The following is a 140,359-nucleotide window of genomic DNA, read 5'->3' as shown; positions in this document are numbered from 1 at the left end:
GCAAGAGGCTGCCAGCAAAGGCAGAGCTGAAACGCTGCAGGGAGCAGCACATCTGTCTAGAGGGTAATTTTGTCCCTGTCGTGGAAAAATGCCTTCAGAAGAGGACTGAGCAGGATATGAACACATTGCAATCCACCATGTGCTGCCCTTGAGTGGAGAGGGTCTGTGGAGACTTCAGTTATAAGCCCCTCTTTCAAAGGGTTTTATTACATACTTAGTCATAAAACTTTGCCTGGGGCTGACTTGGCAAACGGGGCCTCGGCCCGGAAGCCAAACCCTTTTCATTTTTTAATAACATTTCATGAAAATCCATTTGGCCCTTTGTAACTCGGACAGGTGGGAAAACAATAGAGCTTTCTATTTCCAGCCCTTCTCACTGGCCGGGCCGCTCGCCCGACAGGCTGCGGGCTGCTCCGCGCGTGCAGGGATCCCCGGTGCAGCCGCAGGCGATGATGTTACCATGCTGGCTCCAGTGACAAGGGCCGTTTTGGCACAGCCCCCCGTTATTAAGGAGTATGTGAGAACTGCACACCACATCCCAGTCCCCAAGTTGGTCTGCTGGGAGGTTGGGGCTGTTTTATCCAAGCCTGGAGCTGCGTGCATGGAGTGGGATGGCGGTTGCCAGCCCACGCTGCGCAGGCGCTTCCCACGCTGCCTCGCCACAGGACCAGAGCTCCTGGCTGTCTCCAACACCCGCGAAGACCCGTGCCTCTGCACTGCCCCGTGCTTGTCCCTGGGCCGGGTACCCACATTTTCCCTGAGCCCTTCCCTCCAAGCCGTGGGTCTGAACACACACAGTAGCCATCACCCTAGAGCCACTGCCACTAATGCATGAGGTGCTGTCAGCACAGTCGGGAGCCTGTTCTAGGGAGAGAGGTAAAACCTGAGCCCCCGCCTATCGCACCTTCCCCTCCCCTGACAGAAGTTCCCATCTGTGATGGGGTCAGCAGCTCAGAAAAGCTGTCACAGGGGTGGGGGGGGGTCTCTTGGCACGGTGAAAGCCAAGCTGTTTGCTGGAGCATCCATGCAACTAACTTTCTGCAGCCAACACTCACTCTTCCCAGAGCTTGTGTTTGGTCCTTGCCCTCCCGCATCCTCCTTTCCCAGACATCCTCCCCTCCCTCCTGCCCCAAATCCAGTCTTCAGCCAGCTCCTGGGCATGGGCAGGGTGTCCCGCGCTGTGCTCACCTCCACCCTGCCTCTGCCTAAGATGCATCACAGGCTGCAGATCGTTGAATCCATGTCCCCATCCTGACACGTCCCACCTGGGCACTGAGCCCCCCTGCTCCCCGTGCCGGCTGGGTCACCCAGGGATTGAGCTGCCCCAGGGAGGCAATGGAGGGAGAGACCTGCAGCTGCCGGCAGGCTGACATAAAGTTCAAAGACGTGTTAGATGGGTCTCTTGGCATCAGGCTCTATTTTTACAGCTTGTACATTAATGCTACCAAAGTTTAAACAATTGCAAGGGACCAGCGGCTTTGAAGGGAAAGAACATGTCAGGTTTAGTGCAGCCAGCGTGCACTGAGCCCCGTGCGGGGAGATTTCCCGAAAACCCCGGCACACAAGCTCATGGCAGGGCAGTACGTCGGGGTCCCTCGCTGTCCCAGGGAGAGTCGGCAAGGTCAGAGCAGGTGTGCACCGCGTGGGGACCGGGGGACAGCCAGTGTGACCAGGCAGTGCACCAGCACGGAGGGAAGGGCAGTGCCTGGTGCCTGCACCCCGGGGAAAAGAGGTGCAGCAGCCGTGTGAGCTGAGCCATACCTGTGCGCCGGGGGCAGAGCGACAGGAGGGTACCCGAGGGCTTGCACGGCCAGTGCCCCTGGGTGGGTGCAGCATGCAAGAGGCTGCCTGTGGCACGTGAAGGAGCAGCCCCGTGTTGAAGAAGGAGCAGACAGTGACCCTGGACGGGCAGAGGGGATAAGCCCGCCGTCACCAACTGCCACGCCACTCTGCCTGCGTCTCCTTTAGTGCTTGCAAAATGCTGTCGCTCGAGCGCTGCTCCTTAGAGGGCTTCAGGGGCAGTTTAATACCAGATCTGTGTTTGAAAGGTTGGAGTTATGAGTCTGTCAGCATTTCCATTACAGGGCCTGATTAATTTGGGGGGTACGGGGTAGGGTTAGGAGTTGTCATTCCAGATGTGAATTTTTGTTTTAATTCCTCTAAAAAAAAAAAAGAAAGGTTTAAATCCTTTAACTTTGTGTTTTCCCTTTCAAAGGAAAGAAAATATGTGCCGTCTGGGTCTGTTTTGTTTTTGCTACAGAGCTCCAAATGCTGTTTGCCAGGTTCATGGCCATAAGTGCTTTCATTTGAACTGGATTCGCTCTCTGTCCTTCTTTATAAGATCACCCCGATTTCAGCCTAGGGATCCTAACCAGCATACCAGGGGATCTGCCTGGAAATAGCCCAGGGAAGCTCACAGGAAGAAGCTGCTCAGGCCTCCCGCTGCTGGTAGCAGCAGTGCGATGCTGCAGCAGAGCAGTGGGTACCTTTTCCCAGAGAATGACCTGCAACAGAGGGATGTCAGGTTTGGGGACCCCCACCAGCGCCACGGCCCAGCTACGCTACGAGCAGAGAGCAGGGTCAGTGTCACCGTGTCCAATATCAGCTGCCTCAGCAAGAGCACAGCAAGTCCTATATCAAAGATTCGGGTCTTTGCCGAGCCGCACCTTGCCAGCATCCCTGGCTCCCCAGCCCCGCTGGGCAGCGGAGACGGGGTCAGGAGGCAGCGATGGCCAAATGGTCAAGGCAAAACTAAGCAAACCAAAACTCTCTGCTAGGGGAATGTTAAAATGTGTCCGGTCTATGCTTTAGCATTTCTGAAAAGCAAATTTCCAGCACCCCATATTCAAGATAAAAATGGAAGCCAAAATAATGGAATCTCCCCGCACCAGGGAAATGCATGTTTTCCCTTCTGCACGCCCAGAGTATCCGTGCCTCTTCTCCGGCGGGCAGTGGGTGTTCCTGTCACCCCTGCAAACTGCTAATTCCCCTGCGACTTTCGCTGTGCTCCCCGTCTCACTTGAGCACCCAGTTCCTCACGTTAATTCTGTCCTATCTAGGAAGCGTTTTCTGTTAGCACTTATGTCTTTCATCCTCCTAAATGCTCCCTGGACACCTTTCTCTTGTTTTTACATCACAAGAAAAGATAAGGACTGGCACACCTAATTTAAACATTTATATTTTCTAAAGCACCCTGGTTGTGGTGTATCTGTGCCGCGTTCCCCCTTACCGAACGCACTGCGGGGTTTGTACACAGCCACTGAGGAATGGGTCTTGTCGGGTAAAAACCACAGCTCGGGAGGGCGGCTCAGCTCACACGCAAGTGCAGTGAAGGGGCAGTTCAAGTCGATAAGCATTTTCCCGAAAACCAGAGGAAATTCCCCCGCTGCCCTGTTCCACTGGTGTGTGGTATCACCATCCGAGCAAAGCACTGGGGGCCTCATTGCATAGTTACTCAAGGAAACTTGTCCCTTTATGGGTTTTGCTGGGAGAAATCCTGTCCCAAGGAAGGGAAAGGACTGAGCGGCACCTGGCAAGGTCCCTTCCATTCCTGTTCCTCCCTCCCCAGGACATGCCCTCCCCAGGGGACGCCTTAGTTTGCCTCCACGTGCCGACTGCAAGAGCGGATAGCATCCTTCTGCTTTCCCATTATCCTCCCCGTAAGAGATACAGGTAAAATCGTATTTCCATCCCACCCGCTGGTCTTAAGCACGTCTAATTTATTAACCACTGTCCTGTTACTTTAGTGGGAGGGCTTGTTAGTTTTCATGATTTAATCATTACAAGGACCTTAACGTTCGATGAAAGCAGCGTGCTGGAGAGATGAGAACAGGTTTACTCTGACAATAAAGCAAAGGCAGAGCTTTTTGTGCACCTGCGAAAAGGGGTCTAAACCCCGCGGTGGGTGGGTTTGCTCCAAGCTGCTCCATTCTCCGTGGTTCTTGTGCACGTTCGATCCCTCTCCCCAGCCACGTGCTGGAGCGCGACTTGGAGAAAGGATCCCAGCTGCCATCCCTCCCTGCTGCTGTGGATTTGAAAGATAATTAAGAGGTGGTGGACTCAGGATACAAGAAATGGGCACAGAGCTCTGCAAAGATAAAAACAAAAGCACCAGGATTTGCTGCAGCTGCTTGGTGAGATGTGGAGGGGGCTGTGCAATGGCGAATTTCCTTTTATTGCCATCTTTTCACTTGAAAATCTGCCTGGCAGCTTTTCAGCTCTTTGCAGAGAGACTGTTGTTGTTGCTACTGCTGCTGCTGTTGTTGCTGCCAGGAAAAGACTTGCAAATAATCTTCCCATTAAAGCTGACTTGGTATCAAACTTGGTATCAGCATTTTTCAGCGAGGGCTTGTGCGGGGGCTGAAGGAGCTGGGCGTCAGGCATCGAGTGGCTGCATCTGTGCCTCACAGACCGGCATTGTCGGTGCTGGCCGGGCTGGCAGCGACGCCAGGGAGCTGGCAGGCGAGCCCGACGCCAGCCAGCCCGCCAGCGCTCGCTTTCCTTGTTCCACCCTCCCGCTGCTCGAGCCTGCCTTGAAACCTCGGAAATGTATCTGTGCCCTCTCCGGGGAGGGAGGACGGGCAAGGCTGGCATCGCCCTCCTGAGACCCCGCTGAACACCCACCACATGCCCGGTGACTTTCCCCAGTGTGTGGCAGATGGGTGTCTTTTACTGGCGCTCCTTTGTGAGGATCCCAGTGACGGGGATTTTTTTGTTCGCTACCTAAGCAAAGGCTGAGCTCTGATTTCCAGAGCTTCTCTGTAATTGAGCTTATTTTCTTCAAGCACCAAGTCTCTAAGCACCATGCTCTCTCCTAGTCCGAGCCGTCCTTCTCATCCTGCCACAGCCTGAGCTTTCCTTTCCTCTTCCAGCCTTCAGCAAAAGCAATGCAGTGGACAGACTTCATCCCAGGTTAGTGTCTCGGGGCTGCACTGGACAAAACTACCTCTCTGGGAGCTGTCAGGAGGGAGGCAGGAGAAGTCCTTCCCTGCCAGCAGCCTCGGATCTGAGCTCTGCAAACCATCCACGGCTCTGCCTCCTCTTTAACCTGCCTCCGCACCGGGGTGGATAGAGGAGTCCATAGGCAAGTCAGAGCTGGAAAAACCAAGGTGTCCCAAGGGAGACAAAACCAGCCAGAGACAATAATAACGAAGATCAGAAAGGAAGAGAAAAGAGGTGTGGACGGCACAGGTGGAGCTATATCTGCTAGATGATAGAGGGCTGGATGGGGAATGGCTGAGCCTCTCTGGGATGGACAGGCTGAGAGGTCTTTTCCTCCCATATCTCTGGCTGCCCTCTAACTGACTGCCGGGGTGGGAGCAGCAGGGATGAATCAGATAAAACAGAGAGTTCCCTGCTGCCCCGCATAAAATTTTGCCTAACGGCAATTAAAATTATTTTTTTTAAACTGTAAAGAAAACAGCTGGAGAGACCCACACGTCACAGCAGCCTTCCCTGCCAGGGTGCTCTGCAAGTGCTGTCCGCACATGGCGGGAGTGAGAGTGTCTGCCAGAGGTCCCTAAAACTTTCTATCTGTAGGGGCCTGTTTAATAAATATCTACAAAAAATGCATTAATATAATGGCACTAATAGGCATGCAACTATGTAGGTCACCACCTGCATCCCTACGAACCTGCTGCATAATCATACCAAGTCATAACCTACGAGGTCACATCCCTCCCACAAGCGGTTTCCATGCTCGTGGGGGTCCGTGGGGATCTTCCCTGCGCGCCCAGCAAAGCCTCTGGGCCGCCAGCCCCTCGCATCCCACATGTGCTCCTGCCCAGTTCGCGTTTGACACAACCGATTGACTTTCTTCCCAAGGAAAGTCATGCTTCCGTATTAGGAGCAATAGATTAATTGCTGACATAAAGAAAAACTGCAGGAAAAGCACAGTTAAAGAATCAAAGTATGATCAAGGGAAAGGAAACCATTTCCAAACACAGGGTATCTGTGGCAGGGATCTGACACTGCCCCTCATCTCAAGGCTGCGCCTTTGCCTCTATTTACTGAAAGTCCCAGGAGCAGCCGGCCTCAGGGAGGTTTTCCAGAAATGACTGCTGATGGATGGGGAGCTGCCGGAGGGCAGGGAGGAGGGAGAGCAAAGCTCACCCTGCCGCGGAGCCCTGGCCGGGGCACGACTGCACTTGAGCATGCCTGCGCCCATGCCCGCGAGCTGCTGTGCTGCAAGGGCCGTCCCCCCACCTCGCTCCCGACCCTGGTCCTTGTTCCCAGCCCTGATCCCCAGTCCCTGGTGCAGAGTACTCGTCTGAGCTGCTCACTCTGCAGATGCTCAGCAGCCCGTACCCCCATGCTCCAGCTCTGCTCCTTTTCAAGTGCAAAAGCAATTTACAGGGTGATTTTCACAGCTTTTTAAAAATAATTCCTTTAGTCTCTATTATTTTATACAATTTAGGAGCCTAACAATGGGAATGAAATGGCCCCCGTACCCATCCTCCCCAAGTGCTGTGCTGTCCAGCCAACGCCGGCAGGACGTGGTTATAGCTAATGCCACGATCGATACGTGCCTGGAAGAGAGATTTAGCAGAGAAGTGCGGATGGCTCTCAGGATTAGCCGGGGAGCACAGGGAGGAGAGCACTGTGAGGGCTGGGGCGAAGGATGCTTGCTCTTCGCTGCAAAAATTAATACCTGGGCTCTCGATGGAAGAGCAGGGATGTGAGCAGTCCACCTCCTCGCTTTTGGGGCCAGCCGCAAAGAAAAGCGGGCAAAGATTTGGCTGGACACGGAGGGCTGCCAGGGCTTCGCTGTCTTCCGTCGTCCCCCAGGACCAAGGCACAAGCACAGACCCACATGGCATTTTCTGATCAGGCGTTGGAAAACCCGGCTGGAAGGTGATGCCGGGCGCAGGGACAGCCTGCCGCACCGGCGGCTGCAGCTCCCACGGCGTGGAGCGAGGCGCCAGCCTGGGCACAGGCTTTGTCAGGTTTTACAGCCCTTTTCTCCAGGCAAATACCGCAAGGGACCGGAGCAGCAATGGGATGCCCCATGTGCTACCACAGCACCCAGCGTTCAGAGCAAGGGCTGTGGATTTCGGGAGGAAGGTGCCGGGGCGGCGCCAGGCAGGGAGAGGGACAGCCAGGCACGGCCCAGCAAGGCTCCACACACCGGAGCCATTAATCCCAGCTTTACAGAGCTGAGCTTACGCATCGAGGTGACGGAGCCCTAGATAGAAAATGAAATTTCCAATTCCCGACACACATTTTTTCCACAGCTTTTGTGCATTTTCCCATCTTTTGCTCCTTTTTTTCTGCTGTTTTTCCCTGCTTTTGCTGGCCAGACCCACAGTGTGGGGAACAGATGTAGATGGGGAAGGGTAAAGGGGAGGGGGCTTCTGTGTGCGGATGAAATTAGTCATGGAAACGCAGACAGCATGTGCATTCGCACGTCAGCCTGAAATAAGTGTGTGTTTTTATGTTTCCCAAATGAGGTTGGGAAGTGGACAAATAATTGTTTCAGGGCTTGGTTTTAGTTAATTGATTTTTATTTTTTTTTTTCTGGCAAATTCTGACAATGTGGGAAGCTGGAGCAGCCGGCCAGGTGAGAGGATGCTCAGCGAAGAGCAGCACCCGGGCCCAGGAAGGGAGAAACTCCACGCCGGGGTCTTCTGCAAGGCCATCTCTCATCTCTCCTCCATCGCTGTGGTCCTCACAGGACGGGCAGGATGGGGCAGGTCCCTCTGCCATCCCTGGCTGCCCCGCTCTGCTGGCACCGCAGCGATGCCCCAGGGACCGCGGTGTGTCCTGGTGTGAGAAGGACCATCTGTCACCCCCACCTCCCGCGGGGATGTAGTTGTGACTTCCTCAGAGAAGAACCATTAATTAGCGGGCAGCCCTCACTGTCAGGGAGCTGCCCGCCGCGGCTGCGGGCAGCGCGGGGAGGAGGAGGCATTAGCGAGGGAGAGAAAACGGGTCATTTTTCAAAGTGATGAATGGGAGGAAAAGAAAGTGGAAAGGTGGACAAGGGGAGGAGAAGGGAACTGATTTCCAGATAAAGTTTTCAGGACACTTAAATAAACATCTCAGCCAGTGGAGCAACGGGTGGGGGGCGGTGGGAAGGACGTGTGTGAGCTGGGCAACACTGGAAGCATTTCAGCAGGACAGTTCAAATAAACAGCATTTAAAAAAACACGCGTGCTCTCCGTCCCAGGGGTTTTCCTCTGAGATTCCCCCTCTGCAATTCCCACCATGTCTCCATCTCAGCCCAAAGCTTGCAAGCATTTCCAGTCCTGTTTTGCCCCCTCAACAAGGGGGGGATCCCAGGCCAGGGGCACCCTCGCCACGGCTGCGGGGTCCCTCCTCTCTCCCAGCCCTCCTGCCAGGTGCGGGGAAGAGCATCTGTGGGTGCCAGGGACCTTCATCCCCGGAAGAGGAGCGGAGGAAGCAGAGCCATCCCGTCCCGTCACACCCCGCTGTGTGCTGCCGCATCTTCTTCCTTTCAAGAACAAAAGAGCAAAGGGGGAGAGTAGAAATTGCCGAGCCATTAAAAACAAAAATGAAAGCCCATCAATGAATTAATACGGCATTAAATGTTAATAATTAGGGGATCGTAAACATTTATGGGAACAGATTAAAGCCAAGTTCTGCTCCATTAAATTGCTCACGTGGCCTCTGCTTTCCACCCACCTCAAGGGAGGAAGGGAGAAAATGGGAGAGGAGGTTTGCTCACAAAGGGCTCTTGCTCCCCCCGTCGCATCTCCTGCCCTCGAGGTGCTCGGTGCTCTGGGGGTCCCCGGCGACTCCAGCCCTGCCAGCAGCCCCTGGGGACATCCCTGCCAGCGGGGACGGCGGTTCCCACACACAATGCTCTTCTGAGCGATCGGGGGGGGATTAGCTCCAAGAGGCAGAGCCTGCATCCATGGAGAGCCCGGCAGTTCCCGCGGTGAGCACGCCAGGATGTGGCAGTTGCTCCCTGCCATGGCAGCAGGGAAGCTCATGTTGGAAATGGCGTGTTTTGAGTGTCTGAGGGGTGATAATACCACGATTAATCATCCACACTGAGCCCGCTGATCCTTTTTACTTATTTGTGTTATTTAGGAAGTATTTGAAGTCAGGCCATCTGAAATGATGTGGTTAAATGTGCCAAACACAGGCAGAGCATCTCCTGGACGCCTCAACTGCGTTTCCATACATGCCCATCTGTTGTGGCTCCATGTTGGGGTTAATCACCTCACCAAGAAAACCCTGTTAGAAATACACAGTGAACTGATTGTGAAATGCTGCACTGCAAGAACAATGTTTTGTGTTTCTGCAGCAATATTTACAAAAGCCTCTTTTTTTCATTAGTTAAGCCTATAGCGGGGCAGTTAGCAACATTTCCACAGGAGACAAGTTACTTGGGGGGGGGGAATCTTCCCAACTTTTCTCCTCTCCTGTGTTGGCAACATCCCCATCCCCACTTTGCAGAAGCCGGGGGGGCCGGCAGTGATACACCCTGGCCCGGCTGGCTCCGTCCCGGCAGCACGGGAAGGTGTACGGCAGCCTTGGAGAGGAGCCCGGGATGAGCTGATACACTGGGTGCAAGGAGCTGGGTTTTTTCTACCCCACAGAGAATAAAAATGTTTTATTATTTAAATCAATGTTTCTCAGGAAAAAGTTTCTATTTTTTTCTGTGAAGATGCTCTTAATGAGCATTTTCTTTCTAACCAGGTTTTTTTAAATGCCAAACCTTTTCTGAAAACAAGTTTTTTTCAAGCACTTTCGTTCATTTACCAAAAAACACACTGAAATTTTTGGCAACAGAAAGAAAAATCCTTTTTCAGTAAAAATCTTTCTGAATAAAGAAATGTAAGTAGATCTTCGGTCTCTGCTTGGGATGCCTGGCCCCAGCCTGCCTCGTTCTGACCTGATTTACTGACTGCTCACTGCTTCTCCTACAAAACTAACCATTTTTTCACCCTGTGATGGGATTGTGGGAGGAACACGAGGGATCTGTCAGGCATCCCTGCGCTGCTGGGAACACGTCGCGGCAATTCTCACTCATCGTGGTGCTGCTGGAGCCAGTTCCTGGGAATCAGCGAGCACACCCGTGGCTCCGTAACGGTTCGGTGCGAGCAGGGCAGCTCTGCCCAGATCCAGCAGCTGGGGAAGGAGGAAGGTTCCCCACACCGACACAGCTGGAAAACGTCCTGTTTTGGGGCCGCGGCCACGCTGGCGGGAAGTCACCTCCCAGCCGGGTGGGATGTGGGAGCGCAGCAGCCCCGTGGCAACCCCGGCACGCGGAGCCGGCCACTGGGCTGCTGGAGATGGGCGGCTGGTGGCCGTTTCGTGGGAGCCCGGTCCTGCCCTTGGCACCGCTGCCCGCCCCGCGGTGCTGACGCCCTCCTGGCAGGGAGGGGATGGGAGCGGGCAGCCAGACCAGCCCTTTGCTTTATCGCTCGGGAACGGCCCTATCTGCAGCTTGCATCGCGTGCCGCCGGCAGCCCAGAACAAGGCGGGTCTGTACAACCGTGGGCAGGCGGCAGGCAGGGAACACATACGGGCCCCACGGAGGCCCTGCAGCCCATCCCGGTGGGATCCTGTTGTTGTTGGCCGGCCCGCGCGGCTCCGGCCGTGCTGCAGGCTGGGGCTGGGGGTCCGCGGTGACGGGGGCCCTTTGCAATCGAAAGCTTCCTGCTGGGGACCCTTCAAGGGCAGCCCTTGTAGCAGATCTAATTATACAAACAATTTTGTTCTGCTTCTCCAAATAAACACAGCGAGGTCTGCGGGACACGGCACGATGGGAAATTAGAAACGAGAATGCTTGCTAATGGGCTCCTTAGCTGCAGGGGTAAACAGATTATTTGAAAAGGCCCCGGCCGCCCCTTCGACAGATCCACTCGCTCCTCTACCCTCTTTCCTCCCCACCTCCTCTCTCCCCCCCTCGTCGCACCAAATATTAACAAAGCTTGCAATTTAATCAAATCTCTGAACTGTGAAAGGAGACTTCTGTAGATTCGATTTCAAGGTTTTTTCGCTGTTAAGATTTGCATTGAGAAAATTAGATTAAAATCCTGCATGTAAAAGGAAAGGGGTAGGCGGGGGGGGAACAGGCATGGAGGGGAACCGGGGGAGGAGGAGAGGGGGGGAAGAGGGGCCCCAAAGTCTGGCTGTCAGCAAGCTGAGTCGAGAGGTGACCGGCTATGGACTGAGATGGGGGACCCCCTTCCCTCCCCAATACCCAAAGACCAGGGCTGGGCTGGGACCCCCCCACCGCACCGCACCCCATCTGAGAGCTGCTCTGGATCGGGAAGCAGGGTCCGAGGCGCCTGCTTCCTCCGCATCCCCACGCCTCTTGCAGACAAGTGGCTTATTTTGGGCTGGGGATGGGTGACACCAGGATTTCTCCACTGGCATCAGGCTGGTGATTTGGGTGTGAGGAAACACGTGTAAGGCCAGTCAGCGAGCCCTGGGGACAGCCACGGGCGGGAGGTGTCACCACCCCACCCCACTGCAATGCCCCTAAGGTCTGCAGGACGTTGGTGTCCTCTCCCAGCCTCTGCCCAGGTCCTCCACACGGGACTCCCCTTCCCCGCTGAGCTTCACTCCTGTTCAGGGACCCACGCTGGAAAACGCACCCACACCAAGAAGGTGGTCCCTTTGCATGAGACCCTGAATTGTCACCAGCCTGGAGAGGTCCCATGTGTGGATAACTGCATGAAGGGTTTGATCCTGCACTCCTGGTTATTCACAGAGCCCTTACGTGCATTTTGTCAGAGGTTTCCCACAGATGGTAAGCTGTAGCAGTGACATTTCAGAGCTGCTGTGAGTACAGCCGGGACATCCCCCGTCCCAGCCAGCAGCCAGCACCAGGGGAGCCGGGTGCCTCAGGTACACGCCGTGGCACCACGTTTCAGGACACCCAACGCCCGTGAAGCTCAGAGGATGAGGAGGGTGTGGGAGCTGGAGCAGAGCTCGTCTGCCAGTGAAAGGGGAGGATCGTGTCCCCGTGCAGCGTGATGCTCTCCCCAGCGGCAGCTGCTGCCGGTGTTTAAGTCGAGCTCTCCGGCAAAAATGTGCATCTTGGGACTTGCCAGCGCTACTGCAACCTCGTGCCCAGGATGTTGTGGCTGAGCTGGGGAGACCCCGGCTCAATCCCACAGCGATCCTGGCTCGCGCAGGTTGTCCGCAGCCCTCCCATCATGTACACACACAAATAGGGCCTATCAACACCCCGTCACCAGAGGAAATCTAATTCGAGCCAGAGTCCCTCGATGGCGGCTTGGCAGGAACACGCTGTTGGCCGGGACTTTGTTTTCATTACTACTCCATGTAATTTATAATTGTATCAAAACTGAAGAACTAATTGCAGTTGCCGTCCCGCTCTGTGCCTGCCCGCTGCCTGTCCCTGTCCCCGGCAGCGGTGGGATGCAGGAGGGCTCGTCCCATGCTGGCGTGGGATGGAGAACCACGGACAGGGCAGGGCCAGGGGCTCTCCAGGCTCTCCTGCCCGCCGGGGCTGGACGCGCCCCGGGATCCGGGGGTCACACAGCACTTGAGCTGCTAATGAAGCCTCTGAGATGGGAAATTGTTCTGTTTGAATAAGTTTTTCTCAGCCAACTACACCAGTTCTGCACTTTCCGCATTTGTTGTGGTCACACTGAGATCTTTAAATTAAATTTTCTTTTTTCCAGATTAAGAACCTCCCTTTGACATTTCAGCAATGAAATGTGTCGATTTTTCTCTCCAAAATCCTTCGCTTTTAAAATGTCCTTCAATCCTACTTTTTAAAAACTACTGCTCCAGAACAAAACAAATATTTCGCTGCAAGTGAAATGTAACATTTCATTAAACCTGGATCAATTCCTTTTTCACTTTTTGATTCCCTGAGACTGAGTCTTTTCCAGCAGCAGCAGTCACTGAGGCCCCTCCGCCCTGCCTGAAACATCCCAGCGTGGGGAAGCTCCAGGAGAGCAAAAGGTATTTGGCATCTCAGGGAACACAGCTTCCTATGCAAGAGCCTGGATGCACATTGGGAAGCCAAACCTTGAGCATCTACGTTTGCTGTTGAAAGATGAAGTTGCACACTAAAATTGCCAATTCGTGCTCGTGTGATTGAAGTGGGACCCCAGCTCGGGGTTCCTGATGCACCACCTGCGACGACAGCATCTCAGCGGGGTGCCCACCTCCCGCGCACGCCCGGGCAGACCAGCGGGGCGGTTTGGCAATGCAACAGGACGCACTGGAATACAGAGCAAACACTGAGCTCCGGAGCGGCAGGGGCGCAGCACAGCCCCTGGTCGATGCCGTGGGACCCCACGCAGCGGCTCTGCTGGGTGCGGGGAGCCCTGCAGCCCCCCAGAGCCTGCTGCACCCACTCCCTGTCTCCGGGTGAGATGGGCATCAGCACACAGCCGGCTCCAGGCGAGGCACTATAGCAGCTCGGCGCCGGGATGGTGATGCAGGCGCAGATTTGGGAGGAGCTGGTTCCCACTGGCCTGCCTCCCGCTCACCGCACAGGTGGTCCATGTTTTAAACCTCTTGTCACATTAATTCATTTTGGCCTTGTTTCTTGGCCTTTATTGTAGCTAACACAGCTTCTCTCATCAATTCTGCAGAGCCTGGGATTACACCGACAATGCCTGTTCGCTGTCACACCAATGTCACGTCCGAGCTGGTCAGCAGCGACTCTCACTGATGGTGGCATCTTCCAAGCCATGACTTCCCCAGTGAGAGCTGAGCCAAAGGAGATGTTTCTTGAGGAAAGAGGGGCCAAGGGAATGATGCCCCAAAAAAACTGCAGGGCAGCATCTTTGATTAGGGAACTGGCCTTTCTCCTCCACCACCCAAGCCACTAAATCCACCATTTCCAGCTTGCAGACGCCCTCACTCCTGTTCCTGTCCGCAGTCACCCTCCAGGTCTTCCCCCATCACCTCTCTGTGTAAGAGATCCCGCCGCTCCCATGGCTGTTACACATCCTGGCTGGAGGCGCAGGTCCCTCTGCGGCAGCCAGCCGAGGGAAAGCTGCCCGTGTCCCGGGGATTGCTCTCCCCTCGTGCCCTGGCAGGGCAGGGGACAGCCCCGCAGCTCTGGGCACCCTCTCAGTGCCAGGGTCCCTCGTCCTGTCCCCCACACCCAGGCATCGGCTGGAGAGAAGCGGAGATTGGGTACCACCACACTGGCACCTTCCCTCCTCCCCACATCGCCGGGGGCATTGAGAAATGCCCAGAAGGATGGTTTCTGGTCTCATCTGCTGTCCCACAGCAAACCACGGTCTGAAAGCAGCTGGGGGAGGCACGGGGCTTTCCGGACGCATGTGTCAGCAAAACTCAGTGTGAAAATAAAAAAAATAAGGGCTGAGAGAGGGAAAGAGGAGCTGTTAAAGGAAACCCAATCTGCCGACCATGCCAGGGCGGGCGGCTGGACCCGTCTGCGTCTGGGGCTATTGAATCACGGAGCTAAGTGGTTTCCTCTCCACCTCACCGGGGAGCAGCTTTTATGTTCCACTGAAAAGGTATCCTGCTCAAACAAGCAGAGACATAATGGGGAGAGCATCCATTAAACAGAAGGAAACGAGGGCATGTTAAACATGAAATATTCATGGGGGCCTTTGCCAGCTTGTTAATGCATTTATGTTTGCAAAATACCTCTGGCTCCGGAGCAGGGGAGGGAGGGATGCGCGGCAGGTCGGAGGGACCCTGGGTGCGGTATGGGCAGGAGGAAACTGCAGAGAGGGAGGCTGGGGAGAGGACAAAGGTAATTTCTGCCTGGTAGGAGAATGATTTGTTCACAAAAGACCTGCTCAATATTGCAGATGTAAATAAGGGCAGCTAGCAGCTTCTGCTCAGCGCATCCCAGCCCCGTCACTGCGATATCTTGTGTTGGGGTGCCCTGTGCCCAGCACGAGCATTGGGCTCTCAGGGTCTCAGGCATTGCCTCCGCTTCCATGGTGTTTCATGGATGGCGGTGTCCCACGCTCCACTGGTCTGTGCGTCCCTAAGGTCCTGGTGGGAGAACAGCCCACCGCAAAGGCTTTAGAACACTTCTCCAGCTTCAGATTACAGAGACCTCATTGCGTCTACGAAACGCGCTTCCATATATTTACTGGGACATTATGAGATAGCATCAATAATTAAAAATAAACTACAATTGTCAAAATGGGTGAACAAAGTGCATCTGGTGATGAATTACCCTGGCTATGCAAAATGGTATTTGCTCCATTGGTTGCTAAGTTGCAGATTTTATTAACTCACAACGGGTCTCCCAGTCATTTAGTGTAAATTAGGGAAGCTCTATTGTATTTTTCCTATTATTAGTAGTATTACTATTATTATTATTATTGTTTTGTAACACAATCTCACGGGTGAGTGTTGCTAGCAAAAGCTGCATTCATGCATCTCGAATGACGAGCTGGCCAAAGGTGGCATGGTGCCATCAGGAGCTGGGAAGGGTCCCGGCAGTGCCAGCTCTGGGATGTCTCTGAGCACCAAGGGAGACCACGGGTTGTGAAGCTGCCTCTTCACAGCTTGGGCAGAGTTTCCAGGGCACAGACAACAGCCGTACATCCTTTCCTTGTTCCTTCTATTGCCATCCCTCCAACTCACCTTTCTAGGAAGGGTTTTACTCTCCAGTCAAGAGTAGATCGATCACGCTGCAGTGCCAAGGGCACATGCCTTTGGTATTAAACTGGCACTCAGCAAAGCCGATCTCGGCTCCCCTGGAGGGCTCTGTCTGCTGGCCACATCCCCGTCGTGCCAGGCTGCCCACCCCTCCTCTCACCCCATTTTGGTGACGGTATTTGGAGCCGGGCAAGTCCCTGGTGTCCCCTGCTGCTCCGCGGTGGGGAAGGACCCAGTCAGGGGGTACGTGGGAGGAGGGACCTGAAGGGTCTCTTCATGCAGAACAGAGTAATTGGATGGAATGCCAACAGACAAGAAGGACAGGAGAAAGAAAGCACGTTTTAATGAATAACAGTTTTTAATTATTGATATTTTTCACTCTTAATTAATGAAAGCAGGCTTGGGATAGACGAGCAGGAGCGAGGCAGAAAGAAGGATTACAGCAGCTTTGTCACAGGCGTTACTGGAATTGGCTGGTGTCTCGCAGCCCAGTGGTGAAGGGGGAAGCAATATCCGATAGAGCTGGGCCGAGAGGAGTGTTTTACAGCGGAAAAAATCAGCATGTAATAGCGCTGTAAAAATGTTGTTCGTGCCTTTGTAAAAATCTCTCGCTCAGAGGAAGAGGCCGGGGAAGGAGAGGGTCTCACCAAGGAGGGGGCAGGCTGGAGGCTTCCCTTGCTAAAGGTGAGGACCGGCAGACAAAGAGAGGGAGATTTTGCGTAGCATGGTGACAAATTCTTCACAAGTGTGAACTGTTCAAACCTTGAGTCCTGGGGAAATCGGACCAAAGTGCAAAGGGGAAAATGCTGATACAGATCAGGTTTATGCTGTGCAAATACGTTCTTACATTGGTATTTGGGAAATGCAATCACAGACTCGGCCAAGGAGGAATTAACAGCAGGTTCAAAGGCAGCTTGGGCTGAATATTTTATCAGAAATTGCCTGTTTCTGTAACACCTGCCTGACTTACCCTGCAGTTTTTGCCTTGCAGCCCTCTGCTAGCGGGCAGTCCCTCAGAGCCCAACACCATGCACCAGAAGCATTTCCCAGGCTCGTACCGGTGTTCGCTCTGCCAAAACCCAACTGGAAAAAACCCCAGTTATGGAAATGGCCTGTGGGGTCCCGAGGGGCCGAGAGCGTTCCCCCTCCCGGCAGGGGAAGGTGGGCGGTCCAGCTGTGCTGCAGCCCCAGCTGGCTGCGGCGCTCGTGGGGACCCAAAATCCGGCCCTGGGCGTCTCCAGCAAAGCTGAGGGCTCTTTGGGAAACCCAGCCTCGACTGCTTCTTGTGAGCTTGGCCTTTTCCTCAGACATAGCCGCGTGCTTGGCCCGACACGTAGTTCTGGGCTATTAATCCGTCTCCCCGTTGCAAACCTCCCAGGACTTTGTTTTCTGAAGGGGAAATGAGTTGATTATTTCAAATTGATGTTCAGGGTCATCAGCCGAGCTCCTTCCCACAGACAGTAACTCCAGCCAGCTCCCTGCTCGCTCTGTGATCTCAAACCTCATCAGCAGGACGGGCTCATGTTTAGAGCTTTGACATCATCAGGATGGTTTTTCCCTACCCTCCACGATCTTGTGCAGCTCCGCACGGTACAAATGAAGCTTGCTGGAACATTTATTTAAAATTTCTCTTCCTTTTTGATTCCCAATTTCAGGTCAATGAACTCGAAGTAAATTGGCCACAGGCGCCCGGCAGCCCCCAACCTGCAGCGCTGGCGAGCGCAGCCCCTGCACCCCGCTCTGCTCCGCTGCAGCTCACCTCCTCTTCTTGCACAAGTTTATCTTGAGGAAAAAGTAAGTTCAGCAACCTCGACGTGTCTGTGGGATTTGCCTCAGCTTTTCCTTAGTCTTCATGGGAGAGAGAGGGAGATGAAACGCTCTTTCTCCGTCTTTTTAAGAGAATCGATTCTTTTTTTACCATTTGAAATGGTCATGTGTTTCGCTCTCCCCTCTATTTTATTTTATCCTTCAAATTATAACAAAAATAATAAAATTCAGAAGGAACTTCTTGCTTGCTGTGGGAACAATGTTCCAGTTGTGCCCAAATGACACACGATGTAAATCTCAACACAAACACCTCCTTAGCCGCTTGGAGAAGACCCGGGCTGAAAGGCATTAATTGCAGCAGGGAAGTGGGCAGACGAGCTGCAGCAGCAGCAGCAGGCGTAGCAGGAAGGATGGCTCTCCGTGCACCCCAAAACCAGGGCCGGCCCCAGCCAGGAGAGAGCTACTCGCAGGTCCCCATGGTTCAGGAGTGCTGGGGACGTGCCTGCCCTGCCAAGAGCAGAGACAAGCTATCCCTGGTATTAAGTGTCTTAGTATAAGGGAAAAAATCTCCCCTGCAAACTCTTTGCTAGCTCTGGAGGGGAGCACCTGGGCTGGGTCCCACCATCGCAAGGGCTGTTCGAGCAGGAGGTAACCACACACTGCGGCCAGATGTGAATCTGCTCTAATTATCTCCGGCTCATTAGCGCCAGGGCAAAGGCAGGGAGGCTTCTCTGGCGAACGGTGCTGCATCACGAGCTCACTGCGACGCTTTGCCTCTCCGGACATTCCTCATCCTTCCTGAGTTGTCCATCCCTGGGCATCTCCATCCCTGGGGCTCCCCTCTGCGACAGCAGCTCGTTTGCCATGGAGGTGAGGACCAGGAGGGATGGAGGAGCGGGACAGCCCACCTGCGGGACGTGAGGCAGGACCGGCACAATGGGAGGGCAGCAGAGGCCGAGCAGGATGCGGTACCCGCACATCCTCTGTACCTAACAGGAATGGTAGCACTGCAGCAGGACAAGCCTCCAGGCCATCCCTGAGCCTGAGCCCCTGCGTGACCCTCGTGTGCACTCTCGGGGCTGGAGACCTCCTAGCACTCCAGTGTCCCCATCCAGCCCCAAGACATGTCCCAAGCCCGCCCCTGCGAGAGGCACCAGCCTGAGACCTGGGGCACCCGGACCCCCGTGGCTGGGCCTGGGATGGGAGTTCACCGGGGAGAGTGGGTCCAGACATGCCCCCACAGCTCACCCCACTCCCACCCGGCCCAGTTATTTACTGCGAGGTTTATACTTTCTTTTTCTTTTCTTCCACGGGTAGTAAGAGCCTAAAAATAACCGTGCTTCCCATCTCAGCTGGTAATGTAAAAACAGGTTAACATAGCCACGCCGTGGAATGGCAGCCATCTCGTTTGCTCTGAAATCAAATTTATTAAGGCATTAGTCTCTTTCTCTCTCTTCCCCCTCTCTCCCCTCATCACAGTAAGCACAGGTTTTCACGCAGCCGTGGCTGCCGCTTTTCTCTGAGCAGAACGCAGGGGCAGAACGTCAGGGTGACAGGGCTGTGGCTGGAGCAAGGAGCAGCCACTGCCGGGGGCTCGGCACCGTCCCCCACAGGCACCCTCGGCCATGGGAAAACCCAGCCTCATCGCTGGCGTCTGCGCCGTGCCCGATCGGCACAGCCCGTGCCGCTCGTCTGCCCGGGGAGGGGGAGCTCTGCACCCCGAGTAACTACCCCAGCCTGATTCTGAGTAAGTCCCCCAGCCCACCCCGAGTATCTCCCCCAGCCCTGCCCCGATGGGATCACTTGCAGGGGCAGCTCAGCTCTCAGGAAGAGCAATGCACCTTTTCTGCATCCAGGCTGAGGGCTAACAGCCAGGGGGAATCTGCCGAGAGGATGCCCTGCATGTAGGCACAGCTTCAGCTAAATTAACGCTAAAGCCAGCACCAGAGGTTCAAAGGCAGGAGGGAGCAGGAATGGGCATGGGGAAGGGGGACGGCTGAAGTCTTTGTGGCAGGACCACTAACTGCAGCCCAGCAAAGGCTCCTTGCTGTCAGCCCGAGCCAGCCCGGTGCTGCCTGCGGCTCTGACCGACCCTGTCCCACGGCTGCCGGGACCACCCTGTGGGCAAGGAGATGGATGGAAACGGGTGGGCTCCCTCAGGCAGCAGCAGGGAAGGGGCGAGCGGCAGTGCCTGGCTGGAGCAGCCGTACTGCAGGCAGCTTGGTCCCTCAGCAGAGCCGTGGGCTCTTGCCAGCCCCATCCCGGGGCGTGAGGGAGGAGGAAATAGCTTAAAATCAAGCGACTCTCAGGCTGGGCAGAGGCAGAAGGCAGCTGGACGCTCCAACGGATGGAAGAGGCTGCAAACGAAACTTGCTGTGTGCTCCGACCACAGGTCGTTACAGACCAGTGGGATCCTTTATAAATAATGAACCAATATTGATTGCCTTTGCCAGTAAACACAGAGTGACCTTTATTAAAAATACACGAAAAACTCACTTAGGGAACCTCGCTGACTTCTTGCTGCAGACAGATTTACACAAAAAGGTGATTTGTCCCACAACAGCCAGAAATGCGGTAAATGAGGCAGGTGGGGGGAGTGAGCTGCTGGCACAGCGGGCGCAGCACCCCACTGCCCGCTCCTGCTCCTGCCCTGCAGCTGCAGACCGGGACCAACTGCACCATCACCCAGCAGAGCTGCCTGCCTGGGGACCCACCGCCATCCCATCGGGCGCCCCAGGGGAGAGGGTGCAGGTCTCTGCCCCGGGGGAAACCTCAGGAGACGAGATATTGGGCCCTGATGCAGTTATTGGCGCCGGGAGAGAGCTCAGCAGAGGAGGGGGAAAGATGAGACGTTAAACTCCACTTCAGCGTGTATCACACAATAACCCACTCAGGCACTTCTGATTTAGTGGTTTGGAGCTGTCCCTCAGACTCTGCAATTTGCTTTAAATTGCCCACTCAGCACCCAGCACTGCGCTTGCTGAACACTGGGAGCCGGACACGGTTCCCTCAGCCAGGGGCCGTGGAAGTGGCTCAAGGCACTGTGTAAATCTGGGAATTTGCCTCGGAGCTGCCCTCTGTTTGTCTGATCTCTTGGGGTTTTGCAATAATTAATTACCGGCTATACAATAGCACGATCATTCCTCCTGGCCAAGGTTAAACATCCCAATGCTGCAAAATAGCATTCATCTTAGATCGAAATAAATCTTGCTTAGTCCCTAGGCAATGCTGCTGCTTCTGATTCTTTGTCCATAGGTTAGAGAAACGGGCAACAGCGCAGCTCCAGACCCTGGCAGGGAGATTAAGAGCTCCTCACACCTCCGCCACTACTCGAGCTGTGAATTACTGCTTGGGCCCCTCCTGTCGGCAAATTGCTCGTGACCCCACAGCAGTTTTTGCCAGCGTGTGACTCGGTCTGCAGACGTTCAGAAATTCCAGGACTGGCAAGCTTTGCCGCAGGTGGCCTTTGAGCACTGGGTGTTTGGGCAGTGTGGCCGGGGATAAGGATGCTGCTTCTGGGCAGATGCTGGGAAGATGCCAGGAAGATGCCGAGATGGAGGAGAAGGGGCTGGTGGAGCCCCAAATGGCTCGGGCTCTCCTTCATCAGCAGGGGAGAGATCCCAGCACCGAGATGAAATAAGCCTCTGAGGTCTAGAGGCTGCACAAAGAAAAACAAGTAGAAATGGCGCTAGACTTTCGTATCACCAGACTTAAAAGCATCTGGTTCTCTTCCCGAAGGAGAGGGGGAATCAGACGTGTTCGCTGTCTACTAGACAGTACATCCCGTTTGCGCTTTCACACAGTAATTGCCTGCGTATGCAAAGTGACTGGGAGATAGTTGTCTCTTCGAGAGTCATTTACACACAGCACTTTTCCACACGGGAATGTGCCCGTGTGTGCCCAAGTACCATCATTTCCACGAATAAAAGCATTTTGAGCAAAACGTCTGTCCCAAGAAGCACATGTGGGACTCTGCGCAGAGGCAGGGAAGGCCCATTCCAGTTCGGATGCGGGGAGCTCGCTGCAGGACTGGCCCAGCTCTGGTTATGGGGGTCTCACCAGCCAGACCAGGGACACAAACCAGCCGCCAGCAGCCCCTCTCACGCTGTCACGCGAGGGACCACAACCCCTCCCACCCGAGGGGGGACCCACGGGGACCACGCTGCCTGTGCTGAGCACCCGGCTCAGGCTCTCATGGGACAGGGATGCGGGATGCTGCCCCTCCACTGCTCATGCCTTCCCACCCTGAAAGCCAACACACTGGGTTCTGTCCCCGTGGCACAGGAGCCAGTTCCATTAACGCCCCGTGGACTTGGCCAGGCAGGCTTTTTGGGTGCCCTTCCACTGGGGTGTCTCCTGGGCACCCTGCGTCCGGACATGTGGGCTCCCCTGGGGCCAAGCAAGGGCAGGAGAAAGTATCTCTATATCCCTCTGATCTCAGCGAGGACCTGCAAAGTGTGCAGGCTGCTCTGGCACAGGTTGCTGGGGTCGGTCTGGGCTGCTCCAGGGGATGTACAATGCTAAAAAGCCAGCATGGAGCAGGGCCAAGCGAACAAGGTTTTATTAATTGGAGTGCATGTGGGTAAGCAGCATTGATCACCAAAGTCAAAGGAAGTACGTTACTTATGGCTTTTGAACAAATGTTCCTGGAGCAAATGTGTCTGGCTGCTTAATTGATTTGGAATTTTACTTTATTTATTTTTTCCCTCCACTGTTTTTGGAGAAGCACGTCTAGGTGCATCCAGCACCTGCGCTGTGTGCCTTACAGGTTTCTCATAGCAGAGCATCCCATTTCACATTCTCACTTCCACCTCCCTTATCATCGCCTAGCTCCCAGGAAGAGATGTGCAAGCAAAAGCCAGTCCAGTAGCATGTTTTGTCCCTGGAGAAAATCTCTCTTAGACTCACTTGGAGGGCTAGCAGACCCTCCACACCCCCTACATCATTCCCATATCTCAGCTGAGCTGAGGCACAGAGCAAAGCAACCTTCCCCAGCATCACCCTCCTGCCTACTGCTATTTTGTAATTAACGTCAGCACTGCCCAAACAACATGGCCACACAAGAGCTACGTGCTGGAGCGTGCTCCGAGGCCAGGCTGCGCTGAGTCCTGGTGTCGGCCAGGACCTGGTAGTCAACTGCGTTTTTCCTGGGAGGCTGGAGTGGAGGAGCTTTTCCCCAAGCTCTCAGCAGTCCGTCAGCCTGACAAGCGCCGCAGCATCCTCCATTACCGCAGTACACAACAGGCCACTCCAGACCATGCTTGTAACCCAGCCCCGCAGCCCTGTCGGCAGCAAAACCCATTGCACAGCCAATAAATAATTCATGCCAGCAAGCTGGCTCTGCTCGCTGCCCCTGCGTACAGCCGCAGCCCGGGGTGCCGGGAGAGCCCTAGAAGGGCAGAAGCACCCTTGCACGCTGCCGTGGAGGGGACAGAGCTCTCTGCTGCCCCGCTGCCCTGCCCTGCTGCTCCTGCTGCCTGGCCCTGCCAGGACCACCAGCCTTGTGCTCGCTAACGCTCGCTCGTCCCTGCACGACCCTGCCTGCAAGGGCAGCTCTGCCCGGAGCCGGAGAAGCAGCCAGCGAGCTCTGCTCCCCGCGGGTGGCTCGTGCAGTTGCCCTGGAGAAGCCGGTTAGCCCACTGGATGAGGATGTCACTGCACCAAATCAAAAAGGTCACTGCTTGTCTGGCAGTCTGCTGTAGCACGGCACCGTCTAACCCAGGCTGCCCTGAGGAGAGCCCTGTGCTCAGCGAGACGCTGAAAACACAGGTGTGGAGAGGAGCCGTGCTCCCTATCCCACGCTCCAGGTAGCTTTCAAGTAGCCCCTTCTCTGAATCCGATCACGAAAAGGATGCATCATCTACAGGCCAGTGTTGACCCCAAGTCTAAACTGTGTTTTTTTGGCTATACGCACTCCTGTATTGCTGAGGGTAAGAAGCTGGATGCTTCTAACCAGCTGGTGCCTTGGGACATCTTCCCCGGAGAGGCAGCGAGCGCACAAAATCCTCAAGTGGATCTAATATGAAATTTAATTAATTTATAAATGGAAACACATGGCACCACCGCCTGAGGGAGCAGAGGTCTGCAGCTGATCCAGGCATCCCAGGCCACCGCTCCTGCCCCGAGGCATCCTCGGAAGGTCCCAGCATCCTGGCTCGGGATCGGGTCTGGGGAGCGGGGACTGGTTCCTCCAACAAACCTGCAAGTTTCCCTCGCCTTTTTTTCAATTCTTTTTTCTAGACATCAGAGAGAAGATGGTTTTAAGGGCTTGTAGAGTTTCTTCATATATAAAAATACAAACCGACAGGTAAATAGGCACATGGATTTAATGGTCATTATTTAATGATCATTAATTCATTCAATTTGCACTTGTTTTTCTACCCAATACGTTAAGGACAGATGATCTTAATAAATATGTAACAAAATGATCAGCCGGTTCCCAAAACAGCCTAGGTGTTTGGGAAGATGCAGATACACGGGGCTATGTTCGCCTCTTCACCTCTGCGACCTGCACTGCATTAGGATTTATAATTGGGATGACAGAGGGAAGATATTTGCATTTTGAGAAAATTTCCCAACTTCACAAGCTGATTGTCCTCAACTTCCTGCAGAAGTCTCTTGACAGAATGGCACTGATGGAACAAAAAAAACCCCTTTTTCTCTAGAACCCTTGAAATGTTCCATTTTGGAGCAGTCGAAGCAGATTATGAAAGAAAACAGTCTCTCCAATCACAGCCCAGGCAGGAAGGCTGGAAACAAGCGGATGCGAGCATGAAATGTGATGTGCAGTGGGATGAGATAAACTCCCTATCTTGTTTTGGCCCATTATGGCATATTATTCATCAAAACACTTTGTTGAAATCAGCTAGCTCCGGGTTTTGTTAATTTTCTCTGTTTCAAAAAAATCAGACTTTGGGGAAAAAAGTGCCAAAAATAGATGTTTAACTGGCTGCAGCCAAATGGTCCTTGAGTTTAGCCTGTCATCCTGGGTTATTACTTCACTTATATCCCCGTGATAATTTGGGAACGGTTTCTCTGAGCCGAGAGGGGAGGGAGGGGGGAGGCGGATAACACGTTGTCTTGTTAAAACATTCGGGATATTTTCCTGGATGGCAAGAAGCAGCCAGGATTAAGTCCTTATCCCGTGAGGAGTATTATTACAATATGCCTGGGTGAATTCTTTGCGCGGACAGAGGTGGTCTGTGTGTCCCGCAAGAGAGGGGTCCCTCACCCTGCCCTGAGCTGCCGGAGAGAAATAAATAAACCCAAAGGAGCAAACCTCGGGTGTCTGTGCAGCTAAGTTTTCTTCCATTAGCGAAGCAGAGATGCCTTCCTGGTGAAACCTGCCGGCGGTGAGCGAGGGCAGGGAGCGGGCTGGGGTCCCGGCCCCAGCAGCCCCCAGCCCCACGGGTGCCCCCCGGCATCCCCACACCTCTCCCAAACTTTTCAATGTGCAATCAGGGGGCAGAGGAAGGACAGCGATGTTTGAGACGCCGTTGATTTTCAAGTACCAGTCTCAGGCTTGTTTTGTTTGGGTGAGTTGGGTGCTCGCTGGAGTTTCTTAGCAACCCTAATGGGCTGATGCTTTCCATTCCCCAGAATCACACGCGGCGGCAAATTAAGCCCCGGCGTTTCCATCAGACCGTCCTTCGCACACCTGCCCGGGCAGGCGAGGGGGGCAGCTCCTGCTCTGCCCCGGTGGGGTGCACGAGGCGGGTGCCCCGGGGAATGGTGTGGGACCCCCCACCTCTCCCTGCCCCGGGGCCAGAACCGCGGAAAGGCGCCCGTTCCTCAGCAGTGACCTGTGTGGTCCCACTGCAATCCCCCCCATCCGTATTTCCCACTCCTCCTGCTACGTCCAAGCTGGGCCTCTCTGGAGCAAGGACAACCAGGCAGGGATGTGCGCTATTTCTCACATTTCTTTATTTACTTTTTAGAAATCAGTCAAAGCCACATTTGCTGCTGGTCATATTTCTTTGGATCAGCCTCAGAGCAAGGAAGGGCAGCTCAGCAGTCCCCTAAAGCAGCTTAGTGTTTTTTACACCACGGTGGAGCAGGAAAAGAACGTCAGTGAGGGATTGTAAATTGAGCCAATTAAAGGAATCATTGAGATTATAAAGGGCAGGCCATGCTCATCTTGGTGCAGCTCTGGACTTCAGAGGGTCTAGGCAAAATCACATATTGCCTTTGTGTAATTTAACACCCTTTAAGAAATATTATGAAAAAAAAGCACCACCCTTTAAGCAATATTTTGAATGAAAAGCATATACACTCTGCCATCTCAGACGTTGGGGTTTTGCTCTTCTCCCCTTTAGGACAGTGACTCCAGGCCAGCTGGTTTCACATTCTATCCTTTATTATTTTTATTGTCCATTTATCCCCTCTACTAAGGTCAGTCATATCTCTGCAAAACGAGCACGGAGGGATGAACTTCAAGGTGAGGGGATTTTGCTCTCCACCAAAGTCTTCTCTGTGCCCTGTGCAGGGCATTAAAGGGGAATCTGTCATTGCCAGATAGTTTTACCCAGTTGCCCACCTCCCTCCATCCCTGGGGGCAGAGGACCCCCCTCGGGGACCCCAGCAAAGCCCTCCAGACACCCTCACCCCTCACTGAGCTCCTCAAGGCCCAGTCCCAAGGTCAGATTTGTGAAACTGGAGGACAAGTCATGTCTTTTCCATTAAGACATGCCAGCAACACCACCAAGTGTGCTGCAACATGAGCAATCTGGTGAAAGTCATTAAGCCTCCGTGATGAACCACTAACATCCTTCGTTAGCTCGATAGCACTTAGTCATTCGACTGATTTCAAAGGGTCCAAAATCTCCGGGCTCTGCAGCATCACCGGTGGAAATCCGTTTCTGCCTCTTTGTGCTCTCTCAGCCCAGGGACGCTCTGGTGCCAACTGTGTCCCTCGGTGCCCCCACAGCAGAGATATTTCCAGGCTTAATACAACAGGTTTGGTTACTTTTGTTCATGAACTCATTGCGGACCCATTTCGGCCGTGACCTTTGGGATAAACTTGGGCTTCCACGGAGGACACGGGCTGCGGCTGCGGTGTGATGGTGACGATTTTGGCTCGTTTGCTGTGACCTTCAGCCGTTCCTGGTTACAGGAACCACAGCTGCAAGCAAAGCCTGGATTTGGGGCAGATCAGGACTTTCAGGCTGAAGCCTTTCCTCTCCGCCGGCTCGGGGGAGCGGGACTAGCACCCACCAGCATGTGGGCATCGGGCTGGGGCTGAGCCCTGGGCACGCTGGCATTTCCCTGGAAAGGAGATGCCAGCCCCGTTCTCTGCAAGTAAGGCAACTGGAGGGGTGTAAAAGGAAAGGACTATTACAGTGTGAAGGACAAGCCAAAGGGTAAAAGTGTGGCGGGTAGGACTTCATGGGAGCCGTGTGGGCTCTAAGCCAGCCCCTCCAGATCTTGGCAATGCCCTGGTCCACCTTTATGAAAACATATGTGTACGTGTTGTGAGCATGGGCAAGGCTGTGATGGGGAACTCGGCCAGCCTGCATCTTTTCTGTCATCTTCTTCTGCTCTCCTCGCAGCACTGGGCAGCTCCCGAGGGCCGCTGGACGTGACAAACCGGCTGAAGCAGCAACTGCAGGGTGAAGCCAGCGATCTGGTTTCAATAAAATCAGCAGATTGTTTCATGGCTGGATGGGAAAGTTGTGAGGCTCCAGGATTTGCTCCTCTGGCAGCTGGATCCTGTTTGTCCATTGCCGTCTCCCCGGACTGCAACTCCCACCCCACCTCTCTAGAACAGGCTTCTTGGAGAGGTGGTCGATGCCCCATGGCTGTCAGTGTTTAAGAGGCATTTGGACAATGCCCTTAATAACACGCTTTAACTTTTGGTCAGCCCTGAAGTGATCAGGCAGTTGGAAAAGACGATCATTGTAGGTCTCTTCCAACTGAAAATATTCTATTCTATTCTATTCTATTCTATTCTATTCTATTCTATTCTATGGTTGTTGTGCTGGTCGGAACACAGTGCCTGCCACGGGACCCAGCGCACCCAGGGCCCTGACCTCCTCTGGGGACAGAAGACAAGAGTGTAAAGCAGAAAATAATAGTCAGTTCTGAGAGCTAAATGCTTCTGCTGATTAGCAGCTTTCTAAGTCTTTGGAAACACAGGCAGGTTGGATGGATGAGAGAGTTTCCAGGGAGAACTGGGCTGGCTTCCTGGGCTGCAGAGAGCCTCTGGCTCTTGGTGCATCACCCTCTCCGGGCATCCAGCTGACCCAGCAAGAGCGCTGGCAAGTCCTGCCTGCTTCCGAGGAGGGCACCTCCCGCAAGCACTGCGGTTATAAATGAAGAAGGCTGGACTTCGGGATGAGCTCCACCGTTGCCTCCAAAAAGCGTAGCTGCCCCCGAGCTTGGGGTGGCTGTGATGTGCAGGAGGCAGAGATATGGGAGCATCTCCCTGCTCCGACTCAGCAAAGCACTCTGGTGTGCAGCTCTGATGGGGACATTAAGCATATGCTTAAAGCTGAGCCTGTGCTCCAAGGCACTGCTCAGCCGGGGACCCAGAGTTAGTTCAGACGGAGGCAGCTGAGTGCTTTGAAATATTGGGCAGTTTTCTAGGTTACATTTAGCCTTTCTCTGTACCTTTAAATTCCAAAAGCAATGTGACTTCTAAGGAAAAAACCAAGCCGTTAAAGCAGTAAACAGCTGTTTTCCCTCTTTCTATATAAGAGCAATTTTAAAAAACACTAAAAAATTTAACAACCTTATTTTTTTCCGAAGTTTTTTTTGTGAAGCTGGGCCATTTCAGGGGTCTGTCAAGCGTACTCGGTAACAACGTGACATATCCAGTAACAGCATCACCAATAACCAGCTTGGCCTTCCTCCCTAGCTTGGCTTTATTACAGTCCCTAAACTGGCCCAATAGGAATTTCTGCTCTGTATTTAAATGAGCTTGCAGGCAGTAAAGGAGCATGTATAAAGAAAGGGGTGAGTATTATGTCAGTTTTGTGTATTGTAACCCCTTTACTTACAGCCCCTATATCTTCTAAACTCTGGCAGGGACAGAAGCACTAACTTATTCACTCCCACTGTCTCCATCCCCAAAGTGTGCAGTTAATCCCAAATCCAAGGCTGCAATATCAGCTTTCTGTTCTAGCCAGGACAGAAAAAAAACAGAGCAGGACAGACCAGCTGCATTTAGCGCCCCATCAGCTAAATTTCAATGAAATCATTTTGATGAATTGTTTAGGAAGGGAAAAAAGCCCCATTAACTGTACATTTGCTGTTAATTAATAGTCTGGTTTTTTTCTTCTCTTCGACACAGCACTTCCAAGCTGTTTCATGCTCCGCTGTGAGCACAGCATCTTTGATGGACACAGCAGCAGTGGGTGCTGGGGACCGGTGATCCAGACAGGCATGAGCTGCAACAAGGGGGCGAGCTGCATCGGTACAACCCCGGGGAGGGTGACTTCTCCGAGCTCCATGCCATGCTCCGGAGAGACGATGCCGAAGCCATGCCGATGCATGAGGAGTGGTAAAAGCTAATGGCTCCATTCTGCTCCCAGGGCTGCTCCGTCGGTCCGTGGGCAGCACCCATGGGGTGCTGCAGAGTGTCAGCGGGGCAGGCGAGGTGTTCCTCGGCTCCTCGGTTTTATTATTTTTAATAAATTCTCTTTTCGTGTATTTATTTTCTGTACATATCTTGTAAATATCTCTGGAATGTTATTCGAGAGGAATGTTGGCCAACATCCCCCAGAAAACAGATGCCGGAGTTGCTGTGGGGGACGGGAGAGCGCCTCGGGGGTGGTGAGTGCCCGCAGGTCCTGGCCAAGGCTTAAAACCGGTAGCAAACACACACAGTAGGCAACTGCAATGAAGGAAAAGTCTTGGTAAATAATTTTCATTCATAATTGCTCTGTTGACGTGCTCACAGGACATTTCAGGAGCCAAAACACAGGCAGGAAGAGGGAGCAGTGGCATGGCAGAGCATCTGCCCGGCTCCCACCCGGCCCCTCTTGCAGCCGGGCACGGGGTCGGCTGTGGTGTCCCCGTCCTCGGCACTCATCAGCACAGGCAGCCCTTGAGCAAAGAGCTTCATCGTCTGTTTTAGACCGGCTTCCGTGCTCTCACGGCTGTAGGCTGTATTTCACAGCTTCGGTAGGGAACCCCTGTGGTTTTGAAGCCCAGAGACGGAGGGCCCTCCCAGGGAGAAGCTCTTACGTGATACGATTCCTTGGGCTGCACGGCTTTATTTGAGTTAAGATGTCCTTCCCCCATTGAGACCTTCCAGGATAAGTCACCCTGGGAAGAAAATGTAGAATACCTGGACGGTGCTGAGGCTGGGCACTCAGTCCTGACCAGCCTTGCAGCTCTGTTCAAAACACCTCATGCGAGTCTTTGACTTCTCAGTATTTAATTGTCAGTATTTTTTCCCTCTGTAATTAATCCAGAAGTGGAGGGAGTGGTGCGCAGGCAGGGGCTGGTGGAAGGCAGATCGCTCACCTTCGGCGGTGACTTTCCATTCTTTCAAGTGTTTGGGTTTCCTGCAAATAAGCTCTGGATTTCCTGGGGCTTTTTTATTCTTCTCAGACTACCATGGCCTCCAGCTTGTGCTGGCAGATCCCTGCGCCTGCACAAAATCCCACTGCTGTCAGCCAGATCTCCATGTCTGTGCAGGAATCATCACAGGTTTGGGTCGAAAAGCTTCCTTGGGGGATTTCTTGCCCTTAATTTTTGATGTGCACGCTCAGCGTTGGCTTCACCTCGGGAAACATTTTCTCTGGGTACCCCATAACAGCAGTGAGCCCTTGTCCTGGCAGGCAAGAGGGGTGCACCGCTCTGCTTTTGGTGTCTGGTCCATGAGGTATCAGTGCAATGAGCTGCTGCAAAACCTGGGCTCTGCGTCCCTCTGAGTCACCACCTCAGCCCAGAGGAAGAAGCTAATCTGAGTCTTTGTACAAAGACGAAGTCATTCACCACCATGCCACACGCTTAATTATCCTGACGAGAAAGAAGAGCCCTAGTAACATTTGGTCCAAATTAATGATGGTTTGTTTTGAAATGCAAATAGTTTTTAATCAGAGGGGGAAAGGTGGAAATAGACACTACTTAGTTTCCACATTTTAATTTTTTTAATGAAGCCATGCATCTGTGTTTTTTTAAAATATATATTTCTTTTAATATGGAGAATAACTTTTGTGTGGGCTGAATTAACTCTAAATGAAAGCAAACAATGCATAATTAGAAACCGGTTCACTTTTTTTCTCGTCTCTTTTCCTCTGTAACGGCAGCATTATAATAAGGTGTGCATCTGGGAGGGGAGGGAAAGCACCCCAGCCAAGAGCGTGCCCATCTGCGGGGGGCCCAGATGTGAGGCTGGTGTGGAGGAGGACAGAGAGGTGCTGCAAAACACGGTTTGAAGCAGGAGCTGGGCTGAGCTGGGCAAACGCCGGGACTCATCCCAGCTGCTTTGAGGCTCCCGGAGGAGCAGGATAAAGCCCCTCTCCCCACTTTCAGCCCGAGCCCCGGTCCCCACACCCAGACACCCCTGACCGCTGGAAGCGGCTTCTGCGAAGAGGCGAGGGGACGGTTCCCAAAGGCAGCTCCACGTGCAAATCTGGGAAGCTCCCATTTGGGAACGGCATGAGTTTCTCATTTAATATGGTACCATGCTGCATTCTTTCTCTATAAAGAGGCCTCATTTAACTTTAGGCGTGTTTATACATCTAATTAAAAATTGGTCATATTTAATTGATTGCATATATCATTACTGTCGCCTCATTGCATCTGCGAGCACGGTCTAGCAGCCGTCGCAGAGCTGCTTCCCCGCGCTGCGGCGCAGGCACAGAAACACTGCTAAGTCCCAGCCAGTTTCTCTCTGCTTTATCCTCGTTTTGTTAGCAGTGTCCATAAGCTGTCCGGTGCTGCCTTCTGCTTGGAGCTCCCACCGCCCGGCTGCTCCGACGGCCACGCTGCTGCAGCCGCTGTCTGGGGAGCACCTGGGCAGAGCGGGGAGGGAAGTGGTTCGCCAGGCGCTCTGTGGCTTCCCTCCAGCACGATAGTGCACACACAAAATACCACTCTGGGCTGGTGGTTTCCAAATCCCTTGGGGCTGGGGAGGAGAAAGCCATTTTCAAGGCAAGGGAGAAGCTGGAGAGCCCTCTCCCGTGTCCCTACCACCACTGCATCTGCGCTGAGCAGGGCACTGGGGCTGGGTCGGGGCCATGGCTCTCCAGCTGGCAGCTGCCTGCACTCCCCATCACCCTGTACTTGATGCCCCACACTGTCTCCTCCTCCTGCAAGCCCCACGGCAAGGGACGCGTGGGCTTCTTGGGGTGGGAGTCTGTCCTGCTGCAGAAACACAGGGGAGCACAAGCAGACAGCAAAGAGTATTGCTGGGGGACAGCCACCACCCTGGCCATCGACGGAGAGCCCAAGCCTTGCGTGGTATGTGCACAAACATCTCCGCCTGCCCCGCCATCCTCGTACCCCCGGACCGAGCACCGCGGCTGCCCCGGCTTGCTGCCCCGGCGGAGGACAGCCGCTGCGGCAGCGATGGGGCACTGCTCATCCTCCTCCCTGTCACACCTCTCCCGGGTAATTGAATCAAATTGTCAGCAAAGAGGGGATGATGATTCAGCTCCCACCAAAGGCTAGACTATTACCTAGCAGCTTAATAATGAAAACTGTCATCATTCCTGCAATAAGGAAAGATAAATAAGTTATTAAATGCAAGAGCCCGCCACCCTCCCCGGGCAGGGCACCACGCCAGAGGAATATTAACTTCTGGCCTCAGCCTATCTGTTCGGGGAACAGAGAGGAATACCCTGAGTGCTCAGAGAAAGAGCTCTTTCTCCTCCAGCCGGCTTTGAAAGGGCTTCTGCTTGCTTTGTGCTGCTGCTGTGTGCTTGGCAAACCAAGAGCCACAGCTCCCTGCTTCTCCTCATCAAGGCTGAACGACAAATACAGTCCCAGAAAGGGAGACAAGTGGGGAAGACTGAGTCTGAGGAGGGGCCAGAGCAGGGTCTGAAGATGCGCGTTATTCACGCAGGTCTGATGAGCCCTAGTCTGGAGCAGGGAGTGCGTTAACCAGAGCTTTACTGAGCAGCTTTGGTGGGACCCTCTGCTGCAAGACAAGCAAGGAGCCATCTGTACAGCATCACCTGTGGGCAGATGCTGCGGGTGGTGCTGCGCAGTGAAGGGGCCAGTTCAGCATCCACCCGCGCTGGACCTAGCTCTCCTCGACAGCCAAAATCGCTTTCCTTTCCCCGATGGCCCCTGCCAAGCTCACCTGGTTGTGGCTCAAATTTAGCGCCTGTCAGTATGTTACAACGTGAAAGACACATCTGATGTGGAGAAAGAAAGGTGAGAAACAGGAAAGAAAGGAGGAAAGAAGAATTGACCTTTCTTGCCCAGCTGTATTTTACTGGGAGAAAATCCATGAGCTGTTACACAACCCACCAGGAATTGGAGGGAGCGAGCCCTGGTTCTGCTCTGGCTGCAGCTGTGTGCTGTGGAGACCCGTAGGTGCTGTTCTGCAGAGCTACCCATAATAAATGACCTTCATAACACCTTCCCTTTAAAATTGTCCAACTTTCCCACTAATAAACAATGTGGTTGTCTAGGCAGTCCTATCATTTTATCTAAAAATTGCTCCTTCCTTCCCTGCTGAACAGTCAAAGCATCTTCCACTGAGCCTCCGGCGACACATTCTCCTCTCCAGCCTTCTTCTGGGGGTGAGGTCCTCCCCTGGCCTTCACCTTCCCCCACTTCCCAAGCTCTGACCCGTTCCCCATTGCTGTTAGACGTCTAAAAAGATTTGCTGATGTGGCACCTCTCTCTCTGGGCTACCTCAGTGCCCTTTTTAGCTTCAGCACAGCCCCTGGAACCATTTCTTTTAGTCACCGTGTTTACATGCACCTTCTGGAGGCTGCTAAAGTGTCCTGACAAGCCTCTGAAATCAAAGGCTTGGAGCTGCCCCAGGGGCAGGGACCAAAGAGAAACCATCACCTGTGTTCCCGCCGGGATCGCCCGGGAAGGGCTGCAGGAACACGCCTGGCGCGGGCGGGTGGGCTCTCGTCCATGCAACCCGCAGCTACCGCCCGCCTTCCCACCCAGCCACCCACAGTGGCGCAGGTCCTGACATGCCACGCTCCATTCCCACCCCGGCAGCCCGAGCCCACAGACGCCATCAGAGACCACAGGCAAGTTTCCACGCTTGGCCAGAAAAGAATCCACAAAGTTAGTGAACATCTTAAAAATTAAGCATCTAATGAGCCCCATCCTGAAGCCAAGGGCTGGGTTCCAGTTTGGCACTGGCTCCGTACCGTGCCCTTCCCATAACGGCAGACAGCTCTGCTTGGCTTGTCTGCTGACTCTCACAACGCCCTCTCAGTGCCTTCTCTGGGGGAGCGGGGCCATGGAGACGGAGGAGGTCCCAGGACTCTGCCACCAGTTAGATGGCAAATGAAGGCATGAGGACACTGGGCATAAGTAGGGAAGACGTGACCTGATTCCTCACGCTCTGGAATATCTCAGCAGAGCCCCTTGCTCTTTGACTCCCAGAAACATTTTACTCCCTGAATATCCATTTTCAGGTCTTGTGCTATTGATGGCTTACGTTCCCTCACCCCATCGCCTGCGACAAGGGGTAGCTCTCTGGGTAAGGTCATTCACCTGCACCCCCAAGCTAAAGCTAAGGGCTTGTCAGTGTTGCAAACACCTTCGTGTCGTGCACCCTCACTGCCGCAGAGCCAGGCCAGCCCCTTTCAGAAACGCAGCAGCAGGGAAACCTGCAGGCAGCTCAGAGGGGACCTGAGAGCCAGGCTGAAGGCAATTTGTCAAAACGCTTCATATTAACAATGCAGCACCCAGCGAGTGGATGAAAAAGACCTCGGATGTACTTGGTCTTGCAGCAGGAGGGGACAGCCTTTTCCCAACCGGCAGTGCGGGGATTTCCCTCGTGTGTGTCCCCCGGGCAAAGCTAACTGGGGCGGTACCTCCGCTTCATCCTCCCCTCCTTCCCCCATCAGTCTGCTTTCGGCGTACTGCACCCTGACTCATCCCTCTTGCAGACATCTGGGCGCTTCACCCAACCGCTCGCCCACTCCTGCCCCACTCCGCGCTGGACCAGACCCCGGTCCCAGGGCACCTGCCCACCTTGGGCTGCTCCTCCAGAGACTCCTTTCCTACAGCCTTCCTTCTGCTGGCCAGCCTTCCGCCATTCCCTGCCCTCTACTGCTCTCCTGCCGGCCATAAAAATATATAGAATATAGAACATTATTTTATGACGTACTATAAAAAAAAAAAATCCTGGAACTACAAGACACGTGCCAAACCTCAGCAGCACATGCAGGAATGCCTTTGTTCCAGCTGTTGCTGGATTGCCTGAGCTTTTCCCAGCATAGTTTGAAGGCTTTTCGGGACAGGAACCTTGTTTTCTTGATGTATTTATTTTTTCTGGCATCGGGCAGCAGCAGAGGTTGGGGCTATACCTAGTCGGTGATACCACCTGTCCTTTACGTACAGCCCGCCTGCGTCCCATCTCCTGAATTGCTGCCCAGGACTCCCCAAATCAGAGGCACACATGGAGTTTGAAGTGTGGGTACAGACTGAGCCTGAAAGCGTGAGGAGGACCATGGGGCAGGGACCTCCCATTCCTCACCAAAGGTGCTGTCTACATTTATTGCTCCTTAGATCTTGTCTCTTCCTCCTGCAAGAGCCCTCTCTCTCCTTCCCCAGGGCTGAGCCTCCCTGAGCCCACCGAGAGCCGGCGGCACGGAGCCCCTCGGTGCAACGCAACCCTCGGCTCTTTCTAGGGTTTTGCTGAGGTGCTGGCTTCTGCGCGGCCACTTTGGGGAACCGGTGAGCCGGGAACCATCTGTGTTTCTTATCAGGGCTAATGCCAGACCCATAAATCACCAGGGGATGCTGTCCTGCACCAGCACCCACGCCCCACAGTGCCAGCCCCACGCCCTGAGGTGCCAGCCCCTGGTCCTCATTTCCCTTCCCCTCCTGGGCTGGTGAAACTTTCTTATAAAACCTGCAAACCAAGCTCCATAAAGCTCCCGATTCATTCTGCAGATATTTCCTGCGCTGGGGCTTTCAGCAGCATCTGCTGGTTTGAAGTACGCTTTTTATTCGTCCTGGGGGCACCATTACTTTCTGCTTTAGCAGTTTTGCCTGCTCTGTAGTCTCTGCCAGGCTCCATCCACGGAAGAGAAAATTGGTGAAAGAATAATAATTATGATTGTTATAAATATATATTTCATTGCGGTGGCCCTTTGTGCATGTGTTCATCACTGATGAGGAGACCAGAGGGGAGCGTGGGTGACGCTCAGCTCCTCACAGGCTCCCAACGGCAGATGCCGTGTCCTCGCCCATCCCGGCGGGCAGGCGGGCAGCTGCCCTCCTCCTCCTCCTCCTCCCGAGGCAGCTGCCAGGACACCCCCCATCTCTTCTCCCTAGGGGGTTTCTGGTGGGTCAGAGCGGCCAGGAGAGCCGGACATCTCCAGAGGCGGTTGTCTGGCCCTCCTGCCTGCGGTGCATGCCCTGGGGCAGGCTGGAGCCGCTTCCAAGCTCATCCATCCATTGGGATGGCAGGAGCTGGGGGGAAGGAGAGAGCAGCTGAGTTGGGAATGCTGGGGAAAAAGGCTTGCAAAGTGGGGCACGGGGAAAAAGTGCATAGTCATCTCTTCTGGGCTCTGCCTCAGTTTCTTGATGGACGTCTGCTCTCTTCCAGCTGACTGGAAACACAAAGGACTGACAATTTCATCTGCAAATTATTCACACCAGCAACCAGCAGCAAATTTTTCCTCTCATCAGGGAATTACCTACACAAGGATTTTGTGAGTGAGTGTAGAGGATCTTTCCCTTCTCTTAGAAGGAAATCTTTTTCCCTTCTTTCACCAGCCCTGGATGATCACCTTCTATTCATGTCCTTAACTACGCAGCCCTGCAGACTGAGGATGCTCCCTGGGTGAGTGCCCTGGCCCCTCGCTGCCACTCAACCTTCTCCGCTTTCATTTCCTGCTGCAGAAAGTTTCAGGTATTTCCTGTAGCCACTTTAAATTTCCTTGAGGGTTTCTTCATTTCAACCTCAGTGGGATGGCCTGAAAGCAGGACAGTGGGAGTCGTGCAGAATGGGGTACCCAGGACGACTCTGTACTAATCAGCATTTCTTGGCTAATTTTTCCACTGGCCTTTCCACCCTGAGCAGCCCTCCCCTCCTTGCAGACCAGACTAGATAATTATATATGGTCCCTCCTGGTTTTGAAAATCAGTGAATGCAATTCCATCTGCGAGCGAGTCTAATATTACCGCTGTCAGATCTTCCCCACTCCTAGATGCAGCTCCTGCCAGGGACTGTCCGTACCGCGGCAGCCGCCGCTGGGGCTTCATTGGAACATATAGAGAGAACGAGCCCATGGTGGATACTTTTAGCTATAGATGGAAATTCATCTCTGAGGTACTTGCTCTTCCGTAAACTCATTTTCCGTAACTCCTCCAGAGGACCTGGAGCTGGTTGCTGTGGTTTGCCTTTGCAGCAAAACAGAGAAGAGGTGGGAGAAAACCCACACACGCGCATTTTACCCCAATCTGCTCTACCCCACAGGAGCACACAAACTGCTCTCTGCCCCCACAGGGGCCCCACTCCAGAACCATAGGGAAGCCTGGCCGCAGAGCACCCTAACCCCGCCAGCAGCATCCCCCGAAGGCCAGGCGGTGCAGGCTGGGCAGGCAGCGTCCACCCTCTCTGCCAGGCGCTGGTGCTGAGGAGGGGCAGGGGTGATGCCCAGGGTGAAGCGAGATGTCTGACGGATGCCAAAGCCCGTTTTGGAGACTGACATTGCCCCAGCTGGGATATGAAGGCAGAGGAGCCAGAGTCCAGCCTGGATTTGCTGTAAAACACATGCCCTTTGGTTTCAGACTTGAGGAGCAGCCATGGACCTGCGTCATTAGTAAAACTTTTAAGATGTATTTAAACTCCTCTGTTGGGAGATTGTCCGGAGCTGATGTCAGCCCGTCACACAATGCCCACCTCTCTTGCACAAGCCCCACACACAGCGCCTTGGGGAGCTGCCAGCAAGCTGCTCCTCCTCCAGCACAGGACCAGGCTCCCCTGGAGCTGCCGCTGCCCCGGGCCCCGGTGTGCTCCCCGCCGGGCACACGCCAACACAGGCTGTCCCCTCAGAGCTGGATGCCACGCTCCCCCATGCCTGAGCCCATCCCAGGGACTCGCGCTGAGGTTGGAGGCTCGCGCTCGGTCAGCTCATCAGCTCGCACTGCGCAGGTCCAGCAGGTCCTCCGAGCCACCTCTGAAGCCAGGCCAGGTGCTCCTGCGAGCTGGGCAATGAGTCGTCGAGCAGGAGCAGAACGGAGTCTCTTTCTGACTCTTGAGCCCTATATATTGCAGCCCAGGAAGGTGGGAGAAAGACGAAAATACATCAACAACCGGAGCTTGTACAAGCATAGCACTAGCTGCAAAGACTAGGATTTGGTTTTCCTTGTCTCCTGTAAGATAACCTCGGCTGGGACCCTCCTCACAGTTTGGTCAGAGGAGGCTGACCTTTCCTGTCCCACCGTGGGGTCACTGGGTCCTTGCCCGCCTCCCGTGCTGCTCTGGTGCGTGCATCCCAGAGAGGGGAGCCAGCTCTTTGCAAAGCCAGAGCATCCTGCTGTGGCCATGTCCGCACCACGCTTGCCAAAAGAGCCTTCCCAAACACCCTGATATCTGTCTCCAAATGTAAACAGACATTTCCATGGAAAACCCGCAGCTCAGCTCAAACAGCAGGTCAGGGATGTTTGCTGAAAGCCTGCTTTCTGAGCCCAGAGAGAACCCATGCAGCCCAAAGGGTCTCAGTTCCCCTTGTTTGCACACAAGGAAGCTGTTTCTTATGGTAATTTGTGCTTCAACAAACGTGAAATAAAATTCATTCTGCCCTTTCCCAGCTGGCGTCATCACCATTTCCCTCTGTTTATCACATCATAACCATCGCCCTGGCAACCACAGCATGTCCCAGACGGGGATGCTGGCTGCAGGTGGGGCCAGCGCCGTCTCCGCACTCCTGAGACAAAGATCCCACTTTCACACAAGCGTCTCCAGTGGCACAGATGGGAGGGAGAGAGGGAAGGACACCGGGAAACAAATCCGAGATGGAAGCAAAATGGCCTCTGAAGAGGACCACAGGCAGCACCTAGGAGTTCAAGCTTTGGAGGTGTCTGCCCTGGCGAAACTGCAGACATGGACATCCCCACGGCCTAGCTCCAGCTCCAGGAAGGAGCCAAACAGAAAGCCCAGCTGGAAGGGAGGGAGTTTGGGTGCAGTTTGGTGACCTGGTCCTGGCACGGGCTCATCTCTGCACCCGCTCCTGCTCTCCCACCTTGCTGGGGCCAGGCCTCTCTCTGTGCCTCCCCCCTGCCCCATCAAGTACCAAGTTCATCCCTTTGAAACCACAGTCTGGAGTCCATCTTCAGTGGGTTTTTTTCCCCTTTTAACCCTGTATCGATTTGATTTCAGAACTCACTTTACAAATGAGGGCATTACTCTCTGGTGAGCCCCCCAAACCCCTCTGCTAAGCGGCGCAGCACAGCCCGCAGATCTCTCTCCTCTCCATCCTCTTCCGCTGAGCTGCAGAAGAGCCTGGACCCCTGTAAAGAAGAGGTTCCCCGCGGGACAGCCCGGCGCAGCGCCCGGCCGGGACTCCCGCGGTCTCTGCCTGCCCCCCCGCGGCAGCAGCCGGCACGCGCGCCCGGACCCACGCACGCACGCCCCATGCCCGGACCCACGCACGCACGCCCCACGCCCGGACCCACGCCGGGACCCATGCCGGGACCCACGCACGCCCCACGCCCGGACCCACGCCGGGACCCATGCCGGGACCCACGCACGCCACACGCCAGGACCCACGCACGTCCGAAGAGCCGGAGACCTTTGCCATTGCAGCACCCCAGGCAGAGCCGGGGTGTAACCCCCGGTACCCACGCTGCACCAGCGGCTGGGGGGACCCCACCGGGAACGGCGCAGGTGAGGAGGGGCAGGACTGATCAGGTCCTTTAATCACAGAATCACTAAGGTTGGAAAAGACCTGTGAGACCATCAAGTCCAACCATCAACCCAACCCCACCATGCCCACTAAACCATGTCCCGCAATGCCTCGTCTACATGTTCCTTGAACACCTCCAGTGATGGTGACTCCACCACTTCCCTGGGCAGCTTATTCCAGTGTCTCACCACTCTCTCAGTAAAGAAATTTTTCCTAATATCAAGTCTAAACCACCCCTGGTGCAACTTGAGGCCATTTCGTCTTGTCCTGTCACTCGTCACTTGGGAGAAGAGACCAACACCCACCTCTCTGCAACCCCCTTTCAGGTAGTTGTAGAGAGCAGTGAGGTCTCCCCAGAACCTCCTCTTCTCCAGGCTGAACAACCCCAGCTCCCTCAGCTGCTCCTCATAAGATGTGTGCTCCAGACCCCTCACCAGCTTCGTCGCTTTGCATTCCCTGGTTTGAACGACATGAACCCTCAGGTGTGCAAGCGGTTGCAGTGTGCTGGCTAGCTGTCCTGGAGGGCTTCCTGAAGATCTTGCCACTGTACAGGGGCAAGACAGGGTGCCTGTCTCAGCAAGGGAGGGGGCGAGGAGCTGGGTGGGTACGCACCAGCCAGCTTCACTCCATTACAGGGAAAATACCGGGACACATTCTCCCAGTGTAGGCAGTGAGAAGGTAACAGGGCAAGGAAAGAAGTCAACATGGACTTCTCAAGAAAAAATCATGTCAAACCAATCTTGTATATCTTTTTATGACAGAGCAACAGCCTTATGGATACAGAGAAGCAGGCGTTGTCCTATATTTTGGCTTTAGTGCCTTTTGATGTTGTCTCTCATGGCTCACTCGTAAGCAAGGGAGAGAAAAACTGAAATGATTATGAACTGGGTGCTCCCTGCCTGAGACCTGCACTAACGGAGAAGTTATCCAGTGCTCCTGTCAGGCTGTGAGTGTTCACGGAGCAGGATTTCAGAAGGATTGGCTCTGGGCTCATGCATTCATTAATGGCTTGGTTGATAGAATGAGAGCCTGCCTACTTATTTTGCATATGTGATGGAGCAAGAAGGACACAGGAATAGGATTTGAATGTGAAATGATCTTGAGAAACAGAAGAAACGGTCTTGGGGGAAAAGTGAAGCACAGTTCAACACAAGTAGATGAAGTTCTGCCCTTAGGAATAATCGAGTGCACAAAGCAGGAGGGGGACTGACTGGCAAGGCAGCTCTGAGAACTGCAGTGGACATCAAGCTGAACATGAGCCCACCACGCCACCCTGAGAGAGAAAGTTAAGCATTGCCTGGGCTGCCTAGCCCATTTTTGAGACACGTGGAGTACAGGCTCTCCTCTGCTTTGCCCTGGAGGTGTGTCAGGAAGAGCGGTTTGGGGCATAGCAATTCAAGAAAGATGTGGGAGAATGCCAGAGAAGAAGGACGAGAAGGGTCAGAAGGAAATGCTGAACCATTGGAGAAGATTTACTCAAGAGAGAAGACTGGAGAGGGGACATAATCATCTTCAAAGATACAAGCTTTGGGGCTTATACCAAGCTAACATCAGTCCAGCTCCTTTAACTCCAGCCACTTGTGCCAGTGAGGATAAGATGGGTCCTACCTGCACTGAGAACGGGACCTTCCGGAGGCCTCCAGAGCTGGCCTCAGCCGAGCCTGGACTTGCAGGCAGTTGTCATCTCCCCCTGCCCCACACTCTGAGAAGCCTGTGAGCACCAGAGCTCTACTGCCACGTGCCCAGGAAGGACACAAAGACTGGTCCAGCAGCCAAGGGAGGGGTTTGAATGCCGGGATCCCCAGGGGACCCTTGTGCAATGCTCTCAGCTGGCACAGTCAGCGAATGAAGATTAAATAGTCAAGTAAAGTTGCTTTGCCTCTTATCAAAGAGCTGTTGCTCTCCCCTCCTCTCGCAATGACTCATGCGCTGCTAGAGCACTTTCCCCAGCCTCATCTGGGATGTATTACTGCCTTGGACCCCACTCCTTTTCCTTACAGATGTGGATTCTCCTGGAATGTCTGCCTCCTCCTCCTCTCTAGCTTTTCCGCTTCTCAGGTGTCGCCCTGCCCAGCTAACAAAGCAGCCCCCAATGCAGGGCTCCCCTTGGCTTGTGCCCAGCTCTTGGGAGCCCCTTGTAACACGTGCCCTGGAGCCAGCGCTGGCTCTGCTGCTCGCTGCCACCCGGGCTGCGGCATTGTGTCCCTTCCTGGACGTTTCCCTGGGGGAACTCCTCAGGTGTGAGCTCACACCCCGCGAGGGAAAGGTGGGTGGGAGCAGGCTGGGCCACACTGTCAGCCCTCCTGGAGGCTGCTTCTGCAAGGAGGGGTCGTGGCTGTCCCTGGAAGTGGGCGTCCGTCCCATGAACAGCAGAGCTGGAGTGGGAAGCCAAACCACCCTGGCAAGAGTGAGAAGCAGCCAGGAAGCAGTCTGGGACGTGACAAGCCTCAGTCATCATATGCATGAAAAGAGAGAGAATTTTTGCCACCAGGTGTGATGCTCAGGTACAGGAGAGGTGAGGGACCAGCTGTGGTCCCGTCTGGAGGTGAGCATGAAACTAACCCTCCCTGCAGTGAGCACCCAAACTAACCCTCCCTGCAGGCCAGTGAGCATCCATTGCAGTCATTTCTGCTTTGACAAAGCCACCCGGCTGTTCGGAAGGAGGATGCTCCAAAAGGCTCCCCCTTTTTCAGAAGCCAAAGAGGCCTGTCCATGCCCATTCCTGCCCGCTGGCCCCAGCTCTGCCTGCGTGGGTTCTCCTGCGGGTTTCAGAGCCATCCTCCTCTCCTGGACCTGTTTAATTCTGACCTGCAGAGGGGAAGGAGGAAGACATTCGAATTCAAGGTAGTGAGCACAGATTCATTGAATCTTCATTAGGAGCTGCCAGCTGACATTTCGGAGGGGGTGATGGCATACCCCTCTGCTTAGTAAGGTTTAATTTAACTGTCTCAGAAGCCCATACGTCTTTCAGTGCCTGGGACAGTGGTGACTCAAATAAGCAGCAGAGCTAAATCAGATGCCAAATACTGATTCCTCTGCACATCCCCAGGGACTGACAACTGGAGTTACTCTCACCATCTGTCTTCCCGCATGCAGCCCCTGGAGAAGGTGCATGCTCCTTCAGCTAACAGTGAAGACAGCAAAAGGACAAATGCTTTCATTTCCGAGCATATGGATTTTCGGTTCAGGTATTTTGGGAATGCGTTGCATCAGGGGAATATGTTTTGTTCACCTCCATAATGGGACCTAGCTGCTGCACTTTGCTGCAGTAGCAGGTGTTGCACTGTGCCCATGCTTTACTGCATGTCACGGGTGGCTGGACCGACTCCTCCATGTCCCCTGCTCAGGGTATCCTTCAGGGAGGTGTGTTTGTGGTTTGAGATCCTCGGAGTCGAAATGTGTAAAAGATTGTATTTATTGTTCCTCATGCTCTCGCAGTTACCCCAGGCAAGCCTGGGGACTGAATGGGCTGGCCAGAAACTTGGGACATATGATAAAAGCATTTTCCTTCTAGATAGGACACATCTTTATGGGAACGAGTCCGGTATTAATAAACCATCAACTAACAGCCAAGTTTGTTGTGTTAACTCAAAAGTAATGAGGTCGTTGTGAATCACTAGGAGTCTGGGACGCAGGGCTAGAAACCAGCTTGGAAAAATACTAGATCAAGCCAAAACCTGGAACTGAACCCTTTTTCTTTCTTTATGGTTGAAACTATTTAACAGTTTATATTCTTTACAGTAGTTTTCCATTTCACACTTCCAAGAAAATGGGAGGGGAAACCCCAGGTACCGCAGAAACCGTCCTGGCCCAGGGGGGATGCAGGAGCTGGCAGAGGTGGGGGGTTCGGGCAGGTCTGGCCTCTGCATCCTCAGGCAAAGCCCCCCAAGGGCGGGGGGCACAGCGCCCTGCCCCAGCTCTGCAGGGACCTGTCCCCGAGCTGCCCACGGACGGGGCTGTTGGTGATGCTAATGTGCCCGAGGACCTGAGCTGGGGAGGGAGGGTGGGTTGTGAGCTCTGCAGCCTGCCGATCTTGGATAGCAGGAGGAGGAGGAGGCTGGGGCTGGGGCCACCTTCCCGTTCTCCCCAGCCGCTCACCTCTACAGCGGCAGTTCCCAAATTCTTTTTGTTCCTTGAGGTGCACCCGGTGGGCAGGGCACCCACGAAATGAGGGAAAAACACCCATTTGCAAAAATTTTCCAGGCTACAGTTGTCTAGGGACTTTGGGGAAATAGCTCGGTGGCGGGGTGACATCCGAGTCAGACGAGTTCTCACGGATAAAGGGAGCTGTGGTGGGAAAAACCCTTCTCCCCAGCTTTGCATATTCATTTATTATGATTAACAGGCTAATCCAGTGCCCCTCCCTACACTCTGACAACCTCAATACCCATCTGCACTTTGAATTACCTTTTTCCCTGCAAAGTCTGGCTCTTCAGACCACCCACAGTATTGCCAACAACTCCTTATCCCCCTGCCCTCACTGTCTCCCAGGGAGCTCCCTCCCTTCGCACATCACCCTGGGGTGCCAAATTTGGCTGGGAGCAAAATCCCAGCTCCAAACGCCCCTGTGCTTTGGGAGAGCTCATCCCCAAATCCAGACAACCCAGCCTGAGCTTCTCTCTGCTTCTTAGTCTTCACACAGTTGTGCCCCTGCCATGTTCTTCCTCAGCTCTTCTTCCTGTGCTCGCTTTCTGGCCGGTTTTCCTCAGCTTCTTCGTCCAGTCACCCCGGACCTCTCTTCCTCAGCGCCCGCGGATACGTGAGAGCATCTCTGTTTGCACGGGCATGCCAGACAAGGTGGCACCTCATCTTCCTCATGTCCTCCCTGCAGGGGAGACACCTCTTGCCCTGCATCAAGCCCTGCTCCTCCTGAGGGCACGTGCAGGTCCCCGACCTTCTCCTGCACCGATCCCCATCGCGGTGGCTCTGCTCCCCGCGCCGGCATTGCCACATGCTCTAAAATATCAGCTGCTTGGCTCACTTCACACAGCGGCTTGTCCTCCCCCAGCAGACCTTTATCCACACCCGAAGGGGTCTGAATACGCTTTCCCTCAGGTGGTCCCATACCGACACACCCCCCCCACACCCCCATGTTTTTAGCCATGCCGCCAGTGACACGAATGACACAGGCACTGCCCACACCCAGCAGAAGCCTGCAGCCAGGAGCACCCCAAGGGGCTGGTTAAAGCTCACAAAGGTTGCTGGAAAGGCATTGCCCCGCTGTGCTCAGACCTCAGGAACCTCCTGCCTTTGCTCTAGAAATGCTCTCTGGTAATTCCAGAGCAATGGAGGTTAATCCATCTTCTTGGGGGTGAAAACTGAAACAGGAGAAGGAATATATAAACTCTTCCAAACTGTGAGACACAGCAAACCCATTGGATCAAACATTCAGAAATGCCCCACTCTGACCATCGATGCTTTAGTCAGCGCTAATTTGCAAGTCTTTGCGTTCGAAAGGATATTGAAATTCCTCTAGTTTCCAACGATGGTAAAACCGGGGCTTACACAGAGCTGGAGGAAGCTGATCTGCTTCCCCGCCAGCTTGGCTCCCACGGCATTTCTCAGAAGAGCGGAGAACAATTCTGCAAAGAATGAGCTGAAAAGTGACATATTCGCCCTCCTTTGTTTTCACTTCCATCAGCTGAAATCTTCCTCTTCTCTAATTCCTGAAAGGCTCTCATTGTAATTAACTTCGCAGGAACATGTGAGCAACATGATGCTGCAAGTTCCTCAGCGGCGGAGGCAGCCAAGCAGATAAACCCGCAGGAAGCCAAGACTGTGCTTCAGTAACACCCGTCCTCATGGCTCTCCTCTGCCTGGCATGAGCCCGGGCACGGAGCAATGCTGCTGCTCCCTTCTCCCGGTTGTCCCCCTGCTTGCATGGAGCTGGGCCCATCACAGTCGCAGCCCCCGAGGCGCCTGCCCGGACCCCAGAGCCCGGAGGGTTCGTGCTCCCGGCAGCCCCTGCCAGGGCCCTCGGCTGCACCGGCTGCCACTGCTCCCCCATCCCCGGGGGGCTGTTCACTGCAGGAACACTTTTTATTGGATTTTGTTAAATTAAACATATGATCCCATATTATCTGACCCAGCTCTGAAATCTCCCAGGCACAAGTAAGCTTTGCTGTCTCAGCTTTTCATTTACATGTTTATTTACTGCCTTTCAGATCACCCGGTTTGCACTGTGAGGCCTCTGATGAATAAATAACCAGTGCCCTTGTAGGCCAGATTGATTAAATGTATTTAATTAATGAGCCCAGCTCCCCTTGAGGACTCTCCCAACTAAAATACTGAAACCAGCCTTTTGTATATGACACCACCAGGACCCATTGATTTGCAGCGATATGAAAGAGGAATAATTTAGTAACTTCATTGATGCCATAACAAGGACGTCCCCGAGGACGGGGAAGGGCTGCTGAGGGTTTGGGTCACGGGCGGTTCACACGTGGCTTGCTTGTCCTCACCGCTCGGCCACACAACACCTGCATACATCTTCATTTCTGGCAGCGGTGGCCGACTGTCCTCCCCTCGCCAGCTGTACCCGCACAGCTGGAGGGTCCGGCTGCTGGGGAGCCAGCGCTGCTGTCTCACTCCCAACAGGCATCAAGGGCACACTGGTACTGGAAACAATGGGGAAAGAGCAATTGTCCCCCAAGGGAAAAAATAATCTGCTACAGTTCGGAAGGTGCTTACTCCTTTGCTCAGGTGGATACATAGCGGTTCAGGGGAACAGGCAGGGCAGGGGTACTGTATGAAAGAAGTACGGAGACATTGCTGGAAGCCAGGGGAGATGTGCTGGAGGAAGGCTCGCAGTCCATCCGAAACTACCACGGGAAAAGGCATGGAAGAAAGCCTTCAGCGTGGGCTCACCACCAGAGTCATTTTAACTTGTTTCCTAAAGGATGAAGGCGGCGCGGCTGGGCCAGGGCTGGCTGGCATGGCCGGCTGAAGGCAGTGGTGCTGAGGCCCTCTGTGTTTGTGCAAAGCAGGGTGTGCCAGGAGGGAGCTACCAAGCCGTGCGTGCAAACAAAGCAGCATGAAGCTGCCCAGGAACTGAGGGGAAGGGGAACCGCGGGGCAGCCCCAGCCCCACTGCAGGGACGGCACTGGGGCGATGGGGTGGCAGCAGGGACTTCAGCTGGTCCAGCATGGAGCTCTCCACTCCCATGGCATGTGTGTGTGCACCCTCCTACGCCATGGAGGAAGATCTTCCCCAAAAGGGAAAGCCCAGCCTGGCGCGGATCAACACTACTCCCTGGTCCCTGCCCGCAGAGCTCAGAGGATAACTGCTTTCCAGGCAGCAGGCAGGGAAGGCAGATGGTGCCCCAGACATCAGCAAACCTGGAGACGAGCACTGCACAGTGCTGCAATTCAGGCGCAGGCAGCACTAGTTTCAAGGATGGTGGGGTTTAAGGAGACGGTGCGGAGGCAGCCTCCTGCCAGCCCTGGCTCTGGGGAGAGAGGCGGCAGCAGGCAGCGGGCAGGATGAGGAAGCGGGTGCAGGGAGGGGTTCTGGCCCTGCGCTTTCTCGCTGACAGGTGCCTGACCTGCAGAGGCTCATGAGCAGCCTTTCTGAAATCCGCCCCTGAATCTTCTGCCCTAATTCTCCATTAGCAAATGCGATGACAGGCAGATGTTAAGAGCTCCCTCGGGCCACTCCTCAGCAGGCAGGTTGCTGAGACACCATGATCCAGGGCTCAAAACCTGCTCTGAGCAGCTCTGTGCACAGACCCGCAGCGATTTGTACCTGGGGACAGGAGCTGCTGAGCTGTCGCTCCCGTGGGAGGCTGTGCCCAGCTGCTGGGGACAGTGGGGCTGCAGTGGGCTGGGGACCAGGGGACCGCAGGGGATGCTGCAGCTGGAGTGGCAGGGCTTTGGCAGGGGGTCCATGACCCTGAGAGGAGACAACTGGGGCTGTTCCTCACCAAGATCAGACCTGGAGGTTTGTGGGAGAGGGGAAGCTGGGGCAGGACTGAGGAGCTGACACTGTGCTGGGACAGGGAGAGCTGCCCAGGGCCAGCCTAAGGAGCCGTGCTCTGAGGACCACCTAGCTAAAGGGGATGGACCGGCTTCTGCCCACAGAGCTGCAGTCAGGGTGTTCAAACAAGCTGCCTCCCCGCTTCCCAGCTTTCCCTGGTCGAAGGCAGATGGCAGACCCGTCAGCACCTCACCCTGCCGCAGACTTTGCCCTGCCAGGCTCAGCAGCATCCTAGAGAAGATGTCGCATGGGTTTATTAATTAGTCCATTAAATTATTGCTGAAGCTAATTGAGACCCACACGTTCCCCCTCCAGATCCCTCCCCACCGGCCGGTGGCTCGGGCAGGAAGACACAGCATTACAAAGGATCAGTAGCGTGCAGCTAATTAGCTGCCGTTGGATGCCGTTGGGAGCATCCAACGCCAAGCGTGCCGCATGTCCTCCGTGCCGCCTGACACAGACGTCTGCCAGGCTCATCTCGGTGACGATCATCAGGTTTTAATTAGTCTCAAACATGATTCCTGTCACAAACACTCTGCTGGGGGTTGTTTGTTTTAATTTGATCAGGGACGGGCGAAGAGATGGCGAAGAAGGAAGGTAATTAAATTTGACTAAAAATCTTGGAATGCCATTAAAGCTGATGTCCTCATTTGCATAATCCGCTACCCGCAGCGCCCAAAACTTCCACCAGCTTGTTGTGGCTATTCCCCCCGCGAAGGCGCGGTCCCGCCGCCCCTAGGTGGCACTGCGCGCCCGCGGAAGCCTGCGCGGAGCCCCGCGGAGCCCGGGCGAGGGAGGACGGGGACCTGCGGGGACCAGCGAGGGGCGGTGGGGAAGGGGAAAACACCGCTGGCTTGCTTTTAGCAAGCTGGGGGCTGCAGGTGCGGCGGTTAAAACGCCAGCACCTGGGTGGAGTGGTGAAAACACCGGCACCGGGGGTTCCCCTTCTCGGTCCTGGGGCCGGCTGAAGATGGGGCTCAGCAGCAGCCCGCTGCGGATGTCCGAGCCCTGGCCGAGGAGCAGTGTGGTGCCAGGCCCTGCTGTGGGCAAGGCACCAGGAAAAGAGGCAGAGCGACCAAGCCGGGTGGCTTGCCAGCAAGGCAAACCCAGCTGGCTGCCGCTGCGGATCCCCAGCTTCGGGCAGGCTGGGGCTCTCGGAGCTGGGGGTTCACTCCCCAGCACAAGGACGACTAAGTGGCAGGTGGGTGTAAGATCAGACGGGGCGTTTCTCTCCTCAGCCCTCCTTTGTGTGGCCTTAAACAGCTCCTTTTGTCCCTTGGTGCTTCCATTTCTCTCCTTGTGTTTCCCTGTTTAACATGGAGAAAATACTATTTCTAATTTCCCTGCTTGGCTGTCCATAAAGCAATTATCCAATAATTATTTCTGCTCATTGGCAAGTTAGTTCTAATGATGTTTGCTAAACATCTGATTATCATTGCAAACACTGCTTTTGCATGTGGAGTCAGGGCTGTGATTGCTACAGACCGTTTCCAGGAGAAGTAGGTTTTGCAGGCAGGTGCTTTGTTTTATAGAGATATTGCAGTCAGAGCTAGGATTTGTGATGCTGTTAGGTTTTTCTGGTTATATAGATAAAATAATTAAGGCAATAAGCTTACAGTGGGTGACAAACAGGGGTGTGATATTTGATAGAATTAGACAGTAAAAATCCTGGATGGTTTGGGAAGAAATGTAGAGAGGAAGAGGGAACAGGGATGTTGGGGGAGCAGGGACAAGGAGGGACATCAGACTGTGCCTTGAATATGCATTTACAGCCAAGCAAAACCTTCTGGCTGTTTAAAGCAGGAGTATTTGCCCACACCCCCCCCAAACCCGGCAGCCGCAGACGCAGAACACAAGCCGGGGTGATGCTCTGGAGCCGGCCTCTGCAAGCAGCCGGCACCCGCTGTGGGCTGCTGCTCCCCAGCCGAGCTCCTGCCAACCCCTGCTGCAGAAGTTGGCAGTTTTGGACGTTTCTTGGAACCAAGTGATTCACCTCCCACTGCAGCCATCCTTTTTTCAAGCCCTGGAGACCATTATGCAATGCTTGAGAAATGCTATTAAAGGCCTTTCTGGATGATTTTCTGTAATCAGGGCCTTATACCAAGAGCCCCAGGACATCAGAGGAGAGGGATCATCCCTACGCCCTGTAGTGCTTTCCTACAGAGGATTTGCCCATCACCCTTAGCTGCGTAAATGAACACAAGCTTTCCTCACATTGCTCCCTCTCACCGCAGGAGCCGTGGTGGCAAGAAGAGCCCAGGAGAAATAGTAGAGTGGGTTAGAGTGCAAAATGCCCAGGCACTTGCTGAGAATAACGCAGAGAAAGCTGGAGAGAAGCTTCATTTCAGCCTCTGGGTTGGCTCTGGGGGAAGGAGAAAATGTCAGTTAGAGGCACGTAGCCACACAAGTGGCATCGGCTCTTATTTGGCTGGCAGATAGAGCCCACCCTTACATCGTTTGGCATTGCCCCTTCCCCACAAACTTGCTGGGAATAAAACCTTAGAATGAAGGATGGAAAGAAACAATGCAGCGATGGAGCTCCTAAGTGCTGGGAAAGCCAAAGGGTTATCAGTACCAGTCCAGGTGCTGGTGGAGCAGAAGAGGCTCCTGCAATACAAATACAATACAAAAAAGAGGACTAGAGAGACACAGCAGGATAAAGAGGTTGAGCTATTACAGGAGCAGCAGAGGGGAAGAAAGTGATGTGGGCAAAACGTAGGAGGCTTTTAACAGCTGAGGACAGTCTGAATGAGCCTGCCCTGGCTGCGGAGGTTGTGAAGGATGTGATGGAGGGGCATCGCGGCTGCGCTTCACAGCATGTGCAAGAATGGAAGGAAGCTGAAATGCCAGCCACTCTCAGCTGGTCTCCAGAGGCAGCAGCACCCCTCTGAAGAGCACGCGAGGAGGAATTGCCTCTTCTAGTGGCGCTGTGGAAATTGGGCCTCTTCCTCCAGCACGATAAAGCTGCCAGTGCCAGAGACAGAAGACCGGGCTCACACCAGCAGCATGTTAGGAGCTCCTCGTCTGACAGTTGTCACGGCAGCACACGTTACCTTTATGAAGTGATGTGGTGGTGTTCCTGCCTTAAAAAAAGGAAAGGATTGCATTTATCATGAGGTCCAGCAAAAATAGGGTGTCATAAAAATGAGTTGCACCTGCAAGCAGAGTACCATCTGTCATTACTGTGGATGTGCCTCAGGAGCTCCCTCAGAAACAGTCCCAGCTACGACTGCAGCAATTCTGCACACTGAGTATGGACCAGCCAAGGGTAGTGGGAGGGATGGGATCCTCTTTTATGTCTGCTGCAACGACCACACAGGATCTGCAGGAAGTTGACCTCCTATTTAAAAAAAAAAAAAAAAAATGTGACTAATGACATGTTGGCTGCCACTAAAAGGAGAGCTGGAGCATCCTCTGAGCACCTTTCCCCAGCCCACATGCTGTTGCTTTCTCTTCTGCCATGTGGCTGAAGCATGAAGTATTTGCAATGTGGCTAGATAAAAACGGGCATCATCCAAAAGTCATTGCTGTTGCTATCCCCCTATGCCCTCAATATTCATCTTGTATGTGAGGTTCTTTAGCTTCACTCGTGCATCTTGCAGCTTTCCTTTGGTGGCAGTTATGGGGCTCCTACCGAGCAGTCTTCCCTCCTCCAGTGGCATTTTCCCACGGTAAGCCAGTGAAGCACTGGCACCTCCTTGCAGTGCTGCAGAACAGGCGTGATACGCACGGGACTGGCAAGTGGGATTTGTGTAGCACTTTAAGTCTTTTGATTAAAGGTAGCCCACTTGTCCACTTTCTCCCTGGTCTCAGGCCCTCTCTGCTGTGACATTCACACGTAATGACCTGTCCTTGTGCATGCAAAGTTCAGGAGTCTCAGGCTGCCCAAGCAGCCAAGGGCGCAGGTATCCAAGGATACTCTTTAATACAGTATGCATTGGAGCCCCAGGAATTTCAAGAGAAATCCATAGCTTTGCAAGGCAAGTCCAGATCCATGAGGGTGATAACTACCTAAAAGTGTCTAAAGGACCAGCCAGTAGCAAGAGGAAAGTCGTTCTGGTTCCCCAGTAAAGCCCAGAACTGGCTTAATCCTTGTCCGGACCTGGTGGACTTCAGGGAGCCAATTCTTCTCGTAGGCCTGAAAATCTGGATTTCCCCATGGCAGCGGCTCCCAAACATCCTCCTGCAAGGTACTTAGCAGGCTGTATCCTCTCAAGATGCCTAAAGCAATAGAGGGTGTGAATCCAAAAACCCTACAACGCAGCACAGCTCAGTATTTATGTCTAAAATCCAACATCAGAACAAGGTGTTGTGATGAAACTTCTTGTCTGCTTTAAGGTTGGCAATTTCACGATTTCAGCAGGATGACTGGAAAGCAAAGGCTTTGGTGGCCCAAATACTTCCCTGTGATTTATTCTGCAATGATCTGCAGAAGTAAGAAGCATGGAAGTTTGCAGAAGACGGAAGAAACTGCAGAGTGTACCAGCTTAAACAGCTTTAGCAATTTGTTCCACTTCTTCCCAACCGTTGCACACCCCGGAGCAGTTACAGGCTGCTCCACCTCTGCCCCGGCTGGTCACTGGTGAAACTGGTTCTGTTCCTCTCTCAGTGTTTAAACTGTAAATGAGTGGGGTAATTATTTCACTTCAATATTTATAGCTTTGTTGCCTGCAACCATGTTTCTGCCCAACTCTGGGAACTGTGAGCGCTGGTCCAACAGTGGTGGGTTCATGTGCTTCCTCCCCAGCTCTTACGGCCTGAGCACAGTGGATGGTAATGTTGGTAAAGGCACATAGAAGATCAGGAATCAGAGCTGTTTTACAATGCAAATGCTAACTCAAGTAAAGCTAATGTTTCTCTTTAGCTTCAACGATGCATTTCCCTTTATGAATTCTTTTGGGTGGCCAACTTCTATAATGGTTCTGTTATCTACCTACCAATTCCCTCTCAGTGGCTGTCCTGCTAAGGTAACGTTATGCTTTCATGGGGACTGCCCCATGGCAGAGGCAATCTCAGTGGCAGTGGAGACTGATTTCACCAAGGGGTTGGAATTTCAGCACGAAGACCTTGATCTGGCTGCCACCCTCACTGGCAGACTCTGAGCAGAGCAGTCCAGCAAGCCCTGCAGCATCCCCTCATCTGCACACGCACAGATGCTGCTCGGCACAGGGTGCTGGGATGGTGTGTCAGCACGCGTTAAAATGAGAACTTCATGGTAAGAGGCGTATTGGACTACCACGCACTAGCATTTACCCTATTTCGGAGAGCGTGTGTGGACAGCAGCCTTTGTGCAGCAAGGAAATGTTCTTCGGTCCTGTTTCGTAGTGGTAATAACTAAAATTTCCATCAGTGTTGGGGGTTTTCAACCTCAAATGGCTTTGCAGCCCACAGAACAAAATTAGCAGCAGTGAAGCACAGCCACATCCAGAGCAAGCACCGAAACCATGGAGGGAAGAAGCCAAGGCTGCAGAGGAGAACAAGCAGACAGAGCATTTCTCCCCAGCTGGAGCTGACACCCTAACTAACCTCCTTACGCCACCAAGGTTGGAGTGTATTAAAGACCGTAAGTCAGCCAAACCTTGAGTATGAATCTCATTAAGCAGTAGAGCACTAACATGCCCTTTCTCTAAGAAAGACTTTGTCTCCTACTTCTTCCAGTTACTGGGTCCTTCCCCTTCCAGTAGGGACCTCTCTGACTTCACTTACCTCCAGGTTTTGAGCAGATTTGCGCAATGTCTTTTTCCAGCATGATAAAAAGCGATAATGCACAGGAGAAGTGTAGAACAACATGAAACTCTGTGGGGATTCACACGTGGAGGGCAACAGCTTCCTGCTGGCTCTGCTGCATCCCCAGCAATGCCAGGACACGGCTCCACTGCGGCAGCAGGGAAAGTCAGGGTAAGGACGGCATGAGCAAGGTCTGGCTCATGCTGTGGCTCAGGGCATTTTCACTCAGTCCAGATTGATTTCTCTGCAAGTGCCACGGCGTTGGTACAGCCCTCGTGGTGTTTGCTAATGAAATATTTCTGTCCCTTACCTGTGAAGTAGTGTGGTAGGGAAAAGCACTTCTGATGTGGAAAGTGGCTTCCCAGGGCAAAACACAACTCCGGTGCTGGCCGTGAGTTATCGCAAGGTCTGGGCTTTGCTCCACCAGCCCCTGTGCTGCGGGAGTCGGGACCAGACTGCCCAGCTCTGCAGCATCACAGCTTTGGAGAGAAAACCCCCAGAGCTGTGCGGGAGGAAGAGGCCAAGCCTCAGCAACAGCACGCAGTTCAACGCTGTTGTTCGTAGCAGAGACCTCCTTTCCAAAATGCAGCCCTGTCTGCATCCCTGAGAGCCTTTGGGGCATTCCTTGCAGCCTCCCAGGTGTGGGACAAAGCCAGCCCTCTCCAGGAGCCCAGCTTCAGCTTGAGAACTGTTTGCTGGGGCTGGAGACCTCTGCTCTGTCAGTGTCATCTCTGAGCCTTTCTCCTCTGGACTTTAGTCTCCCCACCTGCAAAGTGGGGGACAGCAATTGCTTCTTACCCAGCCATCGAAAAATGAGGTTTAAAGGAGCTTTCGTTATGGCTCCTTGGCCCCAGCCGGAAAGGGCTGCCGATGGGAAAGGTGTTGTAATTCCCAGTCATGCAGCAGCAGGCAGCGATGCCTCGGAGTCCGGCTTACAGGGGATGCTCTCCGGCAGCGGTGCAACTTTCAGTCACTCTAGCGAGGACTGGCAGAAATGGTCTTCTCACTTGTCCAGGGAGGAAATCCCTGCACAGCGGATGTGCACATCTCCCTTGGCACCTCCAGGAATATCATCCATTGTTGACAGAGAAAGGGACAGAGCTGAAGTGGTCCGAGCTGCCCCAGCACCTGCAGAGCATCTGCCCAGATGTGCAGGGGACCTCACCAGGAGAGAGGCAGTGGAGACTGAGTCCACTTCTCCTGTAGCTCTGTGGAGCAGCAATGGGGGCAAAAGTGCTGCTGCTCAGCCTGGGGAGGACTTGGCAGGGTAAGGAGAGGCTGCTGGGCTGGATAAGGCCCTGCTTTGCTCCAGGTGGCTCTGGCAAGAAGGGGAAGGACAGCTTCATATCTCTGTGCATGGACCTGGTGCTCCACTCCCATTTCTTATCTGCAGTTTCAAAGATTATAAGGAAGAAAAAAATGAAAAAAAAATATCTAAATATCACCACACAACGTGCTTTCTACTCCTTTTGGTATTTTTTATTTTCATGACAGGTTTTTCGAAGCAGGGCAGCCTCCAAGCGTGGGGAACAGGGACTGCGGCAGCAGCCGCTGGTGGTAGCCAGGCGAGGCAAACCCAGAGGTGTCTGCTGGAGGACAGGGCTTATGCAGGATGGGAAGTCCAGTTTTTAGGGCAGGAGGGAGCAGGAGTTAGTTACAGGTGAATCAGAGCAACTGCAGGTTGCGGTATTTCATCAAAGACCAGCTTCGCAGAGAAAGGAGGGGAGCTCTCCCTGCTGCCCCCACTCCCAGGGGTATTGGATGCTGCCTCCAATTCTCCCTTTGCAGTTTCATATGAAGCCATTCATTTCCACTTATCTGACACAAAGTTGTTTCTGGGAGCTGTTAACTGGTCCATATTACAGAAGCAGACAAGGCGATGTCTGTGTAGATGGACTGTCCAGGGGGAAGATTGTGTACAAATGTGTGCGCTGTTAGTTACTATGTTTTTTTCTTACAGTTCAGCAGGAAAAGATTTCTCCTGCCCATTTGCTTGTTACTTGGCAGGCTCTCAAACCTGTGACCTTCTTCCTCCCTGTCCTCTTCTGCCAGCTCATAAATGAATTTTTTGGAGGAAGGTGTTTTCAAGTTCACTGCCTCCAGCTCCTCTTTGCTGTTAATACGGCTGATAATGGGATTGAACTTTGCTCAGGTTCCTTTTTTACCTTTCAAAGCACCAGTTAAAGTTGTTTTTTCTCCTATTTGCCCTCTTCTCCATCTCCTTTCTGCCTGGAAGATTAGATGTGAGGACAGAAGAGGAACGCAGAGACCTGCTGAGGTGCTGCCCTGCTGGGAGCTGCGGATGGATAATCTGTGGTTTTTAAGTGGGCTGATCCCTTGGGAGTCCTGCTGCCTGCTGGGACCACCCGTTGTCCTATGGGATGTGTGGCAAGCCCTTCTCCAAGCCGGGTGCAGGGAGCCCAGCCCAAGAGAAACCGCGCCCGTCAAGGTGTCAGTGCAGCGCTGGCAGAACAGGGAGCACTGCACAAGTTTGCAGCACTTTATCTTATTTGTAAATGAACATGTTTGCCAAAAACATCCTGCCCCCGGGGTCACGTCATAAAGATGCGTGAATTTCCTTCTTGTCCTTGAACCAGGTGATGTCTGTTCGGCAGGGATGCAGAAACCATCGTGCCTGTTGATGTGACCACCGCACCGGGCGGGCAGCACAGGCTTTGCCCGGAGAACTGCAGAGAGGATTTAATCAGGACTGAAATGCATGCTTCCAGCATCTTGCCTGGCTGCAGACATCATCCCGGTCTGATTAATCCTTCATGTCTCACCAGTGCTGCCCCATTCCTGCAGGTTTTTTGGTCCCTCTGAAGTCAGTTGTGCAGAAGAGCTGTCAGCATGGGATGCCACTGCGGAGAGTCCCTCCTCCGAAGAGGGGAGTGGAGCCTGTGCCTGGCTGGTGAGGCCTTGGTAGGAGAGGGAGAGACGTGCTGGGCAGCACCAGAGACTACACCCGCAAACCAGGGACATTTCAAAGGCTGCTCTGAAGATTCAGAGCTTTGCCTGGAACCACCTGCAGTTCAGGTACAACACTGCTGCTGGCTCTGGCGTGCTCAGGTTGGGACGGGAGGAGAAACCTGCCTGCCCCTTCAGCAGGAGCGTGAGGATGGGCAGATGGGTTGGAAGAGGCTGCTGACTTAGGGAAAGATGGATCATCTTCACATCTGCCTCCTCTGCCTCAGCCCGCTCCTCTGGAGGCAATTTCTCCAGCTGATGAGCATATTTCTGTATTATAACACTGAACCATGGCTGTTCTGCTGAGCTCAGCATCCTGCTTCCCAGGCTGGGAGCAAGGCAGCAGGCTGTTACTGTTGTGAGATGGATGAGCAAACCCAGTAATGGCCCCGGACTAACAATTTCATCCAAGCGATCAAGTCCCACAGCAGCCAGATGAACTGCTTTGAGAAAGGCAGACGCTGCCCGCGCCTGGCCAAGAGCAGAGCTGGGCGTGCGGGGTGATGGACACCCAGCTGCATCGACCCACCCAATGGCCCCTGGAGAGTGGAGCCGGTCCGTGACCTGCAGCTCGTGGCCTCAGACACAGGCAGAGACTCACCTCAAATGGAGGGGGAAAAAAGCTCCAGAGAAGTCAGGCCTGAGTGAGAACCGAGGAATTTGGCAGGAGGAATTATCCCAGTGGAAAACAAAGTGAAGGGGAAAAGCTGGCTTGATTTGCTCAGAAGTAACATTATCCAGGGGACGGCAAAGACCGCTCTGGTGGGGAAGGCACTGTGCGTGGCTGTGCCGGAGCGAAGGCTGCCCAGCAGATGACTGCAGAGCTCTGCGAAGAGGTTATGCTTTTAAAATCCTGGGATATAAATCTATGCCACGCAATTGCACAAGTCGTCTCTGAGTCCCTCAGGGCTCTGTATCGTAATGTATTGCTGGGCTTCACAGCCCAGAGATTTAATGCGTGTGGGGAACGTCCAATGCCCATATATCATCTGGGTAGTTGTTGGGAGGCGCGTCCCCAAGAGCTGGAAGAAGATGGCTGCCAAAGGGCAGAAATTTTTTGGCCCATTAACAAAGCTCACGTGAAGAAATACAAACTTGGTGTACAGATGCTGACAGCCTGCACGAACATGGGGGAAGAAAGCTGCAAGGCTCTGAGAGCGCAGAAGGTTGGTCAAGGGCCAGAGCATAGAACGGGATGTGGAGATGCCCCGGAGAGGTGCAAGAACAGCAAGTTGGATGAAGAGCAATGAAATGTGGGGTGAATATAAGAGAAGATGGGCACCCTTGGCTCCTGCTTGGCTTCCTGGGGGGAGCAGGCTCTGTTGTTGGGTTGGAAGCAGTACGAGATGTGAAGCGGGACGCCTTTCTGTACCGGGTGCAACCCCACAAGGTTCTTCCTCACTCCCGTTCCTGATGGAGCATCTCCAGCCAGGTCCAGCTTCAGAGCAAAGTCCTGACCCTGCACCTTCACACCTTTGCAGAAGTTCACTACCCAGACCTCCCCGTTTTGCCTACAAGCCACCCAAAATCCCACCCCAGACTCGTGCCGTGAGGAGATTCCTGAAGGCAGGTTCCTCAGCTCAGGCTCATCATTTGCTGCTGGGGTCATAACTTTCAGTCCTGTGGTGCACGCACAGCTTCACACAGGGACCTGGGACGGGGGCTCCTGGGAAGTCTGCAGAAGAAACGTTGTCAGTCCCTGAAACACACTTTAAGTTTAGAGCTTTAATTTTTTTCCTGGCTGCAGGTTGGAAGGCTTTGCAATCACTGTTGTCCAGCACCTTGGCATCCAGCAGCAAATGCCCGAGCTTGAACATCAGGGCAGAAAAGTGGGTTTGTCTCCTGACACTGAGCCCCCATCCAGCCCTCGAGACCAAAGTGAGTGCTTTAAACTGCAGCAGCAGAATCGCAAAGTCTCTGCAGAAGGTCTAAGATTTGCATGCACAGAACCTTTTTCCAACAGTTTATTTCCTTTTCTGAAAAAATGGAATATTTACCTCTCTTCCATTTCCTCTTCCCCCACCAGCCTCACACTACCTGGCTTTTCGCTTCAAAGTGCCCTTAGAGCTTAAATAAACTTGATCTACAGCCACAAATACTTTATATCATGTTCTTTTAGAAGCTGTTCCCTGCTTCCTCGTGCTGTGGCCATGGCAGGGCCAGCTCACGGCTGGAGGGGAGGCAGCGGTGGGAGGGCAGGCTGTGTTTCTGGGACCCCGTTTCCTTCAATGCAGAGGAAAGGGGCGTCAGTACTGACGACAAGCAGGAATAGGGATAGAAACAGTTGTTGCGTTGTTTTAGAAACATCAGCAAGAATTTTGTTAAGTTTATGGATAAGCTTTAAACGTATTAGTAGGAATGTGCAAATAAAAGGGGGGATATGTATGTCATTTAATCCCACACACTTAACGTCTTCAGGACAAGGAGAGGTGGGAGAGTAGGTCCTGTGACCTGAGTAAAGATTTGCTTTCCAGCAGCAGGGGAGGGGTTAAATTTTTACAGATTTCCTGGACCAGTAACAAGCCTTTGGAAATGCTGGGGAAAGGAGACTCCAAGGAGACCCGTGCTCACCGTGCAGACGGGCTGGGAGCCGAGCATGGAGACCAAAGCTGTGGTAGGGTTTTGCTCTCTGGCTGGGATCCCCTCTCCTCCCTCCCGCTGCCCAGCTGTGAAACGCCGCTTCCTCTACCTCCTCCTCAGGGCTGGGGTGAATTTGAGCCTGAGAAACTGTTCCATCCACGAGAAGCTGTTCCCTCCACGGGACTCCCCTTCCCATGCTTCCCACCATCCTGGTCCGTGGGGTTTCCGTGCAGCACGGAGCTGAGGAAGGGCTGCTCCCACGGCCGGCAGCCTGCAAAAGGGGTGGCTGTGCCACCACTCGTCCCGGCTGCTTCGGAGCCACCGACGGGCACAGCCAGGCTGCCTGGGGACAGCCCCCGCGGCGGGAGGACCTGTGCTCAGGGTGGGCTGCACAGCGTGCCCTCTCATCCTCCTCTCTGCGAGTGCCGCAGGGGCAGGGTGTGCACGGTGGGGTCTGGGAGGGGTGGGTGAGGCAAAGCGGCAGGGAGGGAGTCCTGGACAGCACAGGGGTGGGGACAGGGGGACCCCAGCATCAGTGGGGAGAGAGGGAGGCCCCTGCCCACAGCCCACCTGGACCCCAGCCCGCCTCAGGGTACCCTGAGGTCTCGGGGGTCGTGTCTGCTTTGTCCCCGTTGGGCCTGTGTCCCTGCACTGAGATGGCTGACCAGGGCGCGTAGCGCAGGGATGGAGCAGAGATCCCTGTGGATGCCACCACTGGGTTGTGTCCATGGGGCCACCGGACACGGGTGGGTGCAGGTACTGACTGCAAATCCAGCAGAGGGCCCTCTCGGGGAGGACGCGTCCTTCCTCCTTCTCCTCCTCCTCCTCCTTTTCCTCCTCCTTCTTCTCCTCCTCCTCCTCCTCCTCCTCCTCAGGCTGGCCCTGGGCTCCCCTGGGATGTGCACCCCAGGGTGCCCTGTGGGCAGGTGGAACGGCACAGCCTCATGCTGCCCCCGGGGTGGGGAGCGCAGGCGAAGGGCTGCACGCCCCTGCTTGAAGGACTGGATTAATTTCCTTCTCTTCTTCTTTCCTCGCCATGCACATCCCCTTGCTGTATTTTATGCTCAGAGTCCTGCACAGGCTGCGAGGTGCTGCAGATGCGCCCGACTGCTGCTGCACCGGCACCTTCTCCGGGTCGGCGATGGAGGCACAGCGCGTGGCTTCCCGGGGACCCGTGACAACCTGTAGCATCCCTGGCGTGTGCGCTCCCGGGAGACGTCAGTGCATTCGTGTATGTTAGCAGGAGAGGACCCGCAGCATCTCCACATTCCCCTTCCCTCCTCCCTCTGCCACCCCACAGCCCAGGAGGTTTCTAAGCCTTCCGGGGCCGGGGACTGCCCTGCCAGAGGCTGCTGACATGAGGCTGCTTCTGATCATTCTGCCATCGCTTTTCTACGCTGCTACAAGTAAGTTTCTGTCTTTGCAGGTCACGTCATCCAAAGTGGGGAGGAAATAAGGCCGTTTGACTGGGCTGTTGAGGGGGGGATGGTTTACAGAGAATTTTATAGTGGGATTTTGGTATAGATCCTGCACGTGCCATAGGGATGCTGGCGGCCTGAAAACAGCCGTGCTCCACCGAGAAAGTGCTGTCCTGTGAGGAGAGTTTGTGTGCCTGGTAACACTGCTCTCTGCACTGTTCGCTTTTCTGGGCATCCGTCTTACCTGTAAGCCCAGAGATAGCTGCAAATTGTGATTCTGCCTTTTATTCAAGAGGAGAGCGAGCACGGGAGTGGAGGGGGAGCAGATGCGGCCGCGGTGCCAATATTACAGTCTGAAAGGGGAGGGAGCGGTGGACAGAAACCAGATTGAAAAGTGACACTTTTTGCTGGAATTTAGGAAGGGGGATGGTGGAAAGGCAGGAGCTCTGCGCTATTTCCATTTTAGTCTGATTTGTTGTGGTTTACTTCTGTGGACGGCAATGCAAACTGTTCCCTCCCTGCAGTTAATCAAACAGGTAATTGTGTCTCCTTTAGAGCGGTTTGCTTTAGGTGCAGCTCAGCCCACCTCGGTACGGGAAATGTCAGGGGAATTGTGTGCGGTGTGCCGTGAGCAGCGGGTTGCAGTCCTGGGCGGGCGGCGGTGGGGATGCACTGTGGTGTGGAGAACCTGGGCGTGAGACGAACGGGACAGCTGGTGCATGCCCCCAGCCATGTCCTGCAGCTCCAGGACTTCGCTGTCAGAACTTACACGGTTTCTTTGCAGACAGAGGCGATGTAGACCAAAGGCATGTTTCATTCAGCCTGTTAGTTTCTAGAGAATTTGGTCATAACTGTTTTCTTGGTGATGCGTGGGCTCCGTTTACAACCCTGGGTGGCCCTCGTGAAAAGTCGAGGCAGATGCTGAGCTCCATCCCGGCTACGTTTGGCCGCTTCCCCTGGCTGTGCTTCCTTCTGCAGCCCTGCAGAACCGGGGCAGGACGGTCCCCGCTGCGGCACAGTGCCTGTGCCCACCCTGACCCACCTCTGCCAGGGAAGGTCCGTTTATCTGATAGGCTACACCATCCTAAAATCACCTGTTTTCTCAGCATTTTACTTCGCCTGAAACGCATGCTTTTCCTCTGGGTTGGATTTTTTTTTTCACCTTCTCCTCTGCTATCTCGGGTTCTTTGATTTCTGCCCTGCACAATACCCGGTTTCTCTAGCCCTAATGGGGGTTAATGCCGAACAAGGTCCTATGGGCATGGCTGGAAAGCATCGGGTTGGCTGGGAATCTGGGGCTTGAGCATCATTCCTGAAAAAAATAGAAGCTATCTGTGTTTATATGTATAAAAATATATATATATGTATAAACTCTTCTCTCTTAGTATTTACATAGCTCTATACGTGGATACACTCTCTGCAACAGGGACCTGGACGCCCTGGAAAGATTCCTGTTGCCTTCTGTGGGTCCTACATAAATTCAGACTAAGAAAACAGCCAGAAACCTGTGTGACATGACGCTCCTTGTAAAGTGTTTTTTGTATGCTGCTGTGGTGTTGGTTTTAGTGTATAAACCCAAATCTTGTAAAATCAATTCCCCTTCCAGCTCAGTTATAACTAACAGGTCAAAGTAAAAGATGGATTTTCTCTTTTCCCCACACCCCCCGGGTTTTCGGCAGCAGCCCAGCCCTCTTCAGTCTGAGGAGGTGGCGAGAGTCACGCCATTGCCGGAGGAGACGCCTCCGAGCGAGGTGTAATTCCAGGCACCAGCTGCGTTCCAGGTGGATCGCTTCATGCTGACGGTGACATTTTTTCTGCTTCCCAGCAGGATGGAGGTTGCCGCCCAGGAAGCCCCGTTCATTTTTGGGCAATGCAAGCAGGGAAGGCCATGCACAGGGTCACGCACAGCTGGTGGAGCCTTGCACCACACATCTCCAGGAGCCCGCGCTGGGGAGCAATGTTGGCTGGCTCCGTCCAAGGGCACGACCCTTTTCTCACTCTGCCTGTTGTATTTCCATAACACCCCCTGTTCCAAAGCTGATGTAACCTGGAGAGCACCAGCCCTCACCACACCCCTCTGAGCTTTGGGTGGACCAAAATTTGCTCTTTGCAAGTAAGAAACTGCGGTGGTAAGCGACTTGCCCGTCATTATGCAGGAGGTCTCTGTCTGTTACTATCCTCCTGGAGAGGTTTTGGCTTCATAAAGCAGAATCATGCCCAGAAGTACTTAAAGTCACTGAGACTCTGCACTAACAAAAGGTCTTGGACGAGGCTGTCCAGTAACGAGCCGCCCCAGACAAATTCCCTGGGAAATGCCATCGGAGCGGGAGCAGGAGCTGCCCACGCTGCCTGCACCGCTCACCAGAGAAAAACGGCCACGTGCCGGATGGTGTCTTCCTTCTTTTAGATATATGTGACACTGTCATGGCATTTGCAGGCTGGGCAGGGAAGACTTCCAGCACACCCAGCAGCCCTCACCCGCATCTCCGGTGACTTGTCTGTCACAGCCTTGGCTTGTGTTTGTTGTGTTATCAGAAGAAAATAGATGTTCTTGGTCCCAGCTAAAGGAACAAAAGATCATACATAAACTAATTTTCAGTGATAAGTCTTTGCAACATTTAGTAGCAAATATGGTTTTTAACGTCCCAGGCAGACAGTTGTTACGTGTTTTGGTGCTCTGCAGCAGCACGTGTGATACCCCCGTGGGTTTAGTCACTTCTCATACAGAAGTATACAAACAAGCATTTATAAAAATCAAAAATTACCGCTTGGTTTGCAAGAAGACTAGTCAAAGGCAGGCACTTCCAAAACAGAGGTCTCTGGAAGCCCAATGTACTATACAAGCTGTACCAAGGCTACAACCCCAATTTTTTACTTTAGGGTAAAGGGAGCATGGCCCTTTCTGACAGTGCAGAGCCCCCGGCACGGGAGCTGCCTGCAGGGCCAGGTCAGCCAAGGGGTCCCCAGTCTGGGAGGGAGGGCTGCCCCCCGCCAGCTCCCACATGCTGGCAGGCGGCTCCCCAGGCAAGGTGACAGCTCAGCCTTCAAAACCTTCTAGAAATGGGGTTTCCCTTCGTGCCCCAGGCTGCCCCATGGCTGGGGCGTGGGGTCCTGGCTGATGCAAGGTGGGAGACGAAGAGGAGCAATGGTGTGAATCTGTTAAAAAATGTCACTTGGACTTGCTTTATGGCTTCAAGTGGACAGAGATCCTTTCCAGAGGTGCTTGGGATGGCTCCAGTTTTCAGGAAAGGTTTATGGAGCCACAATAGACTCTGCTCCAAATCTTAACACACTTCGACTCATTGGGTTTTGCATGCATTTGGAGTCCTTGTTTTCCCCAGAACAAACACCCCAGATGCTTTCAGTAAATCCCACGGTAGGCTGGCGGGACTCCCGGCCGGTCGGAGGTGTCCGGGCAGGGATTCAGGCAGTTTAAGTCTAGCTCAGCCAGCTATTGCAGAAAGCGGGGATATTTCTAGTCTAATGGAAAACTTCCTCAAGCCCGGGCATGACCTGCCTGCGGGAAAACCCCACCGGTGTGGACAGGGCACCTGTGGTTCGGCCGCTGGGCCGGCCGGAGGGGACCACGTCCATGCGATGCTGCCTGCCGTGCGTTGCGAGCCCCCACCAGTCACCCCTGCATCCTATCCGTTCCCGCGTCACACCGCAGTGCTTGCTGATGGGATGGTTAACGGGGCGTGCGTGTGAGCGAGGCAAAGTGCTTTTAATTATAGCATGCACCATTAGCCATTAATAGCCTGGCAGTTGGAGAAAATCCTGAACGACAAGCTGGGCCCCCCCAGCCGTGTTCCCCCGGTGCCTGACGGCTGCCACTTCCCAGGGCCCTGATCAAAGCGGGCTGTGGAAATGTTTAGCTGGATCTGAAGCATGCCTCTGCCATGGATAATTGCAGGATATTAATGAACAGGGCCCTGCAGCTGGCTATCTTTGATGGCTCTGATGGAAAGGGCTCAGCAAAAGGGGAGCCGGAGCTGCTAAAGCAGCTTTGCACTCGGGGACGGGGCTCTGCCTTGGGGATGGGGGTGGCCTGGGGGTCTGGGGAGGAGGGATGGGGTGGCCGGTTTGTTGGGGCTCTCCATTTCTGTGCACTCCTCAGCAGAACTGCCTCTGCCTTGCCTCCTGGCTCCAGGGCAGCGTTTTGCCAGCTGAAAGTGCTGCAAAAGCAAGGTTTGGGGTCCCTCTTTTCCCCTGGGGCATGCTCGTGCCTCCTCGGTGGTCTCCAACACCCCGTCAGCTCGTGCTTGCTCTGGCCGGAGCACGGTCTCATGGGGCACCGGTGTGGCGATGCTGGTCCTCAGCAGCAGCGCAGGCACCCTTCAGCCCCCCGGCCCCACTCTGCCCCAAAGGTCACTGGACCTAGGCACAAAGCAGGATGCGGCCCCAGGAGCTCAGTGCCCCAAAGGCAACAGCGCAGCATCTGCGAGGGGTCCAGGGGCGGGAGGTCATTGCGCAGAGCCTCCTCTGATCCACTCCCAGTGGGATGGGCACATGTGTCCCTTGGGGCAGTTTCCCTGCGGAAACCTCTCCGTCTGCCTGCCCCAGGCCCTGCACTGCAATGGGGAGGATGACTGCGGTAACGGAGCTGATGAGGAGAACTGAGGTAAGCAGCAAGCCCCTCACGAAGAGGGGTGCCCTCAGAGTGAATAACCCCCAGATCTGGGAACACCAGGATCCAGGACCAAGACTGCATTAGAGAAGAGCTTGCTCTTCCCCTGGGAAGCGTGAGGAATCCTAGATCTGCTCAGGTCTCCAGTCACTTCCCTGGCTCTTGCATTTGCACGCTATCCCGGCACAGTGGCCATGTGTCCCCCAGGGAGGAGCTCATCGGTCAGGGATTCTCCTAGGCTGGGATGCAGGAAAATCCCCATTGCTACAAGGCTGGGGCAGTTATTTCTGGGCTGTGGTGGAAAGGCAGAGGAGCAGAGGGGCTCTGCACCATCAGTCAGGACACGCAGGTTCAGCAGATTTAAAGACACAAAAGAGTTCCTTTTTTTGCACAATACACAGCGCCGTTGTGGAGCTCTTTGCCCAGGGATGCTGAGTCCAGGAGTGTAAATGAGTTAGAGACTGGACAAATTCATACCCTCTGGGAGCTGGTTAACTGCGTGGCTTGGATGCAGTGTCTGGCTCAGGATATCCTTAAAGCGGGCTAGGTGGGATGCTAGAAATAGAGAAAAGAAAAATTTATTGTGGCTGCGCTTGGAGACACGCCACGGGGCTGGATGAATCCCTGTTCTGCCCCGGTGTGGCTGTGGGGCTGGAGCCAGATCTCAGGCTTCGTGCCATCCAGCACCCTCTCCCAAGGCTGCCAGGGTTTTGCTCCGCACCGATGTCCGTGTGCAGCAGCCGGTGCCTCTAACAGCAGTCCCCGCTCTCTGCCCTGCAGTGGATGACAGCGGCTGGCTGCGGATCTTGGGCAACGTGCTGGCTGCGAGGAGCAGCAGGATGCCTGTGGAAGACGAGGGTGATGCCTGCTGTAAGCCGTCCTCCCCGGGGCCGGGCATCCTTTCCCACCTCACGGGTCTCCCCTGCCCCACACGGGCCCCCTGTGCCCTCCCCTCAGCGCATCCCCTCTGCTTGCCCGCAGGGCTGGAGCTCTTCCCAGAGTGGTGCTGGTGCTGGGGAAGGGCCGTAGACTGCACCGAGCAGGACCTCACCACTGTCCCCTGGGTCTCCTCCAACATGACCAGGATGTGAGTAGCAGTGGGTGCATGCACCCTTCTCCCCCAGGAGAGACATGAGCGGGACACACGCTGCCACCCGGCAGGAATACCAGCTCAGAGGGAAGGAAATAAAATCCCTGGCTTTTACTTGTTGTCCCTGGATCCAAAGCAGCAAAGAGGCCTTTCCGTGCCGACAGACCCCTCTCTGCTCAGCTTCAGCTGCTCACTGCAACCCTCCCACAACAGCACTGAGCCAGGAGCAGGGAACGGCCGGACGCCGCCCGGGGTGAGGACTGGGGAGCCTGCCTTCACTGCCAAGCCTCCAACTGAGGTGCACAGGGTCAGAGACTGTCGGCGAGGGTGAGGCCTGGGGTGCTTTTGCACAAATGAAGCAAGGGCTACGAAGGGAGGAGAGTGTGGAAAAACTCATCTGCAGCAAATAATTCTTGCAGATTAGGAGGGCAATTAGCAATGTAGCATTAATGAACAGCAGCTGCCTTGCATTTTGTTTGTAGTGCACAAGAGGAGGTCTAGTCTTCACTGTTCTCTTTTGATAAAAGACCTCTCCTCTGCCCTCATCTGCTGGCCCTGGGTTTGATTTTTTTTTCTTCTGTTTCTCTGCTAGGGACCTGAAGAAAAAAAAATCCATTCTCTGCTGGGCAATCAGTTTGCCAGGTACAGGAGTCTGATGAAGCTGTGAGTATCGCCTTTCTTTATCCTGCTCGCTGGCTGGCTTGTATAAAAGGGGAGAGTAGTGGGTGCACAGGTCAGCAGCGGTGGGGCCATGCATAGAGGAAGAAGTGTGTGCACTTGTCGGGACAGTTTTTCTTGGGACAACGCACCCTGATGGCATGCTACATTTGTCCAGACAGCAGCTTTTTCAGCTGCTGGAGCCCGCGGTGCCCACTGAAGTCAGCAGGCGCCTGCTACGGGCACTGCGAGCTCCCGATGCGCTGCCCCCACCATGCCGCTCCCCGCGCGGGTGAGCAGGTCGCGGAGCAGCGCCCGCGATGGCCCATAACCTCCCCGTGTGTGTGGTGGCATGGGATGCCTCGTGAGTGAGCTGTGCTGCTCTGGAGAGCTCGGACCCTTTCGTCGCTCAGTCCATCACCTTTCCAGGCTGCTGGACCGGGGAGCTTGGGGAGGGACCCAGTGGAAGGGGGAGAGGGGTGTTTGCTCTCGTGGGTGGGACGGCAGCTTCGTACAGCAATAACCACGTGAAGCAGCTCGCAGCAGCCGCTTGTGACCGTCGGGCATCTGTACTTTCAGCTTCCTTCCCTTTGCATGGAGTAAATGAGGCAGAGAGGGAAAACAGCTTCTCCAGGGTTACTTGAGATGAGGAGCCTGCGGCAGAGCGGAGCCTGCCGCCTGGACCTCCCTCCCCGAGCGCTACTGGGGACAGGTGGCCCGTGATGCTGGGCAGGCAGCAGCCAGCCCTGCGAGCCATGTGGCTGGTGTCCCGCAGAGATGGGCACATCCCACGGACCCTGAGAATCCCTTAGGAAACATACTACTTCTTCAGTCTCTTCTCTGTTCTGTTTTTTTAAATAGGTTTTTGCAAAACAACAAGATCTGGTTGATCTCACCCAAAGCCTTTGCTGGACTTTCTCAGCTCAGAATGTTATGAGTGAAGGCATCTGCGTTACGGGGCCCTGGGGAGGGGAGCCCTGGGACGGACACCGTCCTCGGCTCCTCTTGGCATGAAGGCTCGCAGCACAGCCGGCTCAAGGCCAGGTTCTGAGCCCTTTTGCTCCTGCAAGAGCCGGTATCAAGCATGTTTTAAGCTGGAGTTGCATGTATTTTGGGTGAACGTGGAGCAGAGGCATTTCCCCTCCTACAAACATGGCTGTTCCCATCCCCACGTTTTCCAGCCTGAGCTGAGATCCTGCATTCGAGCTGCTAAGGGAGAGATGGTGCCGTGGGCACCCAAAGCCAGGGGCCGTGGGCAGCTTGGGAAGAACAGCTTTAGCAAAAGTGGGTTTAATCGGCAGCGGTGTCTGAGGATCGCTCTTCCTCTCTGCACTGGTTCCAGGTTCCTCAGCCACAACAGGATCACGCAGCTGAAGCCCCGGGTTTTTGAGGACCTGCATCGCCTTGAGTGGCTGTGAGTTCCTCCTCCGGTCCCAGAAGATGCAACTGATCCCAACTCTTCCTTGCATTTACCATAATTTCATTTCCTTGGGTGGGGGAAAGTGGGCATGGTGGTTTCAGGGTGTCTGTGGTAACATGCCCGTGCCGGGGGCTATGTTGGCGATGGGTGCGATGCCCGGCTGGGTCTCCACCTCCCCACCTTCCCCACCAGCCCTGGGGACCAGGGCACACTTGGCCTTTGCTGCGGGTGTTTTATAAAACTCCTATTTGAGTTTCCCTCCCCTGTTATTGGGGTCAGTTTTAGCACAGACTGGACGTGGTCTTGTCTGAAATCTCGTTATGGCCAGCTGGTCCCCACAGGGGCTTGCCATGCTGTGCTCCCCTTGCCGGTCCGGAGCAGCAGCGGCAGGGCGCGGTGATGGGCTTCGTGCAAAGACAGCCTCAGCTCCCAGGCTGGAGCACTGGAGGTTTGTGTATAAAAGGCTTTAAGTGCACTGTTAAACACGGAGATCTGCAGCTTCATCAGCTTGAAAAATATATGCCTAAATTGAAAGTACAGCTAATATCCTTCCCCTCTGTTTATTCTCAAAGGCTCTCTTTGATCTGGGCCCATGTGGTGTGTGGTTTTACACACGGAGCTTATAAAGGTTTTGCTACAGAAGAGAAACCGTAAAGGCCACTTTACAAGACGGTTCGTTCCCCTTCTGCGTTTGCAGGAGCAGCTCGGGCAGGTCTGCCACCCTTCCCAGGCTTCCCTCCCCTTACTTGCTCTGGGACCAGTGCAGTTATTCCTTAAATCAAAGAGGGAAAATGAAGGATGAGCAGCTCACAGAGGGTGGTCTGTGGTGCAAACAAGCCAGAGGACTTTTGAGAAGCCAAGCACGGCCCTGAATTCCCCAAATGGTTTCTAATTTATCTTTATTTCACAGCAGAAGAGAGGAAAAATCCAACAGACCCTGACTGTGAAGGAATCCAGACTCTGCAGCTGGATCTAACGCTGCTGCCTGGGCAGGATTCAAAGGGGGGGGGGTTCAGGCTTCAGAGGGGGGCAGCCCCAGCCCCGGGATGGGTGTCCATGGAAGCTTGAGGGGAGAAGGGACACAGACCCCTCCCGCCGGGGCAGCATGAGTGCTAAATGTGGGGGCTTCCCCTTGCCAGGAGAGTCCCACTGCCTCCCCGCCCTCTCTAGGTCCCCTCCCCTCACCTCTCCCCTTCTCCTTCCAGGATGCTGGACAACAACAGGATTGCCACAATCATCCCCACGACGTTTGCAGGGCTGAAGTTGCTGTATTTCCTGTAAGTAGGGGTGGGGACAGCCCTTCCGCGGGGTTTGGGGGGACCCCGCTCCTGCGGGTGCCTGTCTGGTAGCTCCTGCACCTTTTCTCCAGGCAGCTTCTAGCTTTTTTCAGAGCAAGTCAAGGATGCTGCGGCTTCCTTGCCTTCCCCGGGGCACGAGGGGTGACGGTACGAAGGAGATGTCTGTCTCGCTCCCATTTCCAGGAGCTGCCGGGGATGCCTGACCTGGCAGGCGAACCAGCAGGCTTTGGTGCTGCAGCTTCTCTGTGCCATATCCTGCTCTCAGAATACTCTACTTAAATTAAACCAGAGTTATTGCTTTTGCTTGGGACAGGGACATGCCTGTCCCTGGGGAGTTTGGCCTGGGCAGAGCCCCGGTGCTTACTGACGGGCAGGACGGGTAGCAGTGCCTGCGGGTTGGGTTGCTGATTGTTTTCCTTGAGTCAGCGACTGCAAACAGGATCCGATGCTTTCGCAGACTCCTGCCGCTCTGCTGGGTGTCTTCGCAACAGGTCATCTTGAGCCAAGGGTTTTTTAAGGTCCAGCCATTTCAAAGATACAGGATAACAAAGTACAGGATAACAACTTTGCTTTAACCACCATAAAAACAATTTTGCAATTGCTGTAAGATGACTTTAACACCTTCTCCATAGTCCAGAATACAGATGGGAAACCTTGGCAGCAGCCTTGAGCAGTTAGGAGAGACGTTTTGGCTGTTACAGTGGAAAAAAAAGGTGTGTGAGTGCACAGGCACACATACATACTCACATACATCTGACCATGTTTTAAGCTGTATTCCCATGGCATATACCTGCAAGGAGAGTGCTTCAGCCCAGTGCTGGTCTGGGCTTGCACTATCTCTGCTGGAGTTGGCTGTAAAAGCCTGAAAGCTGTTTTTGGGGTGTGTGGGACTCGGGTAACTGCCATGCCTGGGGACGGAGGAGCCATCAGCACGGGGGGGACTGAGGGCAGCTGGGGCTGGCAGCAGGCTTGGGGCAGAGAGGCTGTGACTCCAGGATTTTGCTCTCTGCAAGACCTGGGTAGCACTCGGTGTCCAGAGACCTGTCCCCGCTCTGTCCCCGGAGGAGGGGCCGTGTGGGCTGTGGGGTCAGCCCTGGGGGGACTGAGCTCCCCTCGGCTGTGCATTTCCACATTGCAGGCAGCAGTGCCGCTCTGCTCGGTGACGTACTCTGTTTATCCTTCTGCATTTTTGTTAGCAAATCAAATAAATTAAAACCACGGTCACAAAACATGCAGTGAGGAACACTGTGCACACAGGCATGTGCAAAAGTGCTGGGAAAAACACCAGCAGGAGTTCAGGCTATAAATTTGCCTTTACTGGCTGTCACTCCAGGGTCACTTGCTGCTGCTTTCATGTACCGTTCTCCTGGTGACATGCCCATCACTGGAGAGCATCTCCCACAGCTGCTAAATGTGCCCCGTACCGTTACCGTCACATCTTTCCCGAAGAAGGTGAAGAAAGCTCGGCACTGCTGTTAACAGCCGCCGGTGCCAGGCCTTTGCCGGGGCAGTGGCAGCTGAACTCGCTCTGTGGTTTTGTGTGGCCGTGGCTGCTCTGGCGGGGTATGTGGAAGCTGGCGCAGCCGCGCTGCTCTGGGCACCACTGGCCGTGAGCTCGTACCCGGGTATCCATGCGAGCAGCCCATACAGTGCAGATGTCCCCCCAGGTGAGGCCACGGACCACCCTTGTGAAACACTACATGGTCCAGGAGCAGCAGCAGGACCGTATCCATGCACAGGGCTGTGTCCCGGGCAGACGTACGGTGCTGTGACCCTGTTTGTCCTTATTGCCTCCCGACCAGGTACATGCTGAACAACTCTTTGACTCAGATTCCCAACGCCTCCCTCTGCGTGGAGATGCCGAAGCTCAGCTGGCTGTGAGTACCCTGCCTGCCAGCAGCAAGGCTGGGCTGCCTGCGGCATAGGCAGGGGCTGCTGCAGGCGCTGCTCCCGCTCCCGCGCCAGGCTCCTGGAGCAGAGAAGGGGTGGAAAGGGCTGGGAGCATCCTGCAAAGGATGGGGCGGGGGACAAGCAGGAGGTGAAGCAGTTGGTGGAGAAGGAGCAGATCATGCTGGGCAGCCCCCAAGTACTGCGGGGATGGGGTGGGTAGCCCAGGGACGCAGCAGCCACAATTGCCTTTCTGCAGGGAGCTGGAAGGGAACAGGATCCAGGCAGTGCACCGGGCTGTCTTCCAGGAGTGCCATGACTTCACGGTGCTGTGAGTACCTCGGGGGCCCGGCCGTGCCTCCCGTTTGCTGGTGGAGACCCTGTCCCTCTGCGGGTGTGTGGAGGGAGAAGGGGGCATAGCCAGCACTCGGCTGGGCACCCTGTTTCCTGCTGCTCTGGGCTAGATAAGGGGCTGCTGTCTCGTGTTTAATGATTTCAGCCCACGGTTGTACACAGCATCAACAGTGCAGTCAGCTTCATGAATTTTGTAGGGACTTGATAAGGGGCCCCAGAGCCTTTTCCAGGGGTTCTGTGCTGGAGGATGGCTAACCCTGGGATATTGGGAGATACAGGCAGGACACGTCATGGAAAAAGATTCCTATGGGCATGCGAATACCAGAGCTCGCAGCCAGCCCAGATCCTTCTGCTGGCATCCAAATCCCCTAAAAATATCCCTGAGGAAGGCCATAAAGCTTGTGAGATGGCTTTCCACGTGTCAAACAGCGTGTATTTCCTCCCCTTCTGCCTGGAGCCTGCTCCTGCCCCATTCCTTCCTGGCCCCGGGACTGAGCTCTTGCCCAGATGCCCTCCCAGAGCTGACAAAGGCAGAGGATTTGCATCAACGATGCACAGGCCTCTCCCAGGGTCTAGCTTTCCTGCACACGATGGTCAGATATCTCCCAAAGAGATATATATGGCCCCTGGAGCCCCAGGAGAGAAGGACAGGAGAGTTGTGCACCGTGCAGATGTTATCCATGAGCACAAGGCTACCAGCGGCCACAGGGTGGTGGCCGGAGAGCAGAAGTGGGATGGGGACCCCAGCCATCCTCCCAGGGTATCAGGAATTGTCGTTATCCGGAGCACTGGGAATGCATGGCAGGACCCTGTGCGAATGCTGTCAGTCCTCATCTGACCACTGCCTGCATGCATTGTCTCCAAGGATGAGTGCTTTCCAGCCAAAGATTGCTGCACAAAGACCCTGGTCCCCTGTCCTGCCTTTCTTGGAGAAGACCCAATAGGCATTTAATTCCCAAAATATACACCCCTACATTTTTTCCTCCAGTGAGAGCTGACTGCAGCCCCCCATACCAGGTGGGTAAGCTGCTGCCCTGCCATCCGTCCTTCCTCCCACAGCCGAGCCCGTCGGCTTTGATCAGCAGTGTGTTTCCCAGGGCTGTTATGGCAGTGCCATGGAAACATCCGAACGGGCAAGACGGATGGTGTAAACACACCCTGACAGTGACACCGGCACAGGAGGCAGCTTCACAAGCAGAGGCAGCAGATGAGACGGGGCTCATGTTCAGGCTCTGTGGGACAAGCTGTCCTGGCCGGACTCCCTCATCTCCTCCCATCCTACCCAGCCATGCCATGAGCCGTGTTGAGCGGGCTGCCCTGGTCGGTGTCTGATCTTAATAGAGCCCAGCTGCTTCATGTGAGCCTCTGCCGAAGAGCCCTGTCCCCAGGTCGTGGCACTCACAGGGTCTTCCAGCACTTTCAAGCCTGTGCCATCCGGCAGGCCTCTGTTCCCACTGCTCTGAGACTATTTGTGTTTCTTGGTGCACCATTCTGGATTTTTACTTCTGAGCACTTGAACCAGCTCTGCCATGTTCCACACTTCTGATGGGCTCTTCTCCAAGCTGTGGGCTTGTGTAAGATGGAGCCTTGTACCTGCGATCCGGGCTCTGGCTTAGACCTTCCGCATAACAGGGGAGCATTTGGCTGCTGGAGGTGATGGTTGTGGCTCGGTGCATTTGGGAGGGACACGGCAGGGCTGGGTGCACCCCGCGGGTGAGCCCCGTGCCGTGCCAGCACCCCTGGCTGCTCGCAGCTGGTCCAGAGGTTGGAGGATGCTCCCAAAGGGCGTGTGGGCTGTGCTGTACCCATGTGCTCTCTTCCCTTCCTTCTCCTCCAGGATCCTGCGCAGAAACAAGCTCAGGTGGATCCAGGACGGGACGTTTTCCAGGCTGAACAGGCTGGTGGAGCTGTGAGTTTCCAGCCATCACCCGCTCTGAAACCCCTCTCCCGCAGGCAGGGGCTGTGCTGGGGGCAGGGGTGGGGGGCCTCGCTCAGGACCCCACACTGTCCCCTGCCCATGGAACCTCGCTGCTCAGCACCCTTGGGTGCAAGACTTGGTGCCCTCAACTGCTTCTCAAACACTGCTCTCATCTGCACAGCGACCTGTCGTCCAACAGACTAGACCAGCTCCCCTCCTCTCTATTTAATGGCCTGGCTGAGCTCCAGCAGCTGTGAGTACCGGGGCTGCACTGCCCCAGGAGGTGCCCCTGCCCCCCCTGCAAGCGATGGGGTGTCCTGCAGGACCCCTGCACCCCTCCATTGTGTTGGGTAGATGTCCTTGCTGCATGGTCTGTTCACCTGCCAGAGCCGTGGTGGCCCCAGCAGGACGGGCTCCCTCCCGGCGGGTCTGCCTGCAGCACAGTGCCATCACAGACCCTCTGCTTTGGGGCTGTGGACCTGTCCCGGGGAAATGGTGGGTGCTGGGAAAAGCCATAGAAAGGCATCCCTTTGCCCTCACTTCCAGCTATTCTGATAGCTTCCAGGCGGGAAAAACACCAAAGGCTTGTCTCTTTTCAGGAATATTTCCTACAACCCCCTGAGAGAGATCTTCCCTGGCCAGTTTGAGAGCCTGCCCCAGCTACAGCCTCTGTGAGTCCTGCAACGTCCCCAACCCTAAAGCACTGCCTCTGCCTGCAGCAGCCCCAAACCCAGCCTGGGGCTGCTCACAGCCTCCCCTGCACTGGCTTCCTTTGGCAGGAGCTTGGAAGGGCTGGAGATCCCCGACATCCACAACCTGACCTTCCAGAAGCTGACCAACCTCTCCCACATGTGAGTGGAGGGAGTGGATGGCTGCTGCTGCTGCCCCAGCACCCATGCCCAGGGGTGCTGGATGTGGGGAGGGAAACCGGTTCACTCCCTACACACGTGAGCCAGTTATTTCAGCCCACTGGAAGCCCCCGAGCGTGATGATACTGCTTAAATCCCCCCGGGGAAAGAGGGTCTCTCCTAGCTGGGGCTTACTTACAGCAAGGGGAGCGTTTTGCCCACGGGAAGGGAGCAGTTTGCAGAGCCACGGGTGCCCCATCTGGGTGCATGTGTGATACAAAGAGTCATCTGCATTTCTGAAGATGCACATTGGATAGGTGATGTGGGCAAGGTAGACTCTGCCAGGCCAGGGCATTCTAGGGGCTACTGCCCGGGGCTACTCCGCCACCACACACATTTGGCTGTGTGCCGAAAGCTGTGGTTAAGTAATCCCCTTAGAGGTCCTTTTGCTTGGGTCTGAGATAATGACCCAAGAACCCCAGAAATGTGCAGGTAGACAGACATCGCACACAGGGTGGAAACAGGACTGCACAGCAGCTGTGACTGCTTCAGCTTCTCTTTGGGAGGAGAAAAAAAAATCATTTTCTCTAGATGCACATTTTAAAGTACCTGTAATGAAAGACAACTGTACATCTTCCTTTCCATAATTGGTCTGTTTGCACTATAAATATGGTACATTTTCTACATGACTTGCTAATAAGCAATCATTTTCTCTCGTTTTATCTATAATTAAGCAGAAATGAGCCTGGCATTGCAGTTTTGTAGTCATTTTCTAATGCAGAGTTTTGCTAAGCTTATATAGGTTGGCTTTTATAAGGCTTGAAAAGATTAATCTGAAATAATATGCAAGGGAAAAATATGAATCCCTGTTAATGGAACTTGAAGGATTTGAATAAGGGATTGATTTTTAAATGTTAGTTTGTGAGAATTGTGGGTTGGCAGAAAACACTCTTGTATTTATCAGTTGACAGTGCTGAACAGTGGCAGATTTAAGAGCGTGGCTGTGGTACATAATCCAAAAAGCACTGGGGTGCCACCAGCCGGTTTTGCAAAGGCTTCAGGGTGTTGCTTATTTAGTGTCCAAAACCAGCTGCAGTACTGCAAACGGGGACCCCCCACCCTCGCTCAGCTCCATCACACTCTGTCCCTGCAGATCCCTGCCCCAGCCCTGGCTGCTGTCACGGGGAGGGCTGTGTGCTAGCATCACCCTGTCCCTGCTCCCACCCTGCGTTGCTGCTGCTTCCTTCCTCCCCCTAACTGCCCCATCTCCCTTCCCCTGGTCTGTGTAAGCCCCCAGGCTCTGGGATAGTGAGGTGGCAGGGGCTCTTCTCCACCCAGACAGGATAAAAGGTGGCCGAGGGGCTGGAGGGACCCGGTGGGGGCAGGCAGAGGGGCTGTGCACCCTGGACCACGCTTGCTCCTGGTCCAGGTCACAGCCAGGAAACCTTCCTCCCCTCCACCCAACAGCTACTTCAAGAAGTTCCGGTACTGCAGCTACGTGCCCCACGTGCGCAGCTGCAAGCCCAACAGCGACGGCATCTCCTCCTTCAAGAACCTCCTCGCCAACATCATCCTGCGCATCTTCGTCTGGATCATCGCCTGCTTCAGCAACCTCTTTGTCATCTGCATGCGGTCCATCATTGTCACGGAGAACAGCCAGCACACCATGGCCATCAAGTCCCTGTGTTGTGAGCAGGGTGGTGAAAGGGCAGGGAGTGGCGGGGGGGTGCAGAGAGAACCAGGGCAGATGAGCTGCCCACCAGCATCTCCCCAGGGAGGAGCTGTCTAGCTGATGCCAGCCCTCCCCAGCGCAGCCAGGGCCCCTTTGCTGCCCAATTTTCCCTTTGTGCTGATAGCAAACGGGTTTCTGGGCATCCCTCTGTGCCTGGGGCATCTCAGCCCCTGCCTGCAGGTCTGTGCTCATGTGTGTATGTGCATAAAGCCAAAGGCTGCCCAGCTCTATGATGGCTTTATGGCTGTGGCGTTAATGTGAAGGGCTATGTTTGCCCACTGGTGCTTTTTTCTCACTTTACCTTGCCTCCCCGCAGGCGCAGATGGTCTGATGGGCATCTACCTCTTTGTCATCGGAGCCTTCAACCTCAAGTACTCGGCGAATACAACAAGCACGCCCAGGGCTGGACGGGCAGCCTCCAGTGCCAGCTGGTGGGCAGCCTGGCCATGCTGTCCTCCAAGGTGTCAGTCCTGCTGCTGACCTACATGACCCTGGAGAAATACTTCTCTGTTGTTTTCCCGTTCAGCCACCACAGAGTTGGCAAGAAGCAGACAGACCATCTTGGTGCTAGCAGCCATCTGGCTTCTGGGCTTCTCCCTCAGCATCATCCCCCTGTGGTGTAAGGAGACCTTTGGGAACTACTATGGGAGGAACGGGGTGTGCTTCCCGCTGCAGTCTGACCTGGGCGAGCGGCCCAGTGCCCGGGGCTACTCCGCCACCATCTACCTGGGTAAGGCCACCTCGGGACTTGGGCCCCGGGGAAGGAGACGATGTGGGGCAGGATGAGCTTCCCTGGTGGGAGCGGGGCTGCTCAGCCCAGCCCTCCCCTCCCGGGTGCCACAAGAGCCCGCACCGCTTCTGTTAGCGGGATGTCTGATTTCACAGGGCACTGCCATCCCGCTGGGACCCTGTAAGACGGGGGGTGCCGGCTCTGCCCTCTGGGCTGGGGAGCGTCCCTGCTCCAGCCTGGTGCTGTGCCCAGCTTCACCCCAGAGCTGGCCAAGGCCATGGGCATCGCTGGGCTAATTCAGGACTAACCGGGGCTGCCGAGGTGTCTCTGCCCCCTCTAGCGATAAAAGCAGGAGTTGTCCTGCTGCCGATCCCAGCTCGCAAGGTTCGCGCTTCGGCTGTGCTCAGAGCGAGATTTCTTCCTCTCCAGGCTTGAATCTTGCAGCCTTCATCACCATCGTCTTTGCTTACTCTGGCATGTTTTACTCCATCCGCATCACTGCGTCCAAGACAGTGGAGAGAGGCGTCTGCTCCCGGGAAGTCACCATCGCAAAGCGGTTCTTCTTCATCGTCTTCACTGATGCTCTCTGCTGGATACCCATCTGCCTCCTCAAGCTGCTCTCCCTGCTGCAGGTGGAAATACCAGGTGAACCCCCATTCCCCGCAAGGCCCTGAAGCAGAGCCCACCGCTGGCTGCTGCCCACCATGAGTCCCTGGGTCGGGGACCCCTCGATGTAGGTGCTGCTGAGTTTGGAGCTTTCTTCACCCACGCCTGGGCTGCAAGGGGAGCCAGGCCCTGGGCCCCTGCCTCTCCCCCGGGAGCAGCAGTCGTGGTCCCCCACGGGAGGCTGCCCTTCCAGCCATGAGCCCACAAATGGCATCGCCCCTCTTTGCTGCGTGGGCTGGAGCAGGTGGGTTGCCCCTGGGCAGGGGGCAGCCCCCCGGCCTCGGCTGCCTAATGTCGTGTCCTTGTTGGCACAGGCACCATCATCTTTTGGGTGGTCATCTTCATCCTGCCCATCAACAGCGCCCTGAATCCCATCCTCTACACCATCACCACCGCCTCCTTGCAGGAGAAGGTGAAGGGCTGTTTGCAGATGAAGCAGCTGGAGCTGCATGAGTCCCGCAGGAGCTTTACGCCCGTGACACTACAGACCAGCAGCGCTTGACCCTCTCCGGTGGCACAAGGACGCCGCTGGGTGCCCAGCCTGCCTGGCACTACCACCAGCTCCGCAGCCTCAGGTGAGAGCGCACGGCTCAGCTCAGGGATGCTCCTGTGTTGGAGAATCGCTAAGACTGAATGTTTCCTCATTAGCCAACAGATATCGTTAGTACTTTATTAATTACACGGATGGGAAAAGCAGTCCCGGTCCAAGTCAAACAATCTGTTGCAGTTGCATACGATACAAAAGTCCCTTAAATACAAAACACACGTCTTTTAAGTGAATATCACCTGGCGCTGAGCTCTACCGCCAGAGTTATATATTAATATTCCAACTGTACAAGTATTTATAGATAGAAAAAAAGAAACATTTTAAAAAAATATTAGGAGAAAAATCACTCCCCCCAAATGTTAGTTATATTTTTATATATATATATATATATAAAAATATATATAAAAACACAGAATACAGGCTGGGTTGCTTTTTTTTCACCAAAAGAGAGACAGACAGGATGTGTTACGGCAAAACTGACACTGGGAATCATTCCCACGTGTGGGTCATGTTGCCTTCCAGTTGGAACGATGTCTTGTAACTTGTGTCCCTGCCTGAACAGAGAAACCAGGTCGGACCCTGGGTGCTGTTAGCTATGGCAGACAGTTTCTCCACACAAGAAAAGGGAGAGAGGGGAAGGGGAATGGATGTCTCTGTGGGGAGTCATGTTAGAGAGGCAGCTCCACACCCAGGAGGGGCACGGGCTCTGTCACCTCTGGCTGCCCAAAGAGGGGTGAATCCAGAATAACGCCACACCCCCACCACCCCACCTTACTGCAGAGGCCGGGACAGGACTGATCCTGGTCCAAGCAACTTAAAGGAAGCAGATGCTGTGCCGTGAGTTGGCATAAGCACAACCCTGCCCTGGCCAAAGCTTTCAGCCCAGAGCGCTGCTGCGGTGCTGGCAAGGCTGCTCTGCCCTCCTCCCCTCTCTGGGGCAGTGCAATGTGAACCGCAATAGCTGCAAGGAATTGGGAGCTGCAGTGCTGGCCATGTCCCTCCCTCCCTCAGTGCCTCCTCATAACCAGCCCTGTGGGGCATTGCCCCTTCCCAGCTTGTAGCCACCTCCAAGGGCAGCTGCTCTGGGGTTCTAGACATGTCCTGCACCCTCCAAATGAGGGGTAGTGTGGTTTCAAGGGATGGGCTGGGCTTGGAACATCGTCCATCCAGTCCCCACTGAAACCTAGTGCACAAAGAGAGGGATTTTAGCCGAGCAAGAGCAAGGCACAGGACTAAAGGGCTTTTTCTTCTTCTCCTATGAAATTCAGCACCAAAGGTAAGGGCAATAGGTTCCTTCTGCCACTCGACAGGGGCTGGCACTCCAGGCATAGCTAGATATCTAGGTGTAGCCCCACTCCTCCCAGAACAGCAGACTCCTCCACTACCAAACAGGTTCTCACAGTGACTCCCTGGCCATCCCCGCCGCGTGACACCACACACGGTCCACCCCTCGCTGCCCTCCCTTCACTTCCTGACACAGCGCTGTGACCTACGGACGCGGCACCGTCCTTCCCGCTCGCTTCTCCTGTGCCTCCGTGCCCTTCCACTTCACTCCATGCACCTTTGCCCCCACGGCCGCTCCCGGCTTGCACAGGGGACCCAGCTCAACCTGGGCCAGCTGCTTCCCAGCCCTGCCCACAGGCTGCCTTCCCCGGGGGGTCACCCCCAGAGACCCTCTCTCTCCCTCTGCTCACCAACCCCTTCTGCAGAGACCACGGGCTGCATGGCTTTGTCTCTGCAGACAACCTGCTGCGCAGCATGCTTCAGCAAGGAGTGGCTGAAGCAGCAGCAGGGACAGGGGGACAGGGAATGCCCAGCCCAGGGTAAAAGGATGCTTATAAATATGTGCCTGCGAGTGCGCCAGCCTCTGCCATGGCCAAGCTGCCTGCACCATGCTCCCCTCCGAGAGCCCCAGCCCGGATCCACCGGCAAGTCCACGTCAGATAGGACAGAGCATCTTCCTGCCGCCTCAGATCTTTGTCTCAGGGCCGTTGGGACTCAGGGCTGGGAAAGAGTCTCGGATCCTCGCCAGCTCCATGGCGCAGAGGTGGCCAAAGACCTTGTTGTACCACTCGGGAGATCGGCCCCTGGAGAAGGGAACAGGCAGGAGGAGGGTGAGCGGGCAGAAAAGACCCTGGCAGATGCCAAGGAGCAGCACGTCCCTTCTTGCTCCGGGACAGGCACTCAGCGTAGCTCCAGCTGCGATGGACTATGAGACGCTGAACAAGCACTACATGACAAAAAAGGGAACGTGCCTCCCCTCCTCCCCATCTCAGGCATGGGGCAAAATGGGGGATTATCTGTGACCCAGCCGGGCTTGCACCAGCCCAGAGTGACGACCTGACTGCCCCTTGCAGCAGCCCCATCCTTACACCACTACACCCCAGCGAGGAGAGCGCCAATGCCATGCTTCAGACCCACAGGGGACCCCGTGTTTTCTGCAGAAACTTTAAGGGATTTGCTGCCGCACGCAGAGCCACCGGAGGAACTGCCAGCACCATAAGACTGAGCTGGTGGCTCCTTTCCCAGTAACCATCTGGCAGGTAAAACCCGGCCCCAAACCAGCACCCCCTTCCCTTGGGGCAGGCAGGCACCATACTGCATGAGCTGCAGCCCTGCCCGCGCTGCCAGGCCAGGCAAGCAGAGGGATGAGCAGCTCCTGCGCCCCACCACTACCTGCTGCTCCATCAACCTCCCCCCCGGCTGATGCACCCGCTGATGCAGTAGCACCAAGGGCCCCTGTTACCTGAGGTCAGCTCTGCAGATGTGGGTCACTTTGGAGCGGCCCATGGCACTGGGCTCGATGAGGTACTGGGACATCAGCACGACGGCTTTGACGCCTCCCTCCACCGGCAGCTTGTCGTGCTCCACCGAGATGGAGATGAGGAGGCAGGCTCCCCGCGGCAGGTCCGTGTGCCAGCGCCTGCGGGACAGAGCAGCCCCGCTCAGCTCCCGTCCCTGCGCGCCCACCCCCGGGCACCCTCAGGGTCCGCATCGGGAGCAGGAGGTGGGGGAGCCTGCACAGCCCAGGGAGGAGCAGCCAGGACTTGGGGCCAGATGGGATCCACCAAAGCAAGACCAAACCCTCCCGCTCGGCTCCTTCCCTGCCCTCACCGGAGCACCACGCAGTCCCTGCGCGGGTGGGGTGCCATGCTGTCCGTGACGTAGTGGTAGACCTCCATGTTCTTGTCCAGGGCCTCCACCACTTTGCTCTGCAGCAGGTCCTCATCCCAGAGGTGACGTTCCCGAAGCACCCGGTGCAGCACTGTGGCAGGAGGGGCCTCGACCTCTGTGGAGACCTTCCACAAGCGCAGAGGGTGCCCGTCCCCAACCTGATGGGTGGAGCAAAGGGTCAGGCAGGCCGTCCTGCAGGACCCCCACACTGCTAACACCCCCCCACAAGCGGCTTTACCGATGGCTCCCATCACCGTGGAGCAGCACCATCACATCTGCTGGCTAGAAAGGGGATGGGATGGGATGGGATGGGATGGGATGGGATGGGATGGGATGGGATGGGATGGGATGGGATGGGATGGGATGGGTGCGGGCAGCCAGCTCCTCTGCTACCACCACCACAGTGGGCTCTCTGCTGGGACTGCTGGGCACAAAGCACCCTCCATCCCCGATCTTTCCATCTCTCAGCCCCAACTCTGCCTGGGGAAGGGGTTGCTGATCCCTCCTCGCCAAAGGGAACAAGCACCAAGGGGTTGTTAGCCAGTTGGCAGGTGCCAGCAGGACCCATGGCTCCCGACAGTCATGCCATACACATTTCCCCACGTGACCCCCAAGCCCCTCTCCACACAGTGGCATTTACCTTTTTGCAGGAGAGCTCCGTGTTCAGGGGTCCTGGGGTGTTCAGCCACCCCTTGAATTTCTCCGATGACTCTTTCAGCAAGTTCTGGACACTCTGCTCAAAGTAGGAGTGTAAATCCTTGCTTTCCCCCTGACACACAAAGTCAGCCAGGGGATGGGGGTAAGCATCTGCTGCCATATATGAGCTGCTCAGCTGGAGCAAGATGTCGTGGGAGACCTACAAGCCAAGAGCATACAGATCTTCAGAAAGTCAGAGGGATCCTATGTGGACTTTGTGACCGATCCTGGGCAGCTAGAAAACCACAACTCTTCATCCCACCAAGGAGCGGGGAAGGATGGACACAGCCTCCCTGGACATACGTCCTGCAGCTTTGCAACCTACAACACGACAAGACGTAGCTGGGCTTCACGCCCCGGGGCTGACCGACTGGCAGCAGCTGCCCCGCTGAAGGATGGACACCCTTATCTCACCCCACACTGGCTCCGCAGGACCAGCACCCCACCAGCGAGGTTGTATCTCCCACTGGCAGCGCCCGGGGAGGGCAATGCCAGGGACATGCCACAGCCACCCACCTGGAAGAGCTTCTTGCAGTCGGTGATCATGTGGGAGAGCCCCTGCGTTGCAGCCATGTTCTCGTTGAGGTCCTTCTGGTCGGGCTTCCCCATGGTGCCTCGCTTATGTATCACCCTGCGGAGGAGGAGGAGGAGGTATCGCTGGGACCAGGCGGGCATCCTGCCCGCCTCTAGCCCCCCATTGCTCTGCTTTGCATCACAGGGTGGGGGACCCCCATATTGCAAAGCAGAGCAATGGGGGGCTGTGTGAGAGCATGCACGTTCCCACCGTGCCTTGCTCCAGTTCAGTAACCTCCTCCCGGGATGGACAGGGAAGGGGCGATGGGGAGACAGGGGCTGCAGGAAGGCTGGGGAGGCCAGGGCTAGTCCAACCCTTACCTTGGCGAGGTGCTTTCCTTCTTGGACACGTTGAGGTGGAAGATGGAGGGGGCCAGGCACACTGCCAGGTTCCCAGCCGTCATCTGGTTCTCCTCCGCGGAGGCGATGTCGCTCAGGAAGTAGAGCAGGGTCTGCAGCACCTCCCGGTTCTCGTCCGGCATGAGAATAACGGCCGCCTGCACCGCCTGCAGCCGCTGCTCCTTCGACACAACTGCGAGCACGGGGCAAGCTGATGGTCAGCAGGTCCATCCCCACAGACCACCACCTGCTTCCACTGCCTCTGTCCGAATGAACAGAGAGATGCCTCCTCCCTGGGACACCCTGACATTCGTCCCCAGCCCTGGGGCGACCAGCCCCAGCCCAGCACTTACACTGGTAGATCTGCAGGAAGGTGTCCGTCAGCTTGCTGGTGAAGATGGGCTCCGGCAGGTCGCGGAAATACTGCTTCAGCAGGTCAGCCACGTCGTACGCCGACTGCCCGTCGTAGTTGACGTTGTCGGGGCTGGTTTCATTCATGTGCCGGAGCGCCTGAATACGGGACTTCACCCCTGACTTTCGGAAAATGCCAACCTGCCGGGGAAGAGAGGGTTGGTGCTCGAGTGCAGAGCAGGCACCAACCCGGCAAGCGCCCGGGTGGACTCCCGTGGGACAGGCCAGGAAAGCCCTTTCCTAAAGACCTCACTCCCCTGCAACCCAGGGGAGAAGCCTGAGTGAGGGATGGCCAAGGAGACACCGGTGGGTGTGGGGTTCTAACAGACAATCTTGCCCTCCCACTTCACCACAGCCAAGCACCACAAGAGGTGAACAAAAAGGACCCCTGAAGGCTAGGTTTTTTCCCCAAATCACAGCGCTGCTGCACAGCGGCAGGCTCGGAGCCGCCCCGCAGCCACGGACGGCAGTCGCGGCATCACCTGGTCCAGGCACTGGCTGCGGATGTAGCGCATTGCCTGCTGGATGCTCTGGGGCAGGGGCTGCCCCGTCCGCTGCACGTTGATGATGGGCGGCACCCCGAAGACCATCTTGTCCCGGTAGTCGGGGACTTTACTCCGTTTCATGAACTTGGGCACAGTCCTGTGGGGTGGGACAGACAGACATCAGTGCAACGAACGGCTCCCTCAGCACCACCTCGCAGAGGGGAGCAGGACCCCAAGTAACACACACATACGTGCACTTCTGCCATGTTTTGAATATAAGCAAGGCAGCATTCAAGCAGGAACTGCAGCACATTTTATTAAGCCAAAATGCTTTGATACTTGGCTACAAAAGGAAACCACTGTCCCCCTCTCTTATGTTGCTGCAGCATTTTTAACGCCCCACAAATACCTGCAGCCATCCTGGACGCAGATGATGCCAGGAGCCCAGGCGTCAGCCCCCGGCTCACGCCTGCAAGGCTGCCCACAGCCATGCACAGCAAAGCCAGCTTTTGTTTCAGCTTTTTCCCCTCCCTCTCCATCATCTTCACACACCGAAGCTGCCCCAGGCTGCAGAACCCCGGCTGGGAGTCAGTGCCCGGCACAGAGCAGAGCTGCAGCCTGCACCCACCATGGGAGCACCCTCCCGGTCCCCCTCCCCACTGGCTCACCATGTCCAGGCTTGCTTGTGGGGCACGGAGTACTTCTCCATGATGGCTGTGAGACGGAGCAGGGAGCACTTCTGGAGCAGGTTGAGCTGGGCAGAGGACTGGCGGTTGATCTCCAGGGAGGCAGAGTTCAGGCTGGGCCGGTGCGAGTTCTGGAAACTGTGCCAGCGCAGCTTTCTGCGGGGAAAGGCCGGCGGTGGCAGAGCTGGAGACACCGGGGAAGGGCCTTTCTCTCCCCACAGCACCCACTGCTTTGGGGGAAGGTGCGGGCACAGCAGCAGCCGGGCTGAGCCCAGGGATCCCAGCGCCTGCCCCAGTGCTGCGAGTGCTGCTTCCTCCCCCTGGGTGCTCACAAACCCAGTGCGAGAAGGTGGCAGGGAGAGCACGAGAGATGTTTTCCCTTGCCTCAAAGGACTGCTCCCTCCCCCAGGTTCCCCTGAAACAACCAGCATCCTCTCCTCTTGCACCTCAGGCTCGCTGCACCTGCCCCAGCACCCAAGGGCTGTGCTGGGCTACAACCCCGCCAGGAGACCTGGGGAGAGCTCGGATGCTCAGGGTGACACATGCCTGCAGGACCACCACACAGAGCAATGCTATGTCAAAGGGGACATCTCCAACACCCACTTTCTCAAGAAGAAAAGACACCCCAAGGAGGTAGTGCTCCCTTGGGAGACTGCTAAAACCCCTCCCAAATCCGTGCTGCTCCAGGAATTCTCCTGCCCAGCTGCCCCGGTGCATCCCCAAGCCTAGAAGTGACATTCACAGCTAATGAAAAAACCACCCCTCTTTATCCCCCCCATTCCTGCCTGCAGACACATCACTCTCCAGCGTCAGCCTAGCAGAGACTAGAAAAGCCACAGAATTCAGCAACGGCTGGAGTTTTCTTAGGAAAAGCACAAGGGAGCACTAGCACATTGGAAGCAAGTGCCTCCTTCGTTTAGACCTGTTACTAGTAAATAAAAAACCATTTAATTCTGGGTCTGTGCAGGCAGGGAGGTCGCAGCCTGTACACAACAGGCAGCAGCAGCAGGCAGCAGGGCTGGCAGCCGTGGCTTGCAGCCACCAGAGCGCACCAGCGACCCGCGCTGCGCTCCCCCTGCCCGCACCGCACCACGGTGCTGGTCCACCAGCATCCCCCTCCCTCCACCCCGCTTCTGCCAGGAGGGAAAGGGTGACAATGTCGAGCCAGGGCTTGCGGGGCACCGGCCAGCACCCCTCGAGGAACGGCTCTGGTGCTGCTGCCCCCGAGCCATGGGCTGTGCACCCCTGCTGCAGAAGCACCCGTGGGATGGGGGACGGGCTTGCAGCGGTCCCCTGGCCGGCAGCAGTCCGGCAGCTCCAGGACTGAGCCCTTCCCAGGGATGGCGGAGGAGAGGAGGACGCAACCCCAGCCCCAGCCCACGCTTACCTGCAGGGCCTGGTGAGCGATGCTCCCACCCCTGAGTCCCGGCGCTCCCGCATCTCGATCTCTTCGGCCTCATTGAGGGAGTTGCCCGTGCTGTCAAAGTCGCTGGCAGAGGTGCCAACATCCGACATGGACCGCTCTTCAAAGTGCAGGTTGGAGGGTTCCCCTCCCGAGTCCGACTCCTCCTCCTCATCCTCCTCCTCCTCGCCCCCTTCCTCCCCAGCCAGGTCGGGGGAGATGGCTTTATACCAGAGCTCCACCTTCTGCTGCAGCCCCCACATGTGCTGCAGTATGTCGTCGAGGTTCTCATAGGTCACCTCCCCGTCCTCCTTGCAGAAATCCTCGCTGCTGCCGAACTCCGGCACGTTGTCGTACACGCTGACCCGGCTGCCCAGGTTGCTGCAGGAGCCCCGCCGGCGGCGGCAGGCGAAGCCCCGTGGGGAAGACGATCCCTCCACGCTGCTGCTGCTGCCGCCCCCGCCGCCCCCCACCAGCCCGACGGGTGCGTTCCCCGATTTCCAGTGGGTCAGGGAGCTGCTGCCCAAGGGACACAAGCTCTCAATGGAGAGGGATTTGGGGAAGGTGCCCGGCTTGTGGTCCCGGGGGACGTAGACCAAGCAATCCCTCCGGCGCACTTGCCGGTGCTGGCACTCTCCAGCAGCCCAGTCGCCTCTGGCTGTCACAGCCGTTTCATAGTCCTCCAGGTAGACTCCACTGCATTTCGAATCAGAGCTCACCTTGCTCCCGCCTGAGCCTAGCAAGCGGTTAGTCCTGTACGATACCGAGAAGTGTTTTTTGCCATGGAAAGAGGCAGGTACCCCTCTTTTAGGGGAGTTGGCCTTGGTGGCTGCAAGATCCCCATTAGTCTTCAGGGAGCCCCGTCCTGGTGTAGCTGTGATGCTGCCGTGCGGGGCCACCTTCTCATCTGGTCCGGCTTTCTCTTTGTCCTTCCTTCGGAGGGACTCGATCCTCTTCAGGAAGCTGCGAGTCCGTCGCTTCTTCGGCTTCTCCTTGGAGCCCTCGCCGCGGCTCAAGGGCTGCTCCGGCAAGGAGTGCTCACTCAAGCTGCGGCTGGAAGCAGCGATGGCGGCATCGGTGTGGATGGGGGACGGGGGGTCAGGTGGCGCGGCCCCGACGCCCAACATGCCACCTGTGCTGCCGGTGCTGCCGCTGCTGTGCAGGGACACGGCCTCCGGGTTGGTGCTGAGGTCCGTGAGGACGCTCTCACGGCTGGACGCCAGCCGCATGGTGGAGGTCAGGACTTCGGAGCCCTGGGACAGGACGTCGACGGACCCCACCCGTGACCACCTCTTGCTGTCCCTCTGAAAAGCCCACCGGTCGCTGATGGCGCAGAGGTCATCCTCCTCGGAGTCTTCATTCTGCAGGAGGTCGACAACAGGGGACAAGCAATCAGTCAGAGTCACAGAGGGTCAGCGCGTCCCCCTGCCCCGCTCCCCTGGGACAAGCACCCCAGCGGAGGGCACAGTCCACAGCACGGCTCCTTAAACCCACTCTGGGCCCCTTTGGCAACAGAGGGCTCCAGGAGCCTCCAGGCATCATTTTGCTATGCCCAAGGGCCATACTGCGCTGGGAAAGGGAAGGTGCTGCGTCCAGGCTGCCTCTGGAGAGCTCACAGGCAGTCAGGACATCCCCGCGGAGCCTCCCTGCAAATCCCCGGCCACACACAGCAGCGCAGCGAGGGATGCAGGGCAGCATCCCTTCCCAAGCCAAAATAAGGGCAGTCAGAAGAAGCAGGGATACACCCAGGTAGTGATTTCCATATGCCAAACACCAAGCTGGTGTGCATTTTAAACATATTATTCATTAAGGGAAATATAAAAGGTTTTGTTATTAATATGCCGATACTAACTGCGTTTTGTGACACACAGGCTGGTTCCACCTGTCCCTCCGGGGTCAGGCTTCCTCCTGGAGACGTGCTGCCGGCGGGTCTCGGAGCCTGCCTCAGCAGAGACCCCGAGGGTGCTGCTGCAGGTTGCAGGCACACAGCCCTGCGCAGACCACCACGGCTGTCCCAGCACGGGTGAAACAACTCCCACGGTTTGACTGCCACTGCCAGAGACTCGGAGGGGTGCAGGGGCACAGGGCAAACGCAGGCGCCCGCTAATTCAGCCGGGCACGTCTGGGGCCGTGTCCGTCTGGGAGGCAGTGAAACAAATGAACAGCAGCGCTGGGTGCTGCTCTGTGCCCAGGGGCAGGACTGGAGCACAGCAGTGATATTACTGAACACGGGACTGCTGCCCCACCAGTGCGCACACGTTCCCCCGCGCCCCTCAGCCCCTCGCCTGCCCTTGAACGCCCAGGACGTACCTGTTTACGCTGAAAGTGGACTTCCAGCTTCATGGAGGCACACGTGTTCAGGGTCATCAGCCTCCTGCAAGAAACCAAGAGAGGCTTCACTGCGGTCCTGGCCCCTGCGGGGGCCGCGGTGCTGGCTTTTTCTTTTTCCTCTGTTTCTGTCTTAGAGCCCTCATTGTTCGCTGTCACCTGTCACCCAGCAGCTGCGGCTCGAGGGATCAGAGGGACACGCAGAGCCTGGCGCAGCTCCAAGCCCGCTCCCGGGGGAGCGCAGCGCCCCAAGCTGCACCCCTGCCCCCAGAGCTCTGCAGGCACCCCGTGCCTCCGCCACCCGCCCGGGCACCCAGTCACATGCGCCTTGGGTGTCACAGCCAAGGGGTGAAACCGCTCGAGCGCACGAGCAGCACAAGCCCTTGGTTATGCGCCAGCAGGGATTTTGCAAGCGTAGCCATCGGAGCGGCACTCCGCTCCCTCCGCGCAGGCACCGGGATGTTCTGGCCGTGCCTAAATGCCTGCAGCCACCCCAGCGCCCCGCGTTTGCTCTCCCACAACCGCAGCATCAAAGGACACCTGCCTCCCACCGCTTGCGGCACCCCTATGCCGCAGGGGCCACGCGGGTGCCGGCCGCCTCTCAGGCAGCGTTTGCCGGGCGTCCCAGCTCCCTCCGCATGCTGAGGGTTTGCCTTGGCTGTGAGCTGGCCCCACCGACAGCTGCGGGGGGCAGCCGTGACCCCCACCCCGCTGCCTGCGGAGGAGCAGCCCAGCCCCGAGGGCTGCCGGGGGCATTTCTGCTATTTCCGAGGGCAAACCTCCTGCGGGCTTGGGGAGACCCGTTCCCTCAAGCACAGTTGCCAGGAGCCCTCGGAGCAGGGCTGGCCCCTGGCCTGGCCCTTCACCCTTCTATAGCCTACAGCTTCAAGTCCCGCGGCTTTTTCTTTACACAAGTGAATGAATCTCCAGTTAATTCACTCTAATTAGCACCTTCATGAATGCTACGACAAGCACTGTTGTTCCAGCATGCAAATACCGTGTCTGCACAGCCAAAAAACAAACCTCAGGGACATTTTACCAAAAATCTGACTAATGCCCCTCTTGCAATCCCACTGAAGCCCCCCAACCAAGAGCATGGTCCTGCAGTGCATCCTGCGGCAGGATTAAATGCATGAAGTCTGGCAGAGGGAGCAAGATGGGAGCACATGTGTGCTAGGGGGGAAGAGTACACGTCAAGGGGATTCATTTTCTTGGAAGAGCTGCATATTCCAGTGTCCTTCTAGACCTTTTTCTTAGCCAAATGCTGCAAGGGGCCACCTCAGGGACCCCAGAGACAGCTCGAGGCACCGGGGACATTCCTGCTCCACGTGGCCCACCCAGCTGCACTGGTCCCGCGAGCCGGCAGGGATGACCTGCTCCAGGTTATTAGAGCAAAACAATTTCAGAAGCCCCTGCGGCTGGCCAGGCCACGACAAAAGGACCCAAAAGCTCAGACAGGGCAGGACGGTCAGAGACTTCTCGTCACCTCCCGCTTCGCTGCCACCACCAGCAGGGAAAACCAGGAGCTCACCGAGCACCTGGGAATCGGCGCAGGGGATCCCCTCCTGCCCGGCACAGCAGCCTCTCTGTTGGGAAAACAAATAAGTAACAGGCCATTTTCCCATCCTTCTCTGTTCTGGTCAGCAGCAGTGTGTGTGGGAGGGACAGCGAGAGGCAGGGCTCATTTCTCGGCGTGGAGTCAGCGCGGGGGCACGGGCACGATGATGTGGCCCCAAAAGCCAAGGCAGGGCTGAGTCACTGCCCACCAGTGCGACACACAGCCTCTCTGGACAGACAGATTGTTTGGACAGACAGACACTGGGGCGGGAGGAGGGGGTCCCTCCTTTTGGGTGTTAGCTCTTGCTGACGCTGGCAGCGCTGGGAGAGTTCCCCCCCGAAACACACGCTGCCTCCCTGCAGCAACACACCCAGCGGCATCTCCCGGAGCTATTTTCAGCCCTGCTGCTGCAAGGAGTAGCGTGTCCTGATGGAAAATATACGGCAGGGCTGCGTTGCCAGGCACCGGGATGACTAACGTCACACGAAGCCAGCGAGCACTTGTGAACGCAGGAATCCTTGGTTGGAGCAGCCACCAGAGCGGCTGTTCCGGGGAAGAGGAGGGACCCACCAGCACAGACTTCACCTGTGCAAAGCAAATCACAGTGCGACCCGACAGCTCCCAAACCACCGCTGTGAGCACCCGCAGCACCTAACGACCCGTGCGATGTGCTAATTAGCAGTGTGCAACTTCCACGGAGCCCCTCGCACTGCACCAATGCTCAGCAAATCCCTCGCTGCGTGTTTTCTCTCTTTTGCAGACAGCACGCGCCTGACGGCCGAGTGAAACTCTGTCCGCAGACACGATTTCATCCACAGGCACTTTGACCTGAATCTGCCTTATGCCAACAGCCGAGCAAGACCCCTTCACTCTGATGCAGAGATGTGGTTTCCAAACTCCATTTCGTCCTCAGAGATGTTATGAAGCATCCTTGCAAAATAAAGCTACATAAAAAACACGCTGGGCAGACACGGCTCCCTCCCCGGGGGACCACAGCCCGCAAGGAGCCACCCAGGGCAGCCGGCGGTGGAAGGGGAGAGCGTGGGCTGCGGGGCAGCAGAACTGGGTCTCTCTTTGCACCTCTGCTCAGTTCGAGAGCTCAGCTCTGACTGATCTATTTTTAATCGAGCTCTACAGGCCAGAGTTACCCAAGCTTGAAATTAAAACATAGTGCGAAAGTCACACAAAGAGGACAATTATTCCCGGGAAATGTTTCTGTTCTCCAGGAGCTCTGTATGTTCAAACCAAAAATGCTATCGTTTCCCGGCACCATCCAACAATGCCTTCCAATTTGAAAGACTAAGGCATCCAAACTCCTCATTGCAGAGGGAGCGACAGCGCCTGAGCGGGCTCTGAGTCGCAGCTGGGGTGCAAGGCAGGCACCCCACAGCACCCACCGCCCCGCCGGCCCCAGGGATGGGGCAGCTGCCCTGAGCCCTCGCCTGGGGCATGTCCTGGCGCTGGGTCCGCTGCCTGCAGCCGTGAAGGGGTGTGAGGGAGCGTTACCTGCACAGGGATTTGAGGGAGTCCTGGTCCAGGAAGCTGTGGTCCTTCTTCACAGCACCGATGTCCAGAGGGAACAACGAGTCTGGGGAGGAAAGCGAGAGGAAAAATCAGTGGCTGCTTCTGAGCCAGCCAGTCCATCAGGCACAAGGGCCAGTGGTGAGCGTGGGAGGAGGGAGATGCTATGAGGAGCGAGAGGTGGAGAGATGCCAAGGATGGAGAGCTGGGGAAGCGGGAGAGCAGCGGAGCAGAAAGGCGTGGGAGGCTTCTGGGCCAGGAGTACCAGTCAGAAGAAGGCGGGAAGGCTGGAGCATCGCATTGCCAAGGGAGCCACCACCTGTGACAGCCGTGGCTGCGGGAGGGGAACCTACAGAGAGGGACTGTCTCGCTGAACCAGCCGGGAGGCAGCTCTCCGCAGGCAGCACTCGACCTGGGCTCCCGGCAGCAGTTCCTCCTAAGGGATCACTTTTTGCATCCCTGCCAGCAGTGCCAGGAGGCAGCCAGCAAAGAACAAGAGCAAGACACAGAGAGGGCTGGCACAGAGGGGCTGGGGGTGCCATGGTGGTGAGGGCAAACCAAATGCAGAGGTGGGAAGAATGAGCCAGGCAGAGGAGAGGGGTGGAAATAAGCCCCACCAGGCCAGGAGCCAGCAGCCCAGATGGTGAGAGGGGATCAGTGTCACGCAGCAGATACCCTTCGCCTCCTTCTTAGACCGCTTCCCCCTCACAGGACAACCAACCCGGTCACTGCACCGGGGACCTTGGCATGCCTGGGGCAGTTAAAGCCCACAGGAAAGGCTCCTGCTGGGCTGGGGTGCTATCCTGGCTTTAGCACTCGGCAAGAGGAGCTGATTCAGAAATAAACACCAGCCCTTCACAGCGCTTTCAAACGCCCATGCAGGTACCCCTGCGCAGCTCTGATCCCAGCTAAGCACATCTGGAGCCTGGGCTGCCCCTCCTCGGGGATGCTGGCTGCGCACACTGCAGGGGGCATGAGGACCCCCTCGGCTTCTCCCCTCGGCACCTCATGGTGGGTTTGGAAAGTAGCCACCTCCCTAACACTGCCCAGGAGTCATCTTGGTGCCCCATAAAGCACTACATTACACGTGCATTGATTGCTCATCAATGACTCCCTTCTCCCACTGATCCCCCAGGGTCAAGAAAGCCTCTCCGCTCCCTGGGGAGAGCTTAAAGCTGCTAAGAGGTCTCCCAGGGGCAAGAAAGCTCAACCAGTATGGTGGTACAGTAGATCTAGCATCTCATTCAATCCCCACGCACGCCTCAAAGGCCACGGGTCAGGTCTTCACAGGCAGATACGCTTGCTGGCCTCAGGGCAGTAGCTGGAGGACCTCCCAGAGGCGGTACATGCCCAGGGTCTTTGGGCAGTGGTCTTTCCAGGTAAGTTAGGTGAGGGCAGCAAGGTGCCCAAGGGCCTCCGTCCAGTTCCCTGCTCATTTCTGTGCACTCGGAGACAGCTCTGCTGGGACCAGCTCCGTAGGACCTGGACCACTAACCACAAGTGTCTAAGCCCGGCTGTTAATGAAGCTATCGAGTGCAATTACCAAGGGGACGCTTAGCCCTGCCAGCTGGGGAGAAAAACAGAATGAAACACTCGGAGGATGTGGAAAGTTTTGCTCAGAGAGGCTGGGAAAAGGGTCAGTTTATTCATAGACTCTAGCACCCAGCACCCGCTCCTCGCCACCCCGGGCTGTAAGCGCTGCTCGGGGCCGACACCTGGGGCTGCGTCTCCCCTGCAGGAATCCGGCCAGTCCTTGCACGTGGCCTTGCTAGGAGCCTGCCCCCTAAAATAGAAACCAGAGGCAAACAGGCAGCCTGTAAAGCCATCACCCGGGGGGCAAGAGCGTGGCTCCCGTGCACGTGTTGCGGGGGGCAGTGGAAGTGCCCGGCCAAACAATAGCCATCGCTGCAGCCCACCGGAGACCCGGCTTCCCGCTATTGTCCCGGCCAGCTGGGGCCGGCTGCAGCCACCGCTGCTCAGCACCAGTCCCGCCATGGGTTTGAAGTAAACACAGCTGAGCCGGAGCGAGACCCACCACCACAGTCACCCTGCAAACCCCCCGTGGGTGCGTGGCAGAGGAGGCGGGAGTGGGTCCATTGGGGGGTCTGCCCATCCCCTGCACCCCGGGAGCTGCGCAGCGCGGGGACCCGGTCCGCCCCGGGCACAGCTTGCTGCGTACTCAGAAAGCACAGACCTTGCTGCCAAATAGCATATTGGGGCAGGGCAGGAGCCCGCAGGACGTGTCAGCGGGGAGGGAGGGAGGAAACGCTCGCTCTCCACATTACCTACGTTGGCTGCCTCTGCGCTCCCACCCACTGCAAACACTCACTGAACTACTCAAGAGCCGACGGCTCTCCAAAGGCTGCCTGCCCTTGGCCAGAGCAGCCGCCCTGGGGACTCCTCGCAGCCCTGCCTGAAGGGGAAAAGTTCAGGAATGCAGAAAAGTTAATGGCATGGCTGGCTCTCCAGGCCACGGCCAAGTCCAAGGGCTTAAAGTTTTAACACACAATCATGTAATTAGTAAACAATCCTCTCCGTCCTCTCCTCTCCCCAGAGCTTTGTGAGCTCTCCCTGCAGCCACCTTTGGTATTTGGTTGAGACACGGGATATGAGACCAGGTACAGGGCAGGGACCGGGATCAGCAGGAGGAAGCAGCTCTCACCTTCGTAAAGCTGGGCATACTGAGGGAATCCCGCCGCTCGCAGCCAGTCGCAAGCTTTCTTGGCTTCGATTTCTGAAAGAAAGCAAAGAACCAGCCTGAGCATCCCACCCGGCAGCAGCGATGCTCCCCGCAGCGGCAGCCCGCTCCCCCCCAGCTCCCGCAGTGGGAGCACTCCAGCAGCGCCCGAGCCCGTGTTTTATGTGCAGAAAGCAGAGGAAATGACCGGCTGCAGAAACCCGGGGAGCCCGGGGGTGTGCTGGTGGGCAGCGACGCCCGTGTGCCGAGGGGGTCTCTGCCCAAGGCAGCAGAAACTGCTCGGCTTTAGCCTCTCCGCTAGCACAAGGCGAAGAGGAGGAGGTAACAGGAATGATAGGGCCACAAGATACAATCTTAACCTCCCGATGAAACGTTTCATTTCTGAACCCACCAAACCAAATACAGTACTTTGCCAGGCAAGACAGGAAGATATTTATTTTTAATAATTAGTTCAGAGCTCATCAAAGCTTAGGGCTGGTCACTTTTGCAAACATCCTCCAGAAAAGCCTTCCAAAGAAACCTTTCCCTCTCCTTCCTCCTTCCCACCACCCCAGACCACCCCACCTCTTCTTTCAAGCTGGCGTTCATCCTGGCAGGCACCAACACCCTGATGGTTTTCTACACCCCCCTGCCTGGCAGGTTCCCATCCCTCACACATGGTTCAACTATTGCCTGGATGACCCCATCCAAGGGCCAGCACTGTTTTCTGGGAAATTTCTCAAATTTACAGAACTTGGGGGAAAAGAGCCCAAAGCTCGCACAGCCAAAGCAAGCTGCTGCCTGGTGTCAGCAGTCCGTCGGTCTGCTGAGATTTATACTTCTGAGTTTGACAAACATTTGACCTCAAGTGTAGAAAATGTGACAGCAGTTTCAGGGTCTCACCCGTCCCTCTCGGAGGCACCACCCAGCACAGACTGGACTGAAGCCAGATCCACCCAGACCGGACTGCAGTGAAACACCCCAATTTCATCACCATCCATCAACAGCCTCAGCTGAGAGCTCTGGCTGCATTTCCAATTACAAAGTTACAGCACAGGGAAAAAAAAAAAGCTCAAAACAAGCAGTTCAGTTAAGGACGGGACCAAGCCAAAACCCTGGACCCAAATACTTCAAGAAGTTTTGGGAAGAAGTTTTGGAAGAAGCATCTGCATCTGGGTCCAAACGGTGCAGCTGTGCTTAACCGTGCCATGAGCCCAGCCGAAATCCTGGGGCTGACCCCTCCCACCCTCGACAGAGCTCAAAACCAGTAACTCCAGCGGAGAGCCAACCCTGGAGCCTGACCAGGTCATCCCAGTCCCCATGGACCACCGCATCCCTCCCGCGCACCCCAGCACCTCTGCAGGGGAAGGCGCCTTGCAACTGTCCAGCCGGGAGGGCACCAAGAGCTATGGTCCATGTGAACGGTCTTCGGTCATGACAGCTCCGGAGAGCAGATCCCTCCTGCATCCGCAGGGCGGGTAGGGCCCAAGGATGGGCATTTCCCACAGCCCCCCGGCCACTGGACCTGCCAGAACCCCCTCCTGCTCCTGCTCTGCTCTTCCTTCACTCACAATGGAGTTGCTGGCCCTGAGGCCATCACAGCCAGAGACTGCAGCTCAGGGTGCCCCCAGCCAGGAACAGAAACACCAACCTCTCAACCCACTACTGCCCCATGACATCCTGACCCCCCATTGCCCACTGCCCCCAGGGAGGGATGGGTCCGGCATCTCCCCCCAGAGAGGACAGGGGAGGCAAGGGCAGCCAGAAGCAGAGCCGCGTGCTGAACTTACCCCTGACGGCGGAGGGGCTGAACTGGTAGAAGAGCATGGCCGGGGCGCCGATCGGCACCGCTCAGCCGTCCGGGTGGCCAGGGGATGCGCAGGAGCCGTCTGACACCCAGCGTGGCTGTGGCCGCCCCGCCGTGGGGAGCAGCCGGGGCCAGGGCTGCAGCAGGATGCTCTCACGCAGGACTGAGCTCGGCTGCCCATGGCCCCGGTGGAAACGAGGAGTCAGAGCACGACATTTCCTTCCCCTCTGCTGCCTCCTCCCAGCGCAAGGGCTGCCGGGGGGGTTGAGGGGGAGCACACCTCTCCTTGCCGCATTTTGGAGCTGGGTCCCAGGCTTTGCCCTCTGCAGCAAGTCCTGCATCCCCCCCGGAGCCCCACGCAGCAGGAGCAAGCCCACCAAGGATAGGGGGGCTCTGCCCATCCCGGGCGGGAGCCCTCCCCACGCTGAGGCACTGGCACAGAAAAGGTTTCCAAGTGTCCCTGTCCCAGCCCGAGCCGGCGGCCAGCTTCCTCCTCCCGCCCACCCTTCCCACAGACATGCTTTCCCAGGGAAGCGCAGGAAAGGACGGGCAGGCAAACACTCCTGCCAAACACACAGGCGGGTGGTGAACTGCTCGCGGCAGGCATGGCTGCGGCGGCAGCACCAGGGCCACGGTCGGACACTGTGCGTCGGTCACCCATTGCAAGCCCTCCCCGGGAGGCTTCACTGCCAGGGCAAGGTGATGTGGGACCAAACCCTGCACCCGACAGCACAAGCGCCTGTCTGCAGCCTCTGCTGGAAATCCAGCCCGAGCCCCCGGGGGATGCTGCCTGGAGACCCTCCGCTGCCTCAAGCTGGGCAGAACCACGCTGGGCAGAGAAGCCATGAGCAGCAGCGATGGAGAGGGGTTTCCAACGCGGCTGCGTCTCCAGAGGTGCAGATTCTCTTATGTCTGATAACGGTTCATCACACACTACACCCACGCCTCAGCAGGGCTGGGAAGAGGGTCTTGTTGCCTCCGCTGGTCAGCAAACGATTTTCAAAAGCTTGTAGCAACTTAATATCTTTGTGATCCGTAGTTTAAATGTGGCGGCAATGATCCCATTCAAGTTGTATTGCGGGAGGACCAGGCATGCCAACACCGGCAGACAGGCACATAAACACACACAGAGCCCGCGCTTCCGTAAGAAACAAGAGGGTAAATCCCACGAAGCCACCTTCCCACCACACACCAAACCCAACCTCGGAGGAGCCCAAACACGGCTCCTCACACCCGGGGCACCCGCTGCCACAGAGCCGGTCGGCAATGGTGTGAGTGGCGCATGCAGGGAAACCAGCACCAACGCACTCGCTGGAAAAAGCTCCCGACGGTGCACAGTCCCTACGAGCCACCAGAGAATCCCCTCCAGGCAAAGCCTCTGTCCTTCTCTGGCAGCTGCTGAAGCTGGATGGCATTTCCCAAGGAAAAAAGCATCCACAGCCACTCTCCCCATCTCCTGTACCCAACAAGGGGCTATGGCCCAAGTGCCAGCGGGGTCCCTCAGAAATGCCCCGAGGGGGTCCGGTGGGGCCAGATCCACCAGCTTGGCTGGTGCAAAGCGACCGGGGGATGAAGGGCACTGCAGGCAGGTGTTCCCCCACACAGACCGGCAACTCGGACCCCCAGCACCTCCCAGAATGCTGGGACAAGGGGCAGAGCAAAAACACAGAAAGAGAAGAGTGTCTCATTTCGCTAGTGAAAGTGGAAGAAAAGGATGAAAACCAACATGAAAGTGGAAAAAAAGGACAAAATTCCCCCAATCATCTTCCAGCACAGTCACCGCACCATGGCGTTTCCCCGGACATAACCTGCCGGTGAGGGAGCACTGAGACCCGTGCTGGGTCCATGGTGGCTCCAACAGGAACGGCTCCTGGCCATGGGATGTTTGGAGCCTGACATCTCTCCCTCAAGTGCTTTTGGGGCTACAGCTACCCCACCCCTGACCTGGCATGGGCATGCACGGGGAAAAGCCTGGGAGATGCAATAAAAGCTCTAACACGAGCGAGCAGGAACACCGGAGGCCAACGTAATTACAGGCAGGAAAGCCACTTCCCAGAACCCTGGCTCTGCACTTTCACTTTAAAAATCAAAAATAAAAAACGAGAAGTCACACCCCAGGTTCCCAGCTTCTCACAGCAAGTTTCCAAATTCCCCATAAAAAGTCCCACACAGCCAATTAGTGCGTGAAAAGAAAACCACATCATAAAATTGCCCATACGTTACCTAATGGAAAGCCGTGAAATCAGCTGCCTGGCAGATGCGGGCGGGAGCTCCGAGCCTCCGGCTGTCACACTCCAGCACTAGCAGGGGGAATGCTCTTTTTTCTTTTCTTTTTGGTGTGTTTTCTTTCCATCCCGCCTTAAAATAAACTGTCGCCTACAACAGTGACTATGCAGAAGTAGAGCTCAGCTTCCCTTCCCAGACTGTAAACAAGTACTTGCCCAATTTTTACAGAAATGACAGAAAATCCTGACACACCTCCAAAAACAGGCGTATGTGCCTTCACTGCTTGAAAAAGTGAGGAGCTGAAACAAGTTTCCCATGGGAAAAGCGTATCCTACTGCTGCTGAAGGTACTGGGGCCGGGGCATTGCCAGCCTATGTGAGGTTAAAGACGAATTAACTCTGGCTGCGACGCCCAGCGCTGCGCTCACAGAAATCAGTGCCGCCCCTCTGAACCAAGCATCACTCAAACACATCCGAGGGCCAACTGCGCTCACAGAAATCAGTGCCGCCCCTCTGAACCAAGCATCACTCAAACACATCCGAGGGCCAATTCTGAACCCCTCCATGCTGACTGAAGGCACCTCTCCCCTTCCAGCGTGCTTAGGAGAGGTGCCCGGAGGAAGACCCCGCGCTGCCTCCCACGCCCTGCCGGGGCTGCGCTCCTGGCGCTGGACTCGCAGCCGGGGCTCGCTGCCCATGCCAACCTGGGCTTTTGGAGCAGGAGAGGCACGCTGAGTTTTATGCAGCCACGGGCATTCCCCGTCCACACACAGTTTGGCACTCAGCACCGATAAATACCAGTTATCTGTTTCCAGCCCGGCCAGCTCCCAGCACCATCCAGCAAACCGCAGAGATTTCAAAGCTGCCAGCACGGACAGGGCACGCAGATAGGAATGAGAAACGCGGTTGGATGCTCTCCCAGATGCAGCGGGTTTCCATAATTAACCTTCACACAGTAAATAGGTCTCACAAGTTTTGGGAACTGCTCCTTGCTACATCGCCAACGAGGAATTGTTCAAATGCCTCCACCACCTCCAGCCCCAAAATGCCCTGTCTGCTCCCAAGGGCATCGCTCCCCTGGGGACGGCACCACGCAGGGGAGTGATGGCACTGCGGGGCCACCGCCAGCCCGGCTGGTACCAGAGCCCACCGCCGCCCTGCTCGTGTCCCAGACAGCCCCTGCGTGGTGCAGATCAACGTGGGGGAAGTCTGGGGTCAAAATCGCTCCTGGAGGCAATGCAAGAAATTGCTGGCCAGCGTCCACGTGGGTGTCAGTAGCCGAGCACCGGCCGGTACAACCTGGGCAAGAAGCCCTCTGCCCACCTCCCTGCCCCATGGCAGGGAGACCAAAGCCGCTGGGTTTCCAGACCACCCTGTGCACCACCCTCAAAGGTCACCCCAAGCTCCTCCGCTGCCAGCTGCCCCCCAGCCACCGGCCAGGGGCCCTCCCTTCCTTCCCCATCGCCCCTGGGCAGTACCCGGCTTCGGCAGATGCTCACGGCCGTCGTGCCCAGCGCCCTGTGCCCCATACGGCAGCAAGGCTGGGAACCCCAGCTGGGCAGCAGCTCCTCAGTTAGGACAGTGGAGAGGAAGGAAGGGCCCTGGGACCTCGGACGACTTGCTGCTCTGTTTTCAAAGCAAAGTTTCCAAGTAACAAAAGAGGCTCCACTCCACGGGTGCCCCCAGCCCGGGGGCAGAGGTGGCTCCATGCGGGGTGTGCACGGAGCCTGCCCCAGGCAGCACTGCGGCAGCCATCCCGGGGAGCGCTCTGCCCCACGCCTTATCTCTGCCCCGCTCGCATCTCCGCTCAGCTCCAGGGTTGCATGCAACCACGGTTATCAACTGGATGCGACAGCTTTGGTTTCCTCTCCTGCAAACGAGCCTAACAGTAGTCTCGAGTCTGTTTTCTTCTGTTCCAAAGAAAGTCAAAACATGGCCCTAGGCACCCAAAGTGCCTTTAACCTTCTGCTTTGCAGTGCAGAATCACGACTATGAGACCACGGAGGGCAATGCCAGAGCTCGGCTCTGCACCACACCCAGCCAGAAAGCAGCTCCTCCCCTTGCAGGCTGGCACCTGAGACCAGAGCTGCATCCGACCTGCCCAGGGAACACCATCACTTCCACAAACATAACTTTGAGCAACTTAAATTCACGTTTGCAGCCTTTGCTGTCTTTAATAAAGATTGCCAGACAGCACTGAAGAAGCCACATCAGCCCCAAACGAATGAGGCTCCATCATACCTTTGGAAAATGCAAACGTGTTTGTTCCCTTCTTTACTTTAAGAAGCGGAGAAAACTTCTTCTCTCCTTTCAGCATTCACTCCTCTGGGACAACAAAGCCTAACGTTCACCTCCAGAGAAGCCAATGTTCGTCTTCTGCAGCAGCAAAGCATCTCTTCCTGTCCTGGGGTGTTATTTTAGACGCAACGGTTGAACAACTGACGTCCATGCTCAAGAGGCACGGGGTGCACCAGCTGCTGGAGGGAAGAAACCAGCTGGGCTGCTGGACACACCGTCCACTGAACATGGCCGCAGGATGCGGTGGGGTGGCAGAGACGGACTGACCTGGCTTTCCTTTGCAAGGCAGTGCTGCTCCTGCCCCTCACTAAGCAAGCCGGAGCAAGGAGGATGCGGCCAGTCCCCTGGAGCTGGTGGCTGCTCCTCGCCGCAGTTTCAGGTCACACGCAGCACGGCAGACTGGACAAAGGCAGATCTGTGTGTAAGCCAGGTGAGGCATTTGCTACCGGGGTGTCCCACAGGACATTATAGATGCCTGTTTCCCACAGGCTCCTCAGAGTCTTGCAGCACCTTTGGCCACCTCAGGACACCTCCTCCTGGCCCTCGGCTTCAGACTGCCCCTGGGAGCACAAGCACTGTGGTAGCTCAGGGGTTAAACACCCTGTGTTTAAGTGCTGCAGCTGCAGAGCAGATGTCTGGTAGGAACAAGGGGATGGAAAGGGCACGGATAGGAACAGAAACAAAGGGCCAGGAAGGTGAAGACCCTGATCCGTCCTCCTTGCCTCCCCCACCTGCATTTTTGCAGCTGCTCTGACCCCAGAGGAACAACAGACAGGGCAGGAACCCGTCCCCCTCTGCGCCCCGGGGAGTGCAGCAGCAAGCCCCCCTCGCACGGGAAGAGGGAGCCCAGCAGGAACCTCGGTTTCCATGTCTGAAGAAAGCAACGGCAAAGCAAGCTCAGGGGGGAGAGAGCCTCCGGCTCCGGCCCACCCCGTGCACCACCCCGAAAAGGTCCGTCAGCGCCAGCACAGCCGATGGCTTGCCTCTGCCTGTATCTAGACTTGGCTTGAAGGGTTACTGTCTTCTCTTTGGCACCAGTTACGTTACTCCCTTCCTGGGTTTCAGCCTGGTATTCATTCTGCGGAGCTGCCTGTACCTACACAAATGCACATCTGTGTGCATGGGACAGGGAGAAGCTTCCCAGTGAAAATAAGAGTTAGAAAGGTGCTTGCGTGGCTGAAGCACCCAGCAGGAACAAGTGATGCTGTAAGAGTGACCGCACTGCAGCAGCAAGGTCTGTCTGCAGGCCACTGCCCTTTACCCAGCAAAGAGCACCAAGAGCCTCCAGTACAACCCCGAACAGCTGAAAGAAAAAGATGGCACCCAACTGGCTGCAATGAAAAGGTAGAGCTTTGCCGGTCCACCCGCGTTCCCCCTTCCGCACGCTCGCACTCCAACAGCCCTGCGCCTGCAGCCAGCGAGCAACCGCTCATGGGGAAAAGGGCAGCCTGCCCCGTCCAGACACAATTACCATGTTCACAAAGAGCATTGAATATATGTTGGCATACGTATATGCATTTCTACTGTTCAGGTGGCGGTGGTGGCTGGGTGCTCTCATTGCTGCTATTGGAAACCCAGAAGAGAAACAAGATGAGAACAACTACTCAGATGATGAAGAAAACTAATCCGTCTTGCCCATCCTGTATCCCACCCTTTCTAAAATTGCACTGTTGTTTTCCTGTTGACCATCCCTCGGGCCTCACACGCACTTTGTTTGGACTAACGGACGCCGTCCCTCCGAGGGCAGCCAGCACTGCCATAGCTCCCCACCTGACCGCTTTGGTAGCGCCGGGACATGGCATCCATTGGATGCAGCAGGTACTGGCCATGACCGCACCTCCCTGACGAGGAGGAATCACGTCATGTGTTTCTACACATTGACAACAACAAGAGTCCATTTTTCGACTGCTTGGAAGAGCGTTAGACCCAGCACCGACAAAGCGGTGCACCCATCGCCTACTCCCGCCTCCAGCACGCTCTGAGGTTGACGTCCAGAGAGCCGCACCCCAGTGCTGCTGTTGCCACAGCTCTTACGCCGCATGCAGTGCGAGACCCAACACAAGCCATCGACGAAGGCCAAGGAAGGTCAAGGCAAAGGAACATGACAATAGTTTTGCTAAAAAGCCAGAACCAGCAGCAACTCTCGCCTTTGCAACGAGCTCCCAGCTCCGTGAGGCAGTGTCTGCAGCCGATGCACATTCACGTCTCCAGTCAATGGAACCTGCTGCAGTTTTTCTCTCACACTACCTGCTTAGGCGCTATCCTCAGCTCCTACTTTTAAATCCAGGCATTAAAAAATAATTACTTGCTTAATACATGAGGGAATTTCCTCCTACTTTTATGCATTTATTTACAATAAACTGTGCTACCAGAGGAACCCCACGGAGCACCACTCCCTCGTGGTATTTCTGCAGCTTTTTCCATGTTGTACAGAATTATAAACCCGTCCAGTTCCCAGCCGAGGAATGCATGGGCTCCTACAGCCCTCGGTGGGAGCCCTGCGAGCCCCTGGGGATGGTGAACCCAGAGCCAGAGCTGTCCCACCGGCCCAGCGGCTGCCCAAGCTGATGGCCAGGCACAGACATGTGTCCTCACAGGAAGAAATGGGCACTAAATTCTCAGCAAAGGCACAAAGGGTTGTTTATTGGCTCTCTTCTTCCCTTTTTAAAGGCTGCAATACAAAAATAAGCCAGAATCAAGTATTCCTCCAGCTCTGTGCAATAATCCGCCTCCTTTTTCTGCCTCACCAATCCCCTATTGCAGACTCCGAAGTGTGACTCCGAACTCATCTCCCCCCCCCGCCCGCCTGCAGCGCGCCCTTGACCAGCAGCCCACTGGCGTTGGCTTTGGTCAGACTCTACCTACTGGTCCCTGCATCTGCCGCTGGTCTGCAGGGAGCTGTGCGAGCAAAGGCGCTCAGCTCTTCTGCACAGACGCCTGCACATGCTAATCGTGAAACTTGTGAAAATCTCATCCCACGTCAGAAAGACCTCTGCAAAATTCAGGTTTTTATCACCACAAAGTCCTGCATGTGCAGATTACTGCAATACCTCTCCTCAGCCTGCAAACAGCACGCTTGAGGTTCATGTGCAGAACGGCCCTCCTGGTCTGCACGGCAGTCTCCTCCCCGACAGGGACATCTCCCTGCCGTCCTTCCGGAGAAAACTACAAATCAAGGCGTAAAACCAAAAAAAACAAAAACTGAAGTTTCAAAAAGCCACCAAGTAACACTTCTCATGCGAACGCAGGACTGCGTACGCTAGGGCAGGACGTTCACCCTGCTCATGGGACCTCTCCCACCCGGAGCGTGAAGGGCTCAGTAAGCAGGCACAGCCCCTTCCGCTGCGCCCAGCGCCCAGCAGCATTGCCCGGGCACTGCTCACAGCGCAGCTGCCAGCGGCTCCTGGGGGGGCATTTCCCTCCCCACCCCGCAGCTCGCCCTTCACAGCCCTAAAGCCCTCTCACCCCCCCGCCCCGTGCCCTCCTTTCCTCTCACTTAAAACTGCTTTTAAGTAAATCAGCGTTGGCGGCGATGCCACATCCCGCAGCACGGCTGGCACCGGCACTGCCGCGCTCCCGGGGCTCCCGGCCAACGCCGGCTGCCGCCCTGGCCGCTCTCGCTGCCTGGCAGGAGGCGGGGGTCAGGCTCACAGAAAGGCATTTTTGGCTTGGGCTCAGGAAACAGCCGAAGGTTAGGAGGAGCTGGCATGCCGCAGGCCACCGCACTTTCACCAGCTTGGCTGACTCTGTGAGAAATAAGCCCAAATATTAAAAAGGCTGCAGATCTATTACACCTACTGCATCTTAAGGGGGGGAGCAGAGGGCTTGAAAGAAAAATCACACACAATGCGACTGAAACCAGCCTGTACTTTGTCACATCCATTTCCCCTCTCCTTCCTATCACGCACAGCCGCACCCTTAGTACTAGTGCCGTATTTCATCAGGGGTTCAGGGCTCACAACATGCCTACCCGCAGCCCCGCTCCAAGCAGGCACGCTCCCACCAGGACAGAAGCTACAGGTCATTTCAAGAAAAAAAAAAAGGTAAAGGAAAATCTGGTCTCTTTTTCAAGAAAAGAAAAAAAAAAAAAAAAAGCTCAGCAACAAAACAAATTACACCTCCTAACCCTTCCCTCACCCTGCTGCATAAAAAGCCAAAGCAAACTGACTCACTGCAAAGGAAACACAGTTCTCAAGAAATCTCTGACAAGAAAAAAGGTCATTTTACAGACCTTCCCATCTCCCCCTCAAAATGTGTTTGCTGGCTGAAACCTCCTAATACAAATACAAAGCTGGGACACGAGCAGACTCACCATGGCAGAAGCTGTTAATCCTGGCTTTGTTCATTGGAAACCGTGGATTAAATGCAGAAAAATATATCAGCATGACCACCAGCCTCCTTGATCCCCCACCTCAGCCACCCCAGGACCATCCGCTGGAGGGGAGAGGACTCCCGGCCAAAGACCTTCCCGCAGGCAGTCAGCTGGAGATCTCTGATTTTTCCATGCAGCCCGACTGTACCGAGCTAATAAAATCTGCCCTCGTTGACCCAGCCATCTAATTTCTCGTTAGAAGCAAACAGGACATCCCCGGCCGCGCAAAGGCTGAACTGTTTAAACAGCGGGGGTGGGAGCAGGCGGGGAGCGCGCGAGAAAGGCAGAGCGAGAGCGCACACGCACGCAGGCACGACGCTTAACTGTTTCCAGCTCTCCGCAAGCCCTGCCCGAGCAGCGGGACAGGCTCACTTCCCCCTGAGTCGCCGTTCCGGCGGCCGGGGGCATTCCCGTCCCCCGCAGCGAGCGGGGACGAGGCGCCCCGGAGCAGGGACACCGAGGTGGCCTGTCCTGGCCGCGGCCGGCTGGAGACAGGATGCCCGTTCCAGACAGGTGGGTTGCAGCTTTCAGTTGCAGCCAGAAAAATTCGGTGTTTTCGGTCATACCGAGATGCTCAGTGCGAAACTTTCAGCAGGGCTGCACTTTGCTGGCACCAGGCTCTGGAAGCAGGATTGACCGGCAGTGCACAGCACTGCCCTGCGGTAAGCCGGCGGGGAGGAGAGCGACAGAGACCGCCAAGACCCCCTTTCCCATCCCAACAGACCTTGACTAGTCAAACCACTGACCATAAACCTCAGCTGAGGGCTTCTCTTGGTCGGCTGTTTGTGGACGGCGGGAGCTGCCAGCCGCTCGCAGCCAGGCAGGGCAGTGCCTGTGAGCGCAGCCCTTCCCATGTGCAGGAGATGGGAAGACCGGGAAAACTGAAAGCAGAGACTGATCCATCATAAATTTCCCAGTCCCTCAAGATGCCAAAGAGGACTAAAAGCTTTGGAAAAAGATGGCTCAGGAACAAGACCACGAGCACCTGCTATCCAAGATACGAAGTCTTAATTGCTTGATTTTCTACGGATTCATGGTCTGTGCTCAACCCATCGGGGCTTTGCCTTGCCCTGGGAGTGCTCCTTCCCTCCACGCAGGCAGGGCTCGCCCAACCTTTTCAGGCAGACTGAAGCTGAGGGAAACAGCACGGTCCAAGTGAGAAGCTCTGGCTGACAGGGGATCGGTCTCCGTAACGAAAAGCACATACCCTGCAACTGCACTTCCCCGAGTCGGTGCTTTTGGCGTACGGAGTTTACAGAATGAGCTGTGAGATCCCCTCGGTTGAGCAGGACCTGGCAGGGGAGATCCCAGGTCCAAAGCGCAGAAGGGGACAGCTGAGAGCAGCAGGCTGGTAAATACATCTGTGAGCAAACCTTGGAGCGGAGCGGGATGCAAACACCCGCACACATGACAGCAAGGGCGTCCAGCTGACAACAGCGATCGCCTTGCAGATGGGAAGGCGTCTCAGCGGCCATCCAAGTTACCAGCGACCATGTGTAAAATTTCCACCAACACGGGAGGAGTCAAAAGCCGCTTCCAAATGTGATCTCACGTCCCAGCGATGCAGGGAAGTACCAGGCCTCGGAGACAGCCGTGCTGCTGCCCTTCAGCGTGCTTTAACAGAGGGTGCCTTGGCTGCTGCCCGGTCCAGTTCACAGCACGCACTCCACTAAAGCGGCTCAGGGATCCCACAAAGCTATTTTGACATAGCAGGTTAATCCCTGAACCGAGAGGTCTTGATCCTCTTGGGGCTGAAAGCAAGCACTTCCCTTGCAAAGAGAGCATTGCTAAAAACAAGCCAGCAGTGGACTTAGCCAAGAGATAACAAACAATAACCATATTCTAGCATGAAAAAGGCCTTTCTGTGCACACATGGCGGCAAAGACGCCAAGCCCAGCTGATGCCGCAGCTGCGTGCTGGAGAGGCAGGACGGGGATGACCGAGGTTGGCTCTACGCAGGGACACGCACTACCCACGCTGACGCCGGCAGTGGGACCGGGTCCCAGCTGGGGCGAGGTGCGTGGGGAGCAACCCGCGGGTGCCACGCACACATCCTGCCCACTGCAACGCCCTCCCTCTCGACAAGGGGATTTTGGTCCAGTTCTCCTCAGGAAAAGCCTCTTCCACCACTATCCCTGGCCGGACTTTCCTGTCATTAATGCTACCGTGGCGCCACAGAAGGAAACCAGACCGTAATTTCCAGCTGCAGCAAAAGAGCAGCAGCTGCCTCCCGGGTCTCCAGTCAGCCAACATCTGTAGGTGGGAGAGAAGGGAGGAGAGAGCCTTTGCTGGCTCCGAAGCGATGAGAGAGGCAGCCAGGCGTCCCCTCGTCCAGAGCACACTGAAACGCTGCCCAGGAGAGGAGGCTGAGAGGGTCCCTGAACCTACAGCTCCTTCTGGGGCACAGAGAAGGTCCCAGTGCTACCGTCCCCGTCACCCGTGGGAGAAAGGGGGAGCTGGTACAGCCCATCCAAGGGGCTCCCTGCGTGTCCTGGGGAGCTGTTGCCTGGAGAAGTGAGAGAAAGGGGCCCCAGTGGCGGGAGAATACCTGGCATGTGGACCTGCGGGTTGGCTTGTAAGCTCACGCTTCTCCTTCTCCAGTTGGTCTTCTCCTGGTCTCTCTGAAGTCTGGCTGTGGGGTGACCGAAGGAGGGCTGACGTGTTTACCAGACACATCCTGATGCAGCCGATAACAAGCTGTATTGATTCAACTCACACTCTCCGCTAGGTCACACCGTGGGCTTCAACACCAGGTTATTCCTTTCTCACCTTGTTTCTGATTCCCGGCGGGAAACGCGATAGGTCCCTCATCCCCTAGCAAGGGATACAGCACTGCAAAACATCTCACCACCCCCTCAGCTTGCTTCCTTACAGCCTGGCAGGTAAGACAGAAGAAGCCAGTGGTAGAGGCAGGACACGGACCCGAGGACCACTGTGGTGGCTTCTGCCTTCTCCAAAGTTCTTCTCCAAACCCAGGACCCGCCAGACCGGGCTGCAGCGGTGATGAAAGCACAGCTAATGAGCCCATAATCACCACAAAAATGTGGAGGTCAGAGTGAAACCTTAGGACAAGGTTAGCACGGACCTGAGGTTTACAGAGGTCACCTGAGCCAAGCAGGAGTCCACGACCCTTCCTCTCTCTTTTTTCCCCTCTCTACCCGCTGGAAGGAGACGGTGTTGGGGCTGGAGTCCAAGCTCAAGGCTTCCTTTTCTTTATGAAGCTAACAGGAGCCGCTGGAGAGAGCAGGCCAACGGGCTTTTTGAGAAGTAGTTTTAAAGGATGTCACAGTTTTGCAAAGAGACAAAGGAACATTTTAAAAAAATACAGAAGTCTCCTTGCCAGGAATGTGGGGAATGTCAAGGAATATTACAAAACAGGATGCAAAAGCTGGCCTCAAGCAATGTTATAGACTCGTATGCAGGCCTGACAGTCAAAATGCTGAATCCCAATGGAAGACACACCATGGGAATGGCAGACTCGGCTTACCCGGCTTGGTCCCATCTGTCCGCCTCCCAGCAGGGAAGCCAGCGCAGCCTCCTCTGCCAGTCAGCCCTGCACCCCTTCCCACAGACATATCTACCCACAACCCAGACACAGCCTAAAACGGGGCCCTTTATGTATAACATGGCATTTTCCGAGGAGCTGAAGCCAGCAAAGCCTCGTGGGACACGGCCGAAGAGCCTGTTCCCATCATGGCAGAAGGATCTAAGGATGCACGGAGGGAACTGGACTGGTCCGTAGCTGAAGGGATAGTCCTGAATCCCAGACCTTTGCTGTAAGCAATAGGAAACGCTTCTCAGATGGTTAAAATGACTCTCCTCTTCAGTTTTGTTAAGTACTTCCCAGCATTCCAAGGGATTTACAGGCACATCAGCTCACACCCCCTCGCACAGCTATTCCGGCTCGAGGGAAGTTATGACGCCGAACGCATTGAAGTCGGTGCTGTGGCTGCAGACAGCAAGGTCAGAAGCAGAGGAAGACCTCCCCAGGGTCAGGCCAAGGAGAAGCCCATGGGTTAGAAGACAGCAGGAAGCCCTAATTCAACACACCAACCGCCTGCAGTAGCAGCATTAGAAAACGGAGGCCAGTTACTGGCAAAGCGGCGCCTTTTGGCAGGAATGGGCATGTTTTTTCCAGCTTCCCTTCCATGTGAAAGCTACTGTCCAAGTAAAAGATTTGTCACAGCAAGACCTACTCAGGGTTTTCTTGCCCGGCTGAGCATTGCCTCGACAGCACAATGGTCTCGCTTGTGCTCGCAGCCGGACACGGCGAGGAGTCATCTGCTGCTAATGGGGGACAAATTCCCCTCACGATGACGGGCTTACGCAGGGGGACTGGGCTGATGAAGGCTCCAGCCCGCACCCGGTGCTTTCTAGGGGTTACACTGGGAAAACTTTGCCCTAAAGACAGTCATACTGGAATATCCACCTGCGATCACACATGGAGGAAACTCTCCAACAAAAGCTCTGCCGCAGTGGCCATGCACGGCAGGGAAGCCCCGCTCTCCCCATCATTTCGGAAGAAGAGCCCCGGCTCCAGAAGGGGCGAGTTACCTCTACCCCAGCGTTGTCCTTTGGGGCAGGAGGACCAAAGCAAGGGCTGTCACGGTGCTCGCTCGGGTCTCCTTGGTTTGCGGGAAACCAGCCAGGAAGAGCCCTCCGCAGGGCTCGAAGCCCGTACGACGGCGCGTTGCGGGGTGAGGAACCTCGCAGCATCGTTCCCCCTGCCCGCACCTCAGAGGGGCTGCCCACCCGCGGAGCCCCCCAGGGCCGCCTCAGTCCTGTATGTAGGTGCTTTGTACAGCAGTATTTTACACGTGTGAACTTCCCCGGCAGTCATCTTTGCATCTTTCAGAACAACACTTTAAAATGTCTGTATCTTCTCAAGCAAGCGCTACTTTTCAGTCTCACTACCATGCAGCAGTTCTCCTGTTGACGTTTCTGAGGAAACCTTTGCTTCAGAAAACTTCTGCCTTATCACTGCAGGCTAACATCATTTGCGGTAAATCAATCAGCTCACATCCTTCTAAAACTCATCCATGTCTATTTTCATGAGTTGGTAATTTTTGACTCACGCGCACATGTTTCCTGAAGGGACTCAAAGCTCTTAATTAACACTCGGCTTTCACAAGTGGTCAGAAAATCGAGTGCTGAGCTGCTTTGCAACGGCAGGCTGTGAAAGTCTCTATTCCTGCCCCTTTGCAAAGGGCTGGCCTGGCACGCCAGTGATCCTGGTCAACCTCAGCATCTTCAGCAGGCAAGCAGCACCACCCACTGCAACCGCTCACTACCTGGCCCCATCCGAGACGGCCTCTATCTTGCTTTTGTCTGAAAAAATGCAAGTTGCAGTGCATGCATGCATGGATGCACCGCTGCTTGCCTGATGCTCAGCTGAGCAAGCTACAGTCGCGTGCACGTGGACGGGCACGATCCGACACCCTGCCCGGCACATGGGCTCACACGCGCAGATGCACACAGGCACACGGTGATAGTGACCCGTGACCGCTGCACTGAGGAACTCACTGCTCCGGCCTGCCAGCTGCTCACTGAGCGTTTCGTTCCTACCTGCCAACAACCCACCTGCCAACAACCCACCTGCAGAACCGCAGAGGGTCACAAGCCGCCTCCTGGCTAAAATCACCAAGCTGGACCGAAGGAGCTGATCTTTGCTCTCCCCAGCTTTCCAGAGTGTTCCCAGAGAGAGGTGTGGGATACGGCATCTCATCCCACTTCCACTGCGAAACTCGCCTGTGTCCATCCCCATGCCAGGACCTGCGGGCCGGCACTGGAGAGAGGCTCAAGACGGCTCAGTGCAGGTGGACGGGGCTTTCTCTGCCGTCCCCGCCTGCACTCCTGGGAAGCAGCACACGCCATTCCTCCATCCTGCCCCTGCAGAGGCAGAGGGGGGCTGGAGCTGAGCAGAACCCCTTTCTGTCCTTCCATTTTCCTCCACACAACCCGTAACATTTCCCCTCTCACTTTTTTTGCCCTGAGGAAGGTCTAATGCATACCAAGTACTGGTTCAGGCTGTCCATCAAAACAGCCCTGCTGAAAGGTGGGGTTGCTCCACGCCTCAGCGCAGCCACCGGCCCACCCTGCCAGAGGATGCCATCCCAAAGGAAGAGGACAGGACCCGCGCATGGCCTCCTGCCCTCTGACACAACCGTAACTGCCGATTTACTCCACCAGCATCATCAGACGGGTCAAACTGAAATTACCTGTGCTCATTTTCCCTTATTTGCTCTCCTTCTTTCCAAGCCCTGCCTGCTGTTGCTGTTTTCCCCTCTGGACAAGGAGCCGTTACTGGATAAATCACCAGTGCCAACCGGCTGGGCCAGAGAGATAACAAGGCACTAACCGGGAGGCGTTTGCAGCCGCCCCGCGGCAGGCAGGACATCCCCCACCAGCTGCCCAGCAGCTCTGCACCGCGGCAGGTCCATGGCACCAGGCAGGGGAGCGGCTGCGGTGGCCATGCAGGCAGGAGCTCGCTGGCAGCCCGTGGTTCCTCCTGCCCGCAGCCAGCACAGCCCTGCGTGCCACCAGCTCCAGGCAAAGCGGGAGGTGGGCGAAGGGGAGCAGCTCACGTTAGAGAATGGGGAAAGGACCGTCAAAGCCCATTCGATACCCCAATGGGCTTAGGAGCCTGGCCAAGAAACAAGAGTGCCTCAATAACCCACAAAACACAGACATACGCAATGTCGAGTTATAGTTATCCATGCTATCTCCACACTGCCAGGAGCCATTTACAAGCACAGCTTCTGTTCAAGGTGCGGCACGTACCACCAGAGAGCAGGTAACTTCCCCCGGTGAAGCAGCTGGGCAGGCGACCGGCTCTGCCAGCGCAGCCAGAGAGAAGCCCAAGGACACCTGAAATCTCTGTGTTCATTTGCAATAAGGAGATTGGGATCACAGAGGCTTCAGGTCCCATGAGGCAGGACCCCATCCTGACTCAGCGCTGGGCACTCGGGGAGAGCTGGCCCTACCAAGACAGATGTTCTTAATTCACCATGTTTTCCTCCTCTCCAGGGAGACAAAAGATAAAATGTCAATGAACCTTATCAAATATTAATCATTGCGACTTCTGACCTCATCATCCTCTGCCTTCTCTGACACTGTGGCCAAAGAAATAGAGGCGCGAGACATGGGCTCCTTTCACAGGACCCTGCCTGGGGGACCTCAGTTCACCCCCTCAAAACGAGAGGTGCCAGCCCAAAGCACAGCTCTGACGGAGGAGGGGAGAAGGGGCAGAGGTAGGGGCTGCCATCGCAGGGTGAAGGGCTCGCTCAGGGTATGCATAGCTGAGAAGGGGGCAGGAAGGAAAAACATCAAACCACAGAGCTCTGCCAAGTGCTTGGCGGTGCTTCCGGCAGCAGTTCTGCAGAACTTAATGAGCAAACATCTGTGGCTTCACATCCCGTAAAGAACATTCACAAAAACATGCTCCATTCATGCAAAAAAAGAAAAAAATTAATTAATTAAAAAAGTCACGGCTTCTCAAGCAGGTGGGAAAGCTGTGGAGAACAAGGGCAGGAGAGGCAGGCATCGCCGGCGCGGGCTGCAGTGGCAGCAGTACGGCTGTGCCCGAGCTCCAGGGACAGCGTGACCCCAGCCACGGCTTCCTGCGCTGGAGGAAGAGGTCTGAGGCACACCCAGCTCCTCTCAAAACAGGCTCTACCGACAGAGAAGGGCAATCCACCAAAAATTCACCTTCAGCCAAGCCCCAGCCTGCCTCCACCTCACTGCTGCCCAGAATCCTTCAGCCACTCGCAGCCTGCTTGATTTGCCGTGACATACCACCTTCTGTCAAGTCCAAGGTCGCAGCTAACAGCATCCGTGTGCCCAGGGAACGGAGCATGAGGCACAAAAGCTTTGGCTCACCAGCAAGCTCTGACTCTCCTCTTTCTTGACCACTTCTTCAATCCCATGCGACATGTCCTGCCTCCACCCCAGGGATCTCTCCCAGTGTCTGGGGACCGACCAGGGAGGACGGGACGGGGAATGATGTGGGCACCTCACCCGCCTCTTTCAGCCTGCACGCTAGAGCAGGAGCGTGCTTTTCACCAGGCATGAACACATCCTCACCCAAGACCTTCAGCTGCAAGAGGACCCCCAGTAACTACGCAGCTCCGTGTCACGCATGGTGGTGGGGCACCCAGAGGAGAGCAGCAGAAGAGTGGAGGACCATGCAGACCAGGATTCACTCCCACCTGTGGCCAAGAGCAGACAGCCAGGGAGGAGCACCAGACCAAGACCCGCAGCTCTTCTTCTGGAGGTCCCAGGGTCGCGGCAGCCCACGGAAAAATCAGATGGTCTGGGGAGACACCTCAGCCGCCCAGCACGCATGCCACCCCACAGACAGGGAGTCTAAAACGGGAAGGATGAAAAGGCACACGTCTCCCATGGCAGGTGTCTTATGTCTCTCTATGATTACCTGAAAGGAGGTTGCAGAGAGGTGGGTGTTGGTCTCTTCTCCCAAGTGACAGGTGACAGGACAAGAGGAAATGGCCTCAAGTTGCGCCAGGGGAGGTTCAGGCTAGATATTAGGAAAAAGTTCTTTACTGAGAGAGTGGTGGGACACTGGAATAAACTGCCCAGGGAGGTGGTGGAGTCACCATCACTGGAGGTGTTCAAGGAACGTGTAGATGTGGCACTGTGCGACATGGATTAATGGGCATGGTGGTGTTGGTTGATGGTTGGACTTGATGGTCTGACAGGTCTTTCCCAACCTTAGTGATTCTGTGATTCTGTGTCCTCGCTTTGGGGACCACGTCTCACATATTCCCTAAAAAGCAGAACTAAAAGCTTACTTTAGAGAATTAATAAACCCAACAGTGCGGGTTTGTTTTCATGATGGGGGTCTTGGAGGACACCAAACATCGCAGCTTGTACCAGCAGGGAGGAGGGGGCAAGGCTGCCCCTCGCCCCGCACCCACATCTGTGCTGCAAAGTGGAATTTCCAGCTTGTCACCATCAAAACACAGATTCCACCCACTACCCATCTCAGCAGGCAGTAATGAGAAGCAAAACCAGCCTCCTGTTTCACCAATAAACACATTTGTTGTATTTGTAGCAGCTATTCAAGAGGCAGCTCACTGTTTTCTTCAGGCACGTTTTCCATTTAACCATCCTATGAGAAAAATCAATGCCTACTTTTTTTGCTTTCTGCATCAAGTGTTTAAAACCAGGGCTAACAGTCAGCTGGCATTTTTCCAGAGACAGTTTCGGTGTCTCTTTGTAGCTTGCATGGCTACAAATCTGACTGAGAGCTGCCTGCAAGGTTTTTAGCCAGAGAAACTCAACAGATGCAAAACCCAAGGGGAAAGGGGGCCAGGGCACAAACACGGCCAAAGCCAAATCCTTCTGACTCTGACACAGGGAAGGTTTTGGCATTACTAATGCTGCCCCAGATGAAGCGGTTCTGCTGGATGACCGGGACACACTCAACAAACACAGTCCAGCACGCAATTCTGAAGGCTTTTCTTCCTCCCGCTCCTTTATGGCAGGGAACTCCGACCGCGGGCTCGACGGCTTTCCAGCAAACACAGCCTCAGGTCTCCGATTCCCAGTGATAACAAAACATCTTTAAACAAACCTAATTCAATTCTTTCCAAAGCTTTTCATGTCACGTTTGGCAGAAATTGCCTGCACCAATGCAAGGAGCGCCCGTGGCTGCCGACACGAGCCCTGGCCAGGCTCTCCACCCAACACGCGGCAGCCCCAGCCAGAGCACTGTCCCCCACCAGCACCCGCCGGCAGCACCCGAGGGTGCACCCCCAAACCCCCTCTCTCTGCAGCACCTACAAAAGATTTGAAAATTACGCAGCTTCTTTTGTGCTGGGAATCATGCCGACTAGCACCACCTTACTTTATTTACCCTCTCTTTCCCGGCTCCTTCCTCTTTTGCAATCTGGATGTCAACCATTAGACCAGCAGCTATCGCTGTACATGGCCCAGCACAAGACGATCCAGGTTTGCAACTGAAATTTGAAAGAGCAGTGCTGATACCAGCGCCCTATTTTGTAACCGCTCCCTGCGCTGTGTCTCATCTCCATTTCAACAGCAAGCACCTGGTCACGGGCCCCACAGTCTGAATCCCGTTCAAACATACGGGATCCCACAAGCAAATACCAACAAGGTGGATATTTGGAGCACTTCGGCTTGGGGTGCGTTCAAGCAGAAGTGGCGCCAACTGGCCCCTCCAGAGTCTGGTTGGAAGAGCGGACACATACTGGAAAATCCGAGCATCCCTTGCCGGAGCAGCGGCCAACGGAGCCAGCACCCCAGCAGCAGCCTCACAGCAGGCACGCTGCCTTTTTAACCCACGCAAAGAGGCAGCCTCCAGTGAGCCTCCCAAATGTTTTTGGAGGATATCTACAGAACACCAGTGCTCCCAGTTCAGCCTTTCCATGCCGTCCCATGGCCAGCAGCGTTTCGTGGCTGGGACCACCTCTCCTCGGGGTGCCAGAGCTGAGCGACGCTACCAGTGGCCCCGGCAGAGACGGGGCCAGGAGCCAACGCGGAACAATGAAAACCATTTAGAGAGCAGGAAGCTGCATCTGCTGGATGAAACGCTATCTTCAAACAAGACGTGTTTGGATAACTCCAGTTTCATAACTCGCCTCTTCCGATGTTAGGAAATCACAGTAATAAAAAGAAAACAAAATGGGGGAGAAGAAACTTGGCATGGGGAACAATGGGAGAATTGCTGGAACCACGGCGGTGCCTCGGAGGTGAGCCCAGCCTGCTGCAGGCTCCAGGGACCTTGCACAAGAATTAAGGTCTGATCAAATATCAATGGGAAAAGCGTTAACTCTGCACTACAGACATCAAGAGCACAGTAAATTTTGATGATCTTATCTATTACTGTGCTTGCTTGATTTTTTTGTTTTTAATGGAAATCAAAGCCATCTTGGGGGAGGGAATAGAATTAGAGGCGGTCAACAATGAGCCTCAGAAGTTGGGGGCTGGCAGGACTTACCTTCATCATCTTAAAGGTGATGGAAGGGATGGTCTTAAAAGGTGGAAGGGGATGACAGGTCACCTTTATCTTGGCATTGACCACTTCTTGGGCGAAGACAGACAGCTATTTTCTGGTGTTAGCAGCGCTGGATTATGGTGAAGACAAACCTGCCTGCTCCATGAATTCCTAATGCTAACCTAAACACTCTACAGATATTAGAGAAGGACTTAATGGTGTCTTAGCAGGGAGAAGCAATGAGAGGGGAGACAAACACAACAGCTCCTCAGCTCCAAGCCCAAGGCAGCTGCTCTCTGACCCAGCACAACGTGAATTCCCACCAGAGGTGCTGCCCAAGCAGCGAGGCCGACTCCAATCCTTACCCCAAACCACGCTCCCCGGCTAGGGGCAGCTTCATTTGCTAGAGCACGCAGTTCCTCTCTGATGGTTTTTGCAGACGAAGGAATAAACGCCCCTCGCTCTCCATCACCCCAGGAGCGGAGGGGGGCAGCCAGCCCGTGCTGGGCAGATCACCCCACGGTTCAGCCACGCCACACCTAGCGCAGCATGGCACAGCACCCGTGAGGACAGCCCCGAGCCGATAATCCCCCCGCACAGTAACTCCATTTTGCAGAGGACAGTGCACCCGCTGTGGCCACCTGCTCCGCACAGCCCCCCCATCCTGGGTGCTGGCCCCCAGCCCCAAAACGCGCCGAGGGGGCAAACCGGCCACAAGAACAAGGGCAGGAGGGATCGCAAAGGCAGGGCTTGGTAGTGGGATTTTGTTCCTACTTTTAAACACGGAGGCTTTAATGTAAATCAGGGCTGGCTGCTCCACCGACAGCTTCACACGTCCCGTTTGCTCTGACCCGTCTGTGCTAATGGGTGTTTTGGGTCACTGACACCCCGCACACGCCGGCTCAGCCCCACCACGGGCAGCAGCGCTGCCGGGGGCCGGGATGCACAGGACCCCGCTCCTTGCCTCACTCCAACAACCGGCCAGTCATGCGGGCGCTGCTCCTGCGGCTGCCACCTCGAACAATTAGGACAAGGAGCCAAAAGCTGAGGTCACTGGGCTTGGGCTGCCGGTCCCCTCCCCAGCACCCACCTCCTCTCCCCACCCTCCCCAGTCCAAATTTAAACATGCTTACAGGAAATGCCTTAAAGAAAAGGCACCTCCCTGAGTCCCGAAGAATGCCCAGAAAATAAACTGTCTCTGGACATGAAGGAAATGGCTTTTTTTTTTTAAATCACACTGCAAAGCAGCTTTAACCCTTTCAGTCCCTGCTGCAAACTCAGCCACCCGTGTGCCTCGGGGTGTTCGGAGGTGTCTGTGCTCCGGACTGGCCATGCGAGAGGAGGCTCCTGCCAGAGGTCCCTGCGCCCTTGCACCATCACCAGGTCTTGAGCAAAAACGGCCCAAAATCCATAATCCAAATGCAAACTCTCTTTCTGACAAGGAAAGCACTGGACCCTCAAAACAGGGTCATAGCCTGGGACCCACTCTTAATTGTAGGTAAAGGCAGGCTCCGTTCCCAAAGCCGCCGGGCAGAGGAGGACCTCGCACAGTTGTTCGCATTACTCGAGGTCCTGCATCGCCCCACACAGCTGGAGAGGCCGGGGACGGGGGCTGCACCTGCGCCTCCCTCTCCCCACCCCGACCCCTTCTCCAGAGCCCTCCCGTGGGGTGCGTTGGTCCCAGGTCATCTACAAGGCTCCCAAAGGAGATGTGCTGTGCTGTTCCGCAGCTAGAAATGCGGTTCCCGAGCTTCGTGCAGAGGGCAGGGACAGCGTTCCCGCGTGGAAACTGCCATTAGAAAGCAGCAATGAGAAAGGCAACGCGGCGTGTCCCGGGCCAGCCCCCAAACCCCCGGCAATGCCAGCCCCCAAACCCAGCAGCTCCTGCCTTGTGCAGGCACAGCACTGCATCTGCTCCAGCCCAGCTGGGGAGAAGGCGACACGTGGAGGCTTAGGAAATACAAATGCTGTTTTCATATAGACATCCCTACACAAAATACAAGAAAGAAAAAAGAGAAGAAATCCAGGCAACCCAGGAGACAGAGGCAGCTGTCTCAGAACAGTTGGTCAAGGAGGCTCCAAAGCAAACAGCCCAGCGTGGGGAGAGCAGAGGTCACCCTCCCCGGTCCCTCCTGGGGACCCGAGGCAGCGCCGTGCCGGACGAAGCATCCGGCATCCTGGCAGAGCCCTCCGACCAACGCGCTGGCGCGGTGGCACGGGCACTGCCGTGGGCACAGCACTGCCAGGGCTGCTGGAGAGGAACAGTAATGGGGCAGGACCAATAAATAAAAGTTGGTGGCAGGGTTCGGTCGTGTCCCCACACATTTGCAGCTCACAATCTGAGAAGAATCTCTCACGCAGAGAAGGCAATTCTGTTATCTCTCTTCTACAGAGGAGAGGGCTGAGGCGAAGCCTCTCCTGAAGCAGAGTCGGGAGCAAAGCCAAGCGCGCAGCCCAGCTCCCCACATTCGCAAAAGCGCTTCCCTTGTCACCGGACCGCAACGCCTCCCTAAACGTGCCCCTTAAAAAATGTATACTCAGGGCTTTAAGTCTCAGATGCACAAAGCAGTTTGATACAATTCAGCTGCTGCTGCAAAATGCCTAAAATACTTGTTGCCTTTTTTTTTTTAACAGCAGCAGCACTGGAAAGGTCGTGCGGCAGAGGTGTGTGCAGGCCCCGGGCGTGGGAAAGGAAAGCGGCGGGGTCAGCCTCCACTTGGCTGGAAAGCAAGCGTCCGTCCGGAGCACGAGTCAAGGGTTCAGCAGGAGATCACACCTGCCTCCCGAGACGAGAGACAATCTCCGCTCAGTCTGTGATTTTCTGCCTGATGTATTGAGGTATGCAGCGTGAAGAGCCCTGATCCCTGCAGGAGGAGAGCCTGCACGAGCTGGCAGTTATCCTGGAGCAGTAACAAATGCTTTGGGAGCTCTGTAGGAGAAGGACGCTTCTGCAATGGCCAAGCAGGGTCCAAGAGAGCAGGCTTGTTCCTCTGGCTCTGCTGAGACAAGCTGTGCAAGGAAATCCAGTCATCAAGTAAGCATTTTGGTATCTAAAGCCTCTGGAGATGCCCACATGAAAGGTGTTAAGAGCAAATCACGCAGCAGACCCAGCAAATGTCCCGTCCGGCTGACCGGGGCAGTTTTGAGAATGGACGTCTCCAGCAGCTGAAGTCCGCAGCCACGTGAAGCGCACAGAGGCATGTGCTGGGAGCACAGCCCCGGCCGGACGAACCAGGGGAGCCCCGAGCCCTCCCACTGCTGCACTATGCCTGGTATACATTTTACTGGGACAATAAAAGCACCTCTAAACTTAAACAGTCTTCACAGCAAAACCGCTGCATGCGCTTGTCACTGCTGCCGGCAGCAACAGGGCAGCTGGGGTTTCACCTCCTCAGCCTTCGAGGACGGGGAGCCGCGGTGTCGGCCGAGAGCCCTGACTCCTGCCCAGGCAGGCGGCCGAGGGGATTTGGGATGCTGGCACCGCTGCCCCATCCCTACCCACTTGGCCCTACATCCCAGCATCCCAGCACCCGCGCTGCCAGGCTGGCAGGGCACACCCGGCACCTCGGCTGAGCAGCTCCAGCATCTCAAGAGCAAGAACCCTCGCCAGCCAGGGACTCCGTGCCGCACTCGGGTGCCTCTGCGACGGGACAGAAACTCTGGTCGGACGGTGCGAGCAGCCGGGGAGGAAATGCTGCAACATCCTACAGCAGCACTTGTAAATCATTTATTTGGATTTTAGCTTAATTTCTGCAGCCCGCTTGTCACGCTACCAGTCCCATTACAGGATGGGCACCACACAGCACCCATCCGTCCTCCTGACAGGTTGAGGCCCTGGAAGGACAAACAGCAGACGCACAGGTACCTCCCTCTGCGATTCCCAGACAGCCGCTGCTGAGCTGGCCCGTAGGCAGAGAAAATTTATACGCCGCAGAAACTAATGAGGCCATATAACTGTCCGGCAAGAAACGTTTCCCACTCCAAATTAGCAACAAAAGATCAGGATCAGAAACGTTTTTCATGGAAGATAAAAAGATTCAGAGATATGCGCAAGGATGCTGAATGAAACAAAAGGGAGGGCATAAACCACTGCTGGAGACACACTGGATTTGCTGCGGCCCATCAGTCCAACGCTCAGTCTCCCATTGGCAGGGAAAGGCTCCCTGGGCTGGAGGGGAATGGGAGGGGGCCAAGGGGACCTGGGCAGGGCAGTGGGGCACCCCGGCACACAGCAGGTACTGACGGACGGTCTTCTCATATATGCAATCTCAGGCGCACTTAAGTCCTCCAAAACTATTTTTTTTACCTTTTTTTTTTTACCTTTTTTTTTTTTAGAAGCCCATTATTTTTAACCGGGGGAGAACTGCAGCTTCCTAAATTCTTGCTGCTCCTGAGGCACCACCATAGCTCCCATGACTTCATCCCAGGAGAAATAACAAGACGAAGTTCATGTCCAGCCCAGCCATTAAGGCCGATGCATGCCTGTGCCCGGGAGGCTCATGCTGGTGGCTCGCGCCAGGGGACAGCCTCCCCGGGAGGGTTGCGCAGGAAGGCGAACAGCGGCCATGGGCCAATTCTCTGCCTGAGAAAACAAAGCTGAAACACCGGCCCTGACTGCCCAGACATCCTGCTCTTGCCCAATGACACTGATGAAATGAGGTCAAGTGCCCTCTGAGTCACGGCTGAGCGTCACTGTCCCGTAGCCTCGTGACACCTCTGCCTGCCACCACCCGTGGCCATTTTCAGTTTTGCCCGGAGCCGCAGAGGGAATCGGCCCCCAGCCGCCCCTCGCCAGCCCCCCCTTAGCAAACATCTGCCTGCAGCCCCAGGAACCGCTTCATCTCCCTCCCCAGCCTGGCCCACTGCCCCCAAGCCCAGCCTGTAGACCAGTGCTTGCGGCAAAGCCTCCTCCTCTTCAGCCCTTTTTTTTTTTTCTCTTCCTTTTTTCTGTAAATGCTCTTTCTTGTCCTGTCTGCCTGCGCTTCCTCCCCCAGCCCCAGGCTGGGCTGCTGGCTGCCAGACACCCCTCCCTGCAGACACGGGTCCCCGCTGGGAAGGCAAGGGGATGGATGGGGGGCAAGCCCCCCAGCCCCTCTGCTTCACCCCTGCACAGCCCACAGGAGGCTCGCAGCTCAGGGACGGATCCCTCCACACCCACAGATTCACTGCCCCGGGTCCACAAACACCCGGTTTCCAGCTGGCAGCCTGCCGTGGGGCCGTCGGTTTGACCTCGTCCCCCCAAATACGCGGCAGCCAGTGGCTGGAGCACTGCTGCCGCTGGCGAGGGGTGCGGCGGAAGCGTTTTGTTGCCATTCCTAGAAGGAATGGGGGGAGAGCGTGACTCCTCTGTGCTGCACCAGACAAAAGGGCATTCAGAAACTGAACTTGTGCCCTTGACGGCAGTGAAAATATTCTTGTAAAATTATTGGGGGGGGTGGGGGAAGAGAGGTACCTTTGCAAAATACCTTTGTATTTGTACCTGTGCAAATAAATTGTGCTTAAGCGGACACCTGCGGGTCAGAAGCGCCCTCTCCCGCTGCGCCCGCGCCCACCTGCACGGGCAGCGCTGGCAACGCGGAGCCCAGCACATGCTCCCGCGAGCGCAGCCGCTTCCCTTAAATAGTGGCGTTAATCACTTGTGCGCCAGCGAGCTTTGAACACAGGCATCAAAGCCTGCTCCCAAAGGGCGCAGCGAGCTTGTGACCAGCCCAGAAGGCGCAGGTTCTCTGCAGGCCCTGCGTGCACACATTGCAGTCAGATGCTTTTCACTCCCAGATAAAGGGCAGGAAATCCCCCGGCACACCCGGGCTCCAGCGTGCTGGGCCCCTTGGGCTCGGTGGCGTGCCATCCAGGGAGGAGCCGCCGAGCTCCTGCTCCCAATTAAGCAACGGGAGGCCGAAGCCTTGGCTGCAGGGTCCATGGAAATCCAGATGTTCACCCTGGGAGCACGCTGGCTTCCCAGGAGTTATCCTGACCACCCTATCAGCCAGGGCACTCTCGTCGTATTGGATAGACGGGGGGCAAGGAAATGGCAGTGCATGAGCACACCCTGCTGAAGGCTGGTCCCCTCCTGCAGCACCCCGGGCTGTGACACCACGCACCTCCGCCTGGGTCCCCCCAAGGCGGGCAGCCCGGCGGGGGCAGAGTCGGCGCTGGACAAGGCTGAGCAGGGAACCCCCACCCTGCTGCTGTGGGGCTCGGCCCCCAGCTGCTGCCCCCCTCCCGCTCTCGCCCCACGCACAGGTCAGTGGACCCGTGGTTGACATTACATCCATGCCGATGACCGCCCCAAGCTCCCGCTGCCTTCCCTGCACGGAGCACAGCAATCACAGTCGCAGCAGCGAGCGTTTTCCCGCTGCCTTAGCTCCCAAACACCGCATGACTGCCAGACCCAGCTCAAAAAGACTCTGCTAGGGACCAGCTTGCACCTCAGCGGCTGCATCTCACATACGCGAGGTGTGACACCAAACCGCAGCCCGGCCCTGCGTGGCCAGTGGGTTTTGGTAGTCCTGAGCTCCCCCTGACTGGCGGCAGCAATCTGTGACACAGACCAGGACATCCCAGTGGGACTGGGAGATGGGCACTAGGAAGCCACAGAAGGGGACAGCTGAGCTCGGCCATGGGACAGCACAAGGAACTCAAGCTGGCAACCTGCCTCCGCGCAGTGGGATACACACCAGCTGAGCCCCCCGGGGAAGGATCCCCAAGCTCCTGCGCTCGTTAAGGCCCATCTACTCTGCCTGTAACTGGCACTGGGTGACAAGTGCCCTCTTCTGATAAGGGATCCTTCCACTGGCTCGACAAACAGCTCTGCCGCTGCGCGCTGGGCGAGCGTGCCCACGTGGCGCGGGGACCCTGTCAATTATTAACTGAGCAGCAGAGGGAAGAGCAGCGGGGCGGCGAGACACCCGCCCGTGGGCATCACAGCTGAGCAACCAGAGATGGGGGCTGGACGCCCCAGGACCCCGCGGGAGCCGCATCCCACGGGCTCGGGGTTGGCATCCAGGGTCAGCCCCAGGGGAGCACGGGGCAGAGGAGGGACGAGCACGGAGCGGGACAGCACGAGGCCAGCACGGCTCTGCACTTCCGACAGTCCCGAGTGCAGAACCGGGCAAATAACATGCCAAATTAATCAGAAAGCAAACAGAGACAATGAAAACTGGCAAGTCATCACTTCCTGCACCTAAAACCAAATTTCTTGCTGGAAATGTAGGAAAAGACCCTGTCTCTTTAAAATTCTGCGCTCAGCCCCGGCAGCCTGGAAAAGTTAATATAATTATCCAGAGGTGACTTTCAGAAAGGCTCACACAAGAAGGGTTATTGTGGCTCAATCATTAACCGGGCGGGAGACCCCCGGCCTTGCTGGAATGCGGCCGTGCGCTGCCTCTGCTGCTGCCAGTCCTCTCTGGACCGTGCGGGAGCTCGGCACAAAGGTTAACGAACGGCTCCTCTGCGCCAGCTCTGGCCACCGGCCCCAGGGAGGCTCTGGCCACTTTCCAGCAAGTCCTTTCTTCCAGCACTAAATCCAACCGAACATGTCCTTCACGCTTCCCAGTGGGCTGGAAGAGCGTGCAGATGGAGGAAAATTGAGAACCGAGAATACCCGAATTCCATGCAGACGTCCCCGACGCCACACATGCCTCAGCTCCCACCTCAGCTCACCTGGGCAATGCTGACAGCACCCACGGTTTGGGGTGCTGCTACTCCAGGTGACTCGCAGAATCGACTCCTCTCGCCTCGGAGTGCCGCTGCTGCCGCAGGACCGGCACAGGCGCAGCATGGCACCAGAGGCCTGGCAAGAGCAATGGCATCCCAGCCTTTGCAGCCCCCATGCTGCCCCTGAAAGTTTTTTACACCCACGACACCAGCTCAGCTTTCATCCATGGGCCCTGGCAACATGTTTTACCAAATCTGGTGGGCAGAGGGATGGAACAATGTCTCTGTTATCAGGCTGGCGGAGATGGAAGGAGATACCCGTGGTATCTGACGCACCACTGGGACGGCAAGATGAGCCCTGGAGCAGGGCAGGGGTTCCGCTGTTCCGCAGGACCCTCCCCAGCTCCCCACGGAGCCGGGGCCACAGCGACCGTGCCGGGAAGCATTTCCTGCCTCCGCAGCCTCGCTGCCGGCATGCTGCCTATATTTGGAGGATTAAACTCCCACGTACATCTGAACGGAAAAGCCCTTCCAAAACCATGCAAAGTGCAAATTCAAGTCTGCAAACCCCTGCAACGTGCAAGCTGTCTCAGGCTCTTCAAGGACCGAACAGCGTAAGGAAGGAGACTCGGTTCTCCTCTCTACTGGGGGATGATTTACCCTGTCCCCCAGGAGAGCGAAGCCAGGGCAGCGCCTGGCTTTCAGCAGCTCCCCTCCTGCCTTCCTGATGCTGCTGCCAGGCTCCGCTGCGGCACAGAGGGGCCAGGCAACCTGCCCTCAGCACCACACGCAGGGCTCGGTACCGGCCGGCTTGTCGGCTTGTTCCTTCCCTGCAAAGTCACGCAGCAACCTCTTCCACGCCCTCAGGGAAAGGGCAACCTTTCTTTCCCCTACTCTACTTCAACTGACTTTGAGAACCTTAAAATCTTTCTGAAATTAGTATGGAAACCAAGGGGAAGTCCTGAAGTGCCCTAGGGCATAACCGTATTTCATCCTGTTACAAAACCAAACCGCTGGCAGCCTGTCCCATGCATACGCTCAGGTTTGGACATTTGAGGCAATGCAGAGAAGGAGTGCTTAACAGAAGCACGGTTGGATTTATGCAGTCGGTCTTTTATTAGAAAAGTATTTCTGGGAGGGAGCGCAAGTACATGAAGTGAATGCAAGCACCTCCTCAGAAGCCAGGTTTGATGCCTGCTCTGCACTGGGACTTGATGTTTTGTCGCATAAGGGAATTACTGACGAGCTTTTGGCACAAGGGTCAGAGCTGATTTTTTCCCTACGAGAAGGCAGAGAGGCTGACGGGGTTTGAGCTGAGCTGTGCTCTCTGCCCGGCCCACTGTGAGGAGAAGAACCCGCTGGCACACACATGCAGAGAGCAGCGAGGGGCCGCTGCGCCTGCGCCAGCAGCACTGCTACCTCTCTTAACTGTGTTTCAGTTAAAATATAAACAAAAAAAGCTCATTCATTGATAAGAACTGACGTATGCACATGCAAAAGAACACAGACTTCTGCCAATAACATCACGATATATGACATCCTAGGACTGCAGGAGGGTCTTTAAAAGAAGAGGCTCCTCTGCCCTCTGCACCAAGAAGCTGTTCTAAAACACAAACCGCAAAACCAAATGCACAAAGAGCTGGTGTTTAAGTTAGCCACGATCAAACAGACCCTGAAAAAACAGCCTCTCACCTTGGCAGCATGCTCTGACAGATTGCTGCTAGTTCACAACGTGACAAACTACGCACGCACGGCAAACCCATCCTTTTCTACCAAAGACAAAGGTCTCCAAAAGAGACGATGGACTGGAAACACGTGCCCACGGTGCCGAAAGCCAGAATGCGGAGTCCAGCCTCCCCCGCTATAGCGCAAGGGCCTGATCCGAAGCCTCCTGACGTCAATACAGTTTTTCCATTAATTCGCTGGCTCTCTGGATCAGATGGCAAATTTGTGATTTTCCAGCCACCGATTTAATTGTCAGTAATCCCAGCTAGAAGGAGGGGTGAAGAGGAGCCCTGAGAGAATCTGAGCAGTCCAAAACCTGCAGCCAGCCCACTCGCATCCCTCCGTTAGTTTAGCTACGGGTCTGCTGGCAGCAAACAGGTCAGCCGCAGAAGGAGCCAGGCAGCCTCACCCGCCAAACCCGCCAACTCCAATGGAAGCAGCCTGCAGCCTCTCACCCTACGCGCTGCTGTGACTCAGCCCGTGAATGACAAGGATCCAGTAAGAGCTCGAGTATGTCAGGCAACGTGTACCAGCTCCGAGCTTCTCCTCCGCCCCAGCTACAGCAACAGCCACCTCGTACCGGCACCGTGTCTATCTGCACACACAGATACCTGGTGCCAAACAACAGATAACCCACCCGACGGCCTTTTGCTGCTGCTGGAAGCGGCTCCATTGGGCAGCGCAGCCTGAGCAGCATCCTCCGGAGCTGCCCGCAGCAGACTGCCGGACACTATCTTCCGAAATCTGCCCCCTCTTCACCCAACACACACATACACACGCACGCACCCCCCCGCAGAGGCCCAGGGGAACGGCAGGTTTCTGATTTACCTTCAGGCTGGGCTGTGCCTCCGTCAAAACCGCGCTTCCCGGGCGGACCTGCCAAGTCCCGGCGAGCAGAGGAGGAGGAGGAGGAGGAGGAGGAGGAGGGTGGGGGCTGGAGGAGGAGGAGGGTGGGGGCTGCAGGAGGATGGGGGCTGCAGGACCCCCCGGCCCGGCGCCGCCGCGGGCAGCGGGCGGGCTCGGCCGCGGGCTGGTACCAGCCGCGGCTCCGGCTGTTGTCGGTGTGAGCGCGGCCGCAGCAGGTGCGGGGCTGCGGTGCGGGGCCCCGCCCGCCGCCCCCGGGATCCGCCCGCCGCCCGCCCCGCCGCGCGCCGGTCCCGCTCCCGGTCCCGCTCCCGGTCCCGCCCGGCGGTCCCCGGCCGAGCGGCACCCTGCGCCGGCACGGCCGCCCCCGGGCTCTGCAGAGCCGAGGCACGGAGCAGCACCCGCGAGGGACGAGCCGGCTCAGCAGCACCCATCAGCGCTCCAGAGCCAAGGGGGGCCGAAGCGGGGCCGGCCGCCGGGCTGTCCCCAGCTCTCCCGGCCCATCCAACCAAGCGCGTGGCAAAAGCCGGGGTGCGAGGCGCAGCCAGGCGCCCAGAGGAGCAAGGCGGCTGCTCCGCGGGACTCGTGCCCGAAAATCCCCCTCACGCTGCAGGGGACTTTCTTGCTCGGTGGTTACTCCTCCGACAGCACAGGGCGAGGAAGATCCTTCCCACAGCACCCACACATCTCATAACCCAGCTTCTGGATCCCAGACCTGTGCCACGTGGGATGGGACCAGCCGCAAACTATTTGCAAGAGGGTGAAGAAGCAAATGGGGGACAGGGTCTGGAACAGAGGGGCCAAGAGGAAAAAAACAGGGTTTAAGGTGGACTCGAAGGAGGAGTTTCTTTGTGGGAAAGGGCAGGCAAAAGGGCTGGAGGTGAGGAAGCACCAGCCTGAGCGTGGAAGGAGAAGGAGAAGCAGAGAGGAGGCAGAGTGTGAGACAGAGACGACAGGACACTGCGCAAGAGGCTTGACAATGAACACAGAGCACCGATGCCACGCAAGGAGAGACAGGCGGCAATATGACGTGGCGTGGGGATAGCCAGAGAACAGGAGAGACCAGGTACACTGCAGGGATGCCACAAACCCGCTTTTCTCTTGAAATTACTCGTGGGGGTTGGAGAGTTGCCCAAGCACCCTAAAATGGGAGGATCAGGCAAAAAAACCCGGTTTTTTCCATTGTTTTCATAGTCTGAGAGGCTTTTGATGCACATCTCCTTCCTTCCTTCCCCAGCGCCAAGCTCCTGACCCTCCTCCCACCAGCCTCCCGGCTGCCTCTGCTCCCCCGCGGCAGCCCCTCAAGGAGCCGCCTGTACCGCAGCCCTCGCCCCCGGAGGGAAGGGGCTCTCAGCAACAGCCTCTCAATGAGGCTGTTGTTGACTTGAAAGTCTTCATACAGCTTTGTGCGAGGGAGCCTCTCACCAGCCAGGGACCAGGGGGCGGGCGGGGGGGGGCCGAGGGCTCCTGCTGCTGGAGGGCAAGCAGCCAGTGCCACCCTCGCGGTCAGCCATGGCGAAGGGAGCGGCTGTTGATCCGCAGTGGTGGAGATGAGCGGAAGGTCGCTAGAACAAGGAGTGATGGAGGCTGCGAGTGCCCTGCTCCAGAGCTGCAGGCAGACGAGGGGTCAGAAAGAAAGGGGGTCAGGGTATCAGGAATCCAGCTGAGCCTTGACCCCCAGAAGCACCAGCATCCACAAAGCACTGCTCCCCAGCTCTTGGGGAGGGTGAGAGAGAGGGATGGAGGGAGAGCAAAACCTCTGGAAGCAGATGATGGCCGCAAAGCCTTGGGGTGCTGACTGCCGAGCCAGCACCCCAGGGGATGGCCAGGATGGATTATTTCACTCTGGCCACATAAGTGGGAAAGGGGCAGAGGCAGAAAGACGCAGCGCTGTTCCCAGTGCGGGGAGCACGGCCAGGTAAGGGCAGAGCTTACAACACTTTATGCTGCCACGGGCTCGGCTGTGGGCTCGGCTCTCACCCGGCACCATGACGGGTCAGAGCCGGGCACCCGCTCCTGGGCAGCCCCAGCGGCACAGTGACAGCCAGTGGAAAAAGTGCTTGGCTCAGAGGAGGACTTCAAGCATTTTCCACTCATTTCTTCATGCAAAGCAGGAATGGGGAGGGTGTGGGGGCAGAGAGGCAGGAAATCTCCCGGAGACACTGAACTATAAACAGGCAGCAAAGAGGGCAGGACCAAAGTGGCCGGTCCCACGCAGACCCCGCAGGCGCGCGCTTGCCCCACTCGCACCAGGAAAGCCGAGGCCGCGCTGCCAGAGCGGATGCTGGAAGGAGCAGAAATCGCGCATACCGCACACTCCCCCCGTGCCGCCCCATGAATGGGCCGCATTCACGCCCGGTGATATTAATAGTTCCCAGCGTATTGCCGAGGAATGGCGGAGCGCCCACGGGCTCGCCTTCGGGCCGCCCCGCTGCCTGCACAAGGCACCCAGTGTGCGCGGGTGCACATGCGGGTGCTCACACCGGGTGCCCAGCAAAGGGGTTAACGCTGCCCGAAGCCGGCATGCCTGCAGAGGAGCTGCCAAGCAGAGGGACCAGGGATGGAACAGCCTGGAGCACGCTGCCCTCCCGGGCAGGGCAGGGAGGAACAGGGGGGGTCTGCTGGCCAGAGCACACCCCGGGGGGCTGGAGGTGCCCTGCCCAGCCCGCAGATAACCACCACCAGCAAGGAGAGAGGGGCTGTTTCGGGTGGCTGAAAGGGCATTGCTGGGAAGGGATAGGAAAAAGTCCAACAAAGGCCCTTTTGGGCTGGCTGGATACTAGGAAAAAACGTCAGGAAGGGCGAGCAAGCTGGGGACCTGCCTCCACCTCCTCCCAGCAGGGAGGGTGGGGGCCACCCGGCTGCTCGGGACACCCAGACCTAAACCCGGGAAAGCTCCAGTAATGGGCTCAAAGGAATAACCCTGTCCTGGCCCTTACAGGGGATGGTAAACAGGACTCCAGAAGAGCTGCATGCACCCCGACGCACCCCAAGCTCGGCAGGCGGACAGGGCTGAGTGAGTGGAGCCACCTCAGCCGCATGCAGCCAGGGAAAGCCGGGTTGAATCCTGACCCTGCCTGTAAAGAGCAGCATGCACATACAGCCCAGCCCCAGCCCCAGACCTGAGGTCAAGGCATGTTCGGGTAATCCGTTCATGCCGCCCGCACTGCAGCCTGGCTTCTGCCGCCCGTGCTGCCTCCCCACCTGCCAGCACTCAAAACCCTTCCCTGCTCTGGGCGAGGTCCAGGGGGAACGTTGGCCGGGCCACACGGTAGCTACAGATGAAGGCTCATTTTGCGGGACAGATTACACTGAGAGACGCCCACTGAACACCTCTGCCGGGGCTGGGGAGCTCAGACAACACTGATGCTGAAAAAGAGCAATTAGTTGTCATGGGGCTGGATCCACAGATCCCTGGATCCAACACTCCCCAGCACCCGAGGACAGAGCACCTCCAGATGTGAAGGGCACTCGGACATGGCTTATCCCGCCCAGCCGGGGGGGACAAGGGGCTCCTTCCAGCCCCGGGGGGCTTCCCCAGGCTCCAGCAGGAAAGCCAGGCTCACCTGACATGAGCTGGCAAAGGCACTCAGAGACCCTCTTCTCCACTACGGCATCCGGTCAGGTCCCACGGACCTGCAAACCCTGCGAGGGACCAGCCCCGGGGCGCGGGGGGAGCCACGGGCGGGTCCGTCACTGGCAAGCAGCAATTGTCACTAAAGCACTGGAAGCCCCGCAGCGCCCCGGCCGCCGGCAGCGCATCCTCCACGCGTGACCCCCCCACGGTCCTTGTACCCCCCCCGCCCACGGCGGCGGAGCAGGAAAGGGCGCCCTCTGCTGGCCACGGCACGCAACACCCCACGCCAAATGAAAACACCGGGAAAAGTCAGAACAAGCGAACGACTTAAAGAAGGGAAAAAAAAATAACACGAATCCGTGGGAAAAGCATCTTTGCTCCAGTTGACCACACGCCGCGAAAGGAAAACCCACGCACCCACAGTGAACACATCCCAGGCAGCCCCGAGAGGGTCATCGTCTGCTTCTCTTTTTCCGACAACCAAAATAAATCGGGGCGGGGGGTGGGGGGGGGGTTAACTTTTTCTTTCAGGTGTATAAATAAAAACTGACCACAGAAACGGACACACCAGAAGTGGGTGTCCCAGGGTAAACTTGTTCACAAGCAAATGCTCGGGGGACTCTTGCTCTGCTAACGCAAGTATTATTCATGCTTCATAATTTCTCCCCGCCGCAGACGGAGAACAGGAGAAGCCGGCGACATTTTCACGTGAACCGGCTTCATCCGGGTCGGACCCCGCGTCAGAGCTGGGTCCAGCCTGCCCTTGCTGCCCTCTCCCTCCTTGGGGTGCCCGATTTCTTAGGGCTCAGGGCCCTAATAACGGCAAGCAGGAGAGGAGCTGCCATCCCTCCCCTCCTGCCCGCTTCAGGACCTCTCCAGCGCAGATAACCCAGAAACTGCCTCTGCCCCATCCACCTGGACCCCAGCTCACCCCCACTGCATCCCTCCCGTGAGGAGGTCAGGCTCAACTGCGGGAGGCCAAGAATGAGGAAGAGGAGACACGACCCAAGAGCCAGCCCTGGCCGCTCGCAGGACGGCTTCCGGGAGCGCAGGGATGCCCCAGTGCCGGCCTCGGCGCAGCGTCAGCACCAGCGCGGAGGGAGCAAGCCGGCCCCGGCCATGAGGAGGAGGATGGCTTCAATATCCTTGTTTACGAGAGGAAAATCAGGAGAAAGAAGTTAACTGGCACACATGAAATGGCAGATGGAGCCCGTGTCGCCAGCTGCACGAGTACCGCAGGCAGGATTTCATCAATACTGAATTCCCCAGCTTCCAAGGGAGGAGGGCAAGAGGGAGGAAAAGAGAAACTCAGAGACATTCACACAACAGCATCATTCATGGGAGCTGATTTTGTGCAACAAGGGTCCTGTGTCTGGCCCAGAGCTCTAGGCAATTAAAACAGCAGCCACAGATCTCAGAGAAACAGCAGGAATTTATCTGAGGAATCCGGATTATGTGGCCACTGCTGAACCAGAGCAAAAAGCCTCCCGCTCCTGGAAGGTAAACACGTTGGCGAGCTACGAGAAGCAGCAACCAGCTCAATTACCCCAACTGTTTCTGCTTCACCCACCCGTGCCAGAGCCTCCTCCTATTACATCGAGAGGGGATTACTGCTGCTGGTCCTTCCTCCATGCAAACAGTACCACCAAGGGGATGGTGAAGAACCAGGCCCCCCAATCCAGACATGGACTTTGCCATAGCAGCCAGGCAGAAGAGCTGCCTGGCAGAGGAGATGGCGTTGCGTTTGCAATCAGGGGGTCACAAGCGATGCGAACTACTGCAGGTCTGCCATAGGGGGATGCAAGCAAACCAGAATGGTTTCTTGGTCCACAGATAACGGTGGGGGTTTGCAAGTCTAAGAAAGTGGTTTCCCATTCTGGTCCAGCCTCAGGAAGCACGTACAGGGTTTACCAAGACAGGTGAAAAGAGACGAGATGCTGATGAATCTCTTGGAAGTCTTACTGGCAGAGCTGGCTCCCGGGAGCAACTACGGACCCTCTAGGAGACCGTCAGAGAGGATTTGCGGCTGTGCTCCCAGCTCTCGTGTAGATCGTCCCAAAACAACCTCCTGCCCTGTTGGGCCGACAGCCCCTGGCTACAACTTACCCCAGCATGCCGGCACCGAGGTGGGCAATGTCACCGGCACGGGGTCTGGCAGTGGAAGCGCTTTGGAAAACTCCGTTTTCCCCTCATCTACGACAAACTAAGCTGACCTCCCCATCCCTGAGAAATAACCCACGTCCACCCAGCGCGTTTTGGGCCATTCCCAAAGGGATCATTTAACAGCAGGAGGAAGGAGTCTCCAACACAAGTCTCGGGGCAAATACGAGAAGTAATTCTTCACTGAGCATCACAGCTGACTGAGAAACCGAGCCACAGCAGTTCCTCTTTCACGCAACCCAAAATAAATCGCTTTCAAGATTGTTATCCACACACTGTTATCACAGTCATCTTTAAAAACCACATCAAACCAGTTTTAGCACTGGAGTTACAAACAAAGAAAAATTCCTTAAGCATTTTAACAGTCTTAATAAAGGGGCTGATACAAGCATCATTGAGACACTATCAAATACAACATAATGCCTTTTTTTTGATAAAGAGCGTGGGGGTTCCTTTCTTCTGACAGCCCCTTGAGCAGGTGATCTGCTTTACCAGTCGGCTCAGGACAGACACCACTTGGCTTTGGGATCCCCAGCTCCTCACCCACCAGGAGACAGGCTCGGAGTGAAGCCCCCCCCCCTCCACCGCTCCCAGTGTCTTCATTCTCCCCCAGTGTTTCCAGCAGCAAAGAGAGGGGCCGGCGGCTGCAGTAGCATTGAAAGATCCCTGCTCTATCATATCCCGAGCACACAGAAAACCAGTCCCCAGTAGGGAGCTGGCAAACAGAGCAGGGTTAGTACCCAAAATACTGAAGCGACAAGGCTGGAGGCTCTACCTTCCGCAAACATCCTCACCGGCCGTTATAAACACATTAGACCTCACCAGCACTGCAGTTTTCCTCGGGGCCTTCAGCGGACACAACCTGTCCCTCCCGCCACGCCGGGCACAGCCGCACCAGCCCGCTCGGACGCAGCGGGCAGCAGAGGCAGCGGGCCAGAACATCACCAAAGCGGCACCGTTTCGGGGGGACAGGAAAGCGAAACCCCAGGCCCCTCTCAGCCCACCGTTTCAGGCCACGCTCTGCCTTTTGCACCCACCCGCGCCGACCCTCACGAAGCCCACCTTCCACCGCAGCCCCGCCTCGGTCCTTCCCATCGCTACCCGCAGCGAACGCTCCTTCCTCAGCCCCCCCCGCCGCCCCGCGCCCCCCGGGCCGGGCCGGGCCCCCCGGCAGAGAGCCGGGCCGGTCTCTCCCGCCCCTTCCCACAGGCTGGGCTGCGGAGCGAGGGCGAGGAGCCGGGGGAGCGCCGGCGGCGCGGGGCTCCCGCGGGGCTCCCGCTGCCCGCCCGCCCTCGCCCACCGCCCGCGCCGGGCAGAGCGGCCCCGGCCCCGCCCGCGGCCACTCACCTGCTCGCCCGCGCCGCCCCCACCCGCAGGGAGCCGCGGCGCGGCGGAGCCGCAGCCCCAGGGACCGCCCGGAGCCCCGGCGCGGCGGCGACCCGGCCCCGGCCCCGGCCCCGGCCCGGCGGCTGCCCATCGCTGCGCTCCGCGGCGCAGAGGGCGAGCGGCGGCGGCTCCTCCCCCGCCGGGATGCCCGGGGCCGCGCACCGCCGCTCCCGGGCCGGCGGCAACGCCCGCTCCCTTTCCGCTTACTCCCCCCCGACGGCGACTGGCGGGCGGTTTCCCCGGCGGAGGAAGCCGCTCGCCCCAGGGGAAGGCTCCGGCACGGCGGCCCCTCTCCCTCTGCCGCGCCCAGCCCCGCGGCGGGGCTCTCAACCGGCTCCGCTCCCGCCGGCAGCGCGCACCGAAGGCCGCCTGGCACCGGGGCCAGGCGTGGAGGTCAACGCGATTCGCGTGTCCCGCGTTTCACCCGCATCCACCTCAAACTCGAGTCATCAACGCCCCGGTCCCGCGCAGCATCACCGGGAACCCGCTCGCTCCCTGCCCCTGCCCCTGCCCCCGCGGGTGGGTTGGTAGTCAAAGCACTGCGGACATTTCAGGCAGGGCTCAGAGTCTCTCCGTTAAGAAGAGAAGGAATTAACATGATCAGACTGGCCTGCAAACACCTCACACCTTTTTTTTCCCATCTGACCTCTCACACTTTGAAAAGAAAACCACACGAGTATTACAAAGCGCCCGCGAAGGCCCCGTTTGCTTGCGCAGCCCGGTGCCTCCTCCATTTACAGCAACGTTCTCTCCAGAAGTGCAGACGGGTTATTTCAGACACAGGAAACATTACCTTTCTTTGCATTTCTAATGCAGCTTACATGTCAAAGCTCTTACCAAAGGAAAACCATTGTACAGCCAAACCTCCCTTTCAGTTTTCAATGTATTTTCTCTTTTTAATTTCAGGGAAGCAACCACACTCGAAATTTCCCTCTTGATCCTTTTGGCCTCATGCAAACCACCCAGAGGATGCAGATATAATGGCACTTTCTTGCCCACAATTTCTTTCCAGTCCGTCTCAATCGCTCCTTGCTGCCATGGGAAAAACTTGGCGACGTACCGGGCACAAGGCAGCCAAAGGGGCCTTTTCCCAGCTCATTCTCCGCACTTCCCAAGCGCCCCGCAGCCCAGCCGACACAAGGAAAAACTCTCTCTAACCAAGGCTCTTCCTTTCTGGCCTTCAAAGAAAATCACCCAATTCGTGATAGGATCCTGCTGTTCAGAGGGGGGAATCTGCATTTTGTTAGCTACAGGAAAGAGAAGAACTTCCAGACCCTGAAATTAAGGCCCCAGAAGGACGGCGGAGATGAGCTGGGGGATGGGGATCAGTTACTGCAGCAGTCGCTGGGTTTCCGAGTTACAGAAATTTTTACAGGCAGAAGGGGAACAAGGACAAGAAATGGCCTCATTTCGTGGGCTGGAGGGGCCTCTTGCCTCTGACAAATAGTTTCCCCACGACCATTTATTGGAAAAATTGAAGCGTGGCCAAGTTGGGTTAGATTTTCTTTTAAAGTATTTTTTCTCACGTCACGTTTTCGGCCTGTTTCTCAGGAGCCAGTCAGGGCGGCACGAGCGCTCAGCAGCCTGCCCATCCCTCTGGGGGGGAAGAGGGGCGGAAAAGGCGGGGGGGGCTGATCCACCAGCCTTTGTGTCTTTGCCAAAAGAGCGAAAAGGTGACGCGAGAACAAACCAAAAGTGTTTAAAATTGCTGTAGGACAAGATATTAACAGGAGTCCTTTGCATGCCCGTATCACTGCCATGGCGGTTCCTGGTAGTTAACCAAGGATGTAATTACACGCGTGGCTCCATGGATTTATATGGGAGCCGCCTTCCCTGCAAGCTGCAGAAAAGCAGCAGCATGAAGCAGCGGCTCCCGGAAAGTGGCTGGGTGTTACGGAGGCACCGACGGGGACGGAGGCACCGACAGGGATGGACAGTACCCAGCACCACACTGAGAAAGGTGTTTTATTCAAACGGTGCCGAAGGCACCTACCCGTAAATATCCCGAGGCAGCGACCCAGGAGGGATGGGCAGGAAACGTCAGAGCTTGCAACCTTGGCTCTGCCCAGAGGCTTTAGCACCAGCCTACCTTCTAGGGGAAATTAAATCAATATGGATAAATACGTATCAAAGAGCTCAGCAGTTCAAAAATAACCTCAAGGGTTCACTGAGGAGGCCTGGAAAGGAAACGCTGGAGATTGTGTCTCGAGCCTCAGGAGATGCTGTCCCCAGCTCCCGAGAAAACATCTGACAGAAAGAAGCATAAACTGTTTGTTTGCTCTGAAGCTCCCTGGCAGGATGATTTTTAGTGTATAAATTCTCGTTTAGGAATTATCTTTTTACTTTTTTAAAACTTCTTTACTGCCTAGAGCTAATCACAAAGTGTTTTACGCTAGCCAGGCAGGGGATCAATTCCCAGTGACAGGAGAGTGCCCAGGAGTAAGGCCACGGAGGCTGTAACAGAAGGAAAATCAGAGTATTTGAGAAACACCCCTCTCCCTTCATGAAAAATAACCAGAAGAGCGGCAGAGCCCGCGGGGCGGGTGCTGCTGCCCCAGGCCAGCACCAGCGGGGCTCTGGGTCGGGGGCTGCTGCCCACCCAGGCTCCCGGGGGCTGCGCGGCCCCGGGGCGGGACCTGAGGTTACTTTGGGATGGAGGTTGGCGTTTCAGCGTGATTCACCAGCCGAGCCCAAGACTGACCCCGCAGGCAGCCAGGGAAGAGGAAGGAGCAATGCAGAATCCCTTTCATCACATGTCACACCAAAACCACTAACAATCACATTCAGTTCAGCTTTTCTACTTCCTACCTCTTTGCTCGGGATCCAGACCCATGACCACGTTTTCCACCACGTAACAGGCAGCGATTTCTCAGGGAGTTTCAGAAGTCCCCAGAAACGGGTCCCTGCAACCAAGTCTGGCATCTCACGCCCCCCACCATGCCTTCATGCCATGGGTCTCCTCCAGTCACCTCCCTTGCATCGATGCTGCAGCCAGAGCACGGCCCCGGTGCCGAGGGCAGCGGTGCTGGTCCCTGCACGCCTGCCTGCCCCGGCACGGCCGCGCACCCTCGCAGCAGCCACCCTGCCAGCCGCCCAGTCTCTCTCTTTCAGCCTATTCAAGCCATGATGGAAAAACAGATCCCAATCCCCCTCTTCTCCCCCCAAAAACAGGGCACCAAATGTGCGGGCACACGCCAGGCGAGGAATGAAGGGCTCGTGCTCAGGCTACAAACCAACAGAACCAGTGCAGGAGGTTTTCGTGCAGAGAGAGAAGAAGAACTCGGCTGTGACAACATATCAACAACAGCTAAATTTAGCAGGTTATTTTCGGAGATCCAGATGCTGGGTAAATACAACCTTATTATTTCATGCAGGGGCAAAAGTTCAGCAGAGTCCCTCGTGCTTCTTTTTTCTATTATTTCACCACATCCAGTCACAGAAGCCCTCTTTTGAAATACTGCAGTATCATCATTGCCTGGCTGCGCTGAAGGAAGCCGTCAGCTCAGTCCCCATCCCTCGGCAGTTAGAGGAGGCCACTGCTTAACGACATTTGCAGAGCATGCTCCCGATCCTGCTTTTGGAGAGGCCTGATGCTGCTGTCGGCAGGAATTTATTCGGAGGATGCAGTTTTCGCGTGCACGGCTGGTGTGCGAGCCTTTCCTTTCTGCTTTGTCCAGAACAATACATGGGAAGTGAATGTCAGAGAGGAAGCGGGGAGTTAGGAAATCCATGGAAACCTGGCCCCAGCTGGGACTGCTCCAGCGGGACGGCTCGGGGCCGCGCGGCGGGCACTGTGTCCCACACAGCCCGGGGTTGCCCGCAGGAGGGGACCCGCACGGCAGCGTGAGGTGGGGTTCTGCCGCTGGGCAGGGCGGTGGGTGGGTGGGACGGCGGGGACACGGGCTGCCCGCTCACACCACAGGAAGGGAGGGCTCGCCACAGGGTCGGAGGAGAAGGCTCGCCCTGCGGGTAGCACACTGCACAGTTTTGGCTGGTTTGTCTCAAAAATCAAAGTTCTGGGTTTTTTTCCTTCAGTTCAAACTGAGAGACAGGCTGTGATCCTGCCCGTGGAGGCGGGTTACCGGTGATGACTGTTCACCGGCTGCCGCTGCCGGGAGGAGACCGAGTCCCCATGTGCTCCTGCCGAAACATTACCTCCGAGAAGGCAGATGAAATCCAAGTTGTTTTCCACCGTTACCGCTGAGGGAGCTGAGCACGGCATACCCAGCTATTTTAGTGACAGTGGGAAGCAGCAGCGACTTCGTACAGCTGGTGTTCCGGGAAGGGGCCGTGGCAGCACAGCCCCAGCTCCCGGCTGCTCGCAGGCAGGGACGGGGCCTGGGAGCTGGGAATGGGTCCGGCTGCGCCTCAGGAAGCGGCTCAGGGAGTTTGCCGGCTGTGGTGGGAGAGGAGCACTGCTGTGGGGGGGAATCGGGGGCAGGCTCCAGGAAGCGATGGAAGAGCCAGGAGAGGCATGTTCCCAAGAGTTATGGGGATAAACGCAGAACCAACTCAACCCTGCCTCATGCCGTTGTCTCAAGAGCTGAGGTCCTCTTGGCACCCACCCCAAAGAGACTAAAAAAATCATCAGAGAAGGGAATGGTGTCTCCTGAGACCACTGTCCGAATGTTTCCTTAAGTGACCCCCATTTGTCAGACCACCTTCTGCGGATGCTCAGCTAAGAGGACAGCAAGTGACTGCACCGGCCTCTTCTCAGAGCTTTAACCATCCCAGCGGAGGGTATGAACGGACGGCAGGCTTGCTCCAAGTCCAGCATAATTCGCATGAAAGGGAGAGCTCCAACCACACTCCCCTGGGCACCACGCTGCTGCAGATTGCAGTGATGCTGAGTAGCCTGCTACAGCTACAGCTGATGCATCGAATCGCAGGTGTAAAACCGCGCAGCTGCTCACCTACACCAGGGCTCCTGCTCCTCCTGCCCTCAGACCCCTACACAAGCGTGACACCGCAGCAGCTGAGCATCCCTCCAGCAGCACCAGGAAGATGCAGGCTGGGATTGTTGTGAATGTAGCTGAGCCTTTACCAAGAGAGTCTTGGATTTTGCAGGTGGTTTTAACCAAGGGGAAAAAAAACCTATACACATTCTTTCCCCCAAAATCCAGCCATGGATGTGATCTGTAGGAGTCTTCCCTGCCCCCTCCCTCGAGCAGGGCTCTCTAACCCTTTTTAACAAGCTCTTGATATTCATGTTGTTAATCTCTCCCATGAAAGGGCAAGAGAGACCACCCAGGATTACCTCTGGAGCTCCAGTTCACAAAGCACCTTTTGTCACCCAGAGCTTTCCTGTGCTCCTGGGCTCTTGCGCCAGCCGAGCTCGGAGCTCACCTAACCCTTACGTGGATGAAAAACAAGAGGCCAGGTCATTGCCCTCCAGTTAGGGGAACTGCTCAGAGATCCCCGGGCACATCCCGCGGGCTCCCTGCAAGACGGCGTTTCCCGTTTCACAGCACCGGAGGCTCTGGCCAGCAGCGCAGGGAGCACCGCTCCTCCCCACCTTCGCTGCCGAGAGCCATCATCTGCAGGACCTCTTTTGAGCTCTGTGCCGAAAGCCGAGGAGCCAACGCAGGGCAGAGGAGTGCTCCAGGGTCCCTCCGCTTCCAGAGCCGCTGGGAGCTACTGACCACAAGCTGACTGTAGGACCGGGCCAGGTTTACTTCTGGAGGTGTCACTGAGCAAAGAGCCTCCATTACACCAACCAGTGAAATTATAAAATGCAGGACCTCTACCCATCTTGTCCACGAGCTGGGCCATGCTGGGCAGCGGGGCTGTTTCTCCATGGTGGAACGTGAGGACAAAGTGAGATCCAGAGCATTTCTTCACACCCGGCAGAGCAGCAGCTGGGACCAGCAATGCCGTTGCAGACAAATTTGGCAGCGGAGCCCTGCATTGTTCTTAAAACGAGCAGCTAGCTGTGCCCCATCCAGGAGCCCACAAGCCCTGTCCCCAGCCCTGGTCCCCAGCCCCGCAGGCGCACACCTCCTCCTCCTCCTCCTCTTCCCGCAGACCACCACCAACCTCCAGCCTCCCCGGCACCCATGAGCCCCCCGCGGCAGGGTGGCCCTGACCCCCACCTTTGCAGAGGCACGGTAAGGGCAGAAGCAGCCCATGGACACGTGCACAATAACCACAGATCAGCCGGGAGCTGCACCGCGATTCCCTCCTGCCCGGCTGTCGCTGGTGAGACATCTCAATCACACAAAGCGGAGGGGGCTCCAAGCTGGGGGAGACCCTCCTTCCTACGGCACGGCAGTTTCAAGGCTCTGGAGCTCCTAATGAGCTTATCTGCAGAGCACGAAGTTGTTTGCCACAAAGAAGAGAGGAATTGAAAAGGAAACAGGAGCAGAGCTGCTGCCGCGCTGGGCTGCCCTGGTTGAACGGCTCACCGTGTCGGCACAGCTACAGCAGCGCACGCACGCCGGCGAGGGGTCCCGCTCCTCTCTGCGGGACTGCTCCGCACACACAGCGGCTGGGATTTCACACCGCTAACCGGTGATTACTGCAATGTACGGCCAAGCTGCATTTGCAGGCAGGGTGGGGAAAGGATGGGGCGAAGGAGGGGCTGGGCACATCTTGGGGGGTCCCTCCCGCAGAGCTGGGGCTTGGGGGTGCCCTGGCTGGCACTGCTTCATGCTGGCTGCCTTTGCTACCCCTTTGAAAAATAAGAGTTTTGGGGGAAAATCATACTGCTGGCAGAAGAAACCAGAAGCCCAGCAAGAGGAAGGTCCTCTTCTTCTCGTAACCCCTGCCCGCCCCACAGCGAGGGCTTTCCTGCCCCGAAAAACATCATCGCAGCTTACCTGCATCTTTTTTATCTTCTAGCAATGTGAAACACTGTGAAAAGAAAGAAAAAAGAACAGAAATCATTTTGTTATCTTTTTGATTTTCACATTCATGGACTCCTACCCTTCTCATTTGGGCTTGGTCCCCACTCCAGCCTCCTCTCTGCCAGGTGAGGAGCTAGGACCAGCGGTGCCTGCTCTGGCTCTGAGGACAAGCAGAGCTCTAGCAAAGGCTTGTCCCAAGGGCATCAGCCCCACTAGCTTTAAAACATCAGTGCCATACACGTCCCAGAGCACTGGGCAAACACAGTGTGCCCAGCACGTGCCCACCACTGAGGCTCCCTGCCTGCTGGAAGCCATTGGAGGAGGAGCAGCAGCTGTGACCAGGGACTCTGCATCCCTGGAGCAGGTGAGGGAGACAGGGAGAGAGGGAAGGCTGGAGAGGTGGACCTTTCTGCCCGACAGCTTGAAACGGACACTGCAAAATCGCAAGAGAGCGGACAGGTAGGCAGGCAAGGGCTGGCAGATCCAGAGCAAGGGATCAAAACAGAGGTTGGGAAGGCACGGTCTGCGTCTGTGCTGCAGATGACACCCGTGAGCCACCCGCACACCACGCACTGTGCATCACACCCGTGTCCACTCCCCCGCTGGAGCTGGGTCTGGCTCTGGCACTGGGGAAGCCTCAGTGGGGCAGACCCTTGCTCCGGTGGAGGAAGCACCGGGCTGGGGTCCCCCCAAACATGTCCCTCAGTACCTGTGCGGCTGCACAGATGGCAGTGGAGATGCCCATGTTTTAATCGCATTAGCAGGTCTGGGAGCAGAGTGTACAATGGTGTCTGCAGGCACGGAAAGCCAACAATAAAGAAAGGAAAAAAAAAAAAAGAAAAGTTGA

The 140,359-nt window shown here is 56.1% G+C and overlaps 2 protein-coding genes across 4 annotated transcripts; one reads left to right on the top strand and one right to left on the bottom strand.

Annotated features, from left to right (window-relative positions):
• The first annotated feature begins 59,937 nt into the window (after window positions 1-59,937).
• On the top strand, window positions 59,938-77,727 carry LOC104258929 (relaxin receptor 1-like). The gene is given in 21 exon segments (XM_059824559.1): window positions 59,938-59,986; window positions 64,473-64,619; window positions 65,406-65,495; window positions 65,607-65,712; window positions 66,308-66,318; window positions 66,321-66,378; window positions 67,234-67,302; window positions 67,715-67,786; window positions 68,998-69,069; window positions 70,893-70,967; window positions 71,237-71,308; window positions 73,169-73,240; window positions 73,431-73,502; window positions 73,849-73,920; window positions 74,029-74,100; window positions 75,565-75,785; window positions 76,146-76,202; window positions 76,205-76,380; window positions 76,382-76,559; window positions 76,989-77,204; window positions 77,540-77,727. Coding segments are annotated over 21 exon segments (2,145 nt in total).
• A 154-nt stretch (window positions 77,728-77,881) lies between these two features.
• On the bottom strand, window positions 77,882-139,493 carry STARD8 (StAR related lipid transfer domain containing 8). Of its 3 annotated transcripts, none has more exons than XM_059824265.1 (14): window positions 139,486-139,493; window positions 93,608-93,679; window positions 90,931-91,012; window positions 87,849-87,912; window positions 85,524-86,899; window positions 84,119-84,292; window positions 83,448-83,607; window positions 82,908-83,106; window positions 82,537-82,747; window positions 82,159-82,273; window positions 81,587-81,802; window positions 80,887-81,104; window positions 80,519-80,695; window positions 77,882-79,859 (listed from the first exon to the last, which is right to left on the bottom strand). In XM_059824265.1, exons 4-14 carry the CDS (start codon window positions 87,903-87,905, stop codon window positions 79,742-79,744), a joined length of 3,021 nt encoding a protein of 1,006 aa, XP_059680248.1. In that variant the 5' UTR covers window positions 87,906-87,912; window positions 90,931-91,012; window positions 93,608-93,679; window positions 139,486-139,493; the 3' UTR covers window positions 77,882-79,741. The 3 variants fall into 3 exon arrangements, with proteins under 3 accessions (XP_059680248.1, XP_059680246.1, XP_059680247.1); XM_059824263.1 differs by lacking the exon at window positions 139,486-139,493 and adding an exon at window positions 104,265-104,343; XM_059824264.1 differs by lacking the exon at window positions 139,486-139,493 and adding an exon at window positions 95,413-95,442.
• Window positions 139,494-140,359: the final 866 nt, after the last annotated feature.

Source organism: Gavia stellata, chromosome 14 (genome assembly GCF_030936135.1).
Source record: "Gavia stellata isolate bGavSte3 chromosome 14, bGavSte3.hap2, whole genome shotgun sequence".
Classification (NCBI taxonomy): Eukaryota; Metazoa; Chordata; class Aves; order Gaviiformes; family Gaviidae; genus Gavia; species Gavia stellata.
This window is presented reverse-complemented; position numbering and strand designations above follow the sequence as displayed.

Coding starts and splice junctions, on each gene's coding strand:
- STARD8 (XM_059824263.1), bottom strand. CDS start 104,337: ATGCTGATATATTTTTCTGCATTTAATCCACGGTTTCCAATGAACAAA. Junction 83,608..84,118: donor CACAAGCAAGCCTGGACATG/GTGAGCCAGTGG, acceptor CCCACCCCACAG/GACTGTGCCCAAGTTCATGA. Junction 82,748..82,907: donor CTTCCTGCAGATCTACCAGT/GTAAGTGCTGGG, acceptor CCGTGCTCGCAG/TTGTGTCGAAGGAGCAGCGG.